We start from the raw sequence: 143437 nt of genomic DNA, 5'->3' as shown, positions 1-143437 counted from the left end.
CAGAATAGCAGAAAGCAGTTCCTAGCAAAGTACAGGAGAGGAGGAGATGGGACTGCTCAGTGCCTCCGTCAGCTGGGCAAGCGTGTGGAGGCACTTTTATCTTCAAAAACCGTGTGCAGGGGCATTAAATGTGGCCAATGCCTCTCTATGAATCAATTAATGAAAAGCCTTCAACCCTTTTAATGAACTTTCATAGATTGTCGTGGCACATTATTGATTTTGAAGCTGCTGTACATGTGTTGTTAATATGCTACGGTATTTGGAATTGAATATGACTTCCTGTGACATTGAAAATTTGACTGTCCATCCCAAAAGACATCCACATGTTTTATGAAGCAGAAGTGCATTTCAATAAAACTTTTAACCAAGAACACATGCTCAACAAACAAAAAGCTTTTATTGATTTCATAAATAGCAAGACAATGTCAACCCTGGGCCAAGCAAACTATTGCACAGCTTACTAAACTACTATGGTACGTGTGTAATGGAGAATGGTGGTTATATGACAGGGAGACCATTACCGGTCTCCTTGTCTTGGGGCTGGACTGGTGTGACAGCTGTCTCTGCCCTCAGCTCTACACAAATTGCAAAGGATTCCTGCACAGGAACAACAGCTATGAAGGAATGGGAACAAAAGTGATCATGTTTTGCTCCTTTCCTTCATGTCCTTTTCCTTGCATAGTCACTGCATAGATACTCTCTTGACAGCTTTTCAATCATCCTGCTGTTCTTATGGTTCTCATCCTTTAGGTTGTGTCTTGTCTTCCACTCTTCTAGTCATGTTTGCCATCTCCTGGGAATAACTCCTGAGATCAACAAGTATTTCTGTATAGGCCATGCCCAGGCAGGGGTTACCAGAACAGAGAAACCACATCGTTAAGTGGCATAACAATGTTAGCCAAATGCCAGCATAGAGAAAATGTTATTTTCCCTTAATTTTTGTCAGTTTGGGAATTTAATTTCTTTTTGCTTTTTGCCATTGTGGGGAGTGCCTGAAAATGGGAAGGCATCTTTCCAGTTAAATCTCCTGGCAAACTTCTTGTACCATTGTTATGTGTCCTAATTTACACTCCTTTGTCAGATGGGTTCTACCGGAGATGTTCTGATGATGACGATTCAGTGGCATTATCCTTACTTTTCTGTACAGACCTAATGCAGTTTGCTGGTTTTGTCATAGTACCCAGTGCATTTCAGGAGTGGGTGTTTTCCCACAGATAGTTTACTGCTCTTGATATATTTTAGTGTTCTGTGATTGCTGGGAAGAAGATAACGAGGAGGCATGTTTCCATGGAAAGACCCTTCAGTAAGTTGTTAGGAGAGAGTCTCATCTTCCATAAGTTCCTCCATGAACTCTTTGGCATATGCCAATAACATTCAAAGAAAAGTGGGACATTCAGCCCAGGCTGTGCTAGAACAATGGGATTAGGCAGGCCAAGCCTAGGGCAAGCTAAGGCCTTGTGGAATGGCAGAGGCAGGAATAATTGCAGTAGCAGTTGCTCATGCTTGGAAGTACAACAGTATGACATTTTTACATACTTTTGTTTTCAACTCCCAATAAAGGATCAAAGTTCTTTACAACTATTTTGAGATAAAATAAGGATTATATTGGTAAAAAAAAGGAAAATATCAGTGAAAATATCTTTTTTTTTCTTACAGAAAAAAACAATCCCCCATTACTACTGTGTTCCTTTTTCATTGCCTGTAATGCTTCAGCAGTATCTCTTCCCCATTCAAATGTTCATATTATAACACAGATGAAGAAAACCAATTTGCCCAAGTAAAATAAAATAAGCATAGTGGAAAAGCGAATAAACAGACCCAGCTTGTTTCCACTATTCCAGAAGCCATTGTAAGCAGTACTGATAATAGTGCCTCTGCTTAAAGCTGCTGACATTCCCTATTTTCTTTCTTCCTATATTTTCCCTGCTTTGTATCTGCCTAAGAGTGATTAAAAGAATAGATGGAATGTTCAGCCCTTTTGGGGACATCACTCATATGGGAAAAACAATACATTTTCATCTACTTTTAGGAAAACCAAAATATTTTACTTAAAATATAGTAACTTAAAGAAAAAAAAATCATTCAAAGAAAGATACCAGCCTTTCTGAAGGTGAGGCAAAGAGAAAATTAATGTCATCCCTCACAGAAAATTCTGAAAACTTGTTCATTAAGTAGAGAAAAAAAAAGCTCCATGTTTTAGAGTTGGAAGTTTTCACTTGGCAGTGATTTAACCGGGAGCCAATCCCCACTGAAATATAGTGAAATGTGCCCAATCTCACATTTTAGATGACTTAAAGTCATCTATAAGACGACCTAAAGACTTTTGTTGACTAAGAGATTCTATGGTCTTTAGAAACGTCTTAAAATTTCCTGGCTAATTCTCCAAACACCTTTCTGTAACGAGTATGGCCTAGTCCCTCCCAGCAGGCTGAATGCACTTGATCTCCATCCACCAAACAGCTGAACAGCCTCCATCCTGCACCTGAAATTAAGTAGGATCTTTCTCATGGTGTTTCCCAAATTTCTGTGGTTTGTGACAGCAATGTGGGTGCCTCCATCCCTCCTCAGCAGGCAGCAGTTCAGCACTGAAAGCAGTCTACTACTAGTAACACTAGTTCCATCAACTCAAGCAACAAAGGCATGTTCAGTTACTGTGGCTCTTTAGATCCTAATTGTGCTGAATGCATTTGCAGCAGCTCACATAGCTCCACATGAAAACATTTGTCTTTTTCAGTGTTCAAGTTAGAATGTGAGGTTTAAATTGCATTTTCTTCCTGAAGACTTCCATAGTCTTTTAATTCCGGAGTAATGAGCTGGTTACAGTTCATATTCTGTACTGTGTGCCGATCTGTTCTCATTCAGTTGCTAATGCAACCAGAGCTATCTATTAGCTGTGAGCATTAACTGAACTACAGCTGATGTATTTAGTCAGACAGCTGACTAGTGACTTCACAGCCCTGCTGTGCCTGTCCAAGAAAACTAGGTGTTTCTATATCCAGTTCTGTCTTACAGCAAGGAAAAGGCACAGTTTCACACGAAGTCAGTACAGCAAGTCCACTGGTCAGTCAGCCACTCATGTGGTAACAGTAAACAGATAAATTCAATAGGACTAATGGGATTTATATTAAAAGCAACACGTAGAAACACGCATTTACAATTTCATGTATGTTGAATTACCTGTGTATTTGTAAAAATAGGCACTACTTTGATACATGACATGGAAATACAAAATGTTGTCCTACAAGAAACTAAAATTTGTCCCAAATTGTTCCTGGGTGTGTGCTAGTTGGTTTATTCTAGTTTTAGAAATACAATTTTAGTCCATTTGAATTCATATTCCACTTGTTATTGCAATTAGATATTTTGTAGAGTTTCTATTAAGCTGTAAGTAGACATTTGCAAAGTTTTAAAAGTTCTATATGCTTGCTAATATATAGAACTAAGTTACAGGACTTGGCATATAGCTTAATGCAGGCAAGGTTGCTTCTCTCTTGTCACTCACACCAAATGTTCTCAGTTTGTTCTTTTTCTTTATGCAGGTCAGCACTTCAGCTATAGGTGTCCTTTAATTCTGCCACAATCATGTTGATCTTATTCTAATTCTCTTAATAAAAGCCATAGATTTTGATTTTAGCTCTAGTTAATTATAGTAATACTTCTAACTTGAACAAATACATGTGGATCTTCAAGAGAACAGCAAATGCCCTGTTTCTGAAACAGCCTAAATTCAAGTATTCCTAAATAGCAAGTCCCTGTCTCTACCATGGAGGAGATACAACTTAAAGCAAATGTTGCCAGAATACTCCTAAGAAGAGGTCACAAGCTCTTCTCTTCCCCTGGCCCATGCCAAGTCTCAGCGTACCGTTGAGATGTTTGGACTAACCGTAGCTCATAGCTTTTAGTGTTCAAGAAACCTATAGTCCTTGAGCATAGAACACACCTGCCTTCTTACAAACCAGGAATCGTGACTTAATTAAGTGCTATAATTGCCATTTCACAAACCACAGACTGAGGGAAAAACTGACTGAAAAACTTGCTCAAAACTACCTGGGGAATTTTTGGCAGCTCTGAGAAGTGAGTGCAGATCCCCCAGGTGCTGAGTAAAATAATGAACCATTCTTTCTCTTGCTAAACTTCTACTGTCTGCTCAAGCATATACTTAGGGCAACAGCAAAAGCTGAAGAAACTATATGAAAAAACACATGTGCCCAGGGTCTCCTTTGAATGGTATTGATTGAATCTCACACAAAATGGTAGCCAATGACTAGTATAATATTCCCTTGATATCTAAGAACAGACTTATATATATCCAACTTTTCTGAAGTCAAGATGAGTCTTTCCAAATAATCTCAATGAATTTTTTATGAGTTTGTGGCCATCAGGTACATCATGTCGCCTGGTAACCCTGTACCAAGCACTTCAAACATTCTGCTTGAATCCACAAACACATTTAATCATATGTTCAGCACACAGATGCTCTGGCCCCACACCACACACCTTTTCTTCCTCACATTTAACCCTTACAGATCTAGCAGCCACTGCTCTCTGCTCAGTCCATGATCAACACTCCTCATGTCTCCCTTCCAGTTCCTGTTGGCACTTCAGATGCTGGACTGTAGAACTTTAGTTGAAATGATAGAAATCTAACTGCATTTTCTAGATTTTTCTATAAAGGTAACACAAGGATCTGGATGCCTTTTATTATCCAGATGGTGTGTTACCCAGATTCTTACTGTGACTGCCAGGCACAATCGATTCTTACTCTGCACAATACTTTCCTAAGGGTCTATCCCCTCCCTATGAGATTGACAGAATGAAAGTGAGTAGAAATTGGCAATAGTGATTCTCCAGTCAGGCTTTCAGAAATCACAACACAGCAACATGTGGTGTTCTGCTACTAGATCAGTGCCAAATAGGAAATGAATGAAAATTAAAACAACTGTGAGGATAAGAAATTACACCAAGAAACAATTAGAAATGCAATCAAGGATATCAGCTTCTAGCAGACTAAGCCAAACAAGACTCTACCCAGCTTTCACATGGCACAATCTTTACTGTCACCACTGCCTTATTTAAATTAAACATAAATTATTCACAAGTAGGTATGCAACTGTACGCATGCAACAACCCACTTGAGTGCTTGATCACAAAAACTTCCTTAAATAATCTAATATCATATTATCTTTACTGTAGCTGCAAATCTATTTGAACTGTTCAATGGAGTATATGAAAAGAGGAACTCTAGAGGCTGGGCTGGTAAGCGTATGTTTCAACAATTGCATTGATGGCTTTGTGCCTCTATTGGCTTTCTCTGGCTTCTGCTAGAGAATTTCATCCATGATCTATATGACAGGTGGAGGTGGCCACATGTCATTAACATGTCACACTGTTCTGGAGAGCACTTTCTTTCTAGGCTGTATCCTGACTTCTGGAATAGCCAAGGAAGAGAACAATGCTTCTGGTACGAGCAGTACAGCTTCAGAAGCTCATGTTCCTAACCAGAACACAAATGGATTTAGTAGATCCAGCAATGGCTTCTCCTTGCTTCTCCTAGATTCATTAATTTCAAATTCACCTAATTCACATTATCTGAGTACCTAACAGAGGCTACTTCATTTTATCCAACTATTCATGTATTGAATGCAGTTATTAAATTCACATGAAGTAAAATTCCTGGAAATAGAGCCAATTTTACCTGAAAAGCATTGAGCAATGGAGAAGCAACTGCTTCTCTCTGAAAGTTTATTCTATGATAATTACCTTCAGCTTTAAAAATACATGACTTTTTAATCGAGGTTGGCTGGCTTTTAATGCCAGATACTGGTTTTTGTCACACATGTTTCTCATAAGTTAAAGAGTCATTTAGCACCAAGTATTTTACCCCTCTTGAAGGTACTTTTACATGTATAAAGTCACCTCTCCATCGTAAGAAGCAAGTAATCTTCAAATACAGCTGTATGATTTTTTCTTTTTCAGTCTTAGAGTAATTTTATAGCTCATTTCAGCACTTCTGGGAATATTCTTTATGATAATGTTAATGGCAAATTCAAAACAGAATTCCCCTGTAACTGGCACCATCACCTGTAAATACCATATGGATTCAAAAGTACCCAGAATAACTCAGAGGAGGGTGGAAAGAGTTGAGAAGGTGAAAACAGAACTCTGCTCTGTTTCATGTGAGGCCAGCAAACAAAGGTCCTCATCTTACAAGGCATCCCATTAGGTCTCACCAACAGAAAGTAAATTTATTTGAAGCAGTTGTTTACATTTGATGTAGAGAAACAGGTGAGGTGTTGATCTCATACAGTTTGTGAAGACCAAACTTGCAAGAGGTGGTAAGAAGCCAAAAATCAGCAAGGAGTTATCTTGCCACGTAGGAGGGAGGATACCCAGGTTCCAAGAGTCAGCTTAACAGATGAGGCCTCAGTGGCTCTGCAGAAGCTGAGGCTGGGATGGCAGACACCCATAGTCACTCTTCTTGCTCAGACACATGACTCAAGGAGAAACTTCTCTTTCACTATTTGCACTCTGCTGATTTGACTTACTAAATTGTGGCTTGTCCTGCCTCTTTAAAAACATAACAAGCAATAGCATATTGATTTTGTGACTATCCAATTTGCTTTAGAAACTGTTAATGGCCTCAGACTGTTGTGGAGAAACCTACTCTTTTATTAAAAGTAAATACATTCTGGCAACCTTTGGATGCATGTACTCTGCTGAATTGGGTGATGCCATGAATGGCACTATAGGGCAACTGTTTAATTGCTAGAATGACCCTTGGCACAGTTTTGGCCTAAACCAAATAGCTCTCAGCTGGGTTTATAATGCATCCTTTGGCAGTTAGTGTTGGCAAGGGTCTGTTCCCTATAGCCAGTTTGCATGTAAAATAGGTGCAGGAGGCTGCAGACTGCTTGGAGTATCAACACTTAAAGATACAACCTATTCCATTCCTCTCAGTGGGACAGGTTAGACTCCAAGCCATACTTTAAGATTGCAATTCACAAGCCAGAGTTCTCAGCTGCTTTGATGATGGTTGTTTGGTCCTGATTTAGATGAGACTTACACACTTGCCCAAACTTACATCAGCAATACAGCGTTATCACCTAAGTTTTTTTGCAACTTTTACTGTGATTGAGGTTTGTCATAATGCCCTAAATATCAGGATCAAGAGATTACATGAATATGCTAGCTTCATTCAAGTCTTGGAATTCTGGCAGAGTAAACAACTGAAAATGGAAAACAACATAACATGAAAGACAAGCAACTGTTATGTATAAATGTGATTATATACACCGTGATTATAATCACAAAATGAAAATGCACTGAAAGCACAAGTAAACCTATCCAGTTACCGAAATAAATTAAATAAAATACAACATTCAAATAGTAAATGGTTCTCTTGATAACTTCTTTACCTCAGTTTAAAAGAAATTGCCACAGAATTTAACAGAATCACAAAAGAGCTGAGGTTGGAAGAGACTTCTGGAGGTCATCTTGTCCAACCCCCTTGCTTAAGCAGGGTCACCTAAAGCAGGCTGCCCATGACTATGTCCAGACAGCTTTTGACTATCTACCTCTAAGAAGAGATACCTCTACAACCTTTCTGGGCAACCTGATCCAGTGCTCAGTCACCCTCACAGTTCTTGATGTTCAGATGGAGCCTACCATGTTCCAGTGTGTGCCCATTTCCCCTGGTCCTGTCACTGGGCACCACTGGAAAGTGACTGACTCCATCTTCTTTGCATCCTCCCTTAGATATTACACACATTGATGAGATCACCTTGAGACTTCTTGAGGCTGAAGAGTCCCATCTCTCTTGTCCCTTACTCATAGGACAAGTGCTGAAGTCCCATCTTAGTGGCCCTTTGCTGGGCTATGCCCAGTACCCCCATTTCTCTTTGACCATGGGGAGCCCAGAACACAGTCCCTGAACACAGCTCAGATATGGCCCCACCAGTGCTGAGCAGAAGGGAAGGACCACCTCCCCCCACCTGCTGGCAACACTCCTCTTAATGCAGTAAGGGATACACAACATCAGGTTGCTTTGTAGCAAGGATCCAATTGAGAGCTGACTTGCCATAAAATACTGGCAAGCAGAACACCAATATTGTTGCCCTGTTACGGTTCTGAGAGTTCAGGATACTCTATAAATAGAAGCAGATGATCATATAGAGATATTAATAATGGTCTTGTGCATCATGCTGAACTACCACAAGCAGCCCATTCTTTCTTTCTGTGAGTAATGGCTCAGGTTTGTCTCAGGCTTTCTGTGGTCTCTATGGTTTTCTAGCGTCTGAGGGTTGCTACAGTTGAGACTCCATCTGTGGAGTGTTCTTAGGTATGGGGAGCCTTCAGGAGGTAATTTGGACACTGGAGTGGCTCAGAGAAGCCGAAGTGGGACTGCTGCCTCAGTGCAGTGCAAACAGGCTGAATGAAACAACACAGCCAGCTAGGAAGGTGAATATTTGTTGGTGAGAAAGTAAAACTTTCCATGCCTCCCAGTTATACAAAACAATTGTTAGACATTTAGCAATCCACAGACCTAAAGTATTCATCAGATTTCCTGTTTTTCAACTTGCCAACCATCCTAAGAGCTCAGAACGTGAAGTCTCTCTAATTTACATGGTTGGAAACAAATGCTAAACAGACAACTGAGGTATAAATATGCATCTACAGGACCTGGGTACTCAGAATTTACTACCCAGACCACTCTATATAAGGATGACAGCCCTATTATGCCCATGTCCTGTCCCCTTCCTGGGCTATCCATTTCTATGGAAGAGAAACCCAGTTGCATCAGCTGGAAGCTGTGGCACCCTCCAGACAGGCCCCTGATTTTTACAGGAAAGGGCCTAAGAGCTCCAGGGAAGGAATTTGCCCTGCAAGGCAGGATAGCTGGAGATCCTAGGGCTCAGACCACCCACGCCACTGAGTCACGGGCTGGGCAGGCATCAACAGTGGTACGGCGGCAACCCCTGCTGTTGAGATACAGGCAATGAAAGGCAGGAGCACAGGGGCTGCTCTACCTCGTTTGTTACTTCCATACATGACAGGTAGGGGAAAAAAGTACCAAAAATCATTAGCTATGCCTGGCATTTCCTATTGTTAGGCTCCATCTTACATTGTTTATAACTTCGCCAGCTCTAACCATAGAGTGAGTCTGCAGCTCTCCAGTTTGGTGTCTGCTCAAATGTTTTGCAAAAGGTCAGCCAACAATTCAACTGTTTCTGAAAAGAAAGTAAGTAACCACGTTAAAATAATAGTGACGTTTGCGTTAGCTGCCCTAGCACCCCCAAGCTTTGGAGCATTCACACGAAATTTGTCGGGAGGAGGCCTTCCCATCTGCGACATGCTAAGCGAGAAGTCTTTGGAAATATGCGGTTTACAATGATTTTGAGAAACATGTTCGCATTTATAGCTAATTTCCCAGGAGAAACTGTCTGCAACGACTATGTCCCAGCTTCTGGTGAGCGCAGAAAACTACAGCTCTGTGCTGCGAGGACTCAGCGCTTTACACAAGGAACCAGATGAGGAAGATTCTCTTGTGCTCCTCAAGCTCCCCCTGCTTTTCATTCTGGGAGTCTCTGGCTGAGCTTCAATGCACCAGTTAAGTGTGTTTTCTCATCTTGTAACGTTCAGTGTCCAAGATGTCTTATTGTTAACAAATGGAGTGGGGGAAGCAGTGCGGATGTAAAGGTATCTTCCTTCTCTGCTGAAAGAGCTGTATTCTCAGGGATCAGATGTGAAAAACTGACAATACAGCAACAATGTCACTACATAAAATAAGATTAATTAAAGGAGAGAATGGATTCCAATCTCGTTGCTGATTTATGTAAATGATGTTCAAGGAATTCTGAAGTGAAAGGAAAGCCAGCCTTAAAACATTAAGTCTCTATTGTTCTGGGGCTTTTGTCTGTCATAGTTTTTATATTCATCCCAGTAATGATGAAACCCACTATTAAAAATAACTTGCTGCAAAACTCTGTGTGCACTAGGTTCAAGTTAATCTTGCAGGAGATTTATTCCTGCTCCTTTACACATGCTAGAGCACTCTGCCCTGTCTTCCTCAAAACCTATTCTCACACTTCCATCAGTGCTAGGAGTACAAACAACAGCAGCAGCTTACTTGTTAAATTTCACGAGTCAAATTAATGCACGCTTGTGCAGTTCTAATTGCTTTTTACAGTTTCTTGCACACAGCACAGAACAAGCCTTTAAAATGCAGTTCTACCAACCATGTGTTTGGTTCCTGCCCTTTGTAATGCAACAGCATCTTTGACTGAAGGAAAATGAAACGAATTTTCTCCTTTTTTAAATGTTTTAATGTTCTCCTGCTGGATCTAACCTGTGATGCAAAGTGACAGTCATGCAGCTTCTTACGTCAGTAGATGACAGGTCCTGCTCAGTAGTAAAAGGCTGCTGTGACTGAGAGGGAAATGTCTATATCAGATTGTTAACTCTGTGCCCTTGTGGCATTAAAAATTATATGAGGATAGATAACACAACAGGAAATGAAACATGAGGAAATGAACTGATTTTTATTCAGCACTGGATACATATGATGTAAAACAAAGTGTCAGCAGCTGACGGCTCCATGACTAGAGACGGGCTAGATGACTTCAGTCTAGCTACATTCATGTCAGCACTGGGAAAAGATTTGCTCAACATTGCAGCAGTGCACATATAACTTCGGGAGATCTAAGGAAATACCTTATGCAACTGTTCATCTCATTTAGTGTTTTCATTCAGAACTTACTCCTGCAGCCCTTCCTAAAGGTTATAGATGTCCAGCTGCAAGGACTGTACACCTACTGATAATCTTGACACCCAGCATCCAGGTCCTCTTGGTAAAAGTGGCAAACCACTTCTTCCGCTATGCTCTGATTCTGGTTTAGGGAAGCTCTCTCAGATAAGAAGTTTTCTCTGGACAGCAGAAAGTCAACCAAACAGAGCCATACTATTCTCACCCAGAGCAGAGACATACATATGGGGTCAGTCAGATGGCAGCAGACTGTGTTTTGGGAATGCTACACTCCAGCCATACGGGGGTTCTGCACTAGACCATGCTGATTCTCAGCTGCCTCCTGAACTCAGGGAAGAGACCCGCAGCAGTACAAACCCAACGTGATTTCCACCGATAACTTTCTTCTGAAAAACCTCTTAAAACACAGACCTCTAGACTTAAAGGTGACCCACAGTTTTTCTGCAGATGATTCCTATTGGTAAATTTATGCCTCTGACGTGCCTCGTTTTGTACCTCCTGTGCATTTTGTACAATTCAGTTTGTCAGAAGAGTTGGATTTTTCTCTTCAAAGAAAAAACAAGCCAAGAATTCTGAAGTCTTGATAAGCAAACAGGGCTTAGACTGCACATTTCCCCCCTCTCCCTTCAAACTCATCAGGACTGCAAACAAGGTATTTTTTTCCAACAAATACTCCCACTGAATTACTTTCTTTTGAAACATAAAAAAGCATTTGGAGTATCTGTGATTTACTGGAGCCTGATCTTGATGGGTCAAGATAATTTCAGGGCAAGATTTATTACTGTCTGGTGCTCCTTTGCTTATGAAAGAAACATCCACATAGGCACCCATGGGAAAAAGCCAAGTTGGGTTTAAAATAAAGCTTTGATGATTCTATACAAATGACAGTTTTTCAGCACTGCACCTTGCTGCCATCCCCAAACCCACGGAGGTATAGAAATAATGCTTCTGCAGCACTGCTTTAATCTTTCTCATCATGATCTCTGATGTGGTACTTAGGCAAGAAGAAAGAATCATCAGGGAAAGATTGGTCCGGTGGTTGAATGCAGCGAATAAACACGCAGTGTTTGTTTTCAGCAATGAATATCTATGCTGTGGTATTTAGAGGAGTGTCTGTCCCCATACATTACTTCAGAGCTCTAACTTACAGAGCTGACTTGAACTCAGTTCTCTTTACACATTCGTTTAGATATCTTTTGGAGTCAAGGGAGAGAAACAGTCTTTTCTGAGTAACTTACCAGTTCTATTATTTCTTTGGATGAGATGAATCTCACCTTAAAAGTGTCTCCTCCTCTCCATGGACTGGAAATGGTTCCTATGTGAGAAGCTTAATGTTTAAATGTTAGAATTCCCATCCCATTTGTCTTCCTCTGTAAATAAGTAGGACTAGCCCCCTTTGGCTTGAATCCAACCAACTAGGATGATAAGGATGATGACCACCTGAAGCTACCAGTGCTGTGTTCTGGATCACAGCCCCCTCTAATTCTTATGCTGTGCCTCCTTTATAGTTTTGGTTTGAATCCAAAGCATACTCCTGAAGTGATTCCCACAGTCATCCCCAGCTAGCTACTGAGCTTTGATTTGCTTCATGAAACAGTCTGAGTCCATCACTGGTTTTCCTTCAGATGAAACTAAGTCAGGAGATGCACTCCATGAATGCCTCTAATGCACTTTTAATTGCTAATGTGTGTTCAGTTCATTGTGTCACACTAGAGGTGGTTTGAAGTAATTCCCAATGAATTATTATGGATGCTGGGTCCTCGTATCTGGCTGTTTCACTACAGAGCTATTTATTTTGGGCTGCACTTCCTAATCAGATACAGCCTTAGATTTCTACATTTTTCCTGCAGGCACCTTCCTCCACTGATGGTTCACAGCCAGGAACTATTGCTTGAACACAAGTGCCAATGCCACTAGCCTGCTATCATCTCTACTGTTTCATGGCCAGCATACCTGGCACTGTTCTGGTCCAGCCCAGCTAGCCCTCTTTTACATGCAGCTGGGAGATGGTGTGCTCCAGAGACTGTCTCCAGCAGGCAGCTTGGAGGCAAACAGGCACCTTCTGTGGGGGAAGAGTGCTCCAGCATGCGGCTGAGAGCCATAATATGCCACACATCTTCGAGGCCACAACAGCCTTGACCTGGTTTATGTACTGCACAAACACAACCTTAGCAGCTACAGCACCCTACAAAGGATAAAGGAGAAGCTGTCCATAGGTGAAAGAACTCAGCTCCTCTGTTTTAAGGAACTGTCCCATGGAATAGCCAACATAAGAGAACAAGCACTCCTGGGCTATGGATAGTGTGTAGTCTAGTGGTTTGGTCAGCCTCTGCAGAAAGAGAATACCCTTAAACAGGAGGAGGTTGAACCCAAGTCTCCCACATCCTAGATCAGCACATTCACCACTGAGATCTTGAATAAAACCCCCTAACAATTCCCATCTCTGCTCCACAACAGCATTTTGTGTGGCATTCAGTCCTTTGCAGAGCTGAATCGGCTGCTTTCTCAGTGATGCTGCAAAATTACACAGGTGCAACAGTAATTCATGGCCTTTAAGTGGTATGCTGTAATGGCCCATAACAATACAGAGTGCATTCTGTGAATGAAGATCCCTGAGGAAACAGGCAAAGAAAAGTCGAATTCCTGGAATATAGCTGTAGATATACTGTTGTTAAAACCACTTCAAGTGGCTGAGACCGTAGCTTTTCTGAGCATACCCCAAAGCCAGCACTGACATCAGGACCATCTTAACTGAAACGAGGCACTGAAAAGATTAAGCATAGTCTGGCTATGCCAAATAGGAGCTGGAGTTGTCAGGCTTACAGATCTTGGGCTGGGTTTCCCTAGTCCTACCGCGGGCATCTGCTTTTGTTAATTCTCACCCGGCCTTTAGCACCTCTCTGCCTTCACTCTCCACCTGCACCCAAGCGGCGCGGCGCTCCCTGCTAGCAGCGGGCAGCTCAGCCTGTGCTTCACACATCCCCGGGCAAGCTGCGGCGAGGCGTGCGCAGCGGCAGAAACACTGCGGGCAGCCACCGTCCCAGCCGCCGGGCTTGCCCATGCCACACCTGCCGGGCAGAGGGAAGGGAACGCCGCTGCTCCCACCTCACCGGCGGCAATCGCCTCCTGCCGGCACCGCCGGGATGCGCCCTCTCCCCCGAGCCGCTCCCCCGGTGGGTGCTCCCTCCTCACCGACCGCCGCCGTCACCGCGGGCTGCGCCACCGAACCGGGCCGGCAGAGGGAGGGTCCGGGTGCGGAGCGGGCGCCGCGGGGGCAGCTCCCCTCGGGGCGGGCTGGGGCGCCCCCGCCGCGCCGGCAAGAGGGGCTGCGCCCTCTGACGGGCCCGGGCAATGGGAGGCAGCGCGGCGGGGCGGGGTGACCGCCGCCGCTCTAATAAGGCCGGGGCTGGCGCTGGCCAAGGGCTGTTCGCCTCGGTGCCCCCGCCAGCCCCCGAGCATGCAGTGCTTCCCCAGCCTGGTGCTGGCTCTCAGCTCGCTGCTGGGTGCCCTGGCGCTGCTGCAGCTCTCGCTGTACCTGCGGGTACCGTCCCGCTACGGGAAGCACGAGGAGCGGCTGTGCCGGCCGCGGGGCCGGGTACCGGCGCGCTGCGCCTGGTTCCTGCAGGAGCTGCCCTCCTTCCTGGTACCCGCGCTGCTGCTGGCGCTGCGCAGCCCGCCCCGCCTCGAGCCACTCGGCTGCCGCCTCCTGTGCTGCCTCTTCTGCTGGCACTACTTCTACAGGTACCGCCGCCGGCCACCGCTTCCGATCCCCTCCCCGGCTCCCCCCTCCCGCGGCGCCGCCCGGAGCCGCCCCGTCACCGGCTCGCAGCGCTCCCGGGGCGGGCGAGCGGCGGACGCGGAGCGCTACGGCCCCCTCGGGTAACGGGAAATAAAGATGCAAGGGGAGCTGCGGGAATGGGCGCAGCCGGGGCCGGGGGGAAGTGGGGTCGGCGCAGGTCTTGGTTGCAGCGTCGCTCGGTCCCTTCTCTGTGCCAGACGCGGGCTGTCCCCCAAGTGATCGCCAGCGGGAGGGCGTGGGAGCAGCTAATCAGTCCCCCCCCGGGCTTCGATCGAAACGTAGGGGCCGGTCAGGTGGGCATCTCTTCGCATCCTGGCCGCCGAGGGAAGGAGCAGGTGGTACTCGGATGCTGGAAGCAGGGAAGAGCATGTGTGTTTTGGGGTTTTATCTTGCGACAAGCAAACAAACAAAGAAAACAAATAGAATGAGGTTTCGCTAAGCTGGAGCAAAGTTTTGGATGAAGCTAATTCAAATGTTATGTAAAGGAACACGCAAAGTGCTTATTGCGGCAGGAGGAGCGCAGCGCCGGCAGCGCCGGGGGCAGCGCCGGCCACCAAAGCAAGCCGTGGAAACACGCGTGAGGGTGGCCCGAATGCAAAATCACGGCAGCAGTGAGAGAGCAAGCACCGAGTGAGCCGTATTGCTGTGCACTGAACACAGGAAAAAGCAAAGTCAATGCAGGCTTTCTGTTCCACAACACGAAAATTGGTTCTTTATGCTCAATTCATCGTTCTCACTTCACTACCAAAGTACCGATTTATCTTCTTTTTTTCTCTTTTTTTTAGAAACTTTGTCATATCAGATGTCAATGAAAGCGGTAACTCTAATGAGTTCTGTGTTCACTAATCAGGACCTCAAAGAAAAAGTAATTTTGACCCACTGATGGTGATAGCTTTGAAGTGACATCACTCTGCAATTTGTCACCTGGGTCCGCACTCAGTGGGACATGGTTCTGGAGTACATCACCAGAGTATACCTTCCGATTTATTCAGCTGAGTGTATTTTGTCTTCCACTCCAATCCAATTTTCTATCGAGTTCTTTCATAAGGAATTTGACTTTTGGTTTCCTGTTCACGAGAAAAAAATGGCTTTTCATAAATGGCAAGTGCATGTGACTACTTTATGCCATTTTCTATTGAAGAGCTATGTAATTTTTGAGGCAAACCTTTTCCTGACTTAGTTTGCCATTTTTTTTATCCCTAATTCTATTTTTAAATAGAATTCCTAATTGTATTTTTAATACTATTTTTGCTTTCTATGATTGTTTTATGTATAAATATTTTCCCTTCCTAGAAAACATTCATATAATAATTAATCAGAAATTGTTATTTGCCACTCAACCAAAATCAATATGTTGAAAATCCATCTGCAGTATTTCTGCAAGCAGCTTAGGGATAGAAACTGTAGGCTGTTGTAGATAAATTTGAAACAGAGAGTGGATTGAAGTGCTGAAACACTGTGTTAGGGATATATTCGTTATCACTAACATTATATTTTCTTTGCTGCACTAAGGTAGGTGGAGGATACCACCTACAACTAATTTGGCTCACAGAAAGCTGGAGGCATTAATTATATGTAGTTATACTAAACTGAATTTCATGCATTCTGCTGTTCTCAAGAATTTCTGATCAGAAATCAACGAGCACCACTGGATGACTGAAATAAATGTTACCCTGCTGGTATGCATACATCCTTGGAGTCAGTGGCTTCATTTTCAACATTACTACTCAACTTAGGCAGAAGCACTGTGTTTTCATACGCTTTGTTTCTCAGATAATTTGGGGGGATCTTCTCCTCTGTGGCTGGAGTATACTCCTTGCCTTGTAAAAACAAAAGCCCTCATTGTAACAAAGTCTGTATAGTAAACAAGTTTGTTTCTGATACTACATGTTGCCCCATCATTATTGTTGCAGCATGCAGCCTCTTGTCATGAAGCCATTCTGAGATTCTACTGAATCAGTTAATATTTGAAATGTTGTATTAAGTATTAGTACTCTTTTGTTACGTGAAAGAACAACAAAAATCACAAATTAGGAGTTTTTCTAGGTGTCACTTGAGGCTATGGGGACAGGCAGGTTCTTTGAGGGATTCTTGGTAAAATGACCAATAGCCAAAGGGTTGTGTTATAATTGGAGCTTTGTTATTACATAAAAATTTTAACAATTAGCATGGCTTATCGTTATCTACAATTTCTAGCATTAACATAGCTCATTTTTACACAGAGTTTTTACCAATTAGCATAGCTTGAAGTTAAACAGAATTTCTGACAATTTGCATGGCTTTCTTATTAACTAGAATTTTTATTTACCTGGAGTTCTCAGTTACCTGAACCCTCTGCAGAATAATAACAAGTGCATGACATAATAATTGTAATCTAAACTCAGACTTTACTTAAAAGAGCTTGAGTTCCTCACTCAGTCCTTAGAGGAAGAAGACAATGATGGTGGAGGCACTACTGACCACCAGTGGATCACAGCGTTTTCTGTTCAGCAGCAGAAGTCCACTTGTAGCTGCTGGATTTTACAGGCAGTATCTCATGTGCTGTTATGCTTCCCTTTTCCATAACTGGTGCCACCACATCCTGGCAACAATAATGGTGGGCAAATAGTCCTATTGCAGTTTGGAATGGGAACAGAAAGGGGGACGTTGATGCGTGATCATATCCTGCTTATGTAGTATGGCTGTTTGCCTTATAAAATGGCATTGGTTATGCCAGGGGTTAGGAGCAGAGGTACTGGTCATGCTGAGTTAGGGCATGTGGTCAGCATACAGTGTTTGAAAAGAGGTTTTAGTACTTTGATAGAACAACCAGACTTTGATATTTATTCAACCTATTATCTGTACCAGAAATAATCTAACAACAGTTTAAAATGTTTTCATGGTTAAACTTGACTGCAAGTATAATGAGTAAAACATACAGTGATCAATAATAAAGTTACGTTTACTTGATGGATGTCGCCTACTGCAGTTTTTCTGAATTTAAAATTTTGAAGTGAATAAATCCGTTCTGCTTTTCATTATAAATGTTTTGCTAATCTACTCCAACTTTTACTATTGATGATCTGCCATCTGTATCAAAGCATTCTTTCATGTTTGTGTGAAGCAGAGAAAAGTTTATTCCTATATTGTTGCATAATTAGTGACTTCTTTGTCTCCACAGGGAAGCTTTTATCATTCCTAATTTTGTCTCACCTACTATACCAAACATGCATGTGGAAGGGAAGTTTTGATTAGAGGTATGCTGAGAAGGACAAGATAGTCCATAGTGGAGAAACATAGATTTTTAAAGGACTGTTATGCTAGCTGTTCTGTCTTCTTAGGTGTTATGACCAGCTGTGCTGCCCCGGTAGTTTGTGCGTGACTGAAGCATGTATTTCAGAGTAACTTCAAGTCTTGATCTGAATACCCAAGAAGAAGAATAATCCATCATTTTCTATGCTGAATCCACTGTTTTATTTGGTAGTGTAGCCTTCTGAACTCCTTCACTACCGCTCAGACATGCTTGAAGTGTCTTGCTTGAATTTGACTAGCCTTGATTTTTCTCACAGTGGTGCTTGCTAGTTCTCATTCTGTGTTAACTTAAAGCACTCCTTAATATCCTTTAGTACTTTCTTATTATGATATCACTTATACAGTAATCAGATCATCTTTCAATTTGCTTATTACAGAAATGTCAGGTCCTCCATCTGCACTAGTGTGATCAAGATAACATAGGAGCAAGTGATAATATTTCTGATGCATTAGCTACTGCACGTGATATTGTGTTCATGCCGAGTTTATAGTTTTTATGGTGGATTTACGCCAGCTACAGGGAAATAGACATTACTAGGTCTGGCATAGAGCTAGAGTGATGCAGACACATGATACTTCATCCAGCACGAAGCTGGTCAGGATAAAATTACCTCTTCATCATTCTAGGAACAGGTTTAAACCAGCACAATTAATTTGTGCTGCTTTTGGACATGTGTCAAGTAGCTGCAATACTTTTTATTTGATCTGACATATCTTAAACCAGATTTTAATGTCACTGAACCACAGCTGAAGGCCCTCAATGAAAGATATTTTCTTCTCTCAGCCCTCAGATAATTTATGTGGCTTTTTTCTTCTCCTCTTTTCCTATGTCAACTTTAAATTTAAGACATCAGTGCTGGATGTAGAATACAATACCAGAATTGTAGTAGCATATCTAGAGATAACATCATCTTCCTGTTCCCATATGCTGCTCCCATGCTTATGCAGACTGGAAGAGTGCTTTCTGCTTTGGAGTCACTTGGAAGCCCTGTGTTTCCAGGCTACTTTGAGCACCTGGAGCTGGTGTTTCCATGATTGTAACCAAGGTTACAATCTATCACTGCTTAGCAATGGTTTGTTTGTATGGCTGTATTTGTTAGATTTTAAAGTAATGCTTTTGTATGGGCTTAGTGTGCAGTAATACTGTCCTACCCACACTAATAGTCACCAGTTGTCTATAATTTGTGCCATGCGCCAGCTTTTAATAATAATAATTTATTCTGATGTCACTGAGGAATATGATGGAATGTTATAAGAACCACTCTAATCCTCTTCTGGAAACTCCCTGGGTTACTGCTGATGGCTCCTCATTGACAAGGACTTTGTGGGACCTCTCTGCTTGCCAAATGGAGCCTCATGAGCCAGATCTGGCAGATGGTGCCCTCCCAGCCAGCGACAAACGAGATGGGCATCTGGGTACCAACCCTCCCCTAGCGCGGTCCAGTACAAGGGTTTGGTGCCCGAGAGGATGCAAGACGGAGGTGGATGGAGCCGGGGGACCTTCCCCCCTCCCCGCCTTGGGCCAGGAGCAGCATCCCAGCCGCCCATGGTGGTCCATAACGGCAGCTCGCTGGCCCTCTTTCATTGCCACCACTAGGCAGCAGCCTTTCTCTCTCAATTTGTGCAGGCACAAGATGGTGCCTTCCCCGATGCTTTCATGAAGGGCTGAAGGCAGGCTGCTGCTGAGGGGAGAAAAGGGAAGGGAAGGCAGGAATCGCCGGTCCCACCCCCTGCCTCTTTGCTATCCTTAGTTAGCCACTTTTCATGTGTCAGTGTGCAATGTGTTACTGCAGCATGGTGCTAATTAAATCAAATCCAAATGCTCTATGGTGCTAAGGAAAACATCATATACAATCTGCTTTTATAACACCTGTTTTAAGTAAGCTCATAGCTGTATGACTTTCAGAAAGTAGGGCCTGTGATGTCAGGACCTCCAAAACTAATGGAGTGGGAAGGCAGGAAAAGGAGGAAGAAAGTAAGGAAAGCCCTTACTTCCAAGCCTGCCACCAGTAAGTGCAACCTCTGTGAAAAGCTGGGCATGAGCTGGAAATGCTGAGTAGTGTAAGATGTAGGTACAGGAACACTTCTTGTGATAAATGACTTGCATAGTATTTTGGTTTGAAATGTAGTTTGTAATACAGCCTTTCCTGCTGGAGGGGCTGTGCTGGTTCAGGAGTACAGTGAGGATGCTGGCTGAAGCTCTCAGGTGGTGAGGAGAAGCCTGTTTGCTGCATTTCCATTTTGCAGTCCAGCTTTGAAAAGCAAACAAAATATGAGGTGATGAGAGGAAGGTATTGTAATCAAATTCCATATAAACCTTAATGCTGTATTCCCCTTAGAAGTGAGAAAGAGTGGCGAGGGAGCAGAAGAGATGCCACCATGCATAGGGGCAGGGGGGGAAGGGCTTGTCTCCCTGAGCTACAGAGCTGATCCTGAAGATCTAGAAGACAGGGTGCTGCATTCCACCCCCCATGCTGCTGCCAGTAATGGCTAAGGCACCAGCAATATATAGGGGTATTTCAGTTCCAGATACCACCTGCTACCATTACATTTAGTTATTTATTTACTTCTCTTGCAACTTTGTTTCAAATCCAAACCCTAATCTTTTACTGTGTTAGAGTATATTAAAAACCCTTGCTATTTTCATTCCCGATATGCACTCAGGTGAATCTGACAGACACTAAGTAGGCTGCTTTTTCAGACACAGCTGGATTCCCAAACCCCTTTGGTTGCAGGTGGCCCATTTGATGTGCCTGTACTTGGTTTTCTACAAATTGGCATCTTTCCAAAAAGCAGGCTTTTACCGCAAAAGAATGGGAAGCCAGGAGCATTTTAAAACAATATCCCTGTGTGAGTGTTTTACACTTCTTTTGGCCAGTTCCCCCAGTCTCTGAAACTATGTCAGGGGAAGAAAGAAGGCCACTCTGCATCCCCCCAGGCTCTGCAGAATGTGGTTCATGCAGTCCCTTTTTAAACCTAGCTGCGGTGCCTGGTTAGTCAGGCAGGTGCAGCATTTACCTGGACATGCTGGTCATTTTTTTGGGCAGGTAATGTAGGTTGGTTGGTTTGTTCATTTCCTTACATCAGTGGGAAAAGGAGCTCAAGCTCTTGGGGAAATGCAGAGGATGTAGGCCCCAAATGAGTAATTTGTTCAAAAATTTTAGAGGTGTTTTCTATGAGTTCACAAGAGGTTTTAGTTCTGCTTTTTGAAACAGGAAGTAAATAAACAGAGAGATCAGGTTAAGTTTGAAGTATATCTATGTATTTCTAAGTGGTACTCTCCTTGCTAATAATGAATATAATCAGATCCTATAATAACCACCAGATTCAACCCAGAGATGATTTTTTCCCCTACAGAAATAGTTATTATATTCTTTTGTCATAGAAGATCACCATCATTAGGTGTCAGTAACACTTGTATTACTGACCTCATGATACCTCTATTATTAATCTCCCAGTAGGTACTTGACAAGTAATAAATCCTATTCTCTGTTTTAATTCACCTTAGTGCCTTGCAATAGACCCTAACTAGATTCCTTCATGTACCCTGTGCTGGTACAGAGTTTGCATCTTTGCGGTCTCCCCTAGCGTCATCAAATACCTTGCTAATTATGCTCTCAAAATAGAACACCGCCTATTTACCTTCCTATTAGCACAAATAATCCTATTTGTGTGTTCTTTTCCCATTGGAAAGTGGGCTAGCATTACAGAAACCTATAGTTTTTGCCCAGCCCGAAGCATATCCACGACATTTTTCCTTTTATCTGACAAATACACGGTGGCTTGGTGGCTGCTTAGTCGCAGCTGCTCCGTAGAAAGCAGTTCAAATGGGAGTCCAAGGGCAGAGATCTGAAGTCGCAGCCACAGGACTGTCACCAGGGCACAAGCAGGTCGCTTTGATCTCACTTGTGTGAGGTTTGGGCCCAAAGAGAAGTTACAGTCCTTGATATCCTGGAGTTCTAAGCCTTCCTATTGGAAGATGCATTCTGAGCACTGAGCACCACAGACCTTTGATAAGAGTGATGAGGACATAAAGATCTAGAATTGCATTACCAGATTCCTGCTGTTGATATTGGAAATGCAGGGTTATAAAGGGCTGTACAGAGATAAGAATAAGATGAAATTATATACTGAAGTTTCAGTAAGTGTTTTTACTTTAAAATAGTAATGCTTTTACCAAACAAGGAAATTACTTATTTTAATTATGGGATGTCTGTAGTTCTTCCTTATTGGGGCTGCTCATTTAAGTGGGAAATAGAAAGCAAGGGAAAAGTGTTAAGGTTCATTCCATACGCATGGTGTGAAACTTATTATGGACCACACAAATTTCAAGGTCCACAAATCTATTTTTTTTTAATTTCTTTCCATACGAGAGGCTGTCACTATGGGGGAGGCAGCACTTCTTTAATGAGCTGATCAATACACTTTGACAAAAGAATTTTTGCACAAGCCCCTTTGTGCACTCAAAGCTTACACAATCAGGTAATTTCCCAGTTTTGCAGAGCTCAGTTAAGAGTGAAAATTTGTGAAACGACCTCCTAGTATATGGTTATAAATAAATGTCCACCGCAGACACTGTACCTATTTCCCTTGGTTTAAGTTATATTCTTGCTATCTACTTCAAAAAGTCATTTTGGTCAAGAAGAATTACGATAAGGAAGAATTATGCTAAAGTAATACTTTCAAACTATAACTGAAGAACACACCTTGAAGTGTCCTTCTCTCCATCTAGATGCTGATTTAAATGTGCAGGTGCATTAATCAGTAGGGTGATTCTTGCTGAATTTGGTCAGGTAAATTATAGTACATCTAAACCCATTGGAACATAAGAACTGTGTTAATCTTTGCTTGTGACATTGTGATTATTTTTTGGAAATCTCATAGATATAATAGCAATTAAATTATTGGGGAAAATATACTAAAAGTGGATTAAAACATTCTGTGCAGAAAAATTAGAAAAGTCAACTGATAAGAAGAAAAATATGTATATTTTTCTGTAGAGCCTAATTAATTAATTAATTAATTAATAGCTAAATCCTATCTATTTGAAACATCAATTGCTACTCTATTAACACTTAAGGATGAGCAGGAAGTTTCACCATTCCTAGAAAGGTGAGTCAAAATGTGAACTGCAATAGCAATGAATAAAGGTCATAGAATCATAGAATAGTTGGGGTTGGAAAGGACCTTAAGATCATCTAGTTCCAACCCCCCTGCCATGGGCAGAGACACCTCACACTAAACCATGGCACCCAAGGCTTCATCTAACCTGGTCATATTTGAAGGAAATTGTTTTTGAAGTCCTCTTTCTTAATTACTCTTTATAAACATGCAATTACTCTTTATGAACATCTAATCTAACAGAGTAGCAACGCCCACAGTCCTCTCTTGCTGTATGTAATATAACATTTTGCTTATGATTGTGCTGGAGTTCACCAACTTAATCTGTCACTTTCCATGCTGGCACACTGCCTTGCAGAACCATCTTGAGAAAATGTCACTGTATCAGGGATGTCTGCAAAAAGATTTGTTGTCTACTACAGAAAGAGGGTTTGCCTATCAGAGATGTTAAGGGACAAATCAATTCCCAGGTGCAACTATGGTGAAGCAGACCCTGGGGCAGAATGATGACCTGTAGCACTTTGACATACAGGTAAGGATGGGCTGGGTGGCTTTCCTAGGATCTCCTTGATTTAGGCCTTCCTATCTTCATTTGGAGTGGGGCAGGAAGGCTAAAGAGAAGTCTGAATAAGCTAGCTGGGCTGCTCAAGCAGTCTAGTTGCATTAGTGTGGTCTCGTGCTAGAGATGCGCATGAAAATACCTCTGAACTGTATGGTCTTAAGCAAAACTTCCAGTCTCTCCTGCCACATGTCTGAGCAGGACATGCATGTGTATCTGTAAAATTTTTGCTGCTCCTGAGAACAATGAAGGTGAAGAAAAGCCCCTTGTATTTACAGCATCCTATTGAGTTCTTCATGTTCCTTTGACTCTTTTAAACCTTTTCTTAAAAAAAGAATCATTAAAGCGTTTACATTTTCAAACTTGGCCTGGGTTAAGGTTACTAAAGTGTAGACACGAGTCTCTGGCTGTTCCCAGGAAAAGCAATTTAAACTTGGCAGAGTTGTTTCTAAGAAATGTGTCTATCTGTTCAAACATCGAGTTTGTCAATTAACATTTTTAGAGTCTGCCTGTGCAGAACAGCTCTTCTGGTTCATCTGAGGGTATAAGAAGAATCACAATGTGTAAGCCTGCAATCCAGCCACATATTGTCTAGGCCAGCACTATAGGGGCAGAGCAGGACTTTTCATGCATTTCTGGCCGGCAGGGTACTCAAGAGGGGAGAAGTGGTCTCTGAGTCCTGGCAGCATGGATTAGGCAAATACAAGTTGTCTCTAATGCAGAGAAATAAAAGAAACGCTGTGAGGCTTACAGTTAGGGCTAGAAGGTGGGAAAACATAAAAAGATCAGGCAAAAGTAGCACAGGACATAAGAGCACAAGAGAATTAAGCACTTGAGCACAATAGCACAAGAGAATTGTTAAAAACTAGCTAGGGCAGAAGTGTGAAGAAATGGAAGGGAAAAAGAGATGATGTGAGATGGCAGTATCCAGATATCAAGAGACACTTTAATACTGACACTTTTAATACTGACACAGCAAGAAGGACAACTCCTAATTGGAAAAAAAAAACACATGAAGAGGTGTTGAATGAAGAGCCATGAAAGAGGTAAGAATCTGATGAAGGAAGGACAAAGAAAGTCAGGAAGGCTGTAAGAGCAAAATGGAGACAGAGCAAGAGTTTTGGTATAAAAGGAAAAGGAATCACTAGAGTGGAAAAAGCCAGTTAAGAGTATTTTAAAGACTTTTACCAATGTATCTGTGGAGTCTGGTGCATGTGGTTGGATACGGACTGACCAAGGCTTAGTTTTGGAGAGGTATAGCTTACCAAAAGTCTGGCTTCCTTTGGTCATTTTCTCAACTCCATGTGGATCACTTATGGAAAATAATTACTCTTTCTCTTGTAAGCACAGTTGTAAGAGCACAGATTTTTCATCTGTAGATTTTGTACCATTTTTCATGTAGATGTGTTCTTTTGTTCTGCACACACTCTCAGCCTCTGTGAACTCTGAACTCTCTGCTCCAGTGGAGCAATGAGCTTTTTGAAGTGCAGAGTGTAGTGTCTGTTTAAGTTACTCTGGCACACATTTCATGCTTTTGGCAGACACCCACAGTTTAGCAATAGGAACAAAGTGATCTGTCTTCATAAATATCAAGTAGTTATTTCTGGAGAAGAAAAGAGTGAGATACCTTGCTAAAATATATGCTTTGGCTGGCTAAGCTTTTGACACGCCATTGCTTAGATAAAACAACAAGTATAATCTCTAAGTATTACTGCCCTTTAGATGCTATCAAGTAGTAAAGGTAATCATGAAGTACTGTGAGAGCTACATGTTTGCCATCATCATAGTCCATCTACTTATGTTGACCGTTGTCCAGACCTCTAATCCTCATACTATAAATCTGGACCAAGTTTAGTTAGGGTTTTGACTGAGGTAGCTGGCCTGCCATTGAGTTCAGTCTGCAACCTGAGTGAAGGGTTTTGCTTGTGCTAGTTTTCTTGCTCAGCTAATTCTAGAACTCATCCCTGCACTCCGGCTTCTTTTCAGAGCCCTTCTTTCACCAGGATTGCTCCAAGTTCCCATTCCCAGACTATTCCTGGCCGCATAGAGTCCTCGAACCTTCTTCTCATTCTTGATGGACGTTTGTCTGGCCTGTCCTTAACAACTGACATTGATGGAGAATCCTCCAGCCCTTCAGTTAGTATGTTCCTGTGCTTCTCTGTCCTTCCTTAATTTCTATACATCCTATATATATGCATTTTCTATACAGCTGTTTAGGCCTGTTACTTCTTATTGTGTTCCTTTTAGACAAGAAGAACATTTTACTCCTTTCTTCTTCGCAGCAACTTTTTATACAGTTGTACATTGTTATAATGTCTTTGTCTGGCTTGCTCTTAGTTTAAACAACCCTGACTGTTTCTACATGTCTTATTTCCTAGACCACAATTGTTTTTTTTCTGGACTGCTTCCACTTTTTCCTTGTCCTTTTGTAGAGTGCAGAGTTCAGCTGGACAAAGTATGATTCAGGTACCTACTAACTCCGTGCAAAGGGAAAGGCTACTTCAGGTGTCTCTGCCAGCACTCCTGTTCTCACATTATATTTTAACATTTGCCTTTTCCACAACAGCCTGGCATCGTTAGCTCATGCTCAGTTTATCACTTATCAGCACTCCATCTACTATCCAGCCTGTTCTCCAGCTTGTCTTTTACATTTAGTCAATCTTACCCAAGTGTAGTATTTTGCCATTGTCTTTATTGAATCAAATATACTGTTTTAAAACTACAAAACCACTACTTCAAGATTATTGTAAACTCTAGCCCTCATTCTTGGTGTGCATCTTCCAGAGCTATGCCAGCCACAAACAGCAGGAATATTTTTTATCCCCCAAGAGGTATATAATTTATGAACCCCCCCTGAGTAGTACCAGAGAAATCTTTTGCAGAACCTCTCTCAAAGTATCCTTCTTGTTTAATAGGGAAAAATTGTTGACTGTCCCTTGATGTAATTTATCAGTTGATTTTGCAGCCACTAACAATAACACTCTCTAAACCAGAATCCTCAAATTACTTTGAAAATTGACACGTGGGACAGTGTAAAGAATCTACTAAGGTCAAGACATGGGACACCTGCTACTGCTACCATCTCTCTGCTATAATATATCCAATTTATGTCACTTCCTTCACTCAACAAAACTATTTTGAGAAAATAGAATTATCTAAGTTAAATATAGAAGTGAGTCCTGCCTCCTGCTCTTGTACATGTATAGGACACCCAGCCAACTAGGCATTACAATGCATTACAACTGCTAGCATTTGGCTTTTTGGACAAAAAGTCCATCATGCCGTACGCCCTGAACTCTGGTACTTGGCTGTTGAGTGTCTGAGGATAAACTGGGTCCGTATGGGATGGTACTGATTTCAACAGACACTGGCACAGAGGACATGTTTCCTTTGCTCTATTAGCTTCACTTTACCTTCTTTGGCTACCAAAGAGGAAGACATTTTAAAAACAAAACCCCAACTTTCAGCCAAATATGCTCAGTTTGGCAGGTGATGATGAGAAAGCTATTGGCAGCTGGTTCTAGGCTCTTGCTTCACTTGCCTTGGGCATCCAATCAATTTTTCCTAATGTTTATTTCAGCTGTCATTCAGATCTCCTTTCCACATTGCAAATGAAAGGGAGGAAACAAGTGATTAGCTAATAGCAAATATAAATAAAATAACATTTTGTAATTAAGGGTATCTAAAACCTATTTGGTGTTTGTACACCAAAAGGTAAACATTTGAGAAACAATATACCAATATAAATGTATACTGAGCATAACTTACTGATGGATTGTGACTTGCTGATGCACCAAACCCAGCAATTCTTGTCTTGGTTTCCCTTTAAAAAAAGCATAAAACATAAGTATAGGGTTTTGTTCCATACCCGATAAGCCGTAGAATAATGCATTTCACAACTCAATGCTTTTTTACCAGTGACAAGGAAGAATTCTCCTTTGTTGTTTCTAAGCAGATGCTGATAATCAATGGGAGATACCAGATTTTTCCAGTGACATTTTCAGAAATAATGGAAGAAAATCAAGAGAATTAAGGAAATTATTTATAAACAAACTTGCAGAACACTTTTGAAAACTGGCTGCTGATGTATTGAATTTAGAAGAGCAAAAATTTTTGTCCTGGAGTCAAGCCTACACAGTTCTTTACTGATTAAAACCAAATACCCTTTCTTAGGTCCTGTTTCTTTGCTTCTCCTTCTGTTTTTTCAACCACTTGTATTTTAGTAAGCAGAGCATATCTAATAATTTCTGTATTCAAAGTGAAAAGGATTGGGTTTCATCACTAAACTGTATTTGCCTTTCCTAATTTGCTAACTGCATTGCATGCCTAAAATCTATGACAATCTATGAGGCACTATTGACTAGTGCTACATGGTCAGAATGACTGATTTTAGGTGTTTATAGAGTTGGAACTGAGCATTACATAGCCCAGATTCCTTAAATTTATCCAAGGTTAAATACACCTTGATTTTTTTCAGCAATGTTCAACAGTAATACAGAAGCAGCATTTTATGTTTAGCCATTTACATCAGATATATATGCTTTTACAGGTATTTGTAATTTATTTTCCTATAATGTTACTTAATTCAAATGTAGTTGTGAGCCACTGAGCTTTTCTGACCTGGCACCAAGGATTCAACCTGAAGTTTGTATTTAACTGTGTGGCAGTTGCTGATTCCCTTTGACTGTCAGTCTTTGATGAAGCTGGCTTCTTCCAAGTGCTGTCATCCATGGTGTCAGCCTTCCTGGGACAGTGAGTATCTGGAACTTTGCTCGTAAATGCTGGTGTTAAGTAATTGCTTATCTACTCTAGAGAGTTTATAATTTTATCTCTAATATGTCTGTTCTTATCAATTTCCAGTCCAAATTCAGCAGCCCCAATGGTTCAGTATGGCAGTCTCTTCCATACCTCTTATTTTGCCACTGAATCTTACTGCATTTCTGCTGTCTTTGCCTTAAATTAGTGATGCCCAGACTTTCTGCTTTCTATTGCCCTTCTTTTCAAGAACTCCCCAAAACCAAGTGCAATGCCATCTGTCTTATGGTTTCTTCACTCCTTCCCCCATCCCTTGATCTGATGTGTATCTGCATCTCTTGCCCATGTAAGATGAGTCTGCTCTTGCCAGAAGTCTTCATCCAACCCCAAACCTGAGGAGCCATAAAGAAATGGTGTCCCTATGAACAGGCTTCAGGTTGGATGAGTTTCTTAAGTGAGCCACAAACAGCCCAACGACTGTAGACTGAGCAACCTGTAGATTGTAGATTGATTAGACAGAGTGCTCAGAAATGGACCTGACATGACAGGTTTCGTATTGTTTTATACAGCAGAATTTTAAGCTTTTAAGTAACACGTCTATCTTTCTTGCTCCTTAAATTATAGACATCAAAAGTTTGTCCAAAGGTCTCTGGAGGAACACGGAAGTAGGATGTTTTGCATGTGGCTTGGAAAGGAGAGCTATTTTCAGCTCTGTGTTAGTCACAAATGGATACATAAATCTGCATGATTAACATCAAAAGGGAGTTCTTTTGTTCCCATCACAGCCACTGGACAATGATTTAAGATGAGTTTACAATCTGGGCTGTGGACCAGCTAGCGGTTACATTATCTTTTGGTTTCACACAGTCCCAGTGGTGCAGGACTGAGGCACAGAGCAGCCCCCTGCCCTGGCAAGGAAGACGTGCCCACCGCTGGCAGTCACCTGGTGGCACTCACAGCTGCTGCGCACCCTCTGTACTCCTGAGCTCCACAGGCAGCTAGGCATCAGCTCCAGGAAAGAATCCCAGCTCCTGAACTTACAGCCCTCCTTACATCAGGAGATGGAGTATAACTGCAATACTGCAGTCAGGAGATCTGCTGTCTGTCCTGTAGCTGCAGTGGGCATTGCCAGAGGCATAACTGCCAGTCCAGCAATCCTGCCTGCCAGCATTGCTGGAATGTGTGTGACTTGGGCTGTAGCTCAGATTTTGTTCCTAAGGCTGTGCCAGGGCACGTCTTGCTATGCACACCTTTTTAGCAAAAGGGACATGATCCATCCAGTGCAGTACAAATGGCTGCTAATAACCTACTTGCTTTCTGTGTTTAAATATTCCTAGTTTGTTGACCTTTTGGGGTTACTGGAGAGTCCGCAAGAGTAAGTGGGGAAGGGCAAAGCATCTCAGCATAGGATGTTTAAGGAAAGGAATATGAGGGTTGAGGAGGCCCTACCATGGTTTGTGATGCTGGGGCATATGTAGAAGTCATGATGAGGGAGGATTTAAAATGCTTTGTTTCACTTTTGAAAGTATTTTGGGGCATTTTGTATTAGTTTCCCTTTGAACTGATAGCAGAATTGCCTGCTGCATGGAACTGACATTTTAACTGTTACATTTATTTAAACTTAATCTGGGATAACTGAAAAAAAATTAATTTGGCACAGGGAAATTAGACACCAGATTGTGCCCTGATGTTGACTATACATGGAGAATATACTTGACAGTCCTCTCCTGTAAACATTCAATGAGAATCAGTGCAACACAACTCAAAAATAGTGAAAGTTAAAAATTACCTCAGAGTGCAATCCACAAGTAACTGACAGGATTGGGCTCAAAGAGAGAAAGTATGTGCAGGATTTAGCACAGATTCTTCAGCAGCAGATACTTTTGGAACACATCATTTGACATTCATAAGTCTCCAGAATAATTAGGGGGTTGGTGCAGGACATCACAGGTACCACAGGTAGAAGCCCATCTTGTCTGTGAACATCTTGAGCCTTCGTCCAAGTGGTCAGGTATGCCAGCAGTGCCAGGAGCTCCCCAGCAATGTGATTTCAATAACCTATGTCAAAGACTCCTATGCTGTTAACTGTAGGTACAACTAAAACCAGTGTGAGGTTGGTGCAGTCTCCCCAGGTTTGGACACCAGTCTTCAACGTGTGCACAAGACAGACCAAAAGGAACTCCACTCCTCGTATCAGGGAAGTCCTTTCAGGTCTGAAAGGTCTGTAGTCAGTGTAACACAGATCACGTTGTTTTGCTTATTACCTGGGGTACAGATATTTGTACAAACCAAGAAAACTGAAAGCATCCCCCTAAAAAGGGAGCTGCAGCAAAGAGTCTAGAGAGGTGTCCTCTGACTTAGAGAGGACCTTGGTTGAGAAAGTACCAATAAAGCAGTGAGAATTGCAGACAGCATCTCAGCAAGGGGTTTTCAGGGAGGGATTAAAGGAATTGCAACGTATGCTCTTGATGTAGCAGAGTATCTCTCTGCTGTTGGAGGGACACAGCTTGCTCCTCTGCTTGACCCCTGCAACCATTGTGCCCATACCCACCACTTAGTGCAGTGCTTTCCAGTGCATGGCCCTAGCTGGCTGTGGAGAGACCTCATTGTATGAGTGAGCTGTGACAGCCCTGAAGGTATCACCCTTACAGGGACCTGGCTGCCTTGTCTCAGTTGGACCATCAGCTTTCCTCACCCTTGGTATGTCTGGTGGGACAAGCAAGGAACTGGAACATTTGGAGTCTGGACCATGTGGAAATGGTTCTCAGGAACCATTCAGCTTGCCCTGACACCCATCCTCCAAGGGGAGCCAGAAAATCTCTGCAGGGACTCTGAGCAGCCCTGGTCAGGAGAAGTCCGTAATTCTCTTCTGGGAGCTGGAGAGGGTCATGGGATGACCCAGGGCATTCAGATAGTGCTCCAGCATGGATAGGACAAGCTTTGTTATGGACAGCAGCTGCCTTCAAAGGGAAAGGCACCACATCAGCCTTGCCCACCTTTACAATATATCTGATTCCTGGACCCTAGTTCATCCCAGTTGGACTCAGGAGAGGGCTTGGTGGGAGAGGGCTAGATGGGCAGATACAGCAGCAGATACAGGCTGGGAGTGCACAGGGTGGAGGGAATCAGGTGCCCCCCATTCCTAACTGCCAGGCCTGAACCCTTGACCCAATTGCCCCAAGTGTAAAACACCTCATGAGCACCGGAAACACCTTGAGTTTCCAGATGAGAAACCATGAGCTGCTACTGCATCTGGACCCAGGAGAGGAAAAGACCTGGCAATGTATAAACATCTCCATTTAACAAGCTGTTGGAGGAGGACTGAGAGCTCACTCCTAGTGGATTATGGAAACATTCATGAAAAGATTGCCACCTTCTGTGAAAAGAAGAGCAAACCTGTTGTTTCTTCCTATTTGGGCGAGGGTCTCCGGAGTTTTTAAAGAGCTGGACTAATTCCTTTATGATGAAGTTTGATGCAATGTCAAATGATTCTCTCTTCAAAACCTGTTCTTCTGGAAAATAAATGATGGAGAGGAAGACGAATAATTTATTACTCACTCATTTAAAAAGAAGCCGTTGCCAGTGGTTTAGTCAGATGCAGTGCCTTTGGGCAGTAAAGATAATAAAGGAATAAAGGATTAGTCATCAATAGTGCACTGAAAGAAAAAGGTCAAATTTTTCATTGGTCTAAATCCAAAAGGCCAGATTTTGTTCTGTTACTCAAAAATAGTGGCTATTAGTTCCCCTTTGATTTTCACACCGCAAAATAATTCCAGCAGAGATGCAGACTCTTCCATGGAACCTACTGTATGTCCCCACTCTATCCCTGCTGCTTTTTCAAGACCCATCAGGAATAGTTTGTGCACCCTCAAGTACTTATGTAGTACGAACTGACAAGTGCTGTATTAAAGGCTTAGGGCGTTGTTCAGATACAGAGAACTGAATCTGGCCTCTTGATTTACAGACCCAAGGAGATTTCCTTGGAGGAGCTGCTCCTCAACAAAGATTCTTGGATGAAACCCTGACTTGGATTTTCAAACTACTGTGAGTGGGATTTCAGTGATGCCAGGATTTCACTCCCTCAGCAACAACAAAAAAGCTGATGTCCCCTGACTCCCGGCAACTGTACTTACAATTTGCATGCAGGTTCTTGCTGTCCTGCTTCCACTGCACCCATGATAGATAGACAGGTCTATGGCTGATTTTTGTCCTCCTTTTACTGCAGGGTAAGTCACCCTTCAAGGGCTTATAACCTTTCTCCTGCAACAACAGCATTGAGAAGCACCATGGCAACAATCAACTTTGCTGAGAGCTGAGAAATAACAGCTCATGCTAGAAGCTTCTGTTTGCATCAGCTCTAAAAACTAAGGGGCTCTCAAATATGACTGGTTTTGACAGAGGTTAAAGCAGTGCAAGTCCCACTCCGATCTGTTGCATAAATTCCCCTACTAAACTAATTTTGTGTGGGTTGATATCATCCTCTCTTCTATACACTTTGCTTCCCCTGAGTTTCCATTTGCAAGTTTCCCACTTTTTCTCATTGCTGTTCAAGACCAATTTGTCAATATTACTTCAGCAGGCAGGTCAGATTGCTAAATGTGCTACTTGTACCTCCAGCATCCCATTCCCAAAGGGCAAACCAACGACTAATGGTAACAATTTTCCAAAGAGCATTGCTTTCCACACTGTAATAAATATGTTAAAAATGATACCACTGTCTGAAAAATATTTTCCATACCCCTTATATTTCACAATATTTAGAAACATTCAGCACTTCTATATCACAACTGTCTTAATTGCTGGAATTCTGTTTTACCTTGCTTTGGAAGGCAGGGAATACAGTAACATGTTGGTGCTTGTACTCTGCATACTCACTTTCAGACATGCTTAGTATGATTTAATCTGAATGTATAGTGCTATGACATTCTATGCCTCAGCTTGCTTAAGTTGGTATTGGCAACCCAGGATGTGGATTACTTACCAATAATACATACACACTGGTATGATGGGCACCATCCAAAGCCCAAGAGGGCAAAGAAAAAAATAGTGTACATTTTACCACATACAGAACGTAATCGGACAGGTAAGAAAATACCTAACACATATGAATATAACTCTTCATTTCACTCTCCTAGGGATGATATGAGTTGTCCAAAGTGTCCAAAGTATCAAAGGGGATACACCCTCTTGAACCAAAGATATATGGAAATTTATACAAGCACAATTTTTTTGCTCCTACGCACGTTAATGCCAGTGTTAGCACTGCTTTTGTCCAAGGAAGTCTTAGGTGCTGGAGCTGCATGGAAATCTTGGTGTTTTGTATATTAAACTTGGGCTTTAGCTCTTCTTATTTTAAAGAAAAGTTTGAAAGCATGGAGGAGAGGCAGGGACTGGAGGCAGAGCAGCTCCCCCAAGCTGCCAAGAGCATTGCTCTGCCTCTGCATCAAAGTGTCTCAGCAGAGCTGCTATGTTTTGGAAATGTGCAGAAGTCTCTGAGTGGAGCAGAAGACGCTGTGAAAGGGGATTACAGCTCAGGCACTATACTGTGGGGAATGAGAGAGCCAGAGGGGTCTCAACACTGCCTTCAACTCCATCTGCCATCATGGCTTAAAGCCCTAAGGCATTGGTCCTTGTAGTGGGATCAGGAATGTTTTCTCTGTAACAGAGCTCCTCCACAGTGTTTGTAGCAGAGTGATGCTCATTTGAGGAATCAATACTGCAACTAGTACTGCTTCTCCCTACTTTAGTTTGAACATTAGCATGTCTATGTGCCTCCACAGCATCCTTTGCTCAGTCTGGCACATTACAGCAAGGTCTTCAAAAGAAAATGCTGCTTATGGGCACAAGTTCCTCAATTTACCAATAAGGGAAAAGGAAGGCAGAGAGGCATTCCTGAGGTGGTAGTGAATCTGGATGAGACTTCTAGCCTCCCACCTTGTGTGCAGTCCTGAAGGACCAGAAAAACATTGGTATCTGCAGTATTTCTTGTTCCTACTAGTTGCTGATCTTACTTTATTGCAGTTGTTCCATTTTTTTATCTTTATTAAGCTTTTTCATATTTTGTGTTTTGTTAATAGGTTTTTTACTTACAGCAGATAAATTGCAAATGCAATGTTATCATAAGTAACATGCTGACTTTGTTTTCTTATCTACCTTAGGACATTTATTTACCCCTTCTTCACTAGAGGCAGACCTTTCCCACTGCAGTTGCTTTTCTTTGGCACGTTATTCTGTATCTATAATGGCTTCCTCCAGGGGTACTACCTGATTTACTGCGCTGAATATCCAAATGACTGGTGCACTGACATCAGATTTACATCAGGTAATTACAGCTGCAGAATTCCCAGGATCTAATCTCCAAGCAATTTGTAAACATTTTGAATTATGCCCTAATCTTCATTGCACATGTGAGTCAAATCAGTTGTGATGGAAATCAGCATAACACCAGCCTGCTGGCCCAGGCAGAAGAAATAAATGTTCAATTCTTTCTTTTTCTGCTAAGTGTTCACCTTTGAATGGGTACAATGTTATGTGTTAGTCTCAAATCACTAGCCTTGTTTTACTGACCCCACTCCAGAGCCTCCCATTGCTACAGGCTGTGGAGATGCAATCTCAGGCCTCAGCTGCATGGGATGTGCCCTTGCTCAGCCACAAGTGTCCACCCAGCAGTGGCTGTGTGCAAGCACAAACTGCCTTTCTCTTCCCCAACAGGGAGCTTTGCACTTGATGCAGCTACTCTGACTAAGAGAGAAAAGAAGGGCAAAACCCCAGCATAAATGAGGCTTTAGAGACAAAGAACTCTTTTTACTCATGTGAGGCATATGGGAAGATTAGAGATCATGCACAGTCTGTTTGTGTGTTAATATGGTTCATTTCCATTCTGTAACTTAATAGCCTAGCTGAATTTCACCCTGTAAAATCCCTGAAAGAACAACTGAGCAAAAGCAGCTAGGTGGTATTGTACATTAAGTGCTGGACAGAGGATGGTTTTTAAATCCACACATAGAAATGAAGATTAGCATGGAGGTCTGGGGAAATGTTTTGGATATGAGAAGTACAAAATAACCAAGGTAATTTTTGCCCCCTGTTTCAGACTGTCAATGCAAGTTCAGTCTTTTCAGACAGCATCACATATTAAAAATCCTGGACATCGACTAGTAACAGCTCTCATATCCACATCACATAATTTGCATGATAAATAAAACATTTATTTAATGAGGAAAAAAAATCAACATTATCAGTACTTGAAATAAAAAATAAAAACCAAACTATGTTCTTCCTCTACAGACTCTTACCAACTTTCTGTTGCTAGCCAAAGTGTTGAGGTTTTATCATCACTTAGTCCTTTTTTCTATACTTCGTAGCCCACAATGCATCTATTTCTTTCCTTGTTTCCCAATCATCTCAGAAGGGTTTTCCCAGTGTCTAATGTGGCATGAAATGTAGGGCATTGTCATCTGCAGAGTTTCTCAACCAAATACCTCTAGGTTTTCAGCTAAACTGGCCACACTGACAGCTTTCTGGCCAGAACCTGTCAGCATCCTTAAGTAACTGCTCCATGTGCACGTTCATCACTTTGTCCAAGCAGCCTCACTGTCAGTGGACTGAGCTGCACTGAGATACAGGCTGCCTCCCTGGCTCTGGTGATGTGCTGCATAAGTATGTGTTCTCTGTGCTCCTCTTTCCTCAGCTGTAAAATGAGAGGTATGGTACTTGCCTACAGCTCAGTCATCACTCTACAGTAATGTCCACAGCCCTGGCTGGCTGCCATCAGCCATCATCAGTGACACTTTGGTACTTTGTGCCCTAGCTTGCTGTTCAATAAAGGGTGACAATGGCCAACTGGGAAGTTCAGCTTTTCCTCACACCACCTGAAAGTGCTCTGGTCTGGTACTGCATTCAGCTCTGGGGCACCCAGCATAAGAAGGAGGTGGACTTGTTGGAGTGAGGCCAGGGGGCCATGAAGGTGACCAGAGGGCTGGAGCACCTCCCCTGTGAAGAAAGGCTGAGAGAGCTGGGGTTGTTCAGCCTGAAGAAGAGAAGGCTCAGGGTGACCTTATTGCAGCCTTTCAGTACCTGAAGGAGGCCTAAAAGAATGCTGGAGAGGGACTTTTTGTAAGAGCAAGTAGTGACAGGATAAGGGGATGTGGCTTTAAACTGAAGAGGGTAGGTTTAGATTAGACATTAGGAAGAAGTTCTTCATCATGAGGGTGGTGAGACACTGGCATGGGTTGCCCAGAGAAGCTGTAGCTGCTCCATCCCTGTCAGTGTTCAAGGCCAGGTTGGATGGGTCTTTGAGCAACCTGGTCTAGTGGAAGGTGTCCCTGCTCATGGCAGTGAGACTGGAGCCAGATGATCTTTAAGGTCCATTCTAACCCAAACCATTCTGTGGTCTCACCAACAAAACAGTGTGTTCAGGATGGTCATCATTTTGCCCAGAGTTGCTCTCCACACTGAAGCTATCCAGGGCAGGTGATCTCAGAGGACTGTGATCCCACAGCTGACACAGTGATATCAGGTTATTTGTCAACAGTCACCTATGCTTCTCCCATTCAGTAGCAGCCTTCTCAGTAGCAGAGCATCTTTAGATTTGAGAAAGTATCCACCTACCTCATATTAGACCTCCTATCTGCCTTCTCCAAAGATAAACCTCACGTATGTGCTTGAATAGGAATAACTAGGCAGAGCTGTCTTTCTAGTCCATTTCTTGTTTGTTTCTTAGGCCTCCTCTTATTTCTGCTGGGAATGGGAATCAACATTCACAGTGATCTCCTGCTGCGCCAGCTGAGGAAACCTGGGGAAGTCACCTACAAGATTCCTCAAGGTATATTCTCATCCCCCACCCCCTTGGAGAAAGTAGGGCAGCAGGATAGATAATGTTTTCTGACTGACAATATCAGAGATGCCCGTATCACACCAGTACCTCCTTCAGATGCCCCTCTGAGCTGCAGGGACAAGCATGAGCTGCCTGCAGACAGCCCACAAGAAGCAAACAAGAGTTTGTGGAGCACACAAGCTGTTTGGAGAGGTTTTAGGAAATGGGCTGGGTAATTTAAATATTTAAGTGGGACACAGAAAGAGGATTTTAGCCTTGTAAAGGAGGCTGCACAGAAGGAAATATTCTTCTCCATGCCCAGGAAGAAGAAGCAGTGGACTTCTTACATTGCAAAAGAGAGATTCAAAGTGTGATCATTAGGAGAAAAAACCCAACACTGAGGGTGCAAGGGGCAGAATTTCCTTTCCATCTCCTTCAAAGTGGGGCTTGGTAAGGAAGAGTGGCTCTGGGCCAGGCCAGTGAACCGGGGCCTGAAGAGAGCTGACTAATGTTACTAATTTAAATTCAAATGTAATCATGGCTTTCCTAAGTCTTTTCTTTCAAATGAAAATAGATGATTGTGAAAGTACTGGAAGCCTTTGGGTTAGAATCACCTTTGATTCTGGTACAAGAGTCTTGTACAAGACCCTCTTTTGGCATGACTCCACTAGTTTCAGGGCAGTGGGTTTAGGTTGCTGTTATGGGCTCTGCATAAAGAAAGACAGCATATTCTGCTGCTGGCTTTACGGGAAAGAGCTTTCCATGTGCATGAGATGACTGTAAAATTTACATCTTTTGTCTGTTGTTGCAGGGGGACTGTTCACCTATGTTTCTGGAGCCAACTACTTTGGAGAAATTGTGGAATGGTTTGGTTTTGCCATAGCAACCTGGTCCTTACCAGCCTTTGCCTTTGCCTTTTTTACTCTTTGTTGCATCGGGCCACGTGCTTATCACCATCACAGGTATCAAATTGTTCCTTCCATATACTGCTGCTTGCTCTTGGGGTTCAGATTGCAAAATTCCACAGAGGAGCAGAGGAGTAGGGCCAGTGTTCAAGATAGATAAAAATGAAATTTAATAGTATGTACAAGAAGTATATTGGCTTGTTTGTGATTGAGTGAAAGTAAGGCAGTGGGCTGGAGCTTCTGTTGAGTCAAGTGGGCCTGATTGTCATTTAATCTGACATAAGTTACATCACCATTGAAGCCCTTTGTTGAAGCCCCTTTTTATTGAGCCTTGTAAATGTGAACCTTTTCTAAGGGTTTCCTTGCAACCTTTGCAGTCTTTTGGAGTAGATATGGTTCTCTGCTTTGAATTCCTAAGGTTTCTACTTTAGGTCTGATGATAAAACCTTAACAGTATTATCAGCTTCCACTCAGTTAAATAACCTGGTGTAAATACTTTTGGAACCCTCTTTTGCAGAGCAACACACAGAGATTTCAAAGCAAGGCAGTTTGGAGGAGTTTTAAAGTTCCTCAGCTGAGCTGTATTGAAACAGTTTCCTTGATGTATGCAGGTTCACTCTCTTGCTTGTTTTCTTTCAGGTACTATCTCAAGACATTTACGGACTATCCAAAATCAAGGAAAGCCTTAATTCCCTTTGTTTTTTAATGATGAAAATATGGACTCTGTGTTCTGTTTTTATAGGCCTTTTTTCAATTCCTAGTTTTAATGTTAGGTCTGATTATAATTAATTGTACAAATGATAACCTGGGTTTGTAACAGACAAGAAGGTAATTTGGAACTAAAGTTTATGTTTTTAGTTACAGAGGAAATTGCAAATAGTTGTGGGGAAAGGGACTCCCCAAACAACATGTTTGTTTTCAGTGGAGTTCTGCCTACAGAAAATGGATATATAACTGCACTGACATCAGACAAAAAGCATTTGCTAGAAACTCATGCAGAAAAGTATAAAGTAAGTCTATGACTTCAGAGAAAGTCTTCAGCAGCCACTCCAATGTATAGCACTTCTGCAGCTGCTTCTTCCTGCCTCTGTGCCACAGTACATGTGCCCTTGCCCTGCCAGCACTGCCCTGGGTGTTGCCACACTTTAAACCAGAGTAGTGGTCTCCTTTGCCAGGAAAATAACTCAGAAGTTAATTCTCATCCAAAAGCCAGTTTAGCTGTCAAAACTATAATGCAACTAGAGGATACCTGTGCCAGCACAAGGTTGGGAGCAGTGTGCCATGGCACAGAGGTGATGCAAAGTACACTGAGATGAATGTATCTTAAGCTGGTACTCACAAGCACAATGTCTGTGTTCCTTTCTTAAGCAATACTCTCCTCACTGTCAGATGATTAATCTTCAGCCATCAGGTTTGGATTTTTAAATGTACTTGTTAAAGCAATTGCAGCTCCATTAGGATCTTTTTCTTTTACAGATCCAAAGCTCTTTTCAGCTTAAAAATCTGTCCACTCAAACCCACCCAGTTGTTATTCATAAGACTTGAGATGGTGTTATATGACAAAAATTGAAACAAATAAAAAGCTCTGTGTTGAAGAAAATGTTCTCCAACACTGGCAGTACATTTTGTCTATGGAGAACATTTTCTGATACTTACTTTAGGAAATGGTACAGAGATAATACCGAATTTTCAGGAAAAAAAAAACCCAACAAAACCCAAACAGGTTGTCTCTTCTTAATTTCAGAATATAGTTGGGAGCTTTCCCAAAAATGTCATTAACCCTAATGGGAAGAGATATTCCCACAGATGCCGATAGTTTTAGTTACCCTTTAGAGCATAAAATCCTGCTGAGAATTATGCTGAGTAGCTGGAAAGAAAAAGACCAGACCACACATACTAATCATACAAAACGTACCGCCTGCTGCTGGAGTAAGCTGACTGACTGTACACAGTTTTCTACAAAATACAATAAAATTTATGTAAACTACGGAGCTGTGCTAGCCTGTATCTTACTGTTTGCAGAAACAAGTCTCTGTGATATTGCTTACCAAGGCCTGCTCATGCTGGCTTCTTCCTTCTGGGCAAACCCTCCCTTGCTCATATTATTGATTAATTTCATTGCCATGGAGCAGAGCTGCCAGCTGAGGCTGGGTCCCAATGCACTAGTCCCTGTACAGTGCACACAAGAGCTAGACACTTTGCCATGTGTAGGCAAAGGTGAGGAACAGATGAAATGAGATGCAACCACAATTGTCATTGCACGGGTCATGAATTTCACATTAGCACCACAAACATATTTTTCTTTTGCTTCCTTATTTAAACCACCCATGTGGAAACACACTGAGAAGGGGGTTGCTCGATGTGAAGTCAGGGACAGAAAGGTTGGAGGTGCCAAGGATACTGTGTCGGAGGGTATGGCCTCTTCCCCAGGGAGCAGATGCTGAGTATGAGCAGCAGCCATGCTTCCCATAGCTCTCCGACTCAGCAGCCCCTCCTTGACAATTCCTCCTTGTGGTTTTCTCCCCTCAAAGCCTAGCAAGTGATGAGAAAGCAAACAGCTCATGGGTGCCAGTGTTCCTAGATGCTATCTCCTCCATCTACTTCTGAACCAGACGGAGAGCAGGGACCAAGCTCTGCCTTATCCTTTGGACCTGAACAAGGCTTGTGCAGACTTCTCTATCCATCCTACCTACCTCTCCCATCAGAACAGGATTATTCTCTGCATTTATTTTATCTTGCTTAAAATTCACACCACATGGACCACTACTGCCAGTGTCAGTCCCATACCTGGATATCCACTGCAAGGAGCTGGTGGGAGCACCGATGCTGGTGGGAGATAGATTGCCTGCAGGCTGGGGGCCCCACAGCCTGGCACCCCTGTAGTGGCTGAGCACAGGATGTCCAATGTGCTGGATGCCTTGCAGGAGCAGCTCCACTGTTCCTGTCAGGGGCCTTGGACATATGTGGAAAAGGGCTGCAGGCAAGAAAGAAGCACATCTTCCTTCTGCCCCCTCCTGTGGCATTTTTGGAGAGCAGGAGCAGCACACATGCTCTCTAAACACCCTACAAGCAAAAAATGCAGTTAATTGTGGTGGAGAAGAGACACAGAGTCTCCCAGTGTTGAGTTGCCCTGTGGGGCTGGTAGCTGCTGCCCTCCCAGCCTGCCCCACTGTGCACGGGAATGCTTAGGGCAGCACACCCAGGGCCACAATGCTCCTAAGAAATTTCTTTCACCATCTCTTAGTTTTGTAAGGAAAAATGCATTCCCCTTGTCTCTGGAAGAAAAAACATAGCAGACATTTTCCACTCAAGCCTCTGGAGGATATGTATGCGTATGATACCAGAACTAACTGTAAAGTGATTAAAAAAGCAGCACTTTTCTGTCTTTTTTTGCAGCGTCCTTTTGTTCTGCCAAAAGAGAAGCATCTTCCTCTGCTAAGATTTTAAAATAATAGCTCATTCCTTTTTTCCCCCCTTTTGCAATATTGTTTTTCCGTTTGGTTTCCCCCCATCATTCACATTTTAGTTTTCATTTATCTCTGAGGAACATTTACATCTAGGTGCTGTAACCCTGGAGAGAGCCTTCCTCAGGACAGCTCTGAGTGTTGCTGCTCTACTAGAAAGACCTCTCTTACATGGAGCTGATAACCCAGCCTTCATCTCCACTGGCAGCCTGCTGGGAAAATTAATCCTTTATACCCAGGGTTCTTGTAATTTAATTATTTTTGTATTGTTCAAGTGCTTTCTCTGCAAGCTGACTTCCTGTAAACATGCGCTATACCGCTGTGGTAATGAACAAATGGCTTAATCATGCATCTGACAGTTTCTTCTTCTGTGAAACACATTTTCTGCACCTAAATTGTCAGACAGGCCACTTACTGACACCAGAATTTTGATATCTAATCTCTTCTGACAACCTAAACCAGAGCTAAGCATTGTTCACTGGGAGGTGAACTGGAGAACAATGGCACTTGCCAGCTCCCATTCCCATCTTTGTGTGCCACACACACTTCAGCCTTTGCCTGGCTTTATTACATGCTTCAGATGAGAGGTCACTCAAGGCAATAGAAAACAGGCTCCAGGCAACATAGGACATCTGTAGCTATTGTTTTAAAGTGCATGTTTTACATAATATATTTACAAAAAAAGGCAAAAGACCCCAAGTTTGTCCCCTGAGTAGCTGTCTTTAGCAGAAGCACTCATCTGGCAGCTGCACTCCTGCTCCCATTAGATTCCTGGAACACAAAGCCTCTTATGCTTGGCCAGAAGCTCTGACTGTTACTGCAGAAATACCAAACTACAGTGTGCCCTGGAACCACAAATACAGAGGAGCTCTCTCTAGGTAGGTAGAGTGCTCTAACAGCTTGGGCTCAAGAATATCTGGTTTGTACTATTGATGGTGTCACTGACTGATGAACTTCAGCAAGTTACCATTCTTGAGGTTGTTTTCCTTTCTATTTCTTGTCTCAGGAGATGGTCTTGAAGGCTAGGATTTGTTTTCATAGTACTTGGCAAAACTGTCCCCAAACCCATCCCGTTGCATATTCTAGGGAGACAGAGTTATTCTAATATTGCAGAATATTGTAAAGACATGTAAGATATCCAAATGCACTGAAACGGATCTTAAGAAGATACCACTCAAATATTTCATCACAGAACAAGGCTAACACATGTCACCCATTGAACCTTAGGATCATTTTCTGACTGGAGAGGGATTGCCTGCTTCTATTGGATTCACTTGTCAAATTAACTAAATCCTTTTAAATGCAATTCACCACAGGGTCTCATTTAAACCTAAGCACAGTCCTTAAAGCCTCATATCCTTTCTTCTGCCACCTCTTGGATACACCTGAACTGGTCTAACTTCTCAGGGCACACTTTTCTAGAGAATTCTCCTCTCAAACCCAAAACTGTTGTCCCTGCATGAGTAACATGATGTAGGAAGCACAAACATCTACTACTTATTCAGAGCCAGGGCCTGCTGGTTCCTCATTAGTACCATACTCTCTGAGTAAATGCATTGATGGCCACTGAGCTGGTCAAGAATATGCCATTATTCACTGCAAACAGAGGTAGTAAGTTTGATCACTGTGGGAGCAAAATCAGCAGGCAGACATCAAGAAGTGCCTAATGCTAACACGTGGAAAAGTAAAGGAAGACATTCAGGTCTGGTTCTGGCTACCACAAGTTATAAATCCCTTTCCAATGAACTTGTCTTTAGAGATGTAAGTGCAAAATGTAAAAGAAAAAGACAGTTTTAAGAATTCATTAAATTATCTCCTTTGCATATCCAGGAAAGAATAGACTGAACTTAACTGACACAATGTTTGGAATATTCCCACCACCATGGCGTTCAGCTGGGTGCTGAGCCTCTCCCCTCAGCAGAGTCAGTGGAGACATTAGCTTCTCCAGGCAGTGATTCACAGCACTCAAGCTGGAAGCCTACAGTTCCACAAAGGAGGTAGGAATGCTAGAAAGTACACCCTAGTGAGCCCACATCCATCCATTAATGGCATATGCATTGCTTATGGCCAGGTGGGATACAGCTGGTTTTGGGCACTCTGACCTGCAGTGTCATTCCCAGAACCTCAGTTATCCTACTTGAGTACTTCTGTCAGCTCCAGCACCACAGGCACTTGCCAAGTTGCTTTCCAGTCTACTTGCCTACTTTTCCCAAATGACTCCCACCTCCTGGCAAGAGACCAGCTTGCAAATGATATGGAAATCTGCCTCTGCCAAAATAGTATCTCTGCTATTTGACCAGAAAATCTGTGTTTCAGATGTCTGCAGGAACAGAAAACCTGTCCTTTCACCAATTACAAACTTGAAAGGCGTTCAAGTAGAGGAAACCAAGAGAACGTTGTTCACAGTGGATTTCTAGAGATGTGGGAAGCTGGCTCTGGCAGGCCTCCAGATAATTTTAAATACCAGTGGATACCACTCTTGGGATAAAAAGCTGGTTTGGAGGCATTAAAATACATTTGCACCTATGGTTGTGCTGGTCTGAATCTTCTCTTTTCTCTGCTGGGAATTTGTAACTGGCACTCTGGTAGTAAACAGGAAAATGTGTATTTCAGCACTGAACACACTAATCCTGCCTTCTGTGCAGTGGATGAACTTTAGCTTTGCATGCCCTGGCATCCTCACACACTGAGCAATGTTTCTAGGAGTCTTAACTGAGCTACATACATGTGATAGGACTGCAGCTTCACAGCCAGTGAGCTGGAGCCCGAGCCCAGGTGGCTGTTAGCATATCTGTAGAGAAAGTCATAAATAGCAAAATGTGGTGACTTTCCCAAAACCGAGATGGACACCCTGGAGCTGGTAACACTGGGCCGAACTCAGGCTTGGCAACTGGTGCATCGCCACATCAAATGGGGAAATTCTCCCTGATCTCAGCAAGGTTCTGGTTTCACCCGTATTTTCTCTGTTCAGATATATTAGTGGCCTGTAGCCAGGGATTTTCAGTACTGTTCCTAACCATCATCCAACCATGTGTTAGCCATAGCAACTTAGGCAAGCTTCTTTTCATAAAGCAATATTCTGACTGAATATTCAGTCTGAGTCCATTTCTGACTGAGATGCTGTTTCACAAGTATTTCAGAATTTCTCCTCTCCCTACTCGGGGAGATAATTCTTAATGAATTATCTACAAGGCAGGGTAGAACAGACTGACTTTGTATCCTTATGTCTTCCCCTTTTTATTAGTTATCAGAGTAGTGCTTTCCAGTCTGGTTTAGCTCAAGTAAGGACTTGACACTCCTGCAGTCCAGCTGATAGTATTTGCCCTTCTGCCAGAATGGAGGCCAACCCACACAGCTCATCTTCCCTCAGCATCCCATGACAGCAAAACCTTGCACCATTTGGTCCTATTTGATTAACTTACGTCTTGCATTGGTTTTCTCTTGTTCATGTGCCAGGAACAACCTCTGAAGAGTTTCCTGATGCCTTGAAAATGGGTGTCAGCCTTTGCCCTCCACTTGAAGGATTTGAGCTTCAGGCTCTCTGGGATGCTGCAGTTGGGATTTTGCCACCCTGGGAGGTGCAAGCCTGTACCCTACATACTTCCGTTATGCACCTACCCAGCATGCAGCCTACAATCTCAGGTGGTGAATATAAGACACTGAAGGAAATAAAACTAACAGTTTCATGCTTTTTAAAGCAGGTGAAGTCAGAAGATATCATAAGAGAGGTAATTTTCATGCTTCAGCAGGTCTTGGAGGAGGCAAATACTTCTAGCCCCTGGGAGAGAAGAAAGTGTCAGTTCCTGCACTAGGGCAGGGGGTCTGTGGCAGGATTGCTTTGCTTGGAAGGTCAGCTTAGGTCAGATGAGGAGCTCCATAAGTTAAATGAGAGTAGGTAACACTGGACAACTCTGCATGTTCAGGGCATCATCCTTGCTCTGAGCATGGTGCTATATTCCATGAAGCAGGGTAATGATAGTTGTTGATGGGCTGTGAGTCTCCTGGGAGTCTTCTGGCCAGGCCTCTGTTTAGACCCAGTCTGTCTCTGACTTGTCCCAAGCTGGATGAATGACTCCTGCCCGGAAAGGTTACCAAGAAAAATTTACTAACTTGGCTTCCTTTATGAGATAAGGTGGGTTCTGATGCTGCCCCAAACTTACCCAATTGTCTAAATATCTTCTGTTCTTGTAATCCAGACATTGTCTGGTTATATCTCACTAATCATTATCATTAATCTGCAACCAATGTTCAATGAAACCAATCCACACCGCCAAGCCCTGGTTTTACAGCAGCTGGTGCCATAGTACCATGTTCCCCCAGTTTCTCTAGCTGTGAGCACAACTTGTCTTGGGTTCTGTGTCTTTGCTGCTGCTCAGGGGACATGACAAGCTTTTTGCCAGTCCCAGCCATCCCTGCTCCCCTGGACTCCTCCAGTGCCTGGGAACTGTGTAAAGTGAAATTTGAGTAAATGAGAGGAATGGTCTTGATTATGCCAGGTGCCCTGGGCAATTAGTGGGTGACAGAGAGGGAAAGATCTTCACCACTGCAGCAGGACTGTCATCCCTCAGAAAGGCAGTGAGCATGTGACGGTTCCTGATTAAAGCACCATGCTTCCTCTACTGAACACACTTTTGTCTGGGGTTTTCTGCTGTGCTTAGGCTTTGAGAGGAGGAACAGCCACAATGGATGACTCAGACTGGGCAATGACTCAGAGAGGAGTTGGCTCACAGGCCAGCTGCAGCCTGACAGCACAGGGCTGGCGGGTGGATGCAGGCAGTGGCGAAGCTGGAGGGCTCTCAGCATGCTCTTCTCACTAACAACCACAACAAAGGATGCAGTGACTTCTTCTTGGCAGCTTTTAGCGCATTCTCTGCCAAAAAATGTCCCAAGTGTTTACCTGCTTCCATCTAACTTATTCTTCCCTCTACATGAGTGACCAGGCTTAGTCTTGGGATTGCAGGTAAGGGCTCAATCCCTGCCTTTATGTGAAAGCATCAAAGCCTACTGCAAATGCCTGTCCTAACACATGTGACACTATATTTACCTTGTTTCATGTATGTATCACACTGGGGACTCATCAGTCCTGAGGCTGATTAATGCACCATGGTGACCACCCCATGACACCTGATCAAGGGATCTCTGTGGGACTCGGAAGGAACCCCTGTGGAGGCTTCCTACAGCCTGGAGAACTGCTTCACTTTAGCAGCTGATCCTTGCAAGAAGCAGCTCTTGGTACCACGCTCCAGCCAGAGCTATGGTAGTGAAGCTGTTGTGAGATCCAGGTGCACACTCACTCTACTGAAGTGGATGCAATGCCCTCCTTGTCCTGCTGGAGACAGTCCTTCTGTATGAAAACATGTTGCCCAGCTGCTAACAAGGGAAATGGCAGGAAGAGCTAAGAAACATATTCAGAAGAACTCAAAGAGTAAAGCAAACTCCTTCACCTGGGAAAAAATATATGCACCCAAGATAGGACACAGATTTATATCCTTCCCTCTTTCCTGAGTTGAGGAAGATAACAGAAGCAAAGACATATTATCCTGAGTGGAAATGTTGGAAGCAAAGTTGTTTTGGACTTGCTCCTTTCTGAGGAGCAAGAAGGTAAGAGGCAAGATGGCTGGAAGAGCAGCTCATCAATAGCACACTGCTTGAGTCAGGCCAGCTCTTGATGCTGAGTCTGAAACCCTTTGGTGTAGTGCTTTATTTCTCTTCACCAGAAAGATTTCTCAATTGCAGCAATGTGGGTTTGGTGATGTCTTTGTCTCTCACTCTGAGATGTTGACAGTCTCATTTCTTACTAAATGCAATGCTGCAGTTGCTTAATGTAGAGTGTTGTTATGTTACTAGTTTTTCAGAAAGAGTATTACCTCCCATTCAAAAGATTTTATGAAAATATTCTGATTGTTTTATTGCTATAGCCATAAACATCAGACGCTGCACAAGTTTCAGTCCAAACAGCCTAAAACCTTATTTACTTCAATAAAATTACAATGTCTAATTTGTATCTTTCCATTTGAGAATGTGTTCACACCTGCAGGGAATTACCTGTTTTCAGATAAAATTACTTATTACCAGTAAATGAGTATTATTTTGACTTACACTAACAGCTGCTACTAATGCAGGATGGGGAGGGAGAGGAACACGTGTCTGTACCAGCTGTTGTTTCACTCCTATCTAAACAGCATGAAGAAGTTACTGGCAGTCATTGCAAAAAGATTTCCTTTCCTCCTCTTTGAGTATAACAGCTGCTGCCTCTGACAAGTATAACTTTTGCCCTATTGATTCTCATCCCATACAGAATTCTATAACAGACCAAACATAAAACCTGCAAACAACAAGATGGTAAAAGCTGTGCAGTGAATCAAACTAATTTCTCATGTTTGGCACCCAAGTGAGAAAAAAGAACCACCTAGCCACATGAAGATGTAATGGCCCTGGAACCAGACCTGTCCATTTCACTAATGTAGGAAAAAGGGCAGCAGCAGAAGAAATTATTACCACTTGTCACTCAGTGAGGAGCTGACTCAGATTTGCTACAAATCCTTTACTGTTGCTCTATCAACAGCTGTGCTCCTTCTGCCTCTGGGCAGCAAATCACTTTCTTGATAGAAACTATTTATTTGTCCTACACTGAGACACGAGAAAATGCTTTATCTTGGGACAGCTAAATGCCACATTGGGGGTCCTCTGCTGGAGCTGCTTGCCTGCTCTGTTTTCTGCAGACACTTCAGTCTGGTTCGGAAATACAACTTCTCCTTACCTGAGCTGATGAAGTGAATGGAAGCACATCATTTTGGTGGTGCACACAGCTTTTTCTCATAATTGTTCAGTGTCATGGCCACAAGGAGAGTTTGCTTAGGGGAAGCTCTGTCAAGGCAGCCTGTATAGTGCAGCAAACAACAACCCATGTTGCACTACTCCTAGAGGGCAGCTAAACCTTTGCTGAGCAAACCCAATCCCTATTACTAGGAATCACAGGAAAAAAAAATCACCTTCTTAGTACAGGCAACCCCCCACGTCCTGATTTTTCTTCTTTTTTTCATCCAAGCTGCTCGGTTACTGTCTTAGCATCACTTGTGATTACCCTCAGTCTGTGTGGTTAAAACCTGGGGGGTTTAAGACCTTATGTAACCTTTACAGCATAATTCTTTGTTTCTCTCCTCTTCATTGTAAGGACCTTACCTTTGTCCCTCTGTCTGCCTTACTGGTACATTGCACTATACCCTCGTACTGTCCAAAAAGGCTTCAGGCTGAAGTGAAACCCTCTGGATCAGCTCACTGCAAAATAGTCTTGAAAGAGATTGACTAGTATTAAGGACTTTGAATTCCCTTATTAAAAATCCAGTGGGTTAACCCCAACAGAACTCCTAAGTACATAATTCTAAGTGCTTGCCGAGAGATCCAGTGTATCAGTCTCCAGGGTTAAGCTTCTTGAGTTATAGCAGCACTTTTTTTTCTGGCAGACCTAATGGACAACACAGTCAAAGCAAATTCTAGACCTAATCCTCCTTCACAGGGAGCTGATTTTGATTAATAAAGTGGAAGGTGCAGAGCAGCCAGAATCTATCACATATGCAAGGAGCTAAAATAACTATGATACTTTCGGACAAACCACATTCACTCAGAAGGGCAAGTGGCTGGAAAGGAGGATTCCCATGGTTTAATTCCAGCTGAAGTGAGAGGCACACAGCTAGTATGAATACCATAGCAGTATAGTCATTTGACCAAAAGTCAAGATCTTGATGTGGAAATGACTAGGTAAAATCCAGTGATTTGTTCTCAGGCAGAAAAGAGGGATTAGAATACTGAATTAACCCTTTATGGTTTGAAAAATATATGCATCTTTATTCTCCAAAGCCAGGGCCAAGTCACAGCAATTACTTTTAGGCATAATTCTCTGTTGAAATCAAGAACAAATATGGACTAGAAGTCAATGGTGCCACCTGACCCTTCAGTAGGTCCTCACCTGCTCATAGCTTTACAGAATGTAAGGAAGGTGATGTTAATCATCCAGCATGAACAGCTACTGCTGGAGCTGTTCCGTGGCTGAAGTGCTGCTCAGCCAGAGGCCAGAAATTCCTCCAAAGCATATTTAATTTAACAGTGTAATTTTGTGAGTGTATGTCTTGAGAAGCAGCAGCCACTGGTATGAACCTGCTACCCAGTTTGAAGCAGGTCTACTTGAACAAGTGATAGTAAGAACTGGGATACCTGCCTAGCGTTTTTGGCTCAGTATTTTGTCTGTTGCATGAGTTTTACCAAGACATTTCTCATTACAGCCATTTCCCTTTCAGTTTGTCAAGTTGGAAGCACTTTCTAAGACAGGCTGAATATAATCCTGTCTTTATGAAGCCTAAATGAAAGAGGTGTCTGATCTCAGCCTGCACATCCAGACCAAAACTGTTGAACTTACTTTAAAAAGAAGTGCTCAGCAGCATGTTTGCCAAAAGCAGCAGAGCTGAGGGCACACTGAAGTGACTGGGAGGCTGCAAAAAGTCTGAGGCCTCCTCTAAAACTGTGGGGCAACTCACATAAGTGAAACCAAGCAAAACTTGGTTCAGTTCAATCCTTAACCACAACCCAGTCACTGACTGGTGCTGGTTTAGACACTCATCTAATACAAATGATTTTAAGTGAAATCATACAACTTGCTCACTTGGTAACACACATGATGTGTCTAACAGGACACAGGTACTGGCTTTTTCTTCCTTGTTCTGGAAATCCCTTCCAGCCTTTAAATACTCAGTCCTTTTCCAAATCCTATGAAATTCTGGATGGCAATGACCCTCCACTAGAAGAAGTTAAATACCATATAGTTACCTGGCACCAAGGTGCCAGCCACAGTGCTGCAGTATGGCTAATCCCATGCAGATGTGCTGCACGTGGTGGCACCCAGGAGGAGGAGTTGGCTTTGCTGGAGGTGCTGATGGCAGCGAGACAGCATCCAGCCCTGTGTCCCTCTTGAGCTATTAAAATGATTCCTACATTCATCCAGTATTTGAAGCTTAGAGTGCAAGTAGAGGGCAAAGAAACAGGAAAATAAACTACTACCTTGTCAGCATTTTTTTCAGGGAACCCTGTGTTTTTCCCACTGGATGATGCTAAAAGCTGTACAACCTCTGGAAGAAATGTTTGCTAAAAGTAGGAAAAAATCGGTAAATATACCTGTTTGTTTTCTCACTTAAAAGAAATATTTCCCTACAAACAGCAAAGGAACAGCAATATCCATTTTTTTTTCTTGAAAGCTGCACAGACTTGTTTAACAATCATGACACAAGCTGCTGGTGTAGTTTCTAATGGAGATGGGGAGACAAACCAGATTCCTGCCTCAGGTAATGTGTTTGAACAGAGTCGGTGCTACACAGAAGCTGGGGTTCTCAGGCAGGGAAAAGACCCCTCCCTGGAAAGCCCCTGGGAGCCCCAGGAAAAGAAGTGAAGTCTGCTGCATGTCAGGTAGTGCCAGCACTGGGTGATGCCCCAGCTATGCCAGGGCCATGATCCCAGCACAAACCTATGTGTTCAGGCAGGAGCAGCCAGGCAGGAGGGAGAAGCATGGGGGCTAACAACCACAGCCTTGAAGTGCAGGTGGGCATTGCCCCATGCCTGGACTGCTCAGGCAGGCCTTCAAGATAGTGGCACTCAGTTCATCTCCATTACACCACTTCCAGAAAAATATTTTCTAGCTTTGAAATGGTGGAGTAGAAGCTAAAAAGCTAAAAGGACTATTTATTTACAGTGAATCTTTGCTCTAGCAGTTAATGAGCAGAGTTAGCAGACTGAGTGATGTCTCCTCTAGGTTGTTCACACCAGAGGTCACACAGTAGCTCTTTCAAGGGTCCTGGCTTTGTGTTAGCTGTCTCTGTATGCAAGAGGATGGATAACCTTTATTTTTCAGTACTCATGGGCTGACCCCTGCAAGGTGCTGTTCACTTTCTTAATGGCGTCAAGCATCCAGTGACAAATGAGATGTCTCAGCACCTCTTAAGAGGTGATCAGCATCTGGCAGAATAAAAGGCTGCAGGGCTAAACTACCCAGACAGCCCACACAGCAATAAATTAGACATCGCAGTTCCTGTGCTGGCAAATGTATTAGTCACTTGCACTCAGCAGTGCTTCTCACACAGCTGGGCACATTGACATTAAACCTTACTTGCATGGGGAAATGGCTCTTTCTTTCAAATATTTTCAAAAGCCAGTCTGATTAATTTTCCTTTTTCAGGTTGTATTTTCCATCATTCAGGTTTTTGTTAAAGAAGTTTGCATTTTTTGCTTCCTAGTTTTCTAGTTCACACCTTTTGGTATTTAGACCTAAGGTCACACACAGAGACTATAATCATCAAAGAAAATGCCTAATACCAACAATCTCAAACTGACCCCTTCCCAGCTCGAGTTGTGTTAAATTAGGGCACTCCAAATTTGAGCACGGTATAAACCACCTTACACATGCAGTATTTGAACTGCAGTCAGCAGGGTGATTTTGGTGCCAATGAAACAACTGCCCTCAATTACAGGACTGCTTTTTTTTTTTAGACCTCAGAAAGCATTTGCAGGCTAGTCTGCAGCACCTCAGCATGGCAACCCACTGCTCAGTTCCAATGTACTGCCTATTGCTATTGTGCTGCCTACATTGAATTCAAAAATCCCCCTGCACCAGAAATCATAAGAAAACTGTATTTCAAAGCTGGATTTTAAGGCCCTACTCTTTGGGATTAATTTCTTCTTCTTTTTTCTTTTTTTCTAAATGTGCAAACTCATTATTCCATTGTTTAAATATGAAAAGTCATAGGGGTTTGTCAGAGCCATCAAAGGGACCAGAAACACGACCTCAGATATGAATAAATTATCTTTTTTACTTCCTGGGAAAAGCTTGATTTTGCGCTAATGACCATTGAGATTTATCAGCAAAACCATAGGCATAAAACCCACTGCACTTGAACAGGACGATTAATTCAGCCACACTGCACACATGCTATGTAGGGACTTCTATTCCCTCCCGATGTAAAGAAGTATCTGTTGTTTACACCATTCACTATAAGCACCAATTTTCTCAAGACATGCAATGCAGACCAAGTGCTACTGCCAGAATGTGAATTTCCCACTTTGCTGACTTGTGGGTACTTTCGTTGTGACCTTCATGTTGCACAATAAGGGCCATCAGTTATCAACAAGGCAAGCGAAATGCTGCTGAAGAACTTAGGAATTTCTTGTGCGCTTGGTTAATGAAAAAAAGAAAAGAAACAAACTGCCTGCTCAGAATTATCTGGTGTAAGGTATATTCACCTTAACCTTAGTTTGTTTTGATATGTTGGCCATTTTAGGCTCACTGAAGCAACCACCTACCTTTACCTGCAAGAACCTAAAAAGAAACATAAAATGAAGGGTAAACAAATGTGGGTCATGAGTGTCCCTACAAAGAATTGTGATGTATAATTATATGAGACTCCTGCGTGTGGGATGAGTTATATTGCCTTTCATTCCATAAACAGTATGGATAATTAGAAGGTCTTAGAGTAGTCTAACAAGTACAACTCGTGGGCAAAGCTTGCTTTAAGGCAATTTAATAGTCTGTCCACTGAACGAGGTGTAGAAGCAGCAGCTTCCCAACCCTTGATGAACACAGCGATTCTTCCCAGCTATCAGTAGCTATCTAAAAGTGAAGTACCCTTTCCTGCAATTTGATTAGGTTCCCTCTAATGTTAGAGGGAGACCCAGGCAGCCCAGAGGGATATTCATGCTGACCCACCCAAGTGCCTCTCCTTGCATTGAAGGTCTTCTGAAGTGCATACTCTTTCCTCCAGTTACAGAGGGAGCCCACTTGTCTTCTTTAATTTATTGGCAGTGGTGCTGTAGCTGGGAGGATGTAAGGTCCAGGGCACTGCAGGATTCTAAGTGAGGGAAATCTGACTTATGGATGAGTCAGCGTAGCTGAAAAAAAATTAACCACTTTTGGGCACACTTAAACCAGATACTCATCTTTCACACAGCTAAAGTTAGATGAAATAAATCTTGTCATAATGACCAGTTATTTTATTAGAAGCAATCATCTCCCTTGAAGATAAATCTGCATTCCTTCTCAGCCTTGCTATTGGCAGAATATTTATTTGGGTTAACATGAAGGTTATTGCATTCTAAGGAAATGTGTATACTTGAGGAGAACAAACCTGCTTAACTGGCCAATGTAAAATATTTTAAATCCCTCCTTTCCTCACTTCTAAGTGACTGCTTTTTGCAGATTTTAAGTAGATGACATGGTATCCCTAAACTATGAAATTAAAAGCCTGAATGGCATTTGTCAAGCTACTAATATTCTACAGAGGTTCCCACCTCCCTAAGGACAGACTTTGCAGTGTTTGTCTTCTTTCTCCTGCTCAGGAACACAGGTATGCAAACTAAGTGTTAGAGCAAAGAGGTCTTTTCGGAGCCACAGCTCATATCAAATCTGCCAACGACAGCACTTCCCCAACCTCCACGCACAGAGGCAGAGGAGTGACAGAGGATCATTCCCAGAAACCACCTTCCTGTCCCAAGCTGATTTACAGGAAGAAAAGTCACATTTAAAATCAGTTAGAGAAAGATGTCTATGCTTCAAACGACTACCCCAATGAGGAAAACAATCACCATCACCAAAACCCTCCAAAACTTTGTAATATATAACTTTGAAATGCATAAAATGCACTTGGCATAGCTCTGAACTCAAGATACAACATTTTCTATGGATGAAGCTGAGATGTGACCAATACAGCCTGCTGCTAAAGAAAGCAGTTTTCAAGGTCTCTTAAGGTTGCTTTTTCTGCTGGAACTGTAATGCAGATGCTTCTCTCCTTTTTTTTCCCCTTTATTTTTACGGTTGCATGACTCTTCAGCAATTGCAGATCCAACTCTATTTAATCTTCTCTTTCTCTTGGAAATTCTGGAATGCCCCTCTTTATATTAAATTATTGACGCTCTAGTGGAGAATGGAAGAGATCCCATTATACTATTTTTCGTTCATTAAGTTTCTAATTGCTTTGGTTTTGATTCTGAAAAGCACTAATTAATGTTCTTAATGTGTAGTGTTAGTAATGCCTTTCAATTGAATTTATACAATTTAAAGGAAAAAATGAAATATATAGTAGAATTAAAGGCTGAGAAAATGTATAAATTATCTAATTGTAAAAAAATGCATAGAACCAATTGCTAGTATCTCATAACCAGGCACTATGAATCCAGGAAACTAAATCTGAGTGTTTTTAAAAACATGAAACAGTCTAAATACAAAAAATCTCAGTTGAAACAACTCACAATGAAGACTCTCATAGAGCCCAAGCTCCTGTAGGTTGTGTCTGAGGCTTTCTAATATGTGGCTTTAAAGCTACAGGTTATGTTTTCCAAATAGATTCCCCCTATGTAATTACTGAAAGGCAGTATTTAATTCTTTTATTTAAACTTGTATACTTATAATTACATATTTGACTAAGTGTAACCACATCTCTGAGCATCCTGTGTTTATAAACAATCATGTGCTTGAATATAGGTATTACACCACTGCAGTATTTTCTTTTTTGTGCCACCTCTATCTCCCTGATGTAGGCTTACAGTCTGAACTTCATTTTAACACAGAGCTTTCTTCATTTGAGGATTTGCTTAATTGTGGTACAGCTTAACAAATACTTCAGGCTGTGAGCACCAACTGAGAAGTGCTTGTACAGGATGTTATGGTAAGCTCTTCACAATGATTTGGAAAAAATATAATAAAAAATGCATCACTTCCATTTTAGCTTGTTGAGGCAGATTCACACATACTCAAATGTAACACAAAGCCAAAAATGGATGCTGGACTGGATATACAGGAGCGACAGCCAGACTGCAGTGCCAGGTGTTGCACAAAGCAGCAGACCATGCTAGCAAGTCTCACCCATAATTAGATATTGACTTATTGACTTGGAAGGAAGGTTGTGCTGACCAGGACGTCACAGGAAAGCCTGAACCCCACCTCCAGCTCCGTGTAATTCACAAACTGCTTTTGGGCTCTTTCTGCAGCTCTCCCAAAGGAGAAGGTCAGCCTCAGTGCAGAATGCAGGGGTGATGGTGCCCTTCCCCAAACCCAGCACTGTGCTCCAGATTTCCCCGGGGAGGGAGTATCACTGAGGCTGGGTATCCCCATAAGGTATTGATGCATAAAGTGCATCAGCACCCTGTGCCCAGGCACTGGCAGAATGCCTAGGTCTCAGGGGCCCCATTTCAGTGCTGCTGTGCTGCTGCAGCTGTGACTCCACTTGCTCCTTACCCAGCCCTAACAATTACATTTGGCTATCATTAACTTAGCTAAATAAGAACATTAGCTTTCAAATATAGCTTGTCCACATCTTGTAGCAGGATGATTTTTCCAGTTTAGCTGAACATTTTCAATTTGTATGCAATTTGCGTACAATTTCAGTTGCAGCATCTTCGTCCCTTCCTTCCTTCCTAATCCCAACCGCAAACATAAACCCAGCTGCTGAGCAACTTAAAGACCCAGTGCTCTATTCAGACTATTCTCTCAAGGTGAGATCAAACTGACCAAAAATAAAAGGGTACAGTATATGTGTGTCCATCTGCAATGTCATCTAGACTCCTTTTACAGCTAATCCTATAGGATGTATCTAAAGCAGGTCAGATGAATGGCATCCAGGAAAAACCTGTTTCCCTCCTCCACCTCACCAGGCTCTGATGCTGGTGACTGCACTGCAGACACTTAAAAGTGGGTAAGATGAATAGCAGACCTTCTTTCCAAACACAGGCTTGCCCACCTCTCTGATGCCTGCTCAGATAAGCCTTGCTGTCAGTTCAAGCTCAAGCTTGCCTGAACCAGACCACTTCATCATAAAGCTCTTCAGTTGCTGTTTAGTCCAGTGTTCACTTATGCCTACTACTGGGGGCACATCTTTGGTCCAGACTTCTGTGTCCTTATTCAGGTTATGTCTAAGCCTTGCAAGGTTTGCTCTATAAATAATTCCTGACACAAAGCCTTTCTGTCTCTATCCACGCAGCTAAGGCTCTCTTCCAAGCTGTTGCTACTCTGAATCATGCTTATTGCTTGTCCTGCCCTTAATAAATACAGTCCTGTCCTGCAGATAATCACTCTAAATGTCACAGCAAAGGATAGGACTCTAGCTGGTCCTTCGGTGCTGTCATGCCTATCTCTGCATTTCTTCCCTAGCTTGCTACTCTGTCACATCACATAAGACACTTGTCCTCACTTTCAAATCCTTCCATAGCCTACACCAGATCTGCCTGTCTCAGACACAGCCTCTCTCATATGACAGAGCCAACCCTGCCATCACCCATCAGTGGGTGCTATCACCCACTCTGTGTGCTCTCATACACGGTCCTGCGGGTGTCATGCTGCCTAGCTTGTCTGGGAGGAGCTGCTGCACACAGCTGCAAAAGTAATGCACCTTAAAAATTCCCCTTTTCCTTGCTAGAAACACTTGAGAAGTCAGGCTTCCTTTTGCGGAGTCAACTACTGTCTCACTGACGCCTTGTGACTGTGTGCCCAACCTCCACCATTAGGTCAGGAACTGTCCCATGCAACTTCATTGCCTTGCACGTTGGGCTTCTTGTCCACGACCAATGCTCTCATATGCTACAAATTAATAGATCTAAAGTGGCAACAGAAGTCACCAAGTCACGATCAACATTTGCATAATAATTTAAAGAATGGTTGACTTACTAAGAAGCACAGCTGTAATTTAGAGGTAATGCATGCTGTTAGTAGTGCTAGAAGAAATTGAATGTGTTTGCCACTCCTTTGATGATCCTCCCACTTAGAAGCATTGCAGGTTTGATTATTAATATCTGAAAATGCACTCATTGTGCACTATAAAGACAAAGACTTTTAAAATCCAGAGGGACTGGGGGGTTGGGAAGCAAGCAGGAGGTAAAGAAAGAAGTGGGTGCCTGCTGGTCATCTTTGAATCACGTGCCTTAGATGATTTGCGTAGACTATATTCTAGAATGTTCAGTGGAAATGTTTTATATTGAGAGTTTTTTCTTTTGGATTTTGTGTCAAATAAATTCATGTCCTTAAAGAAACTCTGAGTCTTACATGGGAGTCCTTGTTGTAATGGGAAACAAATTAGTCCTTGCTTACAAGAATCTGTTCTGAAAGAGTATACATAAATCTCAAGTAGAATCATCTAGTGTTATTACCCAGGTTGGTTTTTTCTTTTCGTTTCGTTTTTTTTTTTTTTTCCGGTAAAGCTTTTTGAGCATGTGTTACTGTGTTGCAGGTTTAAACATATATCTCAAAGTTTAGCTGCTTTGCTAAAAAATCAATTAAATTCATTATGAATGTGCTGGACAGGTCTGGAATGCAAGAATTGGCTTGTTCTCTGATTTTCATGCTTATCATTTGTGGGGTATTTTAGGACATACATGTGGGAGTGTGGAGAGAGAAGGTATGTATTAAACTCCTGGAGTGACACTTAATAGCTTTGGTATTGTCTGGACAATTTGTAAATCGTAATGAAAACTATCTTGGGTCTGATGTGCAGTGAACTTCTTTGTGGAGGATACTATGTGGGTTGGAGAAAAAAACAGCATGAAAGTGTAAATTCTGTTAAAATGTCAAAGACCAAATTTTCTCCTTTTGCTTTTAAAGATAAAAACAGACGACAGTTCCTTAAACTGAAGGATGAGAAGAAATCATGCTGCAGGCATACCGTAAATTCAGTGAGCTTTACTTAACTTGTGATAACAGCGAAACACTCACATAAAAGAAAATACAGGGCTGCCATTTAAGTATGTTAGTGACTATGTTATGCTCTGATGAAGCTGGGATGGTTAATGGATTTCTTTTATTGAAGATAAGTATAAAAGAAATTAAGCTCTTTTGGTATCTGAAAAAAAGGTATACCATATTCTAACAGGCATGGCCAGAAGGATTAAAAACTGTCTTCTGCGATGTTGATGATTTGAATGCACATGATAAAAAAAGAAGAAATTGGCTAGTACTTGGATAACTGGAGAAAAAGATGGGCTCCTAGTGGAAACTGTTAGTTAGAAAGGGGGTTGAAAATATCTTCTGTCATCTAATTCTTGCTTGCTAAAAGAAAGTATGATTTTGCTCATTCTTTGCACATAAACAACGCTGCACATGAGATATAGCAGTCTGTTATTGCCATCACATCCTAACTGAAACAACATCCAGAATATCAAAAGTCACAAACTAGGATTCAGCAAAGAGTAATTCACAAGTACAGTGATACTTCTCTCTCCTAACTTTGCTGATGCTCAAGAGGCAAAACCTGAAAGGATGTGTGTCTTGACAAGGTGATGGTGATGCACCTTATGCTGTAAAGTAAATGGGAAGAAGATCATAAATCAGCTTGGCAAATCAATAAAAAGAACTATCATCATGTTGGTTGTAAATAATCATTTTGTATAAGTAAGTACCTCCAGCTGCCCAGTGGTGAATGTGTACAATAATCATGGTTTCTATTTGTAAAGAAATGCTTATTTATGTTGCCATATGGGTATTTTTTAGGCTATAATTTTTAAGTATTATTAATTGCCAGTATAATTTTATTAAAGTCTAGCTACATTTCTGCTTCCTCGCTATTTAGACATTTGCAGTCAAGTAGGAAAAACTGCAATAAACTAGGCACTGGGAACCAAGCATACCTGGAAACCTGTATATTTACAAAATGTACGAAGTCGTCTTCTCATTGGCACTTACTTCATGAGCAAATACTCCTGGCATACACCTGATACGGACTGCTGAAGGATGTTGATACAGAGCTGCTGCCTTTTCAGACACTTCACATGCTCAAGCTTCACTGAAATACGGTTGTATCTCCTCATGAGATTTCACTGGCACTGCCAATATTGCAGTTGTTGCTGGAACAGCTGTGCTGGCAAGAACCTGTACTGAGGTGTAAGAAAAGACAACGAAAGCCTGCAAGCTACTGCTGAGTTCAATTTCCAGGCTGAGCTTGCTGAGAGGAGACCCCAGCCCCGAGTGACACTTCCCCTGCCAGCGGGCCCTCACACCTAGGGAAGGCTGAAGTCCTTTGAAACACATCTTCAGTATCTACCGAGAGCCCCAAGCAGGACAGGCGGCCCCTCCACCCAGAGGAGCACAAGGGCTGGGCGAGGACACCGTCTCCCTGCCATAGTGTTTTACTCCTTGATGGGCCCCTCAGTATAAGGTGTTGTGGGCCAAGAGCGGGCTCTGCAGAACGTGTGGTTTTGTCGTGGATGTGATGTGTTTCCTGAGGGCTCTAAGATCGCCTCCTTCTAGACCGCCGGCGGCAGAGCGCGGCTGACGGGATAGCCCACGAACTACAGTTCCCGGCATGCTCCGCCGGAAGCGGAAGCGGCGGGTCGCGCGGTACTCTGGGACACGCAGTCCGACACTCGCCACCGCCCAAGGGCCCGTACCCCGCCACTTTGAAAACTCCCGCGGCTACCTTCGCAGCTCTCGCGAGAGCTCCGTCCCCAGCTCCGCCCCCCGCGCGGCGGGTGAGCGACCGAGGTGGGTGCCGCGCGCGGGGGGAGGGGCGCGGTGCGGCCCGGTTACGGACAGGGCGTGCAGCCTACCGGGAGCGTTCGGTGACGTAGGGAGCGATTGTGGTACAGGCGGGCAGGCGTTCGGCTGGCCGAGGCCTTTGTACCCACCGCAGCCGCTGCGGGAGATGCCGCCGCCCTCATCTGCACGTACGGGGGACAAGAGGGCTGGGGTGGGCGGCCAGGGGGGAGCGGCGCGGGGAGCATAAGACGGAGGTGACCGAGGGGGCGAAGGCGGCCCCGGGCTGCCCGCCTTGCTTCGTTTCCCCGTGCCGGTAGGTACCGGGCGCCCCTGAGGCGGCTAGGCCGCCGCCGCTGGCGCAGCGCGGGCCGGCGGAGCCCCTGGGCGGGCCCGGCTGCCTTCGCGCGTCCCCTTATGTAAGTGACCCCAGGGGCCTGCGCTCTGCCCCGCCACACGTGGCCCCACCGCGGAGGATGAGGCCAGGGAGGCCAGCGGCACGGTCTGGGCAGCGCACATGGGAGGCGGTGGCGTGCGAGGCTCCCAAGTCGGGAGGCTGCCGGCAGAGGCTGGGGGCGTGCGAGATGCGGCGATTGCCGGCGGGAGTGTTCTCTCTGCCCGGCCGCCTCCCGCAGGGCCTTCGGTCACTTTTTGGAGGGTTTTTCCTTCCTTTTTAATAATATTCGCCTTTTAGTCCCTCCTGTCGGTGTTCTTTGGAGGAGGAGGCGGGAAATTCACTGCGGCGGTCGCGGGAAGAGGGCTGGGTTTAATGGGGAGAGCACAGCTTTACAGTAATGCAGCGCAGTTTGCGGGGGGCTCTTGATCTTTGCTTGCATTGCGTAGCAAAGGTGCCGACTGAAGCAAAAGCTATTTTTTTCCTTAATAACCCATGACTTAAAGTCTGGAACTTCTGCAATGAGAAAGCAGTGTTGTGTGAGTCTTCCATCCAGGTCTAATAAATTGCTTCCTGATTGTGTTTGGTAAAATGATGAGCAGTGTAGGAAGTTAATTCTGTTCGTAATGCTGAAGCGTGCTTGGGGTGCGTGGTCAGGTGTGGTAGTTCAGGTGCCTTGTTCAACCTGGATCAGTCTTGGCTGGCAGCTGTCACGTGTGTTTGGGCATACTGTACTGTCTCCGTTCTGCTTAGGACAGCTCCTGCTTCACTTAATGCATTGTCTTCCTGCATTGACTTGCTTGAAGTTTGCATTTTTAAGACATTGTAATGAACTTAGTCAGATTTTTCTTAGTTTTATGGCTTCTCCCTAGTAAGCTGACAGATATAGTTTTAGAGAAATAATGGTGATTAGTCTTTTCTGGTGCGGAACTGTTTTACTTATGTGGTGGAGACAACTCCTGAATGCAGGTATAGTAATGTTAGAAAGTAACCACTGCAGGTAGCTGGGTGAACTGGCTCTTGTGTCAAATTCTAGTCTGCGTGGTGTTTGACTGATTTTTCAGTTAAAATCAAACCTATGACCTGACTCTTATATGGGATCTTAGCTGTTGAGTAGAGAGCTGAAATTCTTATCCTCTGCTGTAGATTAATGCTTCTTGGAGAGTTTGTGGAACACGCACACACACTCTGAAAGAGCTGCACTTGAGTGAAATAAGCCTGTTTTTAGAATTCCAGTACAGTCTCTGCTCTGCAAGTGGCTTTTTAGACTAATATTTAGCTTTTGGACTTAGGGTTTTGCTTAACTCACTGGGGGGAAGTTTTCTGCCTGAAGTGCAACAGTGATACTCACTAAATCACCTGCTGACTTACTCCCTAAATCCTCTTTCTGCAGGAGTGAAATACGGCAAAGCACAAATTCACTGGCCCTGACTACTGATGTGCAGGAAGTGTCTTTTCCATCTACTGCTCCCCCAATGCTTGTGAGTTGTTTCCTGCTTTCCTGGTGAAAATGTCATTGAACCAGTAATGAATGGGAATTCAGAAAATTCTGTGACGCTTTTACCATCCCTTGGCTGTTTATTCAACAAAGTGGATGCTGTTTTTCTCAGAAGAACTTTGTTTTATTTCTTCTTGTGCAAGAGGGAGTTAGAAATTGACTGTGTTTTGGGTGGTGTCCTTCCTTAAAGTGAAGGGGTCCTTAGCTCTCCTTGCAAACTAAATGTGTAGTTTCAGATATGTATCAGCTAGCACAGCAGCTTAATTGCCACAAAATTGAGATAGGCATTCCTTCTTCCCAATGGATTGTTTTGCCTTCTTCTTTGTGCCAGCTGTTATGCTTGCTGGTTCTCTCTGTAAGCCAGTTTGACTCTTCAGCCTCGTGGAAAACTGTCTGTTTCTCTGTATTAGTTTCCTCTCTGATTTGTGGGCTAACTTTGCTTACAAAGTGCTCTAAAAAGTGTTCAGGTCAGTGCAAGGTTAGCCACAAGAGTACAATAGTAGAACAAAGGAGCAGATGGAGAAGGGAGGTAGCAGCAAGGCCTCTCTTTTAGTGACAGTGAAGTCAATGTTTTGTGAAGTCTTATCTTCAGCTGTGATTGACAGTGTTTTTAGCTTTTCCTTCAGGAAGCCAATAAAGTTGTTGGCCCTTGCAACTGATTTTCATGCACTACTATCAGTCAGAACTGACATCCCAAAACTCTTAACTTGGCTGTATGCGGTTCTGCTTGAACATATAGCTTCATCCTTTACGTATTTTTTTTTTTTACCCTAGAGCTGTTTCACACAAAAATCTATCACAGCTGTCATCAGTCTGTGACTTGTGGCATGTTCCTTTCTTTGGAAATAGTTCACGATGTTTGGAAGTCATATGTATCAAGGCTGAAGAATGGCCATTTTGGCAACTTTTGCACAGAGCAGTTTGGTTTAGGACACAGGTGAGAGGTTTAAAATGGGATTCTCGTTTACTTCTGGGTGTGGAGTAAGCCTGTTGTGTATTTGCATTAATTGGTTTCTAATAGATAGAATTAGGGATGTGATTATTGTCACTGTCACTATTTTCAAAGAGGACAGTAATGCAGTTACTGTTGGATATATTTCTTGAAACAGAAACTTCATGCCTTTATAATCTAGCTCTAGTCTCCTGCTGTCTGATTTCTCAGTAGTCCTTGGTTTAACTTAGTAGAGTGTTGTGGTTTAAACTCTGAACTGAAACTCTGAAACTTTAAACTGCTGAACCCAGGACATAGAGTGATGCAAGTAAAACATCCTAATAACCAAATCTCTGTATGTTTTTCATAATTTACTATGAAGTTTATTGCCCTTGTTCCATACAGTCAAGCCAGGTGCCTAGAAAAAAATGCCCATTGGCTTACTAGAAGAAACTTCGGCATGCCTGATGATCTGTAGTATTTTCATATGCTTTCATATGTAGTTAAAAACTGTTGCATGATTAAATTTAAAGTGAATGTTCCGGGTGTTGGAGTATTACTTACTTGATGGTACTTACTGGTGGTACTGGATTGATAAGCACACTTGATGTGTGCTCTAGACAGGACTACACTGTGTCAAGGTGTGAGCTTTCCATCAGAAAAGAAGAATCTGATTTGATGGGGAGTGTGTGCTGGTCACCGATTTGTTTTCAAATTCAGATCTCCCCAGTAGTGGAGCTTAAAATTATATTTCCAGTTTGGCCACATAAAGTTGTGTGTTCTTGGCTTGTGCAGGTACTTAGTGGCGAAGACAGGGTGACTCATGGAGAGCATGCAGATGAGAAGTTTCCTTGAATGCTATTTCCTGCTGTACTGGAAGATACTTGTTCCCTCTTCAGTACATTCTGGGGGGCTGCCCAGCTGGAAAGCACCTTGACAAAAAAGACCTTGGGCATCCTGATGGACCCTGAATTGACTGTGAGCCAGCAATGTGCCCCTATAGCCAAAAGGCTTTCTGGTATCCTGGGCTGCATGAGGAGGCATGTTGTCTGTTCAACATTTTCATTAGAGATCTGGGTAATGAGGCAGTGCACCCTCAGTAAGAAGTGTGACAAGCAAACAAGGCTTACAATACACTGGGCCGCACCAGGAGGAGGCACAGCCGGTGAGGCTGCACCTGAAGTGCTGTGTCCAGGTCTGGGCTCCCCAGAGATAGGGGAAGATACACGAGAGATGGGGAGGCACTGGAGAGAATGCAGCAAAGGACTACAGTGGTGGTTGGAGGGATTGGAGCAGCTCTTTTGTGAGGCAAGGCTGGGACAGCTGGCAGTGTCCAGCCTGCAGAAGAAAAGGCTCAGGGTGGATCTCACCAATGCATATCAATACCTGAAAGGGGGAGGGTTTAGAAGATGGTGCCAGGCACTTTGCAGTGGTGACCAACAGCAGGACCAGAGGCTCTGGGCATGAACTTGTTAACCAGCTCAGTATATCAGTATACATTTGTATTTGATATTACAGGTTACTCATAAAACACATTCATGAAATCATTACAATTAAATGGAATGCTGTTCAAATTGTGATTCTTATTACTCACTGGAGCTCCTGGATGCCATGAAAAAATTCACTCTGCTGTCACTTTGAAATGATGACAAGTATAAAAAAGAAACCCAACAAAGCTACTGTTGGCTAAGCTGTCCCACTTGGAACTTGATCTGTGCTAGTTGTGAACCCTGGCAGAGTGGTCAGGTGGGCTGGCCTCGGCAGCATCCTGCAGTGCTGACTTTGCTGTTGGCGACATTCTTTTTCCAAATGTTGACTTATGTTTAGTACAGGACACTAACTTATGCTTTCCCAGCTTTACATGCTTCTTGTTTTCATGTTTGCAGAAGACGCTGGAATGTACTTTTAAATAGAGTGCTATGTGACTTGAAATGTATAGTAGATTCCAGTAACCAGACTTCAGAGCATAATCATAAAATGGTTTGGGTTGGAAAGGACCTTAAGATCATCTAGTTCGAATCCCCTTGCTATGGGCAGGGATGCCTCACACTAGACCATGTCACCCAAGGCTCTGTCTAGCTTGGCCTTGAGCACTGCCAGAGATGGGACATTCACAGCTTCTTTGGACAACCTGTTCCAGTGCCTCTTCATCCTCACAGTAAAGAACTGCTTCCTAATATCTAAGCTGAACTTCACTTGTTTAAGTTTAAACTCATCACCCCTTGTCCTGTTGCTCCAGTCACCAATGAATAATCCCTCTCCAACACCCTTTTTAGGCCCCCCTTCAGATACTGGAAGGCTCTTACGAGGTCTTCATGCAGCCTTCTCCAGGGTGAACAGCCCCAACTTCTTCAGCCTGTCTTCATATGGGAGGTATAAGGCACCCTTAACAGCCTCATGGCCCTCCTCTGGACTTGTTCCAACAGTTCATGTTGTTCTTATGTTGAGGACATCATCTTCTTCCAAAGAAGTAACAACTAATATAAACAGTGTTTATTTTATAAATATTTCCCTTAAGTAATTGTATGTTGTTCTCAGAGTCTAGTCTTCAAAACTAGCTATAGGGGAAACAGGTTATTAGTGCATGCTGGAAGAAACAGTAATGAAACTTCATTGCAGGAATACAGGTATGGTACAGCTGATGCAGCAGGCTTTGTGTGTATGTTTAAGTGATTGGTTGTACTGGCTAGTAGTGTAGGGTAAGGGCTCTGTTTGATGCTTGAGTTGGTCAGCATGTATGTAATGGGTTTAAGTCTAGAAAATATCAGTATTTTAAAGTGCTTTACTACATTCCCATTGTAAGTAATAGGAACTTTTTAATTGATGAGCTGTGAATGCGTGTGTATTGCTTGTAATGAGAAAATACCAATGGGGCGTTTTTGAATGCGAATACAAGAGAGACTTGAAATAGTCTCTGGTACCTTCCACTGCTTACCTCTGCATGACCTCATTGCTCTGAAGTCTGTATTGCTTATGATGGGGAAATATCAACAGCACATTTTCCAGAAGAATTTTGGGGAGTGGAAGTAGTGAAGAACTTAGTGTTCCTTAATGGTCAAACTGAACATGCAAAAGTGATTAAGATATAAATGACAACATGAAATCTACTAGAAGACAAATGACAAGAAACAATAAAGCACAAAATCAAGGAAAAGGACAAATGGAAACTTGCACCTCTTCCTGAGAAGCTTTTTAAAAGACAGTTTTTCTCAGGTTGCCCCTCACAAACCCCTGTGAGCAGAGCTGAACTTGAACTCAGTGTACTGGGTTTTTTCTGTTACTTCTCTTGTCAAGACTTGTCACTATTTGTTGGTGATCTCAGAGATGTCAGAAAAGCAAAGGATTCTGCTTGTGCTCTGCTGAGAGATCAAAAGCTGTCCCGATTGCCATTTTTGTAAGGAGAAGAGCTTCAGGCGACTCATAGGAGATTTTTCCCTGCGTGCTGATGAAACTTTTGTTAATCTCAGAAATATTGATTGCTGACATGAGTGTGGTTTTGTGTGTTCTTTATTTACAGTGAAGAATGCGAGACCTAAGGGCTCGGGCAACGAGCAGTCTGCTGCATTTTCCAGAGGTGACTATTCAGGCACTTGGGGAAGATGAGATAAGCCTGGATTCTGTGCTGTGTGGGAAGTTTTCTGGAGGTGAGCGTTTTCCTCTAGATCTGATCTTGCAGAAAGTGATTCTTGCCTGGTGATTGCCTGAAGCATAGGGTCATAGCGTCAACTGTGTCTGGTTGGTGCTGTTAAGATGCATCAGGTTCTGAGAGGATGAAAAGGATGTTTCAGGTGTTAGAAATGCTAATGTTAAATCATTAGTATAATTAAACTTTAAAATGGCAACAGCCTGCTGTGCCTCTTTTAAGCTCCAAATCCCTGCCCAAAGCAGCATGTATCAATGAAATTAATAAAGTAAAAATGAATTGGTTTAGATTTGTTATATTTGAAATGGGCATTAAAACTTCTATTCGTGTGTGTATTTAGATGATTTCTAGCAAGGCCAAGCTGAATATGATACAAAGACTATAGATCAACATATCACTATATCCCAGTCAGAATTCTTCATTGCAGGAATGACAAATGCAAATAATAGGGCTGTTAATTCCAAGATGTGTCGCTTGAGGATTTCAGTGGGTGATTTTAAATACGTGACCAGAATTGGGTAAGTTGGTTTTCCTTTGTTAGGTCCATGTCTTGAAGGACAGGGGCAGTGACAGTGAGTTTTCAGCTGTTCCAGTCTTCTGTTAGAGATTTGCTTTCATCAGCTTTCTTTCCTCTTCCAGGGAGAAATGTCCTGGCCTGGTTGGTGTGTGGTCCTCAGCTCGAGGTAGTGAACTCTGTGACAGGAGAGCGGCTCTCTGCCTATCGTTTTGGTGGAGTAAATGAACAGCCCCCCATTGTCCGTGTGGTAAAGGAGTTTTCCTGGCAGAAGAGAACTGGACTGCTGGTTGGGTTGGAAGAGGCAGAGGGAAGTGTGCTCTGCCTGTACGACCTTGCAATATCACGAGTGGTTAAAGCAGTTGTTCTTCCAGGAAGGGTATGTACTTTTTAAAAAGAAAAACAAAGCTTTTAAGTTGTTAGGTGCTGCAAAATCATGTTTTAAGAAAAGCTTTGGAGTGTCTCTTTGTAGGAGGTGTTTTTACTGTGTTGTGTTAATATATTGTCACTTTAGAGTATCCAGTCAAACGGAGCCTTAATGTAAGATCTTAGTCTTAACAGTAGCATTATCTTTTGAGTTTAGTGTTACTAAAATAAATTTTCTTGTTGTATTGTAGACCGGACAGTTACGTAATTCTCCACTTCCACATACGGGCATTTTCTTCAAGTGAACAAGAATCGGCATAAATTAAGATTAAGGCTCACCATAGTTTTTGATCTTAGAATCTCAACAAAGAAATACTCTTGCTCAGCTTTCTGTAATGTGATTTATGTTAACTTGCTAGAATCCAGGTGGAGTTTTATTTGTAATGCTGCAAAGTGATTGCTAGTAGGAAGCATGGTGTCCCTCAGGGATCGGTGTTGGGACCGGTCTTGTTTAACATTTTTGTCATTGACATGGACAGTGGGATTGAGTGTGTCCTCAGCAAGTTTGCCGATGACACCAAGCTGTGTGGTTTGGTTGATACACTGGAGGGAAGGAATGCCATCCAGGGGGACCTTGACACGCTTGTGAGGTGGGCTGATGCCAACCTCATGAAGTTTAACCATGACAGGTGCAAGGTCCTACACGTGGGTCAGAGCAATCCCAGGCCCAGCTACAGGTTGGGCAGAGAAGAGATTGAGAGGAGCCCTGTGGAAAAGGACTTGGGGGCGTTGGTTGATGAGAGAACAAACACAAGCCGGCTTCAGTGTGCACTTGCAGCCCAGAAAGCCAACCGTATCCTGGGCTGCATCAAAAGGAGAGTGACCAGCAGGTCGAAGGAGGTGATCCTGCCCCTCTACTCTGCTCTCATGAGACCTCACCTGGAGTATTGTGTGCAGTTCTGGTGTCCTCAACATAGAAAGGACATGGAACTGTTGGAACAAGTCCAGAGGAGGGTCACAAGGATGATCAGGGGCCTGGAGCACCCCCTGTATGAAGACAGGCTGGGAAAGTTGGGGCTGTTCAGCCTGGAGAAGGCTGCATGGAGACCTCATAGCAGCCTTCCCATAACTGAAGGGGGCCTATAAGGATGCTCGGGAGGGACTCTTCATGAGGGACTATAGTGATAGGACAAGGGGTAATGGGTTCAAACTTAAACAGGGGAAGTTTAGATTGGATCTAAGGAAGAAATTCTTTACTGTTAGGGTGGTGAGGCACTGGAATGGTTTGCCCAGGGAACTTGTGAATGCTTCATCCCTTGTGGTGTTCAAGGCCAAGCTGGACAGAGCCTTGGATGATATGGTTTAGTGTGAGGTGTCCCTGGCCTTGGCAGGGGTTTGGAACTAAATGATCCTAAGGTCCTTTCCAATCCTAACTATTCTCTGATTCTAAGTTTTATTTCTGAAATCTAAGTAAGCTGGGAATCAGAAAAGGAAAGCTTTAGAAGGATCATGTTATATACAGAATCTGTGTCTATGGAAGTGGTTCAAAATAAAATGTAGTTCTAACTACTAGTTGTATTAGTGACTTCTATACCATAAGAAATAATAATATATGAAGCAGCCATGGGGGGAAATGTTGGCTGATGTCTGATGTAGGTTATGAGTTTTGAAATAAAGCCAAAGTTTATTTGAAGTTGCTCTTACGGCCTAGGTGCTCTTGACTACATTTGGTCTGTTGCTATCAATTTGATTCCTATCTTTTTGCTATTAGATTAGTTAGATCAGCTTTGCCAGGACACAAGTGTTGCTAGTTGTACTGTTAACTTCCAAGTTATGGATGTGAATAAGGGTAAGGGAAACCAAGGATATAAAACTTGTGCTTGGCCATTGCCCACGTGGTTTGAATTTATTCTGTAATTCATACTTCTAAATTATACATTGCATAGTACGTGTTTTTAGTCTATTTGTGCATTTCTTTGATTTGTAGACATTATTTGTAAAGGTAAAATGCAGAGCTGTTATTAACATCAGTTTTTATAGTTTATATCATTACTGGTTTAAGGCTTTAATGAGTACCCTAGTTCCTAGACTGTTTGCTGGGTTGGTTTATCTCTGTGGATATTAAATTGTACAGGTTAATGCTAACTCTAGAGCAACTCTTGTCCAAGGTGTGAAGCCATTAGTGTGTTAATGCAGCATTTTTATAGTGTCTGTATGACTGCCATTTAATGTAACAGTATATGTGTAGTCATTTGGAGAGTAAGGGCATGGGTTAAGAAAACCAAACTCACGAGCTTAGAATGAATTTTGGCATAATTCTTTATTTGGTGGGAGTAACTCTTATTGCCCCCTAGATATCCATGTGAAGTGTGCAGAAAAGGGAAAGTATTACTGGAGTATTCTTTGAATTGAGTTCTAGTAAAGGCAAATATGGGTTAAAACATGAGTTACATTAAATAGGATTATAGTGGTTGTATGTTTCACAACTATTGAATAGTATTTTCATGAGTTACCCTGGTTTGTGTGAGGCAGAAGAGTAGCATTCAGATTCAGTGAGCTGAGAAAAGTTTTTGTCGTTGATTCCCAGAATGAGTTGGCAGTAGCCTAGGAGAATATGAAAAGGCACTGCATAGGACAGTAGAAAAATATGCACTTTCAGGAGCTTCTGTGTGGAAAATTGAAGTGTTAAAACTGGGAAACATTTTTGGAAGACTGTGCAAAAATGGAAAAGATTCATTTGGAGCCAGTTGTACAATGAAAAAAAATTAAAAAAGAAGTAACACTTGAACTTGGCTAATTCTGTAGCAAGATATTTATACAATATTCCTGGTTTCTTCACAACTGTCATCAAGACTTGGAGCAGCAAGCATTTCAATAATGGGAACACTTTTGATAGTCATTTTAGTAGCAGGGAAGATTGGAAATTGAGTTTGATTTATAGGAAATCTGAAACTAAAAGTTATTTAAATTTCTATAGGTACTTCTAAGATAGAATTTTTGTAACCAAGATGAAAGGCAAATTCTGTAATAGATTGCAGGGCAATGTAGTCATAACAAGTGCTTGATAAGGGAGAGGAGAAAACTTTGGGGCTTTAGGGGTTTGGTTATTTTTCCCCAGCTCTTCAGGTAAAAAAACTTGGACTCCCTTGTGTTGTTTTATTTTCATATGAAACTCTGTTGTTGTATAGCTTCCAATTTTCATTATGCTGCATTTGTAAGCAGGCTAAATGATAGTCTGTGTTCATTTGTTGTGTAGCTTTAACCACAGGAATCTTTGTGTGCTTGTATCCCTGCTGTAGCAGTCAGTATTTTCCCCCCAGGGTGGGTTGAAGGTGCTGAAAGGTCTGCCTTTGCCTGGTAATAAAGTTGCTCATAGACTGGTTTGTATGTTCAAGAGAAGTGTGCTGTTCTTCCTCAGTTGGAGTTACATCTTTATCAAGCTACTGTTCTTTTTGCCACTGTTCTCAAATTTTGGTTAATATTTCTAAAAGTGCTGGTGTGCATTTAAAAATTTTTTTACTGTATCAGGATGTTGTTTTTATTCTAAATGAGGACTAGTGTAAATGTGACTAAGCTACTGTCTTCTTTCAGCCCTTTCTAAAAACATGAGCACGTTTAATTCTCAGAGGAATGATGTGTCTATGATGCCACTTGACTGCTGCCTGATCTGATTGACAGCTGTGATTTATACTAGTAGCTGCTGGCAGAGGTGGCATCAACTGCGTTGGGGTGCTAATGGGCTGTGAGCAATGGGAGAACTAGATTTAGTCTTAAGTCCCTTACGTATGATAACGTTTCTTGCACATAACTGTTTTTCTGTGTTTTTTTAATTATTTCTCAGTAGGAAATAGAAATTGATAAGCTGTAGTAATAGAATGTGCCAGTAAAGTAGAAATTAATTCAGTTAAATAAGAAGTAGTAAATGGAAGGCAGGAGCACATTTTTGCACAGGGGTTGTTTTTGTTTGGTTTTTTTTTTTTTGTTTGCTTGGTTGGTTTGATTTTTTTCTTCTTTTTTCATGATATAATTGGAAATAATGCTTTGTCTTTAAGTCATTGTTTCTGATGTGCTAATTCTGGCTTCACTTGGAAGTGATTTTGCTGTAGCTTGTCAAATTGCTTACATGTTCCCTTGCTGTTTTCCTGTAGGTAACGGCTATAGAACCAATAACTAATGATGGAGGAGCCAGTGTGAGCACTCGGCACCTGCATCAGAGTCTGCGATGGCTCTTTGGAGTGGCAGTGGTGGCTACAGATGTTGGACATCTGCTTCTGGTTGACCTTTGTCTGGATGATTTGTCTTGCAGTCAGACTGAAATAGAAGCATCAGGTAAGCTTGCAGTCATATAAATTGAAATAGCTTCTTCAAGAGGCCCAGACTCCTGATTCACATTGTCCAAGAAAAGTCTGTCTGGCAGGGCTAGTCTTTACTGGGTTTGAAATATGCATGAGAGTCCCTGTCAGGCAGTTCTTAGTTATTTGAATTTACCAACATGGAAATAGCAACAGTAAAATTAGATTACATGTGCTGTCACATCGGTGTTTAAAATACTACTGCAGTGGATTAGCACAGTTGTTTATTTTGTGGTTTTGTGTGTGTAGATCTAGAAGTTGTCACCAGAATTCCTGCTGAAGTTCCACAAAGAAGAGAAACTGTGACCAGGGAAGGGAGACATCTCTGTTTTGAATTACAAACTCCATCAGGAACATCAATATCAACGCTGTGCTACATAAGCAGAAGCAATCAGCTTGCTGTGGGTTTTTCTGATGGCTACCTGTCGCTATGGAATATGAAAACTTTGAAGAGGGAGTAAGTAGGACTTTACACTCTGCCATGCCTGGAGGTGAAGGGATCTCCTTTTTTTTGCTTCAGGAAGTATGTTAGTGTAAAGAGAACTTTTTGAGGAACTAAAATGCTGACTATCATCTTGGAATGTTTAGAAATCCTCTTCTAAAACAATGATGAAGTCATACATGGATTAAACAGACTGCTTTCTCCTCAGTGGGCTAGGGTTGTTTTACTTATTCTGCCTGTTGATGGAAGATTTGTGGGAAGCATATTCCTTTGGGTTATGTCAAAGTTTGGATGTGATAGCTGAGCTGATTTTTTTTTAAGTCGGTTTGTTCTATCAGTAGTATTCAGTGAAACCAGGAAATGTATGTATTTTGAGGTTCTGAAATTGGGGCATATGTTGAAAGGCTTAAGTACACAATGTGATTTTGGAGACAGAATTCTTTAAAGGGGGAAACTAGTGAGACATGAAAAATAAGCAGCTCTTTGGTGCATAACGTTAAATTCTCTCCTACATTTCAACCTGGACTGATATAGGGGATTGAGCCATTCCAGTGCAGCAGTGCCTGCCCATGGCAGTTTGCTTGGAACACTTGGAAATGAGAATAAGGGACATGTGAATTTATAAGCAATAGAAGAATTAAGAGATGATCTTAAATCTACCAACGAACAACCTCACTTGAAATCTCATTTGTGCAGTTTAGCAAATCTGCAGTGACGCATTGGAAACTCTTGGATGCATTAATAGGCAGGGGAGCAATAAATAGGTGGCAAGCACAGATTGTGAATGTGCAGACAAGGTTCAGAAGTCTGGATGAAAGATACTTTCCATAGTCCAAGTAAAGAAAAGAGAAACTGCTTCTGTCTGGCACTGTTCTAAATAGGTTTAGAAGCTGTGCTGCATTTTTAGTTCAATACTGAAATAGGCTACACCAGCAGGAAGAGTCTTTTGCCTGGCAGCTGAAGTAATTGTTTCTGTTCCTGCTCTTCAGGTAGAGGAGGACATAAACCAAGGTTCTTGCATGGGATGGACAGTAATTTCCTCACCTCTTGACTGTTGCATACCAAGTAATTGCTTCCTTGTCTCACTAGTTTGTGCTGGAGGTGTGCCCTTCCGTCTTTGGGCATAAGGATGCTCAGAAAATGCTTCTACACTTGTAGAAAGAGTTAAGGCCAGTAGGCTCACCTGTTCTCTTTTTCTTTTTTAAAACCTGCAGGCACCACTCTCAGCTTGAAGGAGGAAGGATTCCTGTCTATGCTGTTACTTTTCAAGAGCCTGAGAATGACCCTCGCAATTGTTGCTACTTGTGGGCTGTCCAATCTACACAAGAAAGGTGAATAAGACCTTACTCTAAGCCACTGAATGATTACCTTTTTACATATGTGTTAACATACAGTTGCTACACATGCATCAGTTAGAATCTCCTTAGCTGTGCGGGAGATCCGCTCAGTTGTGAGAGGTATTAAGCTTACAATGCAATTTTCACAGGGTTTAGCAGACGTGAACAGTTCCTAGTTCTCACCTTCAGAAAAGAAGGCAGAGCAACAGTGGCTGTATTACTGTGCTTGCATTCTGAAATGGTTTCCTTTGTTTCTTGATGACAGCTTCACATTTTGTTTGTATTTCCCTCCATGGTATCAAAACACCAGTCAAAGTAGTTGAGGCTGCAGATCTGGAAGACTAGGCATGCTGATATAGCAGCTTTCTGCCTCTGAGGGAGGTGACAGTACTGCTGATTGCCTTGACCCTGCTTCAGCATTCTCTGGAGCCTTTGTGAGCTGGTTGAGCTCATATGGCAGAAAACAATCTGTGTTCAGGAGAGAAGTCAGTGTTTTCCTGCTGGGCTGGTGAATCAAATTGGGATGTGGAAGATGCAGTGTATGCAGGAGAGGGACTGGGGCTTTGGTGGGAAGGGAGAGGGAGAAAGCTCTCTTTCTCTCTCTCTCTCTCTCTCTCAGCATCACCAGGCTATGTGACCAGCTCAGCTGTTCACGGAGTTGCAGTCTTGTAAAGTTTGACTTTAAAGCAGTGTTGATCACAACTCTTCACTGTGAAGAACTGTTTCCAAGACATTTTGGTCCCTGTAATGTCTTAAAGCTTTCATATGGTATGGCTGGCATTTGCCACTGAAGCTCTTAGTGTCCCCATTTCCTCCCATCTGTTTTAGTGGCTACATGTGACCAATTGTCATGTTTTGGGAAATGGTGTGTTTCTTTTCAGCAAGAGCATGCTATTAAGAAAAATTCAGTCTTAATGAAACAATAATGAGAACTATAGAGCAGCATTGTAATCAGATTTCATCATTTATACCTTTTTCAGTGAAGGTGATGTTGTGAGTTTACATCTGTTGCAGTTAGCATTTGGTGACAGAAAACGCCTGGCTTCAGGACAAGTCATGTACGAGGTAAGATATGCATGTGTGTGAAAAGATGAAAATAGCAGTTTTCTCTGGATGAGAATTAGTGAAGTTGGAGGGGCTGATGTTAAACCATTGGAATTCAGAGCAGAGAAAGAAAAGAATCATTTTCTGAGTCTTCTTAGGCCTGGCCGTTGTGCTTTTTGACAAGCCACAACAATTTTATACTGCAGCGTCATGTGTTCCAACTAGAGTCATCTTCAAAGAGCCCCAATAAATACAATTGTGCAAGAGGAAACAGCCTTTAGATATAAAATCGTTCTTAATTAAAACAGCAAATTAATGACGTGTAGCTGAAGAAGACAGGGCTTTGAATACCTTTGTGTAAACAAACTTCAGACCCAGAGAAGCTTATTTCTGTCAGCTTTCTTAAAACATGGTTTTGCCTTTCTTTCTCTCTCTCTCTCTCTTTCTCATTCTCTCTGTGTTTTTATTCACTTCTGCTCTTCATCTTACATTTTTGTTTTTCTTCTGATTGTTGGCTAGGTTACTCTTAAAGCCAGCAAAATATAGAAATGCAGTAAAGAGTGGCATGATTTGTTCAGAAGGGCATACAATACATTTTTAAAACTGGCTCCAGAGATTTTCTGTTAAAAATATAGATGGGATATCATTATATCTGGCATATCTTAACAGATAATGTGTCTGTATACTGTGTAAGTCTATTCCATAGTAGGCTTCAAACTTTGCGAAACTCTGAGGGGAAAGTAATCTTAATTCAGAGCAAATCTTTCCTTCTATTTTAATACTTTTTTTTGCATATTCTCAATAGTTATGGAATGAAATATGAATGATTCTTGTATCATGGTACTCTGTTTTATTGGGACTGTATGTTTTTTCTTTTTTTGCCTGAGTTTAAATTTTGATCTATTCTTTCCTTAAAGATAGGAAAGCTTCTTCCTCCTTTTATTTACAGCTTTTGATTAGATACAATCTTGGTGCTTGGAAATGATGATATTTCTTTAAAAGGCATTCTGTATCATGGGGACAAAGTAGACAACTGATTGAGTGCGTTCTAAATATGGATGTCATGTCTTTGTTGTTGTGCAGCTTTTTAATGACATAAATACAGTGCTCTAGAGCAACAGAGCACCCTGATTGGGATTTTCAATTTTAAAAGATTTTTATTACAGTTAACTGCTGCAAGTCTTTTTAGTGTTTTAAGCACTTCGGCCGGTTGATAGGAGAAACTGTCTTTAATCTTTCTCTCATTTTACTGTTGAACTCCTTTGTTTTATCTTTTAGAAGTTCTTTTTTAGCTACAGTCTTTGTAGTTGCTAACACAATACCTCGTGCTATATGCTGCTTTGGAAAAAAGCAGTTGTCTATATCCATTCTTCTCATGGCTACTTTGTTTTGTCTCAACCCTTTAAAGTTTTAATGTGGAACCTTTAACTCTTTGGCAATTCTTTGTCTTGGTCTCCTTATTTTCCTGAAGCAGATTAAGCGAATGTTAGCTTTTATCTCTGTGGGTCAAGCATTTCATCAGCCTTTGAAAATGGGTCTTCTAGAAATTCCAGCAGACAGGCTATAGAAATCACCTAGTGTGATTAAGTAATGTTACTGTGTTTGTGGCTTGAGAAAGTCGTGATTTAGTTAATGGAAGACCTTTAATCCTCTACAGACTATGCAACCAGTAACACGTTCACAGTCTTATAAGAGGTGTCAGACACCTGGGTTAAAGGCTTCTTTCTCCCCTGCTGTTTCTGCTTCTCTGTGATGAAATGTGGTGGAAGATTGAAACAGGAGCTAATCAGTCAAGGTAGTAAAAGAGCAAACTAAATAGCTGGACCTTCTGGGGAGAACAGACAGGTTCTTCAACTAGGTTTCAGATGAGCCATTTACATGTACAGCTTCATACCAAGACCTGGTAACAACTACTGCCAAACAAATCCATCAAAACAAACCCCCACCATTTCCCCCCCACCAAAGATGCATTAAGGCAGGCTCTGTGCTTTATAGTGGACACTGTTAGTCTCAGAGTATTTCCTTGTAGTTTCAGATTGGTCAGTACTACATGACTGACTGTCTGCATGGCAGTCTGAGTCAAGTTTCTTGTCCATCTTCAGTGGCAGAAAATTTGAGAGTAGTTCCCCTTTACCAGGCCAAGTTTGAGTACATGAGGAGTAAACTGTTGATCCTTGTCCATTGAATAGAATTCCTAAGAGCTTGAAGGACTTGTCTACAACAGCAGTGCTTTACATTCCAGGAATCAGAGTTGAGGCTATGCAACAGTGCATCTTGGACTTTGTATCATGGTAAAAAGACACTAAGGATTTTTGGAAAATATGACACTGTGTTTTTGTAAATGTATGTCAAGCTTGTGTCTCGATTGCCTTCAAGGCTGGTGCAAATCTGCTCAAGTAATTAAACATAAAGGTATGCTTTCAAAGATCTTTTTTATACTGTCTCAGCAGTTGCTAAATCAGTTGCATCAAATCATGGAGCACATCTTTACCTTGGTCTTGCACAAGACTTGCAGATTGGCAGAGTGTACACTCTCTACTTTCATACCAGAGTCCGACCAGTGCATCTCATTTGGAAACTGTCTTCATATTTTCCTGGTTGATGAAGTCATTCTCTAATATCTTCCATACAGTGGAGTTCCTTAACTTAGATTAAGTTAAGATTAAACTTAATTTAGATTAAAAATTTAGATTTGTTTGCATGGAGTGGTAAACTTAAAGTATACCAGTTTGCTTCTGGAGTTGTCTTAGGCAGGATTGTGTGCTATTTTTCTGTTCTCCTGTGCATCAATTTTGTGGGGGACTTATTCTTCCTATATGAATCAAAGTTGAAATTTCTAGCTGTTAAAATGAATCTCTGACAGATTCATGGAGTTTTATTATTTTATCTGATGAAACTGGTTTTAGTGATTATTCATTCTACAACAAAAAATTAGAATCTCTGCTTAGGCTTTATGCTAATTTTTCAAATAAATGGTTTTGATTTTTGTTATCTACTCTGCACATGTTATCTACTTCCAAAGTTTGAATGGAATGTGCATACTTCAGAGCAAAGTGTAGTTTGGGTAATGCTAAATTATGAAAATGTAAAAAGCTTTTGCAGCCTATCATGCCCATTACAGTTAATTCTTGTGCGTGTCAGATGTAGTTTCTGTTACCAGAATTAAGCTCAATATAATATACATACTGTCTTAAAAATACACATTTTTTCCTATTTAAGTATAACATATGGGTTTCTTATCTCAAAATGACAATTTCTTTATTCTGTTTTTCCCCAGGGTTTGGAATACTGTGATGAAAGGTACAGTTTAGAGCTCACGGGTGGAGTCTTTCCCTTGAGAGGGCAGACCAGCAGTACTAAGTTACTCAGCTGTCAGACCGTGGAAAAATTTCGCAACCACGTTGACAGAGAGGATAGTGTTAATGAAGGTTTGTTCTGATGTCTGTGTTTCCTTACTGTAAAAGAAAGGGTTTGGGAATCTAAGCAGTGAATGCTGTTCTGTACCCACAGTGTGCAAGTATTGAGTATCCATATCACCTAGCTTCTTAGGCTTATTGAGAAACAAAACTTGTCACATGAGACTTTCCTCAGTGAAAAAATATGCAGGGTTTCTTATGCTTGCTCTTACGCTATAGCAATGTGTGATGGGGTCATCTCTGTGATGCTGTGTAGTTCTTTTAGTCTACCAGCTGTTTTCTGAACAATCAGATGATTCAACAAACAACACCACTGTGAACCCTCCCCTCCCCCCCCAAAAAAACCCCAAAAAACAAAAAACCGAGACCCAAACCAACCTAAAACCCAACAAATGAAAACAACAATAAAAAATTATGTGAGGCATGGAGAAATACCTGTCCTTTGTCTGGTTGTTTCTAATTAGCTTTTATTTAGAACCTGCTCAGTTCTGTTGTGTGTTGGTTGAAGCCAGCAGTGAAGCTGTCCTCTGAGCACTTCAAAGGCAGTTTCAGCAGCTGACAAAACGAAACAGCAAAGAAGTGCACAGTGGAACACAGTAAAGTGTTTGAGGATCTCTGAACAGTAATGATGATGAATTCAATAGAGAGCAGAGAAACATTTTCCCAAACAGTCAGTATCTTTTCTCTGTTAGTGTAAATGATATACACATGCTTTGCTTCCATCTGGAGAATGCATTCTCCCTAGAGAAGACAGACCATGCCACTTGTTGAGAAAACGAGTGTAACACTATGTTTGAAATTAAAGTCTTTATTCCAATTTCCCTTTTCTTGGCTTTTGTTCTTTTATTTATTTCTTTTGTGTGATAATTTTGTTCTTTGATTCTGAATATACTCAGTTTCTTCTCTTTTACAGTAGTGTCTCCTGACACCAGTGTATCAATCTTCAGCTGGCAAGTGAATACCTATGGTCAGGCAAAACCATCTACGTATTTGGGTGTATTTGACATTAATCGCTGGTACCATGCTCAAATGCCAGATTCACTAAGGTAGATTTTTATGTAGTGCTCTTCAGTATGCCAACAAATAATTCATTAGAAAGTCAGTGTATCGCTTACACACTTGTTTCCTTTAAGGCCAGAAGAATTCCTTCATGATTGCCCCTACTTTGCCTTCTGGTCACTGGATTCTGTAATAAGCATGACTTCTCCAAACCTCATTTTGGATATTGTGGTACATGAGCGGAGTCTAAGTCGGGGAGTTCCTCCTTCTTATCCACCACCTGAGCAGTATTTTAATCCAAGCACCTATAATTTTGGTAGGTATTTCCCTGCTTTTGATAGTGATAAGCTGAAATAGAGGTCAGATGCCACTTACTGGTTCTTTTGTTTGTTACTGGTGGCTCAAAAAGCAAAACAAACCAGAGAACACCAAACCCTCACCAACCCAATACCTAGCAGTACTCGATACCTTGGTAAGTTATGTTGTCCATACAAGGTATTGAATATTGTGCAACATCTCTGTCAGTCTGCTGAATTTTGGGGTTTGTTGCTTTTGTAATGTAGTCTGGGAAGTGGTGGTGGTCACCAATCGAAATGACTTTGAACTGAAGCTCCAAGCACAGCACCTTCATAGCACCAGGGATAAAATTAGTACAGGCAGTAATTACATACAAGAAAAAGCTCGTAAGTGATCTGATGAAGCAAATGGGTGCTCAGTTCTATCTTTCCAGGTACTGCAATTTAAAACATGTAAACAGCTCCTAACAGCAGGCTATCAAACATTCCTTGTTTCTGCAGATGGTACGTGCTTGCTGAAGTCTGGAGTTGTTCATATGACTTGCACCGGCTTCCAGAAGGAGGTGATCTTTTCCTGTATCTTTATTAAGATGTTCCTTTTGTAGGTTTTCCAGTGCACTGCTTTCAGGGCCAGAGATCACTTTATGCTCACCCTGCCCATCCACATCCATCATTGCAAATGTATCGTGCCATGGCAATGTTTTTGGTCCCCCTGTAAAACTACAATTGTCACCTGTTGAGGCACGAGCAGGCATTGAATGCCTGGAAAGGAGCACAGCATTGCTCGAGAAGCAAGAAAACGTTGTGGAAGTCAGAGCACATGGTTACCTTTTTATTATCCAGCTGCCAAAGTGCCTACATAGTCTTGAGATTGGGGTTTGATGCCTGAGTAGCTTGAAGTAGGAGGACAGAATGGAGAAAACGAAAAATGATTTAACTCCTTAAGAAGAAATCCATGTTTTGTCTCGCTGACTTGGCCAAATTATAGCTTCTGAGACACTGTACGGATTGTGACCAGTAATGGAATTAAAGTTTTGAATTAAGTGTCTGAAACTGAGTGAAGTTTGAGCTCACTAAATATTTCTAACCTAAGGAATTTTTTCCCAGAGTGTGATTTCAAGTTGTGTGGTAGTGTTAGCTAGCAATGAACATTGTGTGTTTGGGGAAAAGGGAAGCCCTGTGTCTTGACAGGTAACCTATTGCAAGGGCAGGATTTCTTTGTATAAACCGGAACTCTTGGTTTGCTGCTGTGTTTTAAGACTACTGAGGAATGCATGCTTATTCAGACTGGCAACCTAAAGCATGTTACTGGCACAAGCTTTCTGAGAGCTGCAGGGAACGTTTGCATTACTTCTCCTAGCGGTCACCCAGACCCTTAGTGATTGGATAATAATGCTGTCTTAACCTGGCTTTTCAGACCTTGAATTTTTTGAAGAAATCTGGCCCTTCAATAAGTGAAGTCATTCACGATAGCTACAATAGGTGTCTTGCCGCTGGCCTGCTGTCTCCAAGACTAGCGGATGTCCAACCCTCCAGTTTGAGCCAGGTAAGTGCATATGAGGGAACCATATATCCATTTTGTCTGGTAGGGCTGTAGGGGCTGCAAGACATCTGATTTTTGTGTTATGCACAAGTTGCATTGAAATGCAGGTGTTACCTTAGCCAACTAGTATTCTTGGTTACGAACTGCTATTAACTTCGTACTGGTATTCTCATACTCAGATGACTGAGTTTGAGAACAGCCCCGTACACCTGTCTTTAGAGACCCATCTATTAATTCTGTGTGACACGAATGCAGAACGAATTATGAAGTCAAAGTTAGTCATGTGCTACCTGGAGAATCTTTCTCTTAGAATAACTTTTGAATGTGTTTATAAAACCCCAAACTAACAAAAAGCAAAATTTGATGAAGGATCATTTCATTGTGAAGGAATATCAAAACAGCAGCTGAGAAAAGCCGCAGCTTAATCTTGCAAGTCTGTGCATACCTGTGCATAGACATCCTTGGGATGGATTCCTACTCAAGGATCACCACTACAGGATTATATTGTGTTTAAACTGCCTAAAATTTAAACATAGTAGAATTCAAATGTTTCGCGTATGTCATTTTAGAAAATAACTGTTTTAGGTACCAGAACCACTTCATGTCTTCATAGTGTGGAAAGCCGCTTGACCTTTGCTTGATTCTCTCCACACAAACACTCCCTGGTTGTATTTGTTAGTCCCCTTCATGCTTTTGTGATGCACAATATGTACAAAGGGTATTAGCAGAGGATATTACTGAGAAGAGTTAATTGCATCTCAGTGTGTTAAGACTGCGCTGCAGAGGCATGCAAAAAGATTAGAATTAGCATAAATAGGAATGTCAGGAAAACTGTGTCGTGTTCCTCAGGTCAAGAATCAGTCCTTCCTGTGTGTGGAATGAGGCAAAAGAATGTGACATTATTAGCGCATGTACTAATAGACTTTGTGGTGTCTGAATGAGTGTAGGGGTGGAAACCCTCTTGATGGTTCAGGTACTGAAAGTGTATAAGATTCTCATTTTATGTTGCCTGTTATGTTTAGGAAGAGCAGTTACAAGCGGTATTGTCAGCTGCTGTCCACACAGGTTCTTTAGAGCTTCTGACTGGATGCATTAAACACTGGACATCTGAAGGTAATACTTCCTACGTTGCTTTTGTGATAGATTTTTGGGTTTGGTTTTTTTTTTGGCCTGGGATTGTGGATTTATTTCTGGTTTGTTTTCTTTTTTTTCAGAGCAGCCAAATTCTGCTGCTAATTTACGGTTTGTTCTTGAGTGGACGTGGAACAAAGTGATCTATGCAAAACATGAATTTGACCAAATTGGTGAGTAGCAGTGTAGTCATTGTGCACAGAGAAAGTCATTGTTTCTCCTTGAGCTTCTTCAGTCAATGTAATGGTTTGACATTTCTTCTTCTTGAAAAGGTGTTCCGCTGTTTGATGGCTCTTGCAACTTCATTGACCCACAGACGTTACAGTCTCTTCAGCACTGCCAGTCGCTTCTGAGCAACCTTAGCACAATCTTAAACTGTTTTCTAAGAGAAGCACAGGAGCTTACAGAGAAAGGTTTGTAAGAGTCTTACAAAATCTTTTGGTATGTTTTATTACGATTTAGAATTAGGCTTGGGTTGTAATTGTGGAAACATGAGCTTTTATTGCTTTTGATGATTGGAAGACTGTCCAAGTCATCTGGCCGGAAAGCGTTAAATCTGAGAAGTGTGGTCTACCTCTCAGTATACATTAATGCAAGGGAAATAATTTGTTGTGGTCTTCAGGTCAGGGGATATGGGAGGCTGCATTCAGCAAGAAGCTTTGCAAGCAGCAGGCTTGAGTTTACAGCAGTTGAATGTGGTAATGCTTAAAATCTTCTCCTTAATTCCTAGATACCAGTTGATAATTGTATGCAAATTACTAAAATCCATGATGGAAGCAGAAATTAGTAACTTGTAATGTAGGTTACCTGAGTTTCTATTGCTTTTTATTACAAATTTTTCCTGGCAGGGTGAGGAAAAATAAAATATCCCTTTGCTATTGTAAAAAATCTTTGCTACTTGAAAAACAGGTGCCTCATTCAAGAATATGTTTAATAGTTCAGGCTTTATTATTATAATTTTTTTTGTTTTATCTTTAGTGAATCTGCTTCTTTGTAGTTGTTGCTTTTGCTTTGGTGGTTGTTGTGGGGTTTTCTTCAAACGCAAATGTGAAACAGACTGAAAAATGACAAGACGTTTTTATACTTTCTATTGGTCTGATGAAGGAAGTTTTGTCAGAATGAAAGGACTTTCATAGCAAAGATCATGTCATGCCTTTTTTTCAGGTTGTGCAGACTTGAGAAATAAGCAGGTGGTAACCAGCCTCCTTTCTTTGTATGCACAAGTCGTTATCTGGTTCTGTCGATCCAATCTCCTCCCAGAGGGTTTAGGTAAGTATCAAGTGCAGTAATGTGTGTAACAAAGAGGGTGTGCTCTAAGTAATTCTGTCACCACATTCTTAGCCATGCTTGTTTAAATGTTTCACTTATCCCAAGTTGTGCTGCTTCAGGGTCAGTGTGTGCTGAAGTTTTGTGGGTGAAATTGAGGTTTTACTTGGTTTTCAAATGTGTAGTATAGAATAATGCCAGCAGTTTTTTTCCTGCATGTGTTTATGTAGAGAGCAGTAAGCCTCTGACTTCAAGGAGCTGCTTGTGTCCACAGCTTAAAATGCCCTGAGTTTTAATCCAATTGCTGTTAAACAGCAAATTCTGCAATGCATTTTTATTGTAAAAGCATCACTTGAAAAATGTGTTTGGTTTTGGTTTTTTTGATGTATTGAACTAGGGCTTATACTGCATGTTCTGAATTCCACGTTCACTGAAAGCCTGAAATGTACTCTAGACAAGAAGGAGCTGAGTCTTGTGCCTTACATCTCAGCAAAGATAGAAGCAGGATGGGCTTCTCTCAGAGTTGGAAGCTTCCCTGTGCTTCTTAAATTTTTAGCTTGTATCATTCTGTCTTTTGAGTCAAAAATTTTAGCTTAAAAATGTTACACTATTTCTTTAACTTGCTTTTTCTTTATTGCCTGTAGATGATGATATGCATTTGTCTAGACCTTTCTATAATTATCCTCTGATTCAGAGATACTATACTGGCCATCGACAGAAACTTGAACGTTTATCACGGTAAGGCTTATGGGAAATCTCTAGTACACTTCCACTGCAAATTCAGAAGTGGAAGTGAATGGCTCTTTGTAGCAACAGCTTTATTTGCTAAACTCAGTGCATTGGCCAACACTAACTCTGGACTTCAGTGATATTTGTGTTCTGTTGATCACAGAGGTTACTTTCTTGTGTTAAATGTTTTTGTATAGGTCTGCTTAGTACTATTTGTTGGTATTGTTCGTTCCTGTAGTGCACTTAGTTCGTCGGCTAATCTGTACAACTTGTCATTGCTGAAAAGGGCCACGTGTTTAGGATAGGATCAGTCACCTACAGTTCAACAAAGCACAGCTTTCGCAGAGCAGTTGGACAGCGAAGAAACCGTGGTTCTGATTTTGGTTTTAAATAAATAAGATCTTTTCTCTTGTTGACTGGTAATAGAAGGTAATAATTGTTCTGGCCTAAGCCTCCTACTCACAAGGACATTTGTGTAATTTAGTAAAATTAGTGTCCATCACATGTAGCTGGCACACCTAGCACTCTACTGGCTGTTGGATAAAATTCACTTCCACATGTAAACTCTCTTTTGTGGACTGGCTTACTAGGCCACAGGTGATATCCGTTGGATTAGGTAATAGGAGATTCTTCTTTGGAAATTGGACTGAAAGCTGACTAAAGACCCAAAGAAGTTTAGTCCACGGTGTGGTGAGCAGGATGCTGCAAGAGGAGTTAAGGTGGAAGCAGCAGGGTCTTAGGTATTGGAAGTTCGTTTCACTTGGCTTACTTGTCGGGTAACTTACAGACAGTCTTGCATGTTCCTTACAAGTATACAAGCTGTGGTGTGCTCTTGCTGCTTTTTATCATCAGGAAAGGACAGGGTAAGTCACAGTCAGCAGAAGACTGGGATGGACTTTTGAAGAATGTTCAGCCGTGCATAATAGCAGTGGTGTGCGTAGAGAAACATAAAAGATGTTGTTAAGATGCTGCTAAAATTTCGTGTTTGCTCAGCTTTATGGCAGTCACTTGAATTTCAGTAACCAAAGTGAGATGCTGAGAACCAAATCTGAAACTTCCTTTATGTTGTCTCCCACCTCTGTGTTGGAACATTTCAATTTAAGGCATTGGATTTGGCATAAGGAACAGTCCTGGTACTTTAGTACTGGTATGTTTCCTCTGTTAGACAGGATGAGCATGGTTATTTCTGGCACTTTAAAAACTTAGTTTTCCTTGGGTAATACAAGTAACACAACAAAAAAGAAAACCTGAAAACTAAAAGGTCATCACAACTTTTCTCTTAAGAGAGCTTTTAGGATTACCGCTTTGTACTCCTTTAATAACTCAGTATGATCTAACAAATGTTTTTCATCTGAGTTGGAAATGTCTTTCATGTGCCTTTCAAGCCATATTGAGGCCTGTGTATGTTTGTTACTTTCTTGACTTATGGGAGCTTTTGCTTTGTGTTGACTGAAGGAAATTCTCACACCTAGTGGCTGGAGCCTAGGTGCAAATCCTTGCTACCTTTTGTTGCAGAGGAAAATGGGATTCTGACTGCTTGATGATTGATGGAATGGTTTGCCAGTTAGGAGACCAAGTGGAGAAGCTGTGGCGGAGAGATGAAGGGGGAACTGGGAAATACCCACCGGCTAGTTTACACGTAGGTGTTGTGTTCACTGAAAACAGCAGCAACAACAACAAACCCCCACCCAAAAGCCAGTGATTTCTGAAAGACAGGAGCTTTTTCAGAACTTGCAACTTTCCTTTTCAGGCCCTGCTGGATCTCTATTTGCTAGAAAGCATTGAAGAGAGCTACAAACACGCGATTGTATCCTTTCTAGTAATTCTCATTGCACCTTCAGTACATGCACATTCGTGTCTTTTCTGCCATGGGAAAGCGGGCTTACTAAGAAATATTAAAGACAAAACTCTGCCTTGGTTTTTCTCAAAATGGAACCCAGTTTTGGTTTTGCTGAAGCACCTTTATCTCTGGCAAATGGCTCCTAGCTGGAATGGTGCACAAAACTGTGCTGCTTCAGAGCAAAAGTTTCCCTACCAGTGGTCTACCAGTACCTGAATTTTGCCCAGACCATCCTCTTTACAGGGTGAGCTGACAACTGAAATTTTAAATATCTGAAGTGGTTCTTTTGCAATACCTTGCAGAAATCCAAGGGTTTTCCTTTTGGGTTGTTCATTTAGGATGTAATTTTGTGGTTACAACCAGAGTATCTTCAGGTGATAATGGCTTAAACTGGTAAGATGAAAACATTTCACTTTTCTGCTTCCCAGCACTTCCGAGTTCTTCATTTGTTTTAGGTTTGTTTGGTTTTTTTTTCCTAAATGCAGTGTGTTGGGTCTAGCAAATTCATTTCCCTTAATTAGATACTTGATGTCAGACAATTTACTTGCTGCTAGACATCATGCATTCGTTTCCGAATAAAGCAGAGACTTCAATTGACTCCTTCCCAACGGCCTTTGGTATCCCTTGGGGTCTTGTGAAGCTTATTCAAGGTTACTGGCTTCTAGATCACAACGATTATGAAGTAAGTATGGTAGAGATTTGATACCAAAACATGCGAATTCATTTTGTAATATTGCTGCAACATCTTCATCAGTAAATTGTGATTTGAAATCAGTTTTAACTACTTTGTCAGGAAATGGATTAACACAAAGAAGACATGAGTTTTCATAATGCTTGATGATGGTATTTGACTTTTCAAAGCCCTTCTTTAGGTCATTCTCAGCAGCCAGTTGAGCGCTTCCTCAGAAACAATGGTTTAGGTACTGTAGACAGGAGCACTGTGATTCTAGCAGCACACTTTGAGACATAAGGATGCAGACGTGACTTTTCAACCTAATTCATGTCCTTTCTGATGCTTAAGGTTGTTCTTCCTGATGTGAATAAAATCTGTTAGTCTGACAGAATAGTGTATTATTTAGTAACGTGTTTACAAGGAGTGCTGTTTGTATACGGATTAACCTAGACAAGTGTGAATGACTCCTCTTACAACATTCGCTTTGTTCTGTGTGACGAAATGATTTTTCAGAAACTTTTGAATATCTTTGTTGCACGTGTGGCTGTATGTATCATAACAAACCTGATCTCTGCCGTCTGCAGAATTCCCTGGCCCTGCTCTTTCATCCAGCTACGATCAAAACTGTGTCCTGGCAACACAGGAGAATTATTCAAGCCCTCATGAGCCAAGGAGAGCACAGACGAGCCCTCAGATACTTGCAGATGATGAAGCCATCGACATCAAGCAGTAGTGAAGTTAGACTTTTCCTCACCGTGTTGTTGTCCAACAGGTAAAAAAGCCCGCCCCTCCATTCTGGCACTCCAGTATTGTGAAAGGTGCAGAACAAGTGACACAAATCACCAGCCCCTACATTTCCTTTAAGCTCTGAGTACAGCAGTTTGGGTCAGTTTTTGGTTATGCTATTAGTATTCCATGGCATCTCAGCCAAATGAATTACTGGTATTCCTTTATATCTTAACAAAATGAACTGCAGGTGCATGGTGGAGGCCTGGGGTCTGTTGCACCAACACACGACTAAGTTAAATACGGAAGAGCTGTTAAAGCACATGTATGAGCTCTGCCAGGAGATGGGACTAATGGAAGACTTGCTGAAGCTGCCTTTCACAGACTCTGAACAAGTAAGTGTGGACAAGGAAAAAATCTTAATTGGAAAGAGAAGAGGCAGAAGCAGAGCAGATTTTTACAATGTGTTCTTTCCCACAGGAGTGTCTGGAGAAGTTTCTGCAGACCAGCGCTGGTGTTCAGAATCATGAATTTCTTCTAGTCCACCATCTGCAGCGTTCCAATTATATTCCAGCACTGCAGTTGAATCAGTCAATGAAGGTTAATCTTATGGTAAATGTTATATTTGTGTTGGATGTGCAGGTATCTGTTAGGAGTTACTCCCTGGTGGGTTGCTTTTTTTTTTTTTTTTGCTTTGTAAAAATCCTACTTTGTTTTGTAAACCATTTTTTGAAATATTAGGAATAAGTTTCTATGCCTTAAGTTACATCTGAACATTATTTGAACAGAATATTTCTCTAAAGGTGCTCTGTGAATATCTATGTTAAATAATGCACACCATTGTTGCCTCTGCTTAAATTAGTTTGTTTGCATCTGTGGGCTTAACATCTCTATCTCTTCTATCAGTCAGCTGTATCAGTTGCTCAGGTATGCATGTTTTGTATGATTTAGATAATTGCAAGATTGCTGTGTCACTCGTTTCTGTGGAATAAAGGCTGTGTTCTATGTCACCTCATTTCTGTGCAATATATGTCGTCTCTTGTGTCTTGCACGCAACTTCATTCCTCTGGCTGAGGCCAGTCTGGATGTCAGTCCACAGATAAATAGGTGTGGGGGTTTTTTGTTTTTACATTCCACACCTTTCATTTTACCATTTTCCTGACAGAAATTCCCATCTATCTTTTCTCTGTCAAAACAACCAGTTTCAATTTTTTGAACTTCTGTTATGAATCTATGACACATTTGCTGTTCTCTGGAATGAGAAGTTTCCAGTGAATCCCCAGTTAGTTCTAAGGTAGTCTTGGAAGCTTTAGGTTCTCCAACTGAAGTTTTTTGTCCAGCCGTAATGTGTTGCATTGTAGGGAAAGCCTACTGTTTTGTAAGCTATTTGAAAATTGCAGATTGTAACAAGTGTATCTGAAAAAGGTTCTGTGGAGTGCCAGAGTTGTTTTAACTTCAGTTGTCATCTCTCTTGTGATTTACTCCTCCTTCCTCTTTGCAGCAAACACCAGAAGAAATAGGTGTGTGCTGCTGAGTAAAAATTTGATGCTCTTCTGTGCAGTGGGTGTATTTTACCCTATCTGTAGAGAAAGTTTATTCAGGGAGGGGAGCACATGCGGTGCTGTGCAGTGAACATTTAATTAATGTTCTGCTTTATGCTTTTCATTTGTCAGGGTGATCGTGATCCTCGCCTGAGAGAGAGAGCAGTTGCCAGAAATTCTATATTGGAACAGTATGGCAAGATCCTTCCTAGAGTTCAAAGGAAGCTGGCTGTAGAGAGAGCCAAGCCGTACCATCTGCCTTCAGTCTTAAGAGAAGGTAATTTTTGCAGGGTAAGTATACTGGACAAGTAACCATCACTTTGATTCCACAAGGATAGACTTTTTTCCCTCTTGCTTTACAGTTGCAAGACCAAAGCCATTATCAACAGTAGCAAGACAACCTAATGCAGGACGTGTGCATACAAGAGCAACTTTCATCAGTAACGTGTTGTCCAAAATTGGAGAAGTGTGGGCAGGAAATGAGCAGAAAACCAGTTTCCCACAATATGATAGGTAAGCAGCCTTTTAATAACATTTCATCTTGAGCTACATATTTGGAAAGAGAGAGAAACCCATGTCAATTATGTTAGTGTTCTGGAGGGAAAGTGACCTGAAGAAAGCTTTGTCTGTGTTTTTGCAGATACATTATAAAGCATTTAAGAATTCATACCATCATCAGTTACATTTTCCTTTTGGTTCTAGCCCTAGAGCTACAGAAGCACCAGCACCTCCTCTTCCTGCTGCAGAGTTGCCCGATGCATTTGTTGGGACACCAGTTACAAAATTCTCACAGAAACATTCCAGGTATAGTAGATCTACAGAACAGGTGTTTCAAGAAGGGGCTCTTACTCATAAATATATAAATTTGTGTGTATGTACGTGTGTGTATGTACGTGTGTGTATTCCTTCTGTCTTTGCAAAGTGTTCTGTTTGCATTGAGTTTTGTATCTGCTAAAGAAAAGGGGACACAATGAGAAGTGGAGAATTTGAAATGGTCCCAGCGTTGACAGGTAGAGGAATTTCCTTCTGACATGAGCATTACGTCACTTGTGCAACTTAAAATTGGGTTATTCTTGCCTCAGAGGCAGAGATTTAGGACATTAAGTACAAATGGTAAAGAAGTGATGTCTCTTTCTGTGAGTGGCTTTGTTGGGTATCATGTCAAATTTCTTGAACACAATTTTGTCATGCGTTTGTTTATGTTCCTGTTTGAAATTGTGCCTCTTAACAGATTGCTGGATTTGGTGGTTCGTCCTGTTCCTTCATGTTCTGCAGAGCAGGGTGGTGGCTGGCAGCCACCATGTAGAGATTCTACTTCATTCATGGTGTCCAGCCCAGTGAATTCAAATCTGCATGGTTCCGCCTTACAGAAGAAGTTCTTAAGAGCATCAGAACTGAATTTGCTGGAGACTCCTCTGGTGGTTAAGGTTTGTGTTCTAAAAAACCAGTAACAACCAACCAAGACAAAAGCCCGTAAACTGTGTTCAAAATGAACCCCCCAAAGTATGAACACAAACACTGTTGGATTCAAGTTGTGGAATCTTCACAGCATGCATGTGGTTATTGTACATGCAGTACTTTTGGAAGCAGTATGTTGGGAACAGTCTTGAATGGGGAAACTTTAGTTCTGAGTTAGTTGCAGTATGCAGGATGTCCCATAGGTTTGTGAAATCCACTTGCTTTCATTGCACGGATCCAAGTTAAAATTGGACTTTTCAGTATACTTAGATCCTTAAAGGTGCAATTTCTGGCTTAACCATCTCATCATTTAAGTGCTCGATAGTTCTCTATAATTTGATGTACAAGCAAGATGCATATGCTTCAGTTTCCTAATCCGGTTCAGTGAATGACAGCTGAGTGATACAGGTTAAGTGATGTTAGTCTATGTGAAATTCAGTGATGGCTTTTTGCAGTAATTTTACCCATTAGCTATTTGAGTTAAACAGTGTTTGTGTTCACAGCCATCATGATCTTATAGTACAAGGAAATAACATTTGACCTGTCATCTTGCTGCTGATCTTTTTGCCTTTGTCTGCTTTAACAAAGCAGTTGTGATCTCTCAGAGTTCTAGTTTCTTCTCCTTCTATATTGTCTGTATCATGAAACTAGTTTCATTATCCTCCTTTTAACCCCCTGTAAAACCTTTACTGAACTAAGGAGACCTGAAGGCTTCTAAATTAAGAGATGGAGGTACTTTTACTGCAGTGTCATTTTAATTTAGTCTGGTGCCCGGATTGATTAATAAGTGTCAAAAATCAGCTTTTGCTTTGCTGTTTGCCATTGCACATGGCAGTGTGCTCAGTCACTGTATCTGTGCTGAAGTTTGAAGTTATTGTATGCTTTGGGAAGAGGATTGTAGAAATTGGAAAAACCACTGAGGTGGAAGAGAAGATGCCAGACAACAAAATGCCATATCCCTGTTCTTCAGGAATTTGAAAAATAACATTTTATTCTGGCATTTAAAAATAAAAATAAAATAAAGCGGAAAGCCAAATAATCATAAAAAGCCTGTGTTTTTATCAGTAAGGGTTTTATGCCTTTGGAAAAAGGGCAGTGTAGAGTAAAACTTTGGGTTCTCTGCTGCTACAAACTCAGGTTGTAATTGTAATGTGAACACTAGTTTAAATAAAATTGATTTGACAAGTGCAGTCCTCTGTTTTGAAATTGAGCTGAATTTAATTGTTTGTTTCTTTTCATAGAGAGCTAAAGATCTGGCCATGTCTACTTCTGGTTTTCCCGGGTTTACTCCTCAATCTATCCTCAGATCCAGCCTTCGCACCACACCCTTAGCAACTCCCTCTGCATCTCCAGGACGATCAGTTACTCCTCCTCTGCGAGCTAAGGAACCTAGAATATCTTTCAGGGAAGAGGGCTCGAGTGCGAAATGGACTGTTGGGGTAAGCGGGGTTGTAGTTAGTGATTTTTTGCAGTTAAAGGCTTTCTAGACTGTGGTTTGCTTTAGTTGCTCCTGAAGCTTACCAAAACTCCTTAGATTGAAAATTGAAATTGCAGATCAGAGCAGCAGACTTGAATTTGGTCAGAAAAGGTTATTTTAGACTGTAGCATCACATGCCTGCAGGAGCACATTGATAGTAAATGTCAGTGACCTTGGTGGCTTTTATTCAAGACCTGTTAGGAGCTGTATTTTTTAATAGTTTCCCATTGTACCTTTTCAGCTGGTGGTACAGCAGGAAGGTGAGGAACAGATTGAGCCAGTTGTTTGGGCTTGTCAAGCTTCGGGAATTAAACATCTTGGAGAGCAGCAGAACTCATGAGCTGCATTTACTTTCAGTCTCTCTTTTAGTCAGGCTGAGTTTACTTGAACTGTGATAAGAATAGACTCTTGATGAAGAGAGCTGTACTGTTCGCTGTCCCCTAGCCTTAAAATTCTCAGATTTCTCTCTCACCCTTGCACCATGGACAGCATTTGTAGTGTTGTCCTTCTGGAAGCTGTCCACTTCTACTCCTTTTTCTGTTCTGCCAGTTGGATCCTCTGATCGAGCTCATCATGCAGTTAGTGAAGGAATGTATCAAAATCGGGGCTGAACAGGGGCATGTTACTAGTATGAGCTTTCCATACGTATAATAAGAAATTGTCATTATCTAGTTCTTTTATGCTTCTTTTGTCTGTTACTAAGTTGTAATAAGAGGCTTTCTTATAAATTAAGTTCTTACTAATAATGCAGTGTGACCAGGTTAGTTTACTTCTAATGTGCTATCAGCATAGAGATTACTACAATGCTGTAGTGATGCATGCAAGCTGAAAAGGTGAGCAGACAAAAAGGAGAAATTACAAGTTATGATTTTACTATACAAAGGTTCCTCTTCTTGAAAGCGTAATAGTGAACCCAGTGAACAGGCTTGATATGACAGTAGAAGGAAGTACTTAAAAGACCCACTTCATCTTAACTCTCCAAGGTTGTGGAAGGCAGTCAAAAGTGTGATTATTTTATACACTGTGCTTTAAAAACTGAATTAGTGGTAGAATGAGATTTAATTTTTTAGCTCCTTGCTTAAGGTACCACTTTTAAAACTTACAAGTATTGGTTTATGCTTGAGTGGGTTTGTTTTTTTTTCGTGCTTTGACAAAAGAATATGCATGTTATTTATTGATTTATTATTTATTTTTAAGGTAACTGTAGAAGATAAAATGCTGTCTGAAGCTTCATCTGAGCATCGTCGTGGAGTGATGGAGAATGCTTGGTCTGAAAGTAGAGTTAGAACAACTCTCTTTGCTCTGAGCAGTCCTGAGAAAGATGGTGCTGGAATGGAAGAGTCTTCAGAAAGCGTACCTGCAGATGGTTTGGAGAGCATGGATGTCAGCAAAGAAAATAGTAATGTTTCTGCCAGGTCAGACCAAACTACTTTGGAGTATCATGATGCAAAATCACCTGGCGATTTTGAAGATGATGTAATCTTTATAGCTGCTAAGCCAGCTAATTCTTCTATTGAAGAGACTGCTGATTTTCAAGAGTCAGAGAAGGAAGAAGACAGTGAAATGGTTGAAGATAAACATTTCCAGATGGAAGAACCAGGCTCATCAGAGCTAAGGGAAGAAGCTGGTGCGTTTCATACTGTGATAACCTAAGTTTCTGAATTAATTCAGATGTCTTCAAAAGATTAAATTGCTGATGAATGCGGCAGTCAATGAGTGCTCACAGATATCCTAGACACTTCCTTGTCCTGGGGTTTAAAATTGCCACTGTTTAGAGTCTTTTAGCTATCCTGGATAATATGAATAAACACTGCTTTGGGTTGGCATCTCTTGTGTGTAGTTGTAGTTAAGAGGCAGCAGGGTTTTGTGGAGAGTTTTCAGCGGGAAGCAAGCTGAAAACTTAAGCTTTTGGTTATGTTTTAGGGATACTTCCCCAGGCTGCAGGGCTTTTTCAGCAAGTTGAGTGTATGGTGTACTTTGACCAGATGGATTTCTTTTTACTTTTATAAACAACTCTGCTAGTGCTCACATAAATCATTTTCTCCTAGAAGTAAGTTTGTTTTCTGTGTCTGCTGCTTAATACAGCTGTGCTTGCTCATTTTGCTGGCTCAAAAGCTTATGCATCTTTTTCCAAACCTGTTTCACTTGTGTTTGGAAATTTAGCTCAATTGAACTCATTCAAGGCAATTCGGTTGCTGAGGACACGTTCATATAAATAGTTCTGCTAGCAGATTAGAAGAGTTGTGGCTCACTAGTTGTTGAGGAGTGATGAAGAGCTGGGAAGGAATGTAGTGAAAGAAGAGGGAGACGTGGAAACACAGCTACAGTCAGTGACAAACAGAGCTGAGTCCGTTCAACTCCTTACAAAAAAAAAGTTTGTTATTCCTCAGATATGTCTGCAAGTGTCAGAGTTGTGTGTCTGAGGACTTGAAACAGTTTGTCTGCAAAGGTAGTTGCTGGGTCTGGATGAAGCAGACAGTAGAAACAAAGAAGAAAAGGAGGATGTTTTTAAAATTGACCCTGTTGAAATGAGAACAGGTTAGAAGGCAGTTGGGTTTTGATGACACCAGTCAATCATCAGAAAAAAAGAACAAGGAAAGACCTTAGATGCATTCTTGTAGAAGAGGAGAAATGGAGTCAGGAAAGGAAAGAAGCATTGCTGGAATGGGGTAAATTATCCAAAGAGAAATAAGAAAAATGCCTTCCCAATTTTAAGAAGGAAGGGTGTTTTCTGAAGTTTGTATGTATTAGGTCAGTAATGTACCAAGTTCAGTTTGTGAACAGAGTATCAAGTCGTTTTCTGAACTGAAATTACACATCATGCTTCTTGTTTACTGGAAAGAATTCAAGTCTTCTGTACAGTTGAAGTGTGGATAGCATTATTTTGTTAAATCACTCTCCTATGTGAAACGCATAAAGGCTTACTTTACAATCATTTGTACTTTTAAAAACAATTATGTTAAGTGCAATTGGGAAGTAATCCAACTGCCCGGTTTTGTAGGATTTGTGGAAGAATCAAATGCTGAATGTCTTACCCTTCCTGACAATGGTGAATTGGTGTTTAAAGCTGCTGAGGCTGATGCTTTTGGGACTGCAAGTGAAAGGTAAGTTCATAAAGTAGATACCTCTTTGGGTTTGCACAGCATGTAACTGCTGGCTTCCCTGGCTTTGAAAACTATGATTTTCAGCTGCTGTTGGTTCTTTCCTGTGTTCTTGTAGATAACAGCTTTTCTGTTCCTGTTTGTGAACAGAACTAATTTAGTGTGAATATAAGTCAGAGTGACCAGCTGTCAGTTTGAGCCTTTTTTTCTCAAATGATTGCAGACCCCAAAGTATAGTGATAAAGGCTTCATTCAACAGGCTAGATAAACCTTTTTACAGTTTGGGGGTTTACTGAATACATACTGTGAACAGAAGCCCTGCTCTTGTCTGAGAATTTTGTAGCTAAAAACTACATCTGAGATTACTGCAACTTTAGTAGTTTCATTTTGGGGGTTGAGTTTCTGGCAGTAGTTTATACACTTAATTTCTGTTTCCTGTGCGTGCTCAATTAGCAAGTGCTTAGTGATTAAGACAGAATATTAACAACCCTTAATTTCATGTGGTAACTTACTGAACAAGAGTTTGTACCAGTATTTGTTCTAAACCTCCAATACAGCAATTGCATTCTTTTTTGCAGAAGGCAATATATAATTCTTTAATACAACTCTGTTGTTACTCTCTAGTGCTAGATAGTTGGGAAGAATATTTAATACTTGGTTCATTGCATGCAATGAGTCATTAATTGAATGGAGGTTTGTTGGTAAAGGAATTTCTGAGTTGATTTTTTTTTTCTTTTCTTTTGCAACTTGAAGATTTTGCAGTGAGAAAGTAATATGTAAAGCTCTTCAAGGTTTGTTTTGGAACTGTATGATTTTCTCTTTCTTTTCATGAAGTGAAACAAACCACCAGGAGTCCAGGATGCCTTCCTCTTCATCAGAAGAAAAAGTCATGCCAGCTGCAACAAATCCACAGCTTTCTGAATCCCCAGAAGCAGACAGTGAATGTATGTACAGTATGTTGGAGATGTGATGTGAGTTGAGGTAGCTGAATTCCTGAAGTAAAATGTGTGGTCTGCTATACCATTACAGGTGTCTCAAACTGAAGCAGTACTAAGATGTTACTCCTAACTTCCATTAAACTGTAGAGAAACCACTTTCCTCAAAGAAAGTGCTTCTAGAAAATGCATAGTGAATGTTTCTGTTCTTGATAAAGATACTGAGAAATTTGGTAGGATTAAAAATACTGTAAGGGCAGATCAGTTTTCTACTTTGCTGTTGTGCACCACTGCTAATGTGCATACTATAGGATCTGCTGCTTGAGTTATTATTTTAAAAGATGATGCATGCTGGCTGTGAAAAATAACTAGCCTTTCCAGCCACCTTTTTCTCTGTTGGTCTTTTTCTCTATGGACTTACCAGCTGATTTTACCCTTTCCTCTTTTAGATGAATTGTGAGGCTGCCTCCTTTTACCAGATAGTTCTGGCTTCTGGTTTCTGGAGGAAGCCTAATGTATGTGGCAGGATGGAAAACTGTGTTGTTTGTTCGTGCTCCCTCTGTTACTTCCTGTTGCTTAAATCTGTATCATTTATATCACAGTTAAGTTAAAATTATATAAATCTCTTCCAGCTGTGATAGGTATCCTTGGCAGTGAGGATGTGGTCAGTGCTTATACGGAGAGACACATTGAGGAGAAGTATGTGGTTTTGCCTAAAGAACCTAACCTAGAAGCAGCTGAAGTTGAAGCTGAAGTTCCTTCTCCACAGGAAGAAATAACTGGTTCTAACAGTCTTCCTAAAACCGAGGAAATTAATGTAAGTAAACTGTTCTCCCCTTTTCTTTAAAATAGAAAACTCTTTGCATATGGAGGGAAGTCCTTTCTTCCTGACAATGAGAAGGCACGCAAAACCATCTCTGTTTCTTTAGCTGGTTAATACAAGTTAAAACCTCATTATGTAAGTGCAGATACACTTTTCTGTACCTGTAACACAGAATGGAATCTCTCAAGATTTGGGACTTTGAGAGCTGTAGTAGCAAACAGTTTCTTATTGACACAAACAGTTCCCCATAATGAGTTAATTTCAGTGTCAAGGTACTACTTAATCTTTCATTATTAATTTTTTTACCACACCTTTTGACATCTAAACTTCTGTGAATTGTGGATTTTAAAAGGTTGCTCATATGGACTGAAAGTCAGAACTGGAGATTCTCCAGCTGTCCCAGGTTTTCCCCTGTTATTCTATTGGGGCTGATGAGTGAACTGAATTTATTGTGGATGTCCTCTTAAGTACTATATTGAAGGAAACTGTCCATTTCTGGTAGGATTACAATCACAGGAATTAGTAATATTGATTGGTCTTAAGTAACAGAAGATGCTTTTCAATGTCCTAGATTTCAGATAAAGTCAAATGGGTAGTCACTTATTTAACTTGTCATGGCTTTCCAATTCAGGACAGTGCTGTAGAGAAGATTATTATAGATTTGGGAATACATAAATCACTTATGGAGAGAAATGAAAAATTTGTGATGGAAAGAAGGAAGTAGGGACACGAAGTGGTCACAAAGCTTCTGGGGTCATTCATGTAGCAGTTACAGTGAAGGTTTTTCTGCTTTCGTTGTAACTGGTGCTTACTGATTTATATGTACACACTGGGTTTAGGTTTGTCTGCCTTCACTGAGTTTAGGACAAACTACTTGCAGCTTTCTTGTTCATAGTTGTGTAAGCGTGAAAGGAAAGGTTTTGCAGACAGGTCTTTCCTGAATTGAGTTTTGAAGGATGGCATGTTGCTATTATGTGGCACTTTAGCAACTTTTGGCAAGGCAGGAAGCAAGAAAAAAGGCAGATTCCATGGAGACTGCTATGAAGTGGCTTCTTCCTTCTGCCACCACAGGCGAGCACTATGACTTTAGAGGCTTGGGCAAAGGTGTTTACACATTGATTCAATTCTCTTGACCATTTGAGTCGCTTGAAATATGTAACAGGTAGTACTTTTGTTCTCAACATGCAATCTCAAGTATCTCAGGTGGATCTAGAAGGAAAGAATAATTGCTCAGTAGAGGGAACTACAGAACATGAAATGGAGCTATTTAGAATATATGTGTTGCCTCTTGCAATTCAGGGGACTCCTTTAAATGCGGTGCTGAGTTGTCAGATGTGATACTTGGCCATCCTGGCTGAGTGTTGCAATCACAGTTATCATGACTGAAACCTGGGGGGCATAATTCTGCCTGCACATGGGTAGGTGCCAAGATGGTCACTGTGTCAATTTGTAGTCAGAAGTACAGAAAGAAATGCAATGTGACGATTACTGCCAGTTGTGTATGCAGCTTGTGTTGTAAAACTGCTTACTTTGTTTTGTTCACGGGTGGTGGCAAACCGTTAGTCAGGAGCAGAAATACCAGCAGTAGAGCATGTGGCTGCATACACTTGAGTATTCTCTTTTCTGACCACTGAAAGCATAAACTTGTGTTTGTAGTGGAGAGGATTTGTGTGTTGCTAACTTCACATTAAAGGGTGATCAGAAAGGAGTAGCAGCATATCACTGTCCCCAGTTCTATCCAGCTCAGTTTGAAGTTAGTCTGTTTGGTAATTGGTAATATATTAACAGCCATTTTTTAATTTCAGGTTATTGAATATAGTGTGGTTAAGGCACAAACCTCAGAAGCAGCACCTGAAACATCACTGTACAGTGAACTACATCCATCAGGCAACCTTCAACACAGCTGTGATACTATAGAGCAACAGTTTGCTTGTGATTTGCCTGATAATGAAGGTGATGAATGTGATGCAGCTGAGGGAGATGGAGAGCTTTTTGTACCCCAGAGTAATTTCACTTTAGTCTTAGAAGGAGATGAAGGTGAAGCAGAGATGGGAGACCCTACATCAGTAGATGATTCTAAAGTGTCTGGAGCAACAACAGAGGCAAAACCTGTGAGCTATTTAGGAAACCCTGAAAACCAAGAATGTGCTACAAACTCGGTGTCTACTGTAACTAGTGATCAGGAATCTCAGAATACAGCAGAGTCACTCCCATATGTGCCTGAACCCATTAAAGTAGCCATTGCTGAGAACTTACTGGATGTAATCAAAGACACAAGAAGTAAAGAATTTACATCTGAAGCTGTGGAACCATCTATTCATGAGACGATAGGCAAAAAGGTAACTCGATTCCAGAAGGCAAAAGCTCCCTTAACAGCTGTGCCAGAAGGAGTGGAAGATGAAACCAGCAGACATCAAGTAGGTTATGTCATCACTCCGAGAACACGTGCCAGGCGACACCTGAGAAGTCTGGATATTCCATCTGCAGGTGATATGCAGCTACAGAACCCAGAAAAACCAGTTCTGTTTGGACTGTCTCCCAGGAGAAGTACCAGGCGAACAAAAGAAGCATCTGAGACTTCTAGCCTTCAAACAGAAGAAAATGCTCAAGAAGAGCAAATACCTGTGACCCCTGTTACTCCAAGGAGAGGTCGGAAGCCTAAACAAGCTAATACAGAAAAAGTAGAAAGTGGCCAATCTGATGATCAAGTGTTGTCTGTCAGTACACAGGCCACAGCTGGTACTCCAAGAAGAGGTTTAAGGAGAGCAAAGGAAGCTGCATCTGCACTCATGGAAGAGGCAAATGAGAAAACACCTCTTGCCAAAGGTAGCATTACTGTTTCTGCTACTCCCAAAAGGACTAGAGGAGGGAAAAGTTCAGTGGGAGATCCAGAAACTGGTCAGACTGACACTGATCATAAGATAAAAACAGCAGTCAGTCCCAGTAGAAGTGCAAGAAAACTGAAAAGCATTAGTTTAGAGTTTCCTGAAAATACTGTCAAGGATCAGGAGGTGCAGCCCAGTGACCAACTCCTTTTACCTGTGCCAGCTAAAAGAGGCAGAAGAAGAAAGACAAGTTCATCAGGAGTGTTGGAAAATTCTGACCATAATCTGTCTAAATCATTGCTTCCTCAAACAGAATATAAACTTCCTGTCACTCCTAGAAGAAGTGCTAGGAAAGGGGCACAGAATCTCCTGGCAGACACAGAATCTGTCTCCACTCAGGAAGACACACCTTCAGGTGTGGAAGTCCTTGATACTCCTAGGAGGAGAGGAAGACGAATTCCACAGGCTAAACCAGAAAAAATAGATACTCATGAGCAGACACCTGCACAGCCAAATGAGGAATCGGCTACACCCAGGACTCCAGTTAGGACAGGGCGACGGGGCAGAAAGAGACGATCAGTACAGGAGGAGAGCACAGGGGAGGAGGCCTTTCCCCAAGGACCTGGTGGCAGTCCTTTGCTGCCTGAAGACACAAACCCGTCAGGATATAGTGAGACATCAAGAGCTTCAACAGATCGTATTACAAGAACCAGATCCCACAAAACTGCCATGCATCAGAAACTGTCAGTTCAGGAAAATGAATCTTTCCTTTTTTCTCCTCCCCTCACAAAGCTGACAAAAAAATTTAAAGGTAAGTGCACTATGTTTATACACAAAATAGGGCATGTTGCTGTTTTCAGGATGGCTTTAAATATTGTAAAGAATGAAAGCATGCAGAGTAAAAACAATTGAAAAGAGTTAATTAAATCTTTCTGAACTCTACATGACTGGATGGCTCCTTGTGGTGGAAGTAGACAAGGAGGCTGGTCTGAGTAGAGTGAAATGAAATTTAAACTGAATTTTTGTCATGAGCTTAATTTGTCAGTTTTGAAAACTGGAGGTTATATGTCACTATGTGATTGCTCTCCCTTCCCTCCAACAGCGAAATAAAGATGATGTGCTTCCAAATTCTGTTCAGTTTTTAACTTAAAATGAGATGCATCTTGCAACAAACTATGTAGCCGTTTACTTACGTGATGTTTTTTCTTGGGCATAAACTTTGTCAGTGTAGTTACTGTGCAAAGGGTTCATTTCATTAGAGTACCTAATAAGAATTTTATTTTGAAATGTATAAAGACTTGATATCTCTTGAGCATATATCTTTGATATTTATATAGTATCTTTGATTATATAAGTGCAGACAAAATCGCTACACTGGTTTATTTTTGGTTTGTGAGTTACTGTGGACGAGTGACTTTATAAGCCTGATTAGACCTTTTATTCAGAAAGCTGTTGTGCTCTTCATTATCAGCTGTAGTTTAATATCACTCTCCTTTATGTATAATGTACATACATGTTAAGAGTGCATTGTTGTTTTAGCTGAGAAAGAAGACCATCCTGTGCAGCTGAAGGATTTAGACCCGGACTTGTCTTCCCAGTTTGTCTTTTCACCCCCTCTTTTGAGGTCAAGAAGCAAAAATGTATCAAGCATTTCCCGTATTGTGACAGAATCAGTAAGTAAAACCTCTGGTTGTCTCATGTTTTTGGTTGTTGCTCTGTATTGCTTTTCCAAATCATGCTTTGCATTGCCTTGCCTTTTTCCTTGAAAGATTATCTAAAAAGAGAGTTTTAAATACATCAGGTAAACAGGGATTTTCCCTTTATGAAAACTAGCTTCAAAAATAAACACTGAATCTATGTAAATCAAGAATTAATAAGTATTGCTTTGCATTTAACAAAAGGCACAGTGGACTTCCTTAAAACTTACCTGATGTGTTACCTTTTAATTTCAGAATTTGACCTTTATTTGTTGACCACATTCAGTAATTTGAGATGGAACGTTTCTTTTCAGAGAGAAACTGTAATGCTTTTGGAAATAACTTTGGCATAACTTCTTCATAAAAGAAGCATTCATGTATATTCTGTAAAAGTGTAAGAACTCATGCATGACTAATGTTTTTGTTGTCTTAACATAGGAACTTCCAACTAAAGAGGAAGAGGATACCAAATCCATAGAGTCTGTGGGAAAGCAAAAATTGAAGAGAGGTGTAACTGCAAAATCAAAAGTGAAAAAGACAAGCAAGTATGAAATTCTTATGAACACTTACATTCTTTTATTGTGGTAGTGATTCAGCTGTTAGCCCCTAACAACTTGTTCCTCACTTGGCTGAGTAATTCTGCTCTGACTTTACCATCCTGCCCATCTTGCTGGTCTAATTGGCACCTTTTTCTCTGCTTAATGCTTTAGTTTATTAATGGAAACAGAAGAGGGAGGGGATAAAAAGGCGCAAGTGGATCTTTGCAACGATAGCATGCAATGATACCTCATTATCTTACTCCACTGTATGAAAACCATACTCTTAAGGTCTTTAGTTCCCCGTACAAGGCAGGAAGAGGTCAGGCACTGAGTAAAGAGAACCTTTTTCTGGTTCTTTCTGGAAAACTGAGGGTATTTGCCTTCTAAAAGCTGTGGTGGGATGTTCTGAAGGCTGGTATGACTAGTGACTGAGAATATTTGGGGCAGTCTGGTGAGGAATGAAAGCAAAAGGAAGCTTACTATGTACCTTTTCTACCTTGATACTATCTCTGAAGAAACCCATTAAAAATTCCTTTGCATTGATTTGTGTAATTCCATTGTGTTTGTTTTTTTCCTCTCTTAAATACTGTTGGTGATAAGAAATCAGTTTGATACCTCTCTCTTTTTCCAGAACCACAAGAAAAGAAGATTCTTGGTCACCTCCACCAGTGGAAATAAAATTCATCTCTCCATTTGGAAGTCCAGTGGATGGAACAAAAAGCAGACAGAAAGAAACCACAGACATGGCAGAGAAGACTCTACGAAAGAGCGAAAAAAGACTGTCTAACTTTCCAAAGCCAGTTGTGCGCCGGAGGATGCTGTAACTGTTTTTTAAGTTTATATTGTACACCACTGTTTGTAAAGTCATCAAAATTGTGTGGATTAGTAAAAAGAAAAAAAAATCATCTAATTTGGAAGAGATAATTTATATAAATTATTGTAAAATTTCATAAACAAATGGTCTTCAATAAGTAACTCCATATGGAGTATTGATTTCCTCAGCCAATGCAGTTTTCTATTTTATATTAAGACTTCATACATTTATATAATATGTAAATACAGCTTATTTTAGGAATGTTAATAAAATGTATACTTCAAATATGCTTACTGTCTTATAGCTTTTTGAGGGAATAGTGGTTGAGTGATCTGTATCACTCAGAAGTTTTACTGTTGGTTTGAAAGAGTTGCTGACCCTCAAAGGTGAGGCCAGAAGCTTTTTAAGCCTTTCAAAGTTTGCTTAGAATTCTTTTAACAAGATTTGAAATATAGTTTAAATTTTGAAAGTTTCATTTGACCTTCTGGCACAAAGAATTTGGTTCACAATGCAGAAGGGTAATTGCTTACATTCACGGTTGAGTTGTATTGTATTGAAGTCAGAATGTAAACAATTGTATTTTAAGCTGTGCAATATTTTTTTGTATTTGTCTTAAAACTTTGGGAAAGCTGCTCTTTAATTCATAAAACTGGATCACACCTCGGATGTTTCACTATTTTTTACAATTTGTTGTCAGCAAAAAAATAACTTCAGAGGGTGTGATGCTTACAGTAGCATAGCACATTTAAGGGAGTATTACCCACATACTTTGACATTTCAGCCAAAATTCTTTCCATAATAGAAATGCTACTGTCATTGAAATAATTACTGTCTGTGAACATAGTTTGCAGTATTTGAAGCTTGCATATCAAAGCACTGAAAACCTGATGGTAAAGCTAAAATAATAGTCTGGAAAAGGTACAAAAATGTACAGACATCTTAATTAAAACCGTATTAATGAAACAACTATTCAAAAATAATCTTGGGTAATGGAGTAAATGTCTCTATAAAGGTTCAATTTGTAAAAATAAATTCAGAAAACCTATTCTTTTAAAAGCAGACATGGAAGTACTATTTTGGTGTGCAGTCTTTTAGACAACCGATTATTTTTATGTATGTTAATTTATATATGGATGCAACTTTGAAGACTACAGAATGGTGGAACCTGACATTAAACTTTTCATTTAGTAAAAACTACTACAGTTACTCTAAGAAATAATTTATTGGATAACCAATACCTTGTACGTAGTGGATGAACGTATTAATAACAGACTAAGCTTGGAAAAAAAACTCCTCCTGGGGCCACGATTTTTGTATCTCAGAACAGGTCATTCTAGAGAAATAGTTGCATGCGCTTGGATTTTTTTTCTCCTTGGGATTATTCATAACTCAGAGAGATTTGAAAACGCCAAATGTTGACTGAAAGTGGCACCTCAGGTGAGACCTTTCAGTCAGGTCAGTAATTATTTATTCTGAATATTTTGTACTTGAACTCCACAGTATAAATATGGTCAAAGAGGAAGGGTGGGGGGACTTCTAGTTATACTATTTTTAAATTCACATAGTACAGGAATGCAGTGAATAGCTCAGAAAATGGGGTAAAAGATCAAACTTTCCAAACTAAAATAGAAAGTGGGTGTCAAATCTGAATATGTTTTGTGTAGTTCACAAAATTATTTATTAAATACTCCAATTCCTGATCAGACAGAATTGACTGATGAAAGGCTAGTGGAAGATTGCTTCACAGGGGTTTCATGTGTTTCTCAGTTTTTTTTTATATGAAAATCAATTGGAACCAAAGAAAATATTAGATAATTTTATGCTTAATTTTTAGCAATTTTTAGCCTTTTTATTTTATAACCAGCTCAGCTGAATTATCCTAATTTAGCAGTGCTTTGGAGGGAAAAGAGAAAGCAATAGTCGTAACACGAAGATTGACGTGAGATTTATTAACTTCCTATAAAGGTTTGTAGTAGTTGTGTTTTATCTTAAAGGAATTTTAATACAATTATATGTCCTCTGGGGCTTAGAGGGGTTTTGTGGGTTGGTTTTTGTTGGTTGGTTTTTTTTCCAGTCACTTAATGCACCTTTCTTGGGTGCTGGCCAGTTTCCCCAGGGAGCAGTTTAAAAAGACTGTGTCATGTGTCACAAGGAATGGGATTTCAGAAAGTTTAAAGGACAGAAGGAAACAGAACCAAAATCAGGCACCAACCATTCTTCAGAGCCCAGGTGAAGGAAAAGTAGCTAGTTAATAGTGATTAAGATGGCAACTCAAAGAAGGGTTGGTAATGGAGTTGAGAAAATTGATTTAACTTGGCTGTTTTTTTGTGTAGGCTTGCAACAAGTACATGAAGGATAGACTGGAACAGATCATTTCAACAAGGATGAGGATGCCTGAGTGCATGTGCAGTGCTTAACAGGATGGGGAAGGAAATTGCCTTTTAAAAGACTAAAATGGCTTGGGATTGAGTGACTGAGCAGGCTAGGAGTCTTCATAGAGAACTGCAGGTGTTTTCACTTGTACCTGAGAGGAAGATAATATTTGTGGTGCCAGAGAAGGGCATGAGGGGTCTGTGAAGGCTAGAGGGGTTGATGCATCCTTGTGGATACATGCAAAAGGCTATAGGGGCAGAGAGCAGCAATTCTCTTGTGAGCAAGATGAGAATTTCCCAGGAGTTACTAAGTACAGTTCATCACAAAATAGAGCAATTCTGAAGTTTTTCCATAGGAAATGAAATTGAGGAGTGTGATTTTCTCCCTCTAGAGAAAAAGTCTGAATTTCTCACAGCATTTTGATGAATCTGCTTTGGTCAAATGTTAGCTGGCTGAAAACAGAAGCTAAATTGTGAACTGTACCTTTGTGGCTCTAACCCCAAAGAAAATTCCACTGGAAGGTTGTCTGCCTTGGGGCAGCAGACTCTCACCTTCCAGAAAGAATAGAAATAGGTGTAATGACAGACTTTATTTCCAGGAAACACATAGAAGGAGGTATTAGTGAAGGCATAATTAATATTAGTAAGGTTAAGGGATGGTGTCAAAAGGGGATTTGTCAAGAAATGTGTCATTAGGAAAGGTTCCTTGGGTTACTGAAGAGTTAACACAAATATTCCCAAGACCCTTTTCTTCAAATGTTTAGAAGCCAAGGCTGATGAAAATATTCATTCTAGGTTGTAACGTGAAAGAGAATTAAAACAAATTTGGTTTACTTTTGATAGCCACTTAGTGCTTAAAGTGTTAACTGATTGATGTTGACTTAGTTTATTTGCCTTAATATTTTATATAGCCAGCATACAAATAGGGCTGCAGATAACTGATTTAATCCCCCCATCAAAACTTTCTCTCATGGAAGACTACTCTCAGGGTTGTCAGTGCAATAAATTTCTTTACTGCAATTTCATCAGTTCCCATGTAACTAATCACGAAGTGCTTAGCTGATGGTTTCTGATGGGGAAAAAAGAAAGCTACAGGCAGAAGCCAATGCATAGCTTCTCATGAGTTGTCAGGCAGTACTTGTAACCCATTAATTTAGGGCAATCTGAAAATAATGTGAAACACTAGAATTTCAAAGAATAAGCGTTTGTTTCCTGTTTTGTTTGTACTTTTGCTTTCCATGCAAAACTTCCACGTTTTCATTCTAGGAATGCTTTTTTTCAGCAGTCAAGTTAATGAGTCTCTTTGATATGCTTGCAGATAAATGTACTGTGGTTCCTTTTGAATTAAAGTAAAGCTGTTCCTAAAATAAAATGCATTTTCCAATGCACTCTGCTGTGTGGATGGCCAATATGTGAGGTAGAGAATAAAAATGGAAGTTATGGTTACTGATATGTCCGTTTGTTCAGGTCACTTATTCCTTAGCTGTGTTTATCCCACAGCAGTCATTTGGGTGTGCAGTGCTGCTGGACTTGATATAAGTCCAGACTAAAACGTGAGTTATTAGTGAATGACTGATTGCTTTTTTTGATATTACAATTGTAGTTTTAATACACAAAGACAGAAGGATGCAGGAAGTAGGTGTGTGATTTTTTTTGGGAACCCCAACAGCACAAGCATTTATGACCCTGGGAATCCAGGGCACAGGAAATACTTTCCATCTGGCCTGTTGGTCTCATAGTGGCTTCTTAAAGGACAAGAACTGTATGCTCATCTTGGCAGGATCCAACACTTACACAGGCCAGGTAAGCCTTTATTCAAAGAACCAAGTAAAAACAATTTTAGCTAATACACAGTTGTAGACTGGTCAGTTTGTTTATTTCCTGTTATTAACATTCATGCAAGTGTAATACAAATGACTGACATTTACCAGTTTACTGGTTTGAAACATTATCTAGATTTTATCTGCATTTCTGTCATAACTCAATATTACTTTCAAGTGTGTTTGCAAATCTTGATTCCCAACTAAACTCTTAGTGGGGGCAATCCTACAAAACAACAGTGCTTGTGTGTGCTTGTGCTTGCTCACCTATGAAGATGTGTTTGGTAATTTTTTAGAGACGGGTCTTTCGTGGTTGTGGTCAAGGAGTTCTGGAGAACGCCTGCCAAGGTTACAGCACTGCTCTGCTAATGTACAGTCAGACTGGCTCAGGGCAGAGCCATGCGATGATCAGATATGGTGCAGAGGGCTGATGCCTGTTGTGGGCAAAGAGCTCTTCAAAAGCACATGGATTTGGGAGAAGAATGAGTAGTGCCAGGTGGGATTGTCAAGAAGTGTCATTTATTTCCAAGATCTTTCCAGTTTGTACTTTAAAAGACTGTTAAACCTTTTTTAGTAATTGTTGAAGCACTGATCTTCATTTACCTACCATAAAGCAAGTTGATCTTTTAACTGTTGTTACAATTCCTAACTTCCCTCTTGCACAGGGTATTCATGAGAGTCTTTGCAACACTTCAGTAAAGAAAATTAATGTTTTCTTTTGCACACCTTTATATGATAGAGAAGCCTTATAGTGCCATACATCCTCTGTAGAGTAAGAGAGATGTCTTTAGCCTTGCAGTACAGCTTTTGTACCTGCTGAATGCCCTCACTCATCATCATCCTTCTGTGCTAGTGTTCGAGCACTGCTGTAAACAGAAAGCTTCACTCCTGTTCCTGTGTCTACCAAAGCATCACCCTGATTACTGAAGGCTGCTTGTGATTTACTGCTGTGGTACTTCCCTTCCAAAAGAGTACTATGTGTTTTTTTTTTTTCCATAACCAGCCTTCTCAGCTCTGTGCCAGTAGAAATGATGCAAGAATGTAATTTGTGAGCATGCTTCTATTTGCCATCATCCACTGTGCACTCCTGTGATAAACACCACAGTGAAAACTCATTCATTCCTTCCTATCTTGCTCACCATATCAACATGGAAATGCAAAATGTTAATTTGAAACTGAGTTACTGCTGTTGTAGACAGTCCTTGGGTAGAGGGAAAATAATTATGGCCCAGGTCTTTATTTTTACTTTTAATTCTTAACCATAGTCTTAGTGTTACAGACCAGTCTTCTTTTCCCAATTAATGAATTTATTATTGCATAGCTTAATGTTTGATGCCAGTGCCTGCCAAACAGTGAAGGGATATTGCAAATCTGTCCTCCAGTGTGTTGCAATGCAAGCTGTGACACCAGAGGCATGCTGTCACGCTGTAGGTTCCCATGCACACCCACATTTACAGAGCCCCAGAAGATCAGCACAACTTATGTAATGGTCTAGGGTGAAGGGAAGTTTTGGTATGACCCATTAAGTTTGTGGGCCCTTTTCAAATACATTTTACCTACTAGCTACATCTTGTCTTTACAGATTACTTTCAGTATACTGGAAATACATAATGAATAGATAATGAATTTGCTTTGTATCAGAATTTGACAGAAAATACTATGGTTTACCGAGATTGTTTGGGTAGCAGCTTCTTTTTTGTCTTCTATGTATTTTCAGGCTTAAAAGGACAAAAAAGATCAGGAACAAAACATTTGTGAATGCAAATCCCCATGAGAAGCTTGTAAAAGGCCTGAAGGCTGAGAATAACAAACTGCTATCCAGACCAGCTGGGCTTGGGAGCACAGGGTGACTGATAGCTGGTGAAGCATGTAGATATTCCAGCATAAGCACAGCTACAGATAGCAAGCAGATTTTGATTTCCTAAAGCAAGTTTACAAGTAGTGGGCAACATGGCCAGATTCCTTAACCTCTGGTCATCTGAGCCTGATGTTTTCCCTTTCTTGTCATCTTCACTATTTGCTGCTCACACACACCTCTGTCAGTATTGCCCTGACAAGACCCTCCAGGGGCTTTTGAGCTTGAGTAAACTGACAATATGCCAGTTGGTTAGGGGCCCACAATATAATATCAAACCTCTCATGAGTTCAGATATCAGACTATTCTGTCTGCTTCTAATGCCACAGTAGTTAAGCACTTGAAATTTCATTTGCTCTTTAATAACTCCAGGTCTGGAGCTTCTGCCAAGAGAAACAAGTGTGGTGTCAATCTTTCAGATCTAATATTGTTTTTCTGATTGTGTTTGGTAAAATGATGGGCAATGTAGGGACTTAATTCTGATGGGAATGCTGACACTTCTGGGGGTGTGTGGCCAAATGTGGTAGCTCAAGTGCTTCGTTCAGCCCACCGGTCTGGATGACTGGAGGTAAGAATGGCCCCTATATGACACCTTTAGATGCAGAGGTGTAAGGGTCAAGGCCCAAGTGAGTGTGGTGTGAGCCTGGACAATGCCCTGAGGGAAGGTGCCAGCAATAGGACAGGGGAGTCACAGGGAGGGGCCTGGTGTCCCCATTGGCTGACTGGTGTCTCAGGCCTCCTGGAGCTGAGGGGAGAGAAAGCTCCAGAAATCCAGGACCTGGAGCCAATACACCTGTGCACCTCTGTGAGAGTGTCCACACAGAGACTGGCACTGGCAGGTCCAGCACTGTACCCAGGACAGGTGATTTCCCAACATATCCCCTCCTCCCCCCTTCTCCCTCCCATTCTTTTCTCTTAAAGCTGTTAAGCTACAAAAGCCCTACCTTGACTTCTCACAAAGCCGCATAGCTCAGGTGGAGTATAACTGTGGGAGGGCTGAGGTTTACAGAATATTAGTTCCCTTAAAGTTGGTGTCTGTGTACGTGAGGGTTATCTCACCTTCATCCACACTGAGGGGATTTGCAAATCATAGTCATTCTCCTCACAGGTGGGACATGACAAGAGGCGGAGGTATTTTTACAGCAGTGTCACTTGATTCAGTCCAGTGCAGAGTACTGTGAGTGGCTTTTTAGACTAAAACTTAGCTTTTGGACTAATTGTAGGGTTTTGCCTGACACACTGAGGGGAAGTTTTCTGCTTAAGGTGGAAAAAAATGATCCAGTGATACTCACTAAATCACCTGCTGACTTACTCCCTAAATCCTCTTTCTGCAGGAGTGAAATACGGCAAAGCACAAATTCACTGGCCCTGACTACTGATGTGCAGGAAGTGTCTTTTCCATCTACTGCTCCCCCAATGCTTGTGAGTTGTTTCCTGCTTTCCTGGTGAAAATGTCATTGAACCAGTAATGAATGGGAATTCAGAAAATTCTGTGACGCTTTTACCATCCCTTGGCTGTTTATTCAAGAAAGTGGATGCTGTTTTTCTCAGAAGAACTTTGTTTTATTTCTTCTTGTGCAAGAAGGAGTTAGAAATTGACTGTGTTTTGGGTGGTGTCCTTCCTAAAAGTGAAGGGGTCCTTAGCTCTCCTTGCAAACTAAATGTGTAGTTTCAGATATGTATCAGCTAGCACAGCAGCTTAACTGCCACAAAATGGAGATAGGCATTCCTTCTTCTTCTTCCCAATGCATTGTTCTGTGTCCTTCCTTGTGGCAGCTTTTATGCTTGCTGGTTAACTCTGCAAGACAGTTTAACTTGCTAACTTGGCTACTGTGGGCAGGGGGGTGTGTGTTGTCTGTTCAACATTTTCATTAGAGATCTGGGTAATGAGGCAGTGCACCCTCAGTAAGAAGTGTGACAAGCAAACAAGGCTTACAATACACTGGGCCGCACCAGGAGGAGGCACAGCTGGTGAGGCTGCACCTGAAGTGCTGTGTCCAGGTCTGGGCTCCCCAGAGATAGGGGAAGATACACGAGAGATGGGGAGGCACTGGAGAGAATGCAGCAAAGGACTACAGTGGTGGTTGGAGGGATTGGAGCAGCTCTTTTGTGAGGCAAGGCTGGGACAGCTGGTGGTGTTCATCCTGCAGAAGAAAAGGCTCAGGGTGGATCTCACCAATGCATATCAATATCTGAAAGGAGAGGGTTTAGAAGTTGGTGCCAGGCACCTTGCAGTGGTGCCAAGTGGCAGGACCAGAGGCACTGGGCACACACTAGAAGGCTGATGTAGAACACTAGAAGGCTCTGTATGAACATCAGAAAAACCTGACAATGACTGAGCACTGGCACAAGATACCCAGACAGGTTGTGGAGTCTCCATACTTGGAGATGGATGTTCAAAAGACATTTAGATGTAGTTCTGAACAGCCTGCTCTAGGTGACCCTGCCTGAACAGGGTGTTGTACCACATGACCTCTTGGAGGTCCCTTCCAACCTCAGCCATTCTGTGCTGCTGGAAGGCCTTTCTCTTCTTTGAATGCAAATACAAGAGAGACTTGAAATAGTCTCTGGTACCTTCCACTGCTTACCTCTGCATGACCTCATTGCTCTGAAGTCTGTATTGCTTATGATGGGGAAATATCAACAGCACATTTTCCAGAAGAATTTTGGGGAATGGAAGTAGTGAAGAACTTAGTGTTCCTTAATGGTCAAACTGAACATGCAAAAGTGATTAAGATATAAATGACAACATGAAATCTACTAGAAGACAAATGACAAGAAACAATAAAGCACAAAATCAAGGAAAAGGACAAATGGAAACTTGCACCTCTTCCTGAGAAGCTTTTTAAAAGACAGTTTTTCTCAGGTTGCCCCTCACAAACCCATGTGAGCAGAGCTGAACTTGAACTCAGTGTACTGGGTTTTTTCTGTTACTTCTCTTGTCAAGACTTGTCACTATTTGTTGGTGATCTCACAGATGTCAGAAAAGCAAAGGATTCTGCTTGTGCTCTGCTGAGAGATCAAAAGCTGTCCTGATCGCCATTTTTGTAAGCAGAAGAGCTTCAGGCGACTCATAGGAGATTTTTCCCTGCGTGCTGATGAAACTTTTGTTAATCTCAGAAATATTGATTGCTGACATGAGTGTGGTTTTGTGTGTTCTTCTTTATTTACAGTGAAGAATGCGAGACCTAAGGGCTCGGGCAACGAGCAGTCTGCTGCATTTTCCAGAGGTGACTATTCAGGCACTTGGGGAAGATGAGATAAGCCTGGATTCTGTGCTGTGTGGGAAGTTTTCTGGAGGTGAGCGTTTTCCTCTAGATCTGATCTTGCAGAAAGTGATTCTTGCCTGGTGATTGCCTGAAGCATAGGGTCATAGCGTCAACTGTGTCTGCTTGGTGCTGTTAAGATGCATCAGGTTCTGAGAGGATGAAAAGGATGTTTCAGGTGTTAGAAATGCTAATGTTAAATCATTAGTATAGTTAAACTTTAAAATGGCAACAGCCTGCACCAATCTTGTGCTATTAAAATAATGCCTTCATCATGCTGAGTCTGTTAGCCCTCCCCAGTTCTGAATTAAAGAAAAGATGGTTTTCAAAAAAGTAAGAGGGATCTTCTGGGCCATATTGATTTGTACGAGCTTGAGCTCCAGCATGTATGATATAACATCATATACAGCAATAGTTCCTCTACAGTGTTAGAGAGGCAGAAGCCCCTGCTTTCTGTTCAGAATAAAATCAGAAGGGAGAGGGTAGCACTGCTCATGGCTGCAGCCATATTTCCAAAGTATTAATGGGATGCAGATGGGCACCCAGTGAGAGCTGCTGAAAGTGGCAAAGCAGAGTAAGCAGATGACTTTTTAGGTGATCTGAAGGTAGAGCTGGGTGCCTATGCATATGTGTGGGCTTCTTTTTAGACCAGGTAGAATTTATATACATGAGTGTAGGGGCAGTAATTGGGTTAATACTTCTTTGAGCTTGAAGTAGTCCAGTGAAACAACATATGTAAGTCCTTTCTGTGATCAGCACATGTAAAAGTTTCCATTTACTTATGCAGTGTTGTTTTAAGCTCATTTCTTGCTGAGTCCAATTCCCTGGCCAAGGCAGTGAATTTAATAAAGTAGCAATGAAATGGTTTAGATTTGTTGCATTTGAAGTAGGATTTAAGACTTGTATTCCTGTGTGTATCTGGATGATTTCTAGCAAAGCCAAGATGAATATGGTATAAAGACTATAGATCAATATATCACTATGTCCTGAACAACCAGAATTCTTCATTGCGGGAATGACAAATGCAAATAATAGGGTTGTTAATTCTAAGATGTATTGCTTGAGGGTCTCAGTGGGTGATTTTAAATACTTGATGAGAATTAGGTAAATTGGTTTTCCTCTGCTAGGTCCATGTCTTGAAGGACAGGGGCAGTGACGGTGACTTTTCAGCTGTTCCAGTCTTCTGTTGGAGATTTGCTTTCATCAGCTTTCTTTCCTCTTCCAGGGAGAAAAGTCCTGGCCTGGTTGGCGTGTGGTCCTCAGCTCGAGGTAGTGAACTCTGTGACAGGAGAGCGGCTCTCTGCCTACCGTTTTGGTGGAGTAAATGAACAGCCCCCCATTGTCCGTGTGGTAAAGGAGTTTTCCTGGCAGAAGAGAACTGGACTGCTGGTTGGGTTGGAAGAAACAGAGAGAAGTGTGCTCTGTCTGTATGACCTTGCAATATCACGAGTGGTTAAAGCAGTTGTTCTTCCAGGAAGGGTATGTACTTTTTAATCAGAAAAACAAAGCTTTTAAGCTGTTAGGTGCTGCAAAACCATGTTTCAGGAAGAGCTTTGGAGGTGTTTTTCCTATCTTGCATCAACCATTATCTTTTGAGTTTAGTAAAAGTAAAACAAGTTTTCTTGTTTTATTGTAGAGCACATACCTACTTCATTTTCCTCTTCCACCAAAAAGGCATAGAAAACAATCTTTTTTATTTTTTGCCAGAGTGATAAATGAAAAACCACTACTCTTGAAAGTGTCTGTAATGTACATTTCTTAATGGTCAATTTCTCTCAGAAATGCTGTCTTTAAAATATCTCAAACTTCCATAGTTGTGCTGTAAAGGACTTAGGCACATTCCCATGAATTTCAAAGTAGCAAGCAGGTGACTTTAGAGCAGAGTATATTTTTATGCTGACTTAGGGTAGGAAAAAAGAGCCTGTAGTGCATTACCTGACAGATTGTTGAGAGATTGTCTTTCAATGTGCAGTCCTTGAATCTCGGCTTATTCAATAATCTATGTAGATGGGATACACAGCTGTAACGTTACTAATTTGATCTATTTTCTATACCATATAAACTCAAATGATTTAATCTCCTCTGGTCTCTTTGTCTAAATGTAAACAAGGTCAGCATTAAGAGAAGATGAAGGTTCACTATATTTTTATCATCTTAGAATCTGCAACAAAGAAAATACTCACTTCCTATTAAGCTTTCTGTAACATGATTTGGATTGACTTGCTAGAATCCAGGTGGAGTTTTGTTTGTAATGCTACAGAGTGATTACTGGTAGGAAGCATTTGTATTGTGGTAATTCCTGTAGGTATGAGTTTGGTTAGTACTCCACTGTGTTAGTTTGCCTATCACTTTCATAAATCATGGAGTTTAGAGGAAAAGGCAAGCTGTGTGCTGACATTAGCAAATAATCAAATAGTAAATTTTGTGAAAGACGACATAACTTTGCTAGGTTTCATTTCTTAAATCTAATTAAGTTGGATATTGGGAAAGTATAGCAGGAACCATGTCACATGCCAACCTATGAGCAGTGGGAGAACTAGATTTAGTTTTGTCTTTAAGTCCCTTACATATGACAAAGTTTTTTGTATATAACTGTTTTTCTGTGTTTTCTTCGAGTTAATTATTTCTAAGTAGGAAATGGAAATTCATAAGCTGTAGTAATAGAATGCACCAGTTAAGCGGAAGTTAATTCAGTTAAATAAATCTAGTAAATGGAAGGTAAGGGCATATTTTTGTACAGGGTGTTAGCTTGATTTGTTGGTGGTTTGTTTGTTTTTTTTTTTTTCTTTTTTCATAATATAATTGGAAAAATGCTTTGTCTTTGAGACCTTGTGTTTGATGTGCTAATTCTAGCTTCACTTGGGAGTGATTTCTATGTAGCTTGTCACACAGCTTAAATGTTACCTTGTTGTTTTCCTGTAGGTAACAGCTATAGAACCCATAACTAATGACAGAGGAGCCAGTGTGAGCACTTGGCACCTGCATCAGAGTCTGCGATGGCTCTTTGGAGTGGCAGTGGTGGCTACAGACGTTGGACATCTGCTTCTGGTTGACCTTTGTCTGGATGATTTGTCTTGCAGTCAGACTGAAATAGAAGCATCAGGTAAGCTTGAATTTTTTAAACTTTAATTTAAAAGTAAGGAAACTTTTATCTTTTAAATAACCCACTTGGAGGATTTTAGTTTGTGGACATTTATGACTGGTGATTACAGGCGGTGTTTTGACATGGTGTAGTCCTGAACTGATTAAAATTATAAGGAGTGGCTTAATACTCCTTCTAATGTTATAAACACCCTCCTTCCAGCTTGTATGTCACTATGATTCTTGCCTGTGAGATGCAGGAATTTTGCCATCTGAGTCAGTACAGCTGCCTAATAGGAAGTTGTATCAGAGGTGCTCTCTTTCTCTGGAATGTTCTCCTGCTCCTGTTAAATGACTTGAGGTGAAACTGGGGCTAGTTTTTGAAAATACATCTGACTTAGAATAATCATGCTTTTGGATGAATGAAATCTCCAGTTTGGGTACTCAGAGTGCATACACTGTTGTGGCTACTGTAAGAGTGGCTTCAAGATTTGACATCTCTTCAACTCACTCTTCAAGAGGCCCAGACTCCTGGTTTACAGAGTCAAGCAGAATCTGTCTGTGAGGGTTCTACTGGGTTTTGAAATGCATGTGAGAATTCCTGTCTGGTCAGGGAGTTCTGTTATTTGAAGATACCCACACAGAAATAGCAAAAGAAGTGTTGCATGAATGGGTAATAAGCAGGGAACAGTAGAGTTAAATTACATGTGCGGTCATGTCAGTGTTTAAAATGCAATTGCAATAGCATACCGCATCCATTTATTGTGTGGTTTTGTATGTGTAGATCTAGAAGTTGTCACCAGAATTCCTGCTGAAGTTCCACAAAGAAGAGAAACTGTGACCAGGGAAGGGAGACATCTCTGTTTTGAATTACAAACTCCATCAGGAACATCAGTATCAACGCTGTGCTACATAAGCAGAAGCAATCAGCTTGCTGTGGGTTTTTCTGATGGCTACCTGTCGCTATGGAATATGAAAACTTTGAAGAGGGAGTAAGTAGGACTTTACACTCTGCCATGCCTGGAGGTGAAGGGATCTCCTTTTTTTGCTTCAGGAAGTATGTTAGTGTAAAAAGAACTTTGACAGAGAAAATGGCAACAATGCCTGTGAAAGACAGTTTGTTTGCAACACTTGGAAATGAGAGTAAGGGACATGTGAATTTATAAGCAATAGAAGAATTAAGAGATTATCTTAAATCTACCAACGAACAACCTCACTTGAAATCATCTCATTTGTCCACTTTAGCAAATCTGCAGTGACGCATTGGAAACTCTTGGATGCATTAATAGGCAGGGGAGCAATAAATAGGTGGCAAGCATAGATTGTGAAGGTGCAGACAAGGTTCAGAAGTCTGGATGAAAGATACTTTCCATAGTCCAAGTAAAGAAAAGAGAAACTGCTTCTGTCTGGCACTGTTCTAAATAGGTTTAGAAGCTGTGCTGCATTTTTAGTTCAATACTGAAATAGGCTACACCAGCAGGAAGAGTCTTTTGCCTGGCAGCTGAAGTAATTGTTTCTGTTCCTGCTCTTCAGGTAGAGGAGGACATAAACCAAGGTTCTTGCATGGGATGGACAGTAATTTCCTCACCTCTTGACTGTTGCATACCAAGTAATTGCTTCCTTGTCTCACTAGTTTGTGCTGGAGGTGTGCCCTTCCGTCCTTGGGCATAAGGATGCTCAGAAAATGCTTCTACACTTGTACAAAGAGTTAAGGCCAGTAGGCTCACCTGTTCTCTTTTTCTTTTTTAAAACCTGCAGGCACCACTCTCAGCTTGAAGGAGGAAGGATTCCTGTCTATGCTGTTACTTTTCAAGAGCCTGAGAATGACCCTCGCAATTGTTGCTACTTGTGGGCTGTCCAATCTACACAAGAAAGGTGAGTAAGACCTTACTCTAAGCCACTGAATTATTACCTTTTTACATATTTATTAACATACAGTCGCTACACATGCATCAGTTAGAATCTCCTTAGCTGTGCGGGAGATCTGCTCAGGTGTGAGAGGTATTAAGCTTACAATGCAATTTTCACAGGGTTTAGCAGACGTGAACAGTTCCTAGTTCTCACCTTCAGAAAAGAAGGTAGAGCAACAGTGGCTGTATTATTGTGCTTGCATTCTGAAATGGTTTCCTTTGTTTCTTGATGACAGCTTCACATTTTGTTTGTATTTCCCTCCATGGTATCAAAACACCAGTCAAAGTAGTTGAGGCTGCAGATCTGGAAGACTAGGCATGCTGATATAGCAGCCTTCTGCCTCTGAGGGAGGTGACAGTACTGCTGATTGCCTTGACCCTGCTTCAGCATTCTCTGGAGCCTTTGTGAGCTGGTTGAGCTCACGTGGCAGAAAACGATCTGTGTTCAGGAGAGAAGTCAGTGTTTTCCTGCTGGGCTGGTGAATCAAATCAGGATGTGGAAGATGCAGTGTATGCAGGAGAGGGACTGGGGCTTTGGTGGGAAGTGAGAGGGAGAAAGCTCTCTCTCTCTCTCTCTCTCTCTCTCTCAGCATCACCAGGCTATGTGACCAGCTCAGCTGTTCACGGAGTTGCAGTCTTGTAAAGTTTGACTTTAAAGCAGTGTTGATCACAACTCTTCACTGTGAAGAACTGTTTCCAAGACATTTTGGTCCCTGTAATGTCTTAAAGCTTTCATATGGTATGGCTGGCATTTGCCACTGAAGCTCTTAGTGTCCACATTTCCTCCCATCTGTTTTAGTGGCTGCATGTGACCAATTGTCATGTTTTGGGAAATGGTGTGTTTCTTTTCAGCAAGAGCATGCTATTAAGAAAAATTCAGTCTAATGAAACAATAATGAGAACTATAGAGCAGCATTGTAATCAGATTTCATCATTTATACCTTTTTCAGTGAAGGTGATGTTGTGAGTTTACATCTGTTGCAGTTAGCATTTGGTGACAGAAAACGCCTGGCTTCAGGACAAGTCATGTACGAGGTAAGATATGCATGTGTGTGAAAAGATGAAAATAGCAGTTTTCTCTGGATGTGAATTAGTGAAGTTGGAGGGGCTGATATTAAACCATTGGAATTCAGAGCAGAGGAAAAAAGGAATCGTTTTCTGAGTCTTCTTGGGCCTGGCCGTTGTGTTTTTTGACAAGCCACAACAATTTTATAATGCAGCGTCATGTGTTCCAACTAGAGTCATCTGCAAAGAGCCCCAATAAATACAATTGTGCAAGAGGAAACAGCCTTTAGATATAAAATTGTTCTTAATTAAAACAGCAAATTAATGACGTGTAGCTGAAGAAGACAGGGCTTTGAATACCTTTGTGTAAGCAAACTTCAGACCCAGAGAAGCTTATTTCTGTCAGCTTTCTTAAAATATGGTCTTGCCTCTCCTGCAATCTCTTTATTCATTTGTGATCCCTGTTTAATATTTTTCTTTTGAATTCTGACAACTGGACTTCAATTGAAATGTACCTCAAGTGTTGATCCTGAAGCTTAGTGGCTGTAAAGAGAACTCCTACCTTTTGGCTATGTTACACTTAAAGCCAGGAAAATATAGAAATGCAGTAAAGAGTGGCATGATTTGTTCAGAAGGGTATACATTTTTTAGATCTGGCTCTGAAGATGATGTGTTAAAAATATGAGATATGTCTCAGATCTCTTAACAGATAATGTGTCTGTATACTGCATAAGTCTGTTCTGCAGTATGTTTACAACTCTTCCAAACTCTTTGAGGGGAAAATAATCTTAATTCAGAGCAAATCTTTCCTCCTATTTTAATACTTTCTCTTGCATATTCTTAATAGTTATGGGATGAAATAGAAATTATTTTTTTATCACAGTGCTCTTTTCTACAGGGACTATGTGTTACAATTTGAGCCCTAATTCTCATGCATGTCAAATGTAGTTTCTATTTGCTATCAGAGATAAAATCATGGGAAATACACACTATAATATGCATATTGTATTACATAGAGATAAATAGATATTATTTCCTATTAAGATATAATGTATGGCTTTATCTCAAAATTACTTTTTCTCTCTTCTATATTTCCCCAGGGTTTGGAATACTGTGATGAAAGGTACAGTTTAGACCTGAGAGGGCAGACCAGCAGTACTAAGTTACTCAGCTGTCAGACCGTGGAAAAATTTCGCAACCATGTTGACAGAGAGGGTAGTGTTAATGAAGGTTTGTTCTGATGTCTGTGTTTCCTTACTGTAAAGGAAAGGGTTTGGGATTCTAAGCAGTGAATGCTGTTTTGTACCCACAGTGTGCACATATTGATTATCTGTATGGACTAGGTTCTTAAGCGCATTAAAAAGGAAAACTTGGGTGCTAAATTTACATGAGACGTCAATCAGGGAAAAAATGTTTTATTTTACGATTGTTGACATGCTATAGCAATGTCTGCTAGGATCATCAGACAACAAGCAAAAATTATGTGAGATGTGCACAAATACCTGTATTTTTTCTGACCGTTTCTAATTAGCTTTTATTCAGAACCTGCTCAATTTAAGCTGTAGGAAATATGAGCTTCTGTTGGGTGTAGGCTGAAGCAAGTAGTGAAGCTGTCCTCTGAACCATGAAAAGAATTCATAACTTGAAAGCCAGTTTCAGCAGCTGACAAAACTGAAACAGCCAAGAAGTGCACAATGGAATACAATAAAGTGTGTGAGGATCCCCGAGCAGTAATGATGATGAATTCAATAGAGAGCAGAGAAACATTTTGCCAAACAAACTGCCTTCTGGTTCCTTACTCTGTTTGTGTACATGATACACACATTCTTTGTTTACACCTGGAGAATGCATTCTTCCCTGACAGGCTGTGCTGCTTGTTGAGGGAAGTGGAGAGAAACACTGTGAAAGTTTGAGGTTAAAATGTTTATTGCAATTTCTTCTTTCTTGGGTTTTGATCTTTTATTTATTTCTTTTGTGTGCTAACGATGTTCTTCGATTCTGAATATGCTGTAAAGAAGTTATTCTTAAAACTTGTAATTTGGTCAAATCTGAAAATTCAGAATGCCAACTGAGTGCTCCAAGTGCATACAATAATTATTTGTATGCTTTCTGAAAGTAACAACGTACGTGTTCCTAGCAGATTTTTTTGCTAAACTATTAATCCAGCCTTGATCAACTTGTAATGCATGGAAAATGGAATTATCTAAAAAGTGTGTATTTGGATTAGAACTATACCACTTGAAGAAGAAAAAGGGGCAGTATGACTGAAACCTATCACAGAGGTATTTGCTATTCCATACTTTTTTATTATTATTATTATTCTTAAGAAAGGTCATGCTTCATGAGTGATATAACAGAATTAAGCCCAAATAGAATGTGGTGTGTTAAAAATATCAGCTAACTCATCTACTCTACAAATAAGAAACAATGTCTTGTCTTTTACAGTAATATCTCCTGACACCAGTGTATCAATCTTCAGCTGGCAAGTGAATACCTATGGTCAGGCAAAATCATCTACGTATTTGGGTGTATTTGACATTAATCGCTGGTACCATGCTCAAATGCCAGATTCACTAAGGTAGATTTTTATGTAGTGCTCTTCAGTATGCCAACAAATAATTCATTAGAAAGTCAGTGTATCGCTTACACACTTGTTTCCTTTAAGGCCAGAAGAATTCCTTCATGATTGCCCCTACTTTGCCTTCTGGTCACTGGATTCTGTAATAAGCATGACTTCTCCAAACCTCATTTTGGATATTGTGGTACATGAGCGGAGTCTAAGTCGGGGAGTTCCTCCTTCTTATCCACCACCTGAGCAGTATTTTAATCCAAGCACCTATAATTTTGGTAGGTATTTCCCTGCTTTTGATAGTGATAAGCTGAAATAGAGGTCAGATGCCACTTACTGGTTCTTTTGTTTGTTGCTGGTGGCTCAAAAAGCAAAACAAACCAGAGAACACCAAACCCTCACCAACCCAATACCTAGCAGTACTCGATACCTTGGTAAGTTATGTTGTCCATACAAGGTATTGAATATTGTGCAACATCTCTGTCAGTCTGCTGAATTTTGGGGTTTGTTGCTTTTGTAATGTAGTCTGGGAAGTGGTGGTGGTCACCAATCGAAATGACTTTGAACTGAAGCTCCAAGCACAGCACCTTCATAGCACCAGGGATAAAATTAGTACAGGCAGTAATTACATACAAGAAAAAGCTCGTAAGTGATCTGATGAAGCAAATGGGTGCTCAGTTCTATCTTTCCAGGTACTGCAATTTAAAACATGTAAACAGCTCCTAACAGCAGGCTATCAAACATTCCTTGTTTCTGCAGATGGTACGTGCTTGCTGAAGTCTGGAGTTGTTCATATGACTTGCACCGGCTTCCAGAAGGAGGTGATCTTTTCCTGTATCTTTATTAAGATGTTCCTTTTGTAGGTTTTCCAGTGCACTGCTTTCAGGGCCAGAGATCACTTTATGCTCACCCTGCCCATCCACATCCATCATTGCAAATGTATCGTGCCATGGCAATGTTTTTGGTCCCCCTGTAAAACTACAATTGTCACCTGTTGAGGCACGAGCAGGCATTGAATGCCTGGAAAGGAGCACAGCATTGCTCGAGAAGCAAGAAAATGTTGTGGAAGTCAGAGCACATGGTTACCTTTTTATTATCCAGCTGCCAAAGTGCCTACATAGTCTTGAGATTGGGGTTTGATGCCTGAGTAGCTTGAAGTAGGAGGACAGAATGGAGAAAACGAAAAATGATTTAACTCCTTAAGAAGAAATCCATGTTTTGTCTCGCTGACTTGGCCAAATTATAGCTTCTGAGACACTGTACGGATTGTGACCAGTAATGGAATTAAAGTTTTGAATTAAGTGTCTGAAACTGAGTGAAGTTTGAGCTCACTAAATATTTCTAACCTAAGGAATTTTTTCCCAGAGTGTGATTTCAAGTTGTGTGGTAGTGTTAGCTAGCAATGAACATTGTGTGTTTGGGGAAAAGGGAAGCCCTGTGTCTTGACAGGTAACCTATTGCAAGGGCAGGATTTCTTTGTATAAACCGGAACTCTTGGTTTGCTGCTGTGTTTTAAGACTACTGAGGAATGCATGCTTATTCAGACTGGCAACCTAAAGCATGTTACTGGCACAAGCTTTCTGAGAGCTGCAGGGAACGTTTGCATTACTTCTCCTAGTGGTCACCCAGACCCTTAGTGATTGGATAATAATGCTGTCTTAACCTGGCTTTTCAGACCTTGAATTTTTTGAAGAAATCTGGCCCTTCAATAAGTGAAGTCATTCACGATAGCTACAATAGGTGTCTTGCCGCTGGCCTGCTGTCTCCAAGACTAGCGGATGTCCAACCCTCCAGTTTGAGCCAGGTAAGTGCATATGAGGGAACCATATATCCATTTTGTCTGGTAGGGCTGTAGGGGCTGCAAGACATCTGATTTTTGTGTTATGCACAAGTTGCATTGAAATGCAGGTGTTACCTTAGCCAACTAGTATTCTTGGTTACGAACTGCTATTAACTTCGTACTGGTATTCTCATACTCAGATGACTGAGTTTGAGAACAGCCCCGTACACCTGTCTTTAGAGACCCATCTATTAATTCTGTGTGACACGAATGCAGAACGAATTATGAAGTCAAAGTTAGTCATGTGCTACCTGGAGAATCTTTCTCTTAGAATAACTTTTGAATGTGTTTATAAAACCCCAAACTAACAAAAAGCAAAATTTGATGAAGGATCATTTCACTGTGAAGGAATATCAAAACAGCAGCTGAGAAAAGCTGCAGCTTAATCTTGCAAGTCTGTGCATACCTGTGCATAGACATCCTTGGGATGGATTCCTACTCAAGGATCACCACTACAGGATTATATTGTGTTTAAACTGCCTAAAATTTAAACATAGTAGAATTCAAATGTTTCGCGTATGTCATTTTAGAAAATGACAACTGTTTTAGGTACCAGAACCACTTCATGTCTTCATAGTGTGGAAAGCCGCTTGACCTTTGCTTGATTCTCTCCACACAAACACTCCCTGGTTGTATTTGTTCAGTCCCCTTCATGCTTTTGTGATGCACAATATGTACAAAGGGTATTAGCAGAGGATATTACTGAGAAGAGTTTATTGCATCTCAGTGTGTTAAGACTGCGATGCAGAGGCATGCAAAAAGATTAGAATTAGCATAAATAGGAATGTCAGGAAAACTGTGTCGTGTTCCTCAGGTCAAGAATCAGTCCTTCCTGTGTGTGGAATGAGGCAAAAGAATGTGACATTATTAGCACATGTACTAATAGACTTTGTGGTGTCTGAATGAGTGTAGGGGTGGAAACCCTCTTGATGGTTCAGGTACTGAAAGTGTATAAGATTCTCATTTTACGTTGCCTGTTATGTTTAGGAAGAGCAGTTACAAGCGGTATTGTCAGCTGCTGTCCGCACAGGTTCTTTAGAGCTTCTGACTGGATGCATTAAACACTGGACATCTGAAGGTAATACTTCCTACGTTGCCTTTATGATAGATTTTTGGGCTTGTTTTTTTTTTTTTGGCCTGGGATTGTGGATTTATTTCTGGTTTGTTTTCTTTTTTTTTTCAGAGCAGCCAAATTCTGCTGCTAATTTACGGTTTGTTCTTGAGTGGACGTGGAACAAAGTGATCTATGCAAAACATGAATTTGACCAAATTGGTGAGTAGCAGTGTAGTCATTGTGCACAGAGAAAGTCATTGTTTCTCCTTGAGCTTCTTCAGTCAATGTAATGGTTTGACATTTCTTCTTCTTGAAAAGGTGTTCCGCTGTTTGATGGCTCTTGCAACTTCATTGACCCACAGACGTTACAGTCTCTTCAGCACTGCCAGTCGCTTCTGAGCAACCTTAGCACAATCTTAAACTGTTTTCTAAGAGAAGCACAGGAGCTTACAGAGAAAGGTTTGTAAGAGTCTTACAAAATCTTTTGGTATGTTTTATTACGATTTAGAATTAGGCTTGGGTTGTAATTGTGGAAACATGAGCTTTTACTGCTTTTGATGATTGGAAGACTGTCCAAGTCATCTGGCAGGAAAGCATTAAATCTGAGAAGTGTGGTCTACCTCTTAGTATACATTAATGCAAGGGAAATAATTTGTTGTGGTCTTCAGGTCAGGGGATATGGGTGGCTGCATTCAGCAAGAAGCCAAATTGCATGCAGATTACTAAAAACAATGATGGAAGCATAAATGTGTAACTTGTAATGTAGGTTACTTGAGTTTCTATTGCTTTTTATGTTACAAATTCTTCTTGGCAGAGTGAGGAAAAATAAAATATCCCTTTGCTATCATAGAAATCTCTGCTACATGAAAAAGAGGTGCCTCATTCAAGAATATGTTTAATAGTTCAGGCTGTTTATTAACCTTATTTTTTGTTTTATCTTTAGTGAATCTGTTGCTTCATAGTTGTTGTTTTTGCTTTGGTTGTTGTTGTGGGGTTTTCTTCAAACGCAAATGTGAAACAGACTGAAAAATGACAAGACGTTTTTATACTTTCTATTGGTCTGATGAAGGAAGTTTTGTCAGAGTGAAAGGACTTTCATAGCAAAAATCATGTCATGCCTTTTTGCAGGTTATGCAGAGTTGAGAAATAAGCAGGTGGTAACCAGCCTCCTTTCTTTGTATGCACAAGTGGTTATCTGGTTCTGTCGATCCAATCTCCTCCCAGAGGGTTTAGGTAAGTATCAAGTGCAGTAATGTGTGTAACAAAGAGGGTGTGCTCTAAGTAATTCCTGTCACAACATTCTTAGTCATGCTTGTGCTTGTGTCTCTTAGCAAAGGCCGAAGAAGGACTGGCGACTTTAAGAGTTGTAGGCTGCTTCTTGATGCTTAGTTTGTATCATCTCGTGTATTTCAAGTCAAAAATTTTAGCTTTAAAATGTTATACTATTTCTTTAACTTGCTTTTTCTTTATTGCCTGTAGACAATGATATGTGTTTGTCTAGACCTTTCTACAATTTTCTTCTGATTCAGAGATACTATACTGGCCATCGACAGAAACTTGGGTGTTTATCACGGTAAGGCTTATGGGAAATCTCTAGTACACTTCCACTGCAAATTCAGAAGTGGAAGTGAATGGCTCTTTGTAGCAACAGCTTTATTTGCTAAGCTCAGTGCAGTGGCCAACAATGCTCTGGACTTCAGTGATATTTGTGTTCTGTTGATCACAGAGGTTACTTTCTTGTGTTAAATGTTTTTGTATAGGTCTGCTTAGAACTATTTGTTGGTATTGTCCACTCTTGTAGCGCACTTAGTGCGTCGGCTAATCTGTACAACTTGTCATTGCTGAAAAGGGCCACGTGTTTAGGATAGGATCAGTCACCTACAGTTCAGCAAAGCACAGCTTTCGCAGAGCAGTTGGACAGTGAAGAAAGCGTGGTTCTGGTTTTAAATAAATAAGATCTTTTCTCTTGTTGACTGGTAATAGAAGGTAATAATTGTTCTGGCCTAAGCCTCCAACTCACAAGGACATTTGTGTAATTTAGTAAAATTAGTGTCCATCACATGTAGCTGGCACACCTAGCACTCTACTGGCTGTTGGATAAAATTCACTTCCACATGTAAACTCTCTTTTGTGGACTGGCTTGCGTCTTGCTTGTTCCTTACAAGCATACAAACTGTGGTGTGCTCTTGCTGCTTTTTATCATCAGGAAAGGACAGGGTAAGTCACAGTCAGCAGAAGACTGGGATGGACTTTTGAAGAATGTTCACCCGTGCCTAATTGCAGTGGTGTGTGTAGAGAAACATAAAAGATGCTGTTAAGATGCTGCTAAAATTTCGTGTTTGCTCAGCTTTATGACAGTCACTTGAATTTCAGTAACCAAAGTGAGATGCTGAGAACCAAATCTGAAACTTCCTTTATGTTGTTTCCCACCTCTGTGTTGGAACATTTCAATTTAAGGCATTGGATTTGGTATAAGGAACAGTCCTGGTACTTTAGTACTGGTATGTTTCCTCTGTTAGACAGGATGAGCATGGTTATTTCTGGCACTTTAAAAACTTAGTTTTCCTTGGGTAATACAAGTAACACAACAAAAAAGAAAACCTGAAAACTAAAAGGTCATCACAACTTTTCCCTTAAGAGAGCTTTTAGGATTACTGCTTTGTACTCCTTTAATAACTCAGTATGATCTAACAAATGTTTTTCATCTGAGTTGGAAATGTCTTTCATGTGCCTTTCAAGCCATATTGAGGCCTGTGTATGTTACTTTCTTGACTTATGGGTGTTTTTGCTTTGTGTTGACTGAAGGAAATTCTTACACCTAGTGGCTGGAGCCTAGGTGCAAATCCTTGCTACCTTTTGTTGCAGAGGAAAATGGGATTCTGACTGCTTGATGATTGATGGAATGGTTTGCCAGTTAGGAGACCAAGTGGAGAAGCTGTGGCGGAGAGATGAAGGGGGAACTGGGAAATACCCACCGGCTAGTTTACACGTAGGTGTTGTGTTCACTGAAAACAGCAGCAACAACAACAACCCCCCCCCCAAAAGCCAGTGATTTCTGAAAGACAGGAGCTTTTTCAGAACTTGCAACTTTCCCTTTCAGGCCCTGCTGGATCTCTATTTGCTAGAAAGCATTGAAGAGAGCTACAAACACGCGATTGTATCCTTTCTAGTAATTCTCATTGCACCTTCAGTACATGCACATTCGTGTCTTTTCTGCCATGGGAAAGCAGGCTTACTAAGAAATATTAAAGACAAAACTCTGCCTTGGTTTTTCTCAAAATGGAACCCAGTTTTGGTTTTGCTGAAGCACCTTTATCTCTGGCAAATGGCTCCTAGCTGGAATGGTGCACAAAACTGTGCTGCTTCAGAGCAAAAGTTTCCCTACCAGTGGTCTACCAGTACCTGAATTTTGCCCAGACCATCCTCTTTACAGGGTGAGCTGACAACTGAAATTTTAAATATCTGAAGTGGTTCTTTTGCAATACCTTGCAGAAATCCAAGGGTTTTCCTTTTGGGTTGTTCATTTAGGATGTAATTTTGTGGTTACAACCAGAGTATCTTCAGGTGATAATGGCTTAAACTGGTAAGATGAAAACATTTCACTTTTCTGCTTCCCAGCACTTCCGAGTTCTTCATTTGTTTTAGGTTTGTTTGTTTTTTTTTTTTTCCTAAACGCAGTGTGTTGGGTCTAGCAAATTCATTTCCCTTAATTAGATACTTGATGTCAGACAATTTACTTGCTGCTAGACATCATGCATTCATTTCCGAATAAAGCAGAGACTTCAATTGACTCCTTCCCAACGGCCTTTGGTATCCCTTGGGGTCTTGTGAAGCTTATTCAAGGTTACTGGCTTCTAGATCACAACGATTATGAAGTAAGTATGGTAGAGATTTGATACCAAAACATGAGAATTCATTTTGTAATATTGCTGCAACATCTTCATCAGTAAATTGTGATTTGAAATCAGTTTTAACTACTTTGTCAGGAAATGGATTAACACAAAGAAGACATGAGTTTTCATAATGCTTGATGATGGTATTTGACTTTTCAAAGCCCTTCTTTAGGTCATTCTCAGCAGCCAGTTGAGCGCTTCCTCAGAAACAATGGTTTAGGTACTGTAGACGGGAGCACTGTGATTCTAGCAGCACGCTTTGAGACATAAGGATGCAGACGTGACTTTTCAACCTAATTCATGTCCTTTCTGATGCTTAAGGTTGTTCTTCCTGATGTGAATAAAATCTGTCAGTCTGACAGAATAATGTATTATTTTGTAACGTGTTTACAAGGAGTGCTGTTTGTATACGGATTAACCTAGACAAGTGTGAATTACTCCTCTTACAACATTCGCTTTGTTCTGTGTGACGAAATGATTTTTCAGAAACTTTTGAATATCTTTGTTGCACGTGTGGCTGTATGTATCATAACAAACCTGATCTCTGCCGTCTGCAGAATTCCCTGGCCCTGCTCTTTCATCCAGCTACGATCAAAACTGTGTCCTGGCAACACAGGAGAATTATTCAAGCCCTCATGAGCCAAGGAGAGCACAGACGAGCCCTCAGATACTTGCAGATGATGAAGCCATCGACGTCAAGCAGTAGTGAAGTTAGACTTTTCCTCACCGTGTTGTTGTCCAACAGGTAAAAAAGCCCGCCCCTCCATTCTGGCACTCCAGTATTGTGAAAGGTGCAGAACAAGTGGCACAAATCACCAGCCCCTACATTTCCTTTAAGCTCTGAGTACAGCAGTTTGGGTCAGTTTTTGGTTATGCTATTAGTATTCCATGGCATCTCAGCCAAATGAATTACTGGTATTCCTTTATATCTCAACAAAATGAACTGCAGGTGCATGGTGGAGGCCTGGGGTCTGTTGCACCAACACACGACTAAGTTAAATACGGAAGAGCTGTTAAAGCACATGTATGAGCTCTGCCAGGAGATGGGACTAATGGAAGACTTGCTGAAGCTGCCTTTCACAGACTCTGAACAAGTAAGTGTGGACAAGGAAAAAACCTTAATTGGAAAGAGAAGAGGCAGAAGCAGAGCAGATTTTTACAATGTGTTCTTTCCCACAGGAGTGTCTGGAGAAGTTTCTGCAGACCAGCGCTGCTGTTCAGAATCATGAATTTCTTCTAGTCCACCATTTGCAGCGTTCCAATTATATTCCAGCACTGCAGTTGAACCAGTCAATGAAGGCTCTTCTTGTGGTAAGCTCAAGATTTGTGTGGGGTGTGCACATTTCTGTTCGGTGTTACTGGTTTTGATAGTACTCAATGAAAATCCTGGTTTTTTTTCATCAATCAGTTGTGCAGGTACATACGTTTCGTATTGTTCAGATTATCGAAAGTTTGTTGTAACACTAATTTCTGTGGAATAAAGCATATGTTGTGTGTCATTTCTTGTACCTTTCACACAACTTTGTTTTTCTAGCTGAGAGCAGTCTGGATGCCCATGTACAGGTAAAATTGGCGTGGTGTTTTTATTTCCTCAAGTTATACCATGTCTGTAGAGGAAACTTATTCAGTAATAAATATCACAGATAATGCTGTGCAATAGAAGCATAAAATAGTTAGGGTTGGAAAGGACCTTAAGATCATCTAGTTCCAACCCCCCTGCCATGGGCAGGGAAACCTCACACTAAACCATGTCACCCAAGGCTTCATCCAACCTGTTCTTGAACACTGCCAGGGATGGAGTATTCACCACCTCCCTGGGGAAGCCATTCCAGTACCTCACCACTCTATCAGTAAAGAATTTCTTCCTTATATCCAGTCTAAACCTTTGCTGTTTAAGTTTCAACCCATTACCCCTTGTCCTATCACTACAGTCCCTAATGAATAGTCCCTCCCAAGCATCCCTGTAGGCCCCCTTCAGATACTGGAAGGCTGCTATGAGGTCTCCATGCAGCCTTCTCTTCTCCAGGCTGAACAGCCCCAAATTTCTCAGCCTGTAATTAGTTAACATTTTGATTTATGCTTTTCATTTGTCAGGGTGATCATGATCCTTGCGTGAGAGAGAGAGCAGTTGCCAGAAATTCTATATTGGAACAGTATGGCAAGATCCTTCCTAGAGTTCAAAGGAAACTGGCTGCAGAGGGAGCTAAGCCTCACCATCTGCCTTCATCAGTCTCAAGAGAAGGTAATTTTGCAGGGCAAAAAGGGCAGGTTACTGGACAAGTAACCATCACTTTGATTCCACAAGGATAGACTTTTTTCCCTCTCGCTTTACAGTTGCAAGACCAAAGCCATTATCAACAGTAGCAAGACAACATAATGCAGGACGTGTGCATACAAGAGCAACTTTCATCAGTAACGTGTTGTCCAAAACTGGAGAAGTGTGGGCAGGAAACGAGCAGAAAACCAGTTTCCCACAATATGATAGGTAAGCAGCCTTTTAATAACGTTTCATCTTGAGCTACATATTTGGAAAGAGAGAGAAACCCATGTTAATTATGTTAGTGTTCTGGAGGGAAAGTGACCTGAAGAAAGCTTTGTCTGGGGTTTTGCACATATACTATACAGCATTTAAGAAATCAGTACCATTATCAGTAATATTTGGAGGGAAGAGATTTTCTGCTATAATCAACTGTATGCAAATACATAAATTTACATTATGTTCAATGTGTTTACAGAATTTAGGAGAGCTGAAACCAAAACTATGATTCATAGAATCATAGAATAGTTAGGGTTGGAAAGGACCTCAAGATCATCTAGTTCCAGCCCCCCTGCCATGGGCAGGGACACCTCACACTAAACCGTATCACCCAAGGCTTCATCCAACCTTGCCTTGAATACTGCCAGGGATGGAGTATTCACTACCTCCCTCGGCAACCCATTCCAGTGCCTCACTACACTAACAGTAAAGAATTTCTTCCTTAGATCCAATCTAAACTTCCCCTGTTTAAGTTTGAACCCATTACCCCTTGTCCTATCACTATAGTCCCTCATGAAGAGTTCCTCCCGAGCATCCTTATAGGCCCCCTTCAGATATGGGAAGGCTGCTATGAGGTCTCCATGCAGCCTTCTCTTCTCCAGGCTGAACAGTCCCAACTTTCTCAGCCTGTCTTCATACGGGAGGTGCTCCAGGCCCTTGATCATTCTCGTGGCCCTCCTCTGGACTTGTTCTAACAGTTCCATGTCCTTTCTATGTTGAGGACACCAGAACTGTGTGCAGTACTCCAAGTGAGGTCTCACAAGAGCAGAGTAGAGGGGCAGGATCACCTCCTTTGACCTGCTGGTCAAGCTCCTTTTGATGCAGCCCAGGATACAGTTGGCTTCCTGGGCTGTGAGTACACACTGAAGCCGGCTCGCATTTGTTTTCTCATCAACCAACGCCCCCAAGCCCTTCTTCGCAGGGCTGCTCTGAATCTCTTCTCTGCCCAGCCTGTAGCTGTGCCTGGGATTGCTCTGACCCACGTGTAGGACCTTGCATTTGTCATGGTTAAACTTCTTATGGCTGGCATCAGCCCACCTCACAAGCGTGTCAAGGTCCCTCTGAATGGCATTCCTTCCCTCTAGCGTACCAACCAAACCACACAGCTTGGTGTCATCAGCAAACTTGCTGAGGGCACACTCAATCCCACTGTCCATGTCACCGACAAAAATGTTAAGACCAATCCCAACACTGATCGCTGAGGGACACCACTCATTATTGGTCTCCATCTGGACACTGAGCCATTGACCACAACTCTGCATGTGGCCATCCAGCCAGTTCTTTATCCACTGAGTGGTCCACCTGTCAAACTGATCTCTCCAAGGATGTCATGTGGGACAGTGTCAAACACTTTGCACAAGTAGCCCTTAAGCTGTTTGTGTATGGCTCTTTTTAGAGTGGATTGTGTGATCAAATTGTAATCTTTGACCATTTCCAGCCCAGTTTTTGTTGTGTTTACTTAAAAATAGGCAGAATGCCCAAGAGCAGAAAGGGTTGGTAGTTGTCTGTTCATTACCCTACAGAAGGTATGTTCAAATAAACCTGAATTCTGGTATGTCTGCACTGCAGGGGAATGAAAATCAGTTACATTTTCCTTTCAGTTCTAGCCCTAGAGCTACAGAAGCACCAGCACCTCCTCCTCCTGCTGCAGAGTTGCCCGATGCATTTGGTGGGACACCAGTTACAAAATTCGCACAGAAACATTCCAGGTATAGTAGATCTACAGAACAGGTGTTTCAAGAAGGGGCTCCTACTCATAAATATATATATATATGTGTGTGTATGTATGTGTGCGTATTCCATCTTTGCAAAGTGTTCTGTTTGCATTGAGTTTTGTATCTGCTAAAGAAGAGGTCACCTGAGGGGGACACAATGAAAAGTGGAGACTTTAAAGTGATCCCATCATTGACGGGTAATTTTCCTGTGACACAAGCATTACGTCATTTGTGCAACTTAAAATTGGGTTATTCTTGCCTCAGAGGCAGAGGTTTAGGACATTAAGTACAAATGGTAAAGAAGTGATTGTTTTTGTTAACAATCAGTTAACAAAATTTTAATATTTTGTAAATTCAGTGAGAGGTTTTGTTGGGTATCATCTCAGATTTCTTGAACACAATTTTGTCATGCATTTGTTTATGTTCCTGTTTGAAATTGTGCCTCTTAACAGATTGCTGGATTTGGTGGTTCGTCCTGTTCCTTCATGTTCTGCAGAGCAGGGTGGAGGCTGGCAATCACCATGTAGAGATTCTACTTCTTTCATGGTGTCCAGCCCAGTGAATTCAAATCTGCACGGTTCCGCCTTACAGAAGTTCTTAAGAGCATCAGAACTGAATTTGCTAGAGACTCCTCTGGTGGTTAAGGTTTGTGTTCTAAAAGACCAGTAACAACCAACCAAGACAAAAGCCCGTAAACTGTGTTCAAAATGAACCCCCCAAAGTATGAACACAAACACTGTTGGATTCAAGTTGTGGAATCTTCACAGCATGCATGTGGTTATTGTACATGCAGTACTTTTGGAAGCAGTATGTTGGGAACAGTCTTGAATGGGGAAACTTTAGTTCTGAGTTAGTTGCAGTATGCAGGATGTCCCATAGGTTTGTGAAATCCACTTGCTTTCATTTCATGGATCCAAGTTAAAATTGGACTTTTCAGTATACTTAGATCCTTAAAGGTGCAATTTCTGGCTTAACCATCTCATCATTTAAGTGCTCGATAGTTCTCTATAATTTGATGTACAAGCAAGATGCATATGCTTCAGTTTCCTAATCCAGTTCAGTGAATGACAGCTGAGTGATTGGAGACATTGTGGTCAAGGCTCAAAGCTCAGAAGACATACCTGAAACATCACCTTACAATGAACTACATCCATAAGGTAAGGTAATCTTCAGTACAGCTACCATACTAGAGAGCAACAGTTTGCATGTGATTTGCCCAATAATAAAGATGCTGAGTATCATGGATCTTAGGGAGATGGAGAGCTTTTTGTATCTCAGAGTAACTTCCAGAAGCTTTACTGGCACAAAAGAAAAAAAACCCAAGCACCTCTGCACAGGAACAGAATTTAATGCAGTCATGGTCATACTGACATCCCCTACTCTTTTGGCTTTCTTGTCTCTCCATTTTTTGCACAGCTCCCTACAGGTAATCTAGTAAGGATGAAAGTCAGCACACCTTAAGACAACAGCACAGAGGCAGCTCGTCTTTATTATAACCCAGAACAAGACAAAACTATTCCTCTGAACTCCAAGAAACCACCACTCCTCCTTTATTTCACCATGGCCATGAAGGCATTAGAAGGAAGAACACCGTGAAGTCATAGGAACCATCCCAAACAAGCAAGAGGACCAACTAGTGGTTTCATCTGCTAAGGCACTTGTTAGCTGGGGCCTGCCTGCTTTTAGTAATGGTGGAATGGGGTGAAGGAAGAAGGCTGTGTTTAATGGTGAAGCACATGCTACAACAGTTCCATTATATAGTAACTTAAAATCAAACGAAATATTAGAACTAACACCAAGTAACAGGCTTGTGAATTAAAACTCAAGTCTCTATGGGTTTGTTCACTACAGCAAATAGTATTATAACTTCACACTCATTTTTAATTCTGTTTCTGCTGTAAACAATATCACAGTGTAACTATTTAATGATTAGGCTTTTGCAGCCAAATGAGTTTTATTGGAGCTAGACTCAGGAAAGGTGTTAGTTCATACAGTTATGTTCCGAGTTCAGACTTCAGGCTTGCTAATAACAGAGAACTCGATACCACGTTTGTTAAGGCGATCAATCAGCTTTGTTTTGTAGAAAGCAGCTCCTGGAGAATATACACCACCCCTGTTAATGAAAATAAAAACATTAGTGGTAAAATGAAATTGACACTTTTTTTAGAAGTCAAATATATGCTCTTTGCCAAAAAAAAGCCACTCTGTCCCACGGGAAAGCTTGTGAAGAACTGGGCAAGCTGGTCATATTCATAGGTTCGTTTCTGGATTCAGCAAACTTAGTACTGATGCAATACATGATGCAAAAGCACTACTAAAAATCAATGAACTACATCCTTTCAAATTGAAAGGCAGATGAAGAATAAGTGGCTTTAAAGCTAGTGGTGAAAGATCTCGCTTGCACAGCCATTTGAGTGAGGTAACAGAAATCCACAGGGTTATGAGATCTGTATTTTCAAAGAGAAACAAGTGGACAGAGTAGCTTTAAGGGAGGTCAAGCTGCTCTGCACGGGAAAGTACTTACTGTTTAGGCAGGCAAGTGGCATCTTCCAGAAGAGACACGGCTGCTTGAACCATTGCAATTGGTGTTGCAATGTAGCCAGGCTCTGACAAAAACAAAACAAAAACCAACCATTAACTATATACAGTGTGTTGAAATGTAGAATTTAATCTTGCTTTTACCTACAGCCTGCTGAAGAATAATCTCTTTGGTAATGAAACCGCCTTCTGCATTTAAGATCAGCTTTTCTACATGGTCATCTTCCCAAGTAGCTGGTGAAATCCTTAAGATCTAAGCTGGACAAATATGTTTTACATACAGGCCTATAATGACACAACCACAAGCCATCATCTCACAGTGATAGAGGGCTCTTTCTCTGTAATGGAGAGCCCTCTGTCAAAGGAGCTTTTCTCAGCCTCTGCCTGAAATTCAGACCTTTGCTGTGGCTACATCACTAGTTATTTAAAGAAGCTATGCTTTATTAACTCCTTTCTTAGTGTTTTTCTTGTCGTCTCCAAACTTTACTTCAGGTGTCGTCTCCCCTCAAGGGAATGATCTGAGCACAAGTATGTTACAATTAGAAATGATACCACACTACCTCTAAGTTCACTTACAGCAGACTAGAAACAAACTAGTACTAAGTCCAGGCTGTAACAACTGGAAACTGTCCTTAAAGCACTCTCCCTCTAACTGCTCTACTCTGCAAAAATGAAAATTTGAATGGGAAAGTCAGAAGGAAAGAGAATGAGAAGAACACAAATTAATTGGTTGTTTAAAAAAAAACCAGGTCTCAGTGAGTGCTAGTATCCAATGTAATCCTCTGTAAAGGCTGTTAACTTTGTCCATGTTGCAAGTGCTCCTCAAGGGTGAAAGAAAGAGCAGTGGGACCATCAACCTACTTTAAAGTAGGGAATATGAGGCAAAAGCAGTTAGTTTTTACTAACTTACATACCTGGTCCTTTCACTTCAGTGCAGATCTTTACATTTGGTTTGCCACTCAGGGGATCTTGCCCTTCACTGTAACCCTCACCAAAAAAAGTAATTGTGAAAGAGGTTCCATCCATCTGTAGTAGACAAGACAAGCGTGGTCACCAAAAGAGTAACTTACTCCCAGCAAACACAAGTAGAAAATGTAAGAATCTATTACACCAAATTCTATGAACTTTGTAGACATGACAGTAGTTATTTTGAGACATTGCTTAAAAGGCATAATCTCATCTATGTTTTTAATCACTTCCACTGGGTTGAACTGTTACTGTTCTAAAGTCCATTTATTCTCTCAGGGCTTTCAGTCCTCTGTTTTTGCTGCTCAGTCTTCCTCTGTCATCATCATTGACAGACTGGGTGCTGTAAGCCATCCATGTAAATCATCATAGAATGGTTTGGGTTGGAAGGGACCTTACACATCATTCAGTTCCAATCCTCCTGCCATGGGCAGGGCCACCCTCCCCTAGAGTGGGTTGCACAAAGCCCCATCCAACCTGGCCTTGAACACTGCCAGGGACGTAGCATTCACAACTCCTCTGCGCAACCTGGGCCAGTTTCTCACCCCTCACAGTAAAGAATTTCTACCTAATATCTAAATCTACACATCACATAAATACATCAGACCCATCCTAATACAGGTTCTACATACTTCAATGTTTAGTAACAGAAGATGCATTTAAACGTTCAAAGCTATCTGAACAGATATTGCATGAATACACACAGCGTACATTCAGACATTATTTCTGTGCAGTTGACTCTAAATTACTACTTCACCATTACCATGACACATTTATTCAATAACTGTGATGGGAAACAGTTACCTGTTTCTGGGTTGGTCCTTTCTTTGTGAAGTGTCCAGCAGAGAAAAATTCTGGGTACTGCATAATAAAGCAGGGGAGAAAAACAAAACAAAAAGATGACCAACAGTAAGTCAGATAGAAAAAAAAAATTCCCAAACATTTTACTTTTCTGTGTTTTGAACACTTACTTTTGTCAGAAGTTTTCTTCCAAAGCTAAACTTCACAAGAAGAAGAAATAAAATGCCAGCAAACATCAGCTTCATAACAGAACCAAGACCACCTACGTTCACATAAGCACCATACTGCACCTGAGGCAGAAATGTATTTTCAGAGGCAGAAATGACATTAAAATTTTTGCATCAATTAATTTGTAAAAATAAGTCTACCCCCAGTTTAGGATGCATGTGTTTGATAAAACAGACAGCTGCTTAAACAGGCCTTAAACGACTGCCTTAGTACCAAACAACTCTTCAAATAATGCTTCACTTCATAATGCGTTATGAGAATTGAATATAACTACAGAATGATGAGGAAATGAGCACAGTAAACAAGAGTGGGAAACTCCAAAGAAAGCTGTGGTTTGGTATCTGATTTAAAGCTTCTTCTCCAAGATCTTTGTGCTTTAGCTTAAGAGAAACTGAGGCCTTGCCTTACTTTTCAAATCTGAAATAACAGTAGCAAACCTTTCTCATTTGTGCTTTCCATGTGTATTTTTAGAGCACTATTTATCTCTTAGCTGATGCCTGTGATTCTGCACAGCTTTGTTGGTGCTCGTCTCCTCTCATGAAACCATGAGGAAAACAAAAAACTTAGCATCTTTTCCAGTACCACTTCATACTGCCTTTGCTCTCCAGATACAATAAGCAGCTTATGAATTCTTTATCAGAACGTTTACTACACTAGACTGACCTAACTACAGCTACACTTCAGAACATCCCAAGTTGGAAGGGACCCATACAGATCATTGAGTCCAACTTCCTGCTCCTTGTAGGACTACCCATAACTAAACCATATGACTTAAAGCATTGTCCAGAGATGCTCCTTGAACCCTGAAGGGCTTGGTGCTGTGACCACTTCCCTGGGGAGCCTGTTCCACTGACAGACCACCTTTCACAGAAAAGCCTTCTCTATTGTCCAACCTGAATTTTCCTTAACATACTGCAGTAACAGAGGAGGCCGTGAATGAAATCAAGATGTTTATTTTATTGTTTCACCCTTTCAGAAGCTTTACTGATACAACAAAAAAAAAGGCCTCTCTGCAAGAAGAGAATTTAATGCATTTATCATTCCTGAAAATCAGGAAGCCTAACTTTCAAATATTTCTGTGACTTAGGGCTCCTATTCCCTACAAATTTATACCTAGAAATCAGAAAGCTCAAGAACCCTAAAAGATAATCTTGTAACTATTATGCTAGCAGCAATAAGCAAGGTCATCAGGGAGAGGATCAAGAAGTATGAAATAGGCCAGTGCGCCCAGAAGAATCCAGACCACATCAAGTCAAGCAGCTTCCAAAGGTGATAAAGAGAACAAGCCTCCTTCTTCACAGAAGCAAAAGCACATTCCTGTTCATTACTGTTTACCTAACTACAGCGGCCCTACTATGCAGATCTGCACTACTACTACTAACGGAACAGTTATTACATAAAGGAAATTAATTGAAAACAGTAATAAAGACAGTATATTAATAACAGCAACTTACAGGTGTTTCCTGCAAATCTGTGTGCAAATAACGCTGAGACCGTTTCACAACAGAAGCATCAGATCCCATGAACGGAATGGAGTACTCTTTGAATTCCTGACTATAGAACACAAGCCCTCTGTAAAAGGACAAAAAAAAAAACCCAACCAAACAAAATGAGGTCAGAAACAATGTTCATACAAACTGAAGAAACTTATCAGTGTAAAGCCCTACCAATACTGGCCTTTCTCAAGTATTTTTAAGACATTACTTCCTTTCGACAAAAGCAAACCATCCATGGCTCAACTCAAGATGCCATGCACTACAGCAAGGAAGAATCTGATAACCAAAATAATATTCTCCTCATATTTCTTTCTTCCATTTTACTGATCACTTCTGAAGTTCAAAACTGTACCATGCCACTAAAAGCCCCTTAGAACAATTTAACTTTGAGACCCAGTAAATGCTGGGTCATGTTCTGTTTTCAGTAAATACAAGCAGATCTGTAAAACTGAACTTCAATTCTACTAGACAAACATCTCTGTTCCTATTATACTGAAGTCCTAAATGCATCTTTTTAGTATTTAATAGTATGTTAAAAATCTATACAACAAATACTGGAACTGTTAGAAGACAGCATGTTTTCCATCTCAGACTTATACCTCCTTTTAAGCTTTGCACCAACTACTGGAACTGGGGTATATCCTATCTTTTTTCGAAGCTTCTTCAGGTTGTCTTGATCCGCAAGACCATAAACAGCTGACTTCCAGGTCCCATCATGTACACAAGTTCCCTAGTGATATACCATGAAACAGTAATTAACTCCATATCTAAAGGTTTCATGTATTATTTTAATAATGACCTTAGAATTATTACATGTTCTTAGTTATTACATATGTGTGCCATGATTACATGCACTGAACTACATTGAAATGTCGTGGGTTGACCTTGGCTGGGCACCATGTGGCCACCAAGATTCCTCCTCTGCTGGACAGGGAGTAAAGCAAATGTGATGGGAAAAAAAAAAAAAAACAAAACAAAAAAACCTCTAAACAACCAACTCCTGGGTCAGCTTGTGGGAGAAATGTTGGAGAGACAGCCTTGATGCTGTTCCAGCACTGCTCAGCACTCGCCGAAACACTGGTGTCTTACCAACGCCTTTCTAGCTACCAATACAAAGCACAGCACTATGTGGGCTACTATGAGGAAAATTAACTCCAGCTCAGCCAGACCCACTGCAATCTCCACATCTTACTCCATATGGTTTGTGTCATCCTCAGGTCTCACATAAGTGAATACATGTTTATACACATACACACATGTATCTTCTAACCATCCTATATTACATTTAATTCTCATTACTGGAATCCCTCCTCACCAACACTCACAACTTATGCTACATACTTAAGCCATCTTTATGCCAAACATATTCTCATTAACAACTATTTCCTGTCCTTTAAAAGATAAATATTACTCTCACATTCCATGGGCTGCTTCTACTCCAGGTGTTTGTAAGAACAAGCAATGACTTGGTCCCATCTCTCAAGATTAGTGATCAGGACAGGAGACGCAGTATGTTTGATTGTTGGGAACCAATCCAACCCAGTTTGGGCCATCCTTGCATTGTTTTAATAATTAAAAATTATTATTATTATTATGTACATGTATTATGATTACATGAAGTATACTGAAATAACCCCTCCAAACAAACAGACAAACACACACTAGAATTACTGGCAACACACCATGTATCTCTTATAGTTGACTTGTGTATGAATCACATCTCCACCAAAACTATTTCTTGAAACAGCTTAATGCAACAGACTTCTGGCCTTCACTGTAAGGATGTCTGTCTAACTAACAAAACGGTGTTTGCTTGGGATACTTTTATTAGCTCCTAAAAAATAAAGCTCTTGGACTCATCATCATCAAGGAAATACCAGCTTGCTCCTTGATCTGAATTAATGTAATAACAGTTATTTTGATGGGCTGTGGGAATACAAACACCTCTTATTTTCCAAGAAGGTATAAACCAACTAACCTCAGGCCCAGATTTCACCTTCAGGAAGCTTTCAACAGCAGTTAAGGTACCTTTTGGGGAAGAGAAAACATTATTCGGCATGTACAATTACTAGTTCACAAAGCCACAGTATACACTCTGGTAACCTCAAATAGCAGACCACTGACATTATTAGTTGAAAAGGCAGAGTCACATCTTTGTTTCAAATTAAAGTAAACTAAGATTAAGTTCCACAGCTATTTCAGTTAGCAAGTATCAAATTTCTTATGTGAACTACTTCAGTAAAGGTCACCAATTTACTCATTACATTTTTTCATGTCTTACTGACTTAATGACATAATGTAAACAATCAATGAAGAAAGGAAAGTAATATTAAGAGCCATACTTAGCTTTCATCCAAGTTTCAAATTAAAGGATAATGGAGGCTATGAAAACCAGGATGGAGTTAAGGATTTGGGGTAGACCTTGAGGGCAAATGCCCCACACCCCAACCCCCCAAACCCACAAAACACCAACCACAAACCTACAAACCCACAGAGAACCCTGAACTCACAAGTTATCCTAAACCATGCAATATTATGTTTCGCAAAGAATGTTTAGTTGTGATGAACAGCAAAACAAAACAGTTCCTCACAATTCTGATTTGTTTTGCTTTGCACAGTTCCTTCCCAAATTACAAAACTGTACTTGTATGAGCAAATTTCAATATAGCAAGCAACTGGAGAGACAGGTGACAAAACTATAAAGTCAAAACAGGAAGAGATAAGAGACATCTTTATTCAAAAAAAGTATCAGGCATCAAATTATAACCCCACGAAAAAACAAATACTCATTTCCAGGCCTCTCCTCTCCTTCACTCACATCCAGATTGAGTTTTCTTAAACTGAAAGCAGATGTTACACTTCAATGCAAAGCAAACCCACTTAACAGCAGTTTTAATAGCCCATAAAAGCAAAACATTTGGATACTCATTGGCCTTTTCAATTGAAAGTTGGATGTGATGAAAAAAGCAACCTCATTTGAGATCAGGATCAAATGCAAATTTCATCCTGATTTATGCATCCAGGATCCTAATTTGATCCAGAATTTATGCAAACATCTCACACCTTTTCTCAAATGTATTTATGCACTTTTGGTTACTGTCTACCTGCTCTTAAAAGTAAAAAGTATTGTATGGCACTGTCTGCCTACACTCATACATCAGCTTCTCAGTGCTTGTGGTAGAAAAATAAAACTTAGGAAACCCAGTCACCCACAAATCTGCACTTTCACACTGCCTCTTCCCTATAAAAGATTGTCACTGCACAAGAGGCAGTGTGCTGAGGCTTGCCAAGGGACAACCACACACTGGCTCAACAGCCCAATCCTGACAACTGCAGGTTCTGTTGTCTTTGAAAGCAACATTTACTTGAATCTCTCTTCTACCTAACAACCAATGTTCTTAAATCTAATAGAAATTATGATTTACTTTAAAATTTCTATCTACCAGATCTGGTTGAAACTGATCAGCTGCTAGAGGCAGGCAGAAAGACTTCTCATGTAAGTAATGCTGCTTTAGGAAACCAAATGAAAACATAATTTGCACTTCTTTTTCAGCATAAAGTCACACTTAAAAGTCACCTTTCAACTTGTCTCTGGTGTACAGCACTCCCATATCAGCTGGTATAGAGTCAAAGCCACAACTTCCAATGACATATACGCCCTTTTCCGCAGCTTTTTCATTGTATTTGAGGTACATTCCTTCCAGAAACTAAAACACAGAACAAATAATTTAAGCAGAACTGTCTATTTGGACATATCCAATATTAGCCACCCATACTTTACTGTGTCATATCATACTTAAACCCACTTAAACCCACTTACACCCATCTTTGAGACAAAGAAATGTGACCTGTGCAAATTCCCTACATAGGATCAAACTGAGCTTTGAATCAGAACTCAAAAATTCGGCATTTCCAGAAAGAACCTTAGAGGCTCTCACCTAACAGCTAACACACTGTACTTTAAAATAATTAACGCATCTTAAAATTGTAGATCACAAAGAAGAATTTGTCTTCCTGTTTATAAACATTAACAGGAACATGAAACATACTAAATAAACACATGGCCATAGGTAGCATTCTTCTACTGTCACATACCTGTGGCTCTCCACTGATGTCAATGTGGCTTGCACCATTTTCAACACAAGCTTCTATCACAGGCTCTCCAAAGAATCTATACTGTAGAAGGAAAGCACACCACACATAACGAAAGCTCCACAGCACAGCTCACCCAACATGCTTTATCTTACTCATACATGTACACCAAAACATCGCCACGCCAGCCTGCTACACTGCTGCCTGCCCCGAGGAGCCCAGCCGCAAGGAGCCGAGAGGTAGCCCCTGGCTCTGCCAGCAGCCGCGGCAGTAGCGCCCGCATCGCCGCACTCACCGGGCCCACGCAGTTGAGCACCAGCCGGGTCTGCCTCGCCATGTTGGCCAGGGAGGCCGCGTCGTCCACATCGCACAGCAGCACGCCGACCTCCGGCCCCACCGCAGCCTTCCCTGCGCACCGGAGATCGCCGTCACCGACACGTCCCGCCGCCCCCCGGCAGCACCGTTTCCTACCCCGAGACAAGCCACCGTCCCCCCAGCACCGAGGGGCTTGCCCCGGCTCTCCCCACGGCCCTTCCCCACACCCGCTCAGACCCCTCACGGCCCCGGACGATGGCGCTGCGCCACAAGACCCGTACCCAGCTTCTCGGCTGCCCGCTCTAGCACCGCCTGCAGCTTCTGCCGGCTCCGCCCGGCCACGGCCCAGCGCAGGGCGCTCCGCAGTTCCCCGCTGGCGGCCGCCCGCGCCACCTCCTCCACCACGAACTGGCCGGTGAACCCCGAGGCACCGAACACCACCAGCTCGTAGGGCCGCTCGGGCGCCCCGGCGCCGTCGCTACCGCTCCCGGCCTCCATGGGTAGAGACACTGCCGCACTGCCGGACGCCTCCAGGGAGCACCGCTACCAGGCGGCCCCGCCCCGGCCCCGCCCGCTGCCGTTACTGCCGTTGCAGCGGCTGAGGGGTGGAGGTGTCGTGCTTCGCTCCGCCCCGAGCGCGTGCCCTCAGCGCCGGCTTTGGCCCAGCCCTGGGTCCCTGACTGGCGGGAAGTAACCTTTGATCTCATTCCAGTAGTGAGGAGAGAGGGAGTGGTGCTCTCACACACCGGGAACGAACAAAAACATACCAAGATACTGACAGGGGGCTATGGAGCCAGGGCGTTTAAGCAGCAACGTTTGTAGAGGGACACCATCGTGTCCGGCCTCACAGCGGACATTCTCCTGCTGAGCAGGGCCCATTGCCGAGTTACTGCCTTAAGTGTTTCAGCACAGGTGATACAAGATTAATAGGGTACCATCGGTAACCCAAAAATAAAACTGTAATCACTTAGAAGTCAAATAAAATGCCCTTGTTTGCCTCACAACTACAGCAGATGTTTATGTCAGGCTCAACACTAAAGGGGAACCAATGCAAAATCTGCAGTTGCTGTTGTGGGGAGCGGCCATGCTGGTACGGGGCATTGCAGTGAAGCATGGTTGTGATTTCTGTGCTTTTCAAGGACGGGCTGCTCACCTGGATTCCAGAGGCAATGTCGTGTGGGAGCCAACCTCGTGCATCCCTTTCTCCCAGGGAGTTTCTGCCCTATCTTAACCATTCCAAAGAGACGCCTGTCTAATCTCTAGTGACTGATGCTTTCACACTGTTCCCCAGGCGATCTCCTGCACAGCATTATGCATACGGCTGAAGACAAGAAACTACATCTGTACATCCTGTACTTTTGCCCCCATGACATTCTGTTTCTAGAGGACATTAGTAAAAGATTTAATCCCTGAGGAGTGTATAAAAAGATGCTGCAAAGCTGGAAACTTCAATGCATCTCCTTAGTTTTTAAATCAATAACTCTTTTGAGCTTTCCTCACAGGCTATTTCACACATACATTTTTCCTGTGCTTTCCAGCTGGTTTACATTTGTACTGAAGATTAATGTCCTTTCTGAACACACTCTAAACATATTGTCTCCGAGGCAACAAGAGATCCTCACCTCTAAAAGCATCAGCATCAACTCCCTACGTGTTGCTGATGCAGCTGTTCCTAGGCCTACACAATCAGCTGTACCAGTGAAACAACACAGCCTAACAAAGGACAAAGAGCGGGGGAGGGAAGGACAAAGATGGCTCTTGTAGGTTTTTTTAATCC

At 41.5% G+C, this 143437-nt stretch overlaps 4 protein-coding genes across 8 annotated transcripts; 3 read left to right on the top strand and 1 right to left on the bottom strand.

The window, feature by feature from the left end:
- The first annotated feature begins 14113 nt into the window (after positions 1-14113).
- Positions 14114-39996, top strand: SRD5A2 (steroid 5 alpha-reductase 2). Its single transcript, XM_034060896.1, is given in 7 exon segments — positions 14114-14156; positions 14159-14179; positions 14182-14503; positions 34446-34609; positions 37010-37111; positions 37914-38064; positions 38647-39996. Coding segments are annotated over 7 exon segments (870 nt in total). The 3' UTR covers positions 38714-39996.
- A 19934-nt stretch (positions 39997-59930) lies between these two features.
- LOC101876612 (protein ELYS) lies at positions 59931-103505 on the top strand. 5 transcript variants are annotated; one of them, XM_034060491.1, is made up of 37 exons: positions 59931-59967; positions 61746-61833; positions 66299-66425; positions 67064-67317; positions 71453-71633; positions 71906-72113; positions 73313-73429; positions 74416-74500; positions 77757-77907; positions 78809-78941; positions 79029-79210; positions 79692-79753; positions 80608-80736; positions 81756-81846; positions 81948-82037; positions 82137-82277; positions 83029-83133; positions 83775-83868; positions 85375-85498; positions 85610-85666; positions 86235-86381; positions 86957-87144; positions 87349-87493; positions 87579-87710; positions 88772-88916; positions 89002-89152; positions 89342-89443; positions 89871-90066; positions 91339-91536; positions 92772-93201; positions 94576-94678; positions 95510-95619; positions 96243-96427; positions 98239-100069; positions 100798-100931; positions 101394-101500; positions 102126-103505. In XM_034060491.1, exons 3-37 carry the CDS (start codon positions 66305-66307, stop codon positions 102316-102318), a joined length of 6822 nt encoding a protein of 2273 aa, XP_033916382.1. In that variant the 5' UTR covers positions 59931-59967; positions 61746-61833; positions 66299-66304; the 3' UTR covers positions 102319-103505. The 5 variants fall into 5 exon arrangements, with proteins under 5 accessions (XP_033916382.1, XP_033916381.1, XP_033916380.1 ...); XM_034060490.1 differs by having other exon boundaries at positions 61746-62787; XM_034060489.1 differs by lacking the exon at positions 59931-59967 and adding an exon at positions 60011-60149.
- Positions 103506-109654: 6149 nt separating this feature from the next.
- Positions 109655-132523, top strand: LOC101876448 (protein ELYS-like). Its single transcript, XM_034060493.1, has 27 exons — positions 109655-109777; positions 111529-111655; positions 112847-113100; positions 114544-114724; positions 115487-115694; positions 116461-116577; positions 117563-117647; positions 118718-118847; positions 120063-120195; positions 120283-120464; positions 120946-121007; positions 121862-121990; positions 123014-123104; positions 123210-123299; positions 123399-123539; positions 124209-124313; positions 124560-124653; positions 125946-126069; positions 126181-126237; positions 126809-126955; positions 127531-127718; positions 127923-128067; positions 128153-128284; positions 129068-129215; positions 129308-129458; positions 131111-131218; positions 131677-132523. Exons 2-27 carry the CDS (start codon positions 111535-111537, stop codon positions 131891-131893), a joined length of 3540 nt encoding a protein of 1179 aa, XP_033916384.1. The 5' UTR covers positions 109655-109777; positions 111529-111534; the 3' UTR covers positions 131894-132523.
- A 33-nt stretch (positions 132524-132556) lies between these two features.
- SCCPDH (saccharopine dehydrogenase (putative)) lies at positions 132557-142227 on the bottom strand. The gene is made up of 12 exons (XM_005146025.3): positions 141942-142227; positions 141641-141753; positions 141349-141429; positions 140831-140960; positions 139232-139281; positions 137853-137983; positions 137212-137329; positions 135700-135819; positions 135533-135589; positions 134677-134788; positions 133749-133830; positions 132557-133337 (listed from the first exon to the last, which is right to left on the bottom strand). Exons 1-12 carry the CDS (start codon positions 142156-142158, stop codon positions 133232-133234), a joined length of 1317 nt encoding a protein of 438 aa, XP_005146082.2. The 5' UTR covers positions 142159-142227; the 3' UTR covers positions 132557-133231.
- Positions 142228-143437: the final 1210 nt, after the last annotated feature.

This window comes from Melopsittacus undulatus, chromosome 3, assembly GCF_012275295.1.
Source record: "Melopsittacus undulatus isolate bMelUnd1 chromosome 3, bMelUnd1.mat.Z, whole genome shotgun sequence".
In the NCBI taxonomy this organism is placed as follows: Eukaryota; Metazoa; Chordata; class Aves; order Psittaciformes; family Psittaculidae; genus Melopsittacus; species Melopsittacus undulatus.
The sequence above is the reverse complement of the archived record's forward strand: the minus strand, read 5'-3'. Positions and strand labels throughout refer to the sequence as shown.

Bases quoted from the DNA above. Each gene is read 5' to 3' on its own strand.
- SCCPDH (XM_005146025.3), bottom strand. From the start codon at position 142,158: ATGGAGGCCGGGAGCGGTAGCGACGGCGCCGGGGCGCCCGAGCGGCCC. The intron at 137,984-139,231 runs GTTAGTTGGTTT...GTATATCACTAG, and splicing joins AGGTGAAATCTGGGCCTGAG to GGAACTTGTGTACATGATGG. The intron at 133,338-133,748 runs GTAAGTACTTTC...TTTCATTAACAG, and splicing joins GCCACTTGCCTGCCTAAACA to GGGTGGTGTATATTCTCCAG.
- LOC101876448 (XM_034060493.1), top strand. From the start codon at position 111,535: ATGCGAGACCTAAGGGCTCGGGCAACGAGCAGTCTGCTGCATTTTCCA. The intron at 123,300-123,398 runs GTGAGTAGCAGT...CTTCTTGAAAAG, and splicing joins ACATGAATTTGACCAAATTG to GTGTTCCGCTGTTTGATGGC. The intron at 129,459-131,110 runs GTAAGCAGCCTT...TTTTCCTTTCAG, and splicing joins AGTTTCCCACAATATGATAG to TTCTAGCCCTAGAGCTACAG.
- LOC101876612 (XM_034060491.1), top strand. From the start codon at position 66,305: ATGCGAGACCTAAGGGCTCGGGCAACGAGCAGTCTGCTGCATTTTCCA. The intron at 85,499-85,609 runs GTAGGTGTTGTG...TTTCCTTTTCAG, and splicing joins ACCCACCGGCTAGTTTACAC to GCCCTGCTGGATCTCTATTT. The intron at 87,711-88,771 runs GTAAATGTTATA...TTCATTTGTCAG, and splicing joins CAATGAAGGTTAATCTTATG to GGTGATCGTGATCCTCGCCT.